Genomic DNA, 144,179 nt, shown 5'->3' with positions numbered 1-144,179 from the left:
AAACAGAAGGTACGCAGAGGAAACCTGTCTAAACTTTGTCTAAAGCGCTGCGGGAAGAACCACTTTGCGTTGCTTCTGAGTGCCGAATGCATTGGCAAGCAGTGAGCTTATGAAAGCACACGGACTCCATAGACTATAATGGGGTCCATGTGCTTTCCACGCGGTGTCCGCACAGAACATGTGGATAGAAAAGTACTTAATTATCCTCTCCATGTGACTCGTATGGACACCGCGTGGAAAGCACACGAACCCTATTATAGTCTATGGCGTCCATGTGCTTTCACTGCTCACCTCTAGCCAATGCGTTCCGTATTCCATTGGGGGGTCCCCATGCGGACTCTCTGAACGGATTACTGAACACAGATGTGAAACGGGCCTTAATGACAGCAAGCAGAGATCCAGAAAACAGATATTTGTACAGAAAGTATATTGGCAAATTGTCTAACTTTTCATTGTACAAACAATAACATTTTTCTTTCCATATTTGTCTGAAACTGGACAACCCCGTTAAGACACGAGGAGAACATGTACAGTGTAATGTCACATACAGCTGCTTCTGAGAACTAGTCCCAATATTATTCCCAGATGCTAGAGACACCTTAAAAAGGGTGCCCTGTATTAAACACTGAGAAATACAGAACAAGTAGACATGGCTAAAGACTGCATCATTAGCAAATATTAGTAGGTTGTTTTTTTTTAGTTCTTTTTACGATTTGATCCTACAGAACATAGCTACATTTTGTCAAAGTTTTCTATCCTGTTGTATTGAGTTGGGTAATTTCATACCTTGGTAATGGTTAAGGAAAAGATTTTTATTTGATTTTATTTTTGGGGAAGATCTGATGGTTTGATCCCTCTTTATTAATTTTTTTTTATTATAAAATTTTTATAATTTAATACTTTAGGCATTTTTGATCTAGGAAAAGGGGGCAGATTTGAATTTGTCCATATACACTGCTCAAAAAAATAAAGGGAACACTCAAATAACACCTCCTAGATCTGAATGAATGAATGAATGAAATATTCTCATTGAATACTTTGTTCCGTACAAAGTTGAATGTGCTGACAACAAAATCCGCCCGTTCCCCACATCTGAATCCGATTGAGCACATCTGGGACATCATCCACCAATTTAACATTGCACCACAGACTGTCCAGGAGTTGTTAGATGCTTTAGTCCAGGTCTGGGAGGAGATCCCTCAGGAGACCATCCGCAACCTCATCAGGAGCATGCCCAGGCGTTGTAGGGAGGTCATACAGTCACGTGGAGGCCACACACACTACTGAGCCTCATTTTGACATGTTTTAGGGACAGAAGAGAGAAATATGAGATTCCTATATATCTCCCATTACTTTTGTAGCCATTGTTGGCTTTGGCTCAAAAAAAAAAAAAAAAGCAACAGAATCTGCAACAAAAAAAGCTGCATTTCCACAATGTTGGACTTTAGTCTAAAGCTTTTTTCAGTTAATTTGCATAAGAATAAAACACAGTTTTTCATGAAAATGGAGCTGCAATGCAAAATCCGAAAGGCATCTTCGGAAAGTGTAGAATCAGACCTACCTTCACATATATGTGGTAGCATCAGCATTAGGGTTGAGCCGATCTTGAGATTTCAGGATCGATTTTAATATCTGATTTCCAATCATTTTCTATTCGATCCCAATTCCGGTCCTAATGTAAGTCAATGGGATTTTCTTAATGATCAAAGATCGGATTTTAAAAATGATCCTGTTCACTACAGTGTGGAGTCCAAAAATTGAAGCCTCCACGCTGTGTAGTGATTAAAAAATCCGCCGGCTACTTAGTCCCCCCCACACACACACACACACACTTACCTGCACAGAACTGCTGCTGCCTCCTCTACCAAGTGTGAGATGGAGCGCTATCGGAGGTCCTTCCTCCCAACCACGGAAAGGCTGTATAATTAACATCAGGCTAAGCGAACTAAATGATCCTGAGTCTTTCTTTTTCTTTTAGTTGCTATGACTCCTAGTATCTTTTTCTATATCTGCTATGACTCCTAGTATCTTTTTCTATATCTGCTATATCTAGTATCTGCTGTTCTGAGCTATGTGTTATTTTATTGTAATATATTACTGTATTATCCATGCTGCTGTAATACACTGAATTTCCCCATGGTGGGACTATTAAAGGATTATCTTATCTTATATACACTATTTCTGACTGACATTTTCTGTCCAAGGCTTGTTTAACACAACTGTGTGTGGGCTGCTTGCCATGATTTAACGGTACGGCTGGTGCATGGGCGGTACATGAAAGTTATCAAACAGGAATAGGACCTGTCCTGAGTTTTGCAACCTGGACTGCCCACATGCTGATCTGTGTAATCCATGGGCTGACAGAAATGAATGGGTTAGTGAGTTATCTGGGAAAAATCCCAAATAGCACATTGACCTAGCCCACAGTCGTGTGTAAGGGGTCTACGTCTGCAGTGTATGGAGAGCATTACGTAAGTTTTATGGGAGCATAAAACACCCACTGATAATATTATGCATTTGCCTTGCAGGTGCTGGAGAGTCTGGGAAAAGCACAATTGTAAAGCAGATGAAGTAAGTAGAGTTTCTTATATCTACTTTGATGTTGTTCCTACACAGCAGTCCGACCTAGGAGACATTGATGTGTTCTTATAGTTTTTATATATCATATGCAGTGGTTTCTGTCACCAGAAACAATACAGTTAGGATTTGATGAGTCTGTTGTGCGCAGTTGTTTATTTCAGTGTCCATCAGGGTGTCTTTTGTCAGGGGCTTCAAAGCAAATGCTTGGGGAACTCTGCTGTGAAGCTTTGGAACAAGACATACCACTTCAAGAGCCAATGTAACTTTACTAAATGAAACCATTCACAGTGCTGCACACTAGCAGTGAATACTTTACCGATGCAATAATGCATTTATATACACTGCAAACTAATTCATTAATCCCCTTCACAGATTCCATGGCAACAAGCTATAGTTTTTAGCAAGTTTTTTTTGCATTTTATATTTTATACATAAAATAAGCAATTTTTCCAATAAATGCTGACAAACCTATATAATTCATTCATATCAAATAAGACTCATTGGACTATAAGACGCACTAAGGTTTTAGAGGAGGAAAATAGGTAAAAAAAAATTTGAAGCAAAAAAATTTGTAAAATATTTAATAACATAATAATATAATATTTCACCAATGTAAATAAAACCGGGGGTTTACGGACACAGGGATACCAAATGTGTATGTGTTTCAACAGTAATGTTTTTGATTTATATGTATACTTAGGGATATGGGGATGATTTGGAAAAAAATAAATATATATATATATATATATATATATAAAATCTATAAATTTTGAAGTTACAATCATTTGATTGCAAGTCCCGTAGACTGCAATACAATTGTATTGCAGTCTATGGGAGATACTCAATATTGCTATTAGCGCTGGTCAGGGGAGGCTCCCGCGTGGCACAGTAACATTGCCATAGCTATCGGGTCTCCTGTACAGCGGAGACTAGATAGCTATGGCAACCGCTCTGCAGGAGCGGCCACCATCTTTAAGGACACCCCCCCCCCCCCCCCGGTCCGGTCCTCCATCCTCCACATGTCTTCAGAGCACCCTGCGCCCCCCCCCCCCCCCCCCGCGCCTCCCTAGACTAGTATTGCAGAGATGCAGGGAGTAGGCGGGGCCTGGTGCGATTGGAGAGTGTGGGCGGGGAGACGTGAGTGCATCACTCATGTCTCAGCTCCCAGTACGCGCCCACACTCTATGCCCCGCCTTCTCTATAATACGAGTCTAGGGAGGCGGGGCGGGACGCAGAACCGGATCAGCAGAGGGCAGCGGCAGCAGGTAAGTTGAGCAAAGTTCAAAAGTAGATAGACGATCGGTTGTGTACATAGAACCCGAACTTACATTTCACATTCTTGAAATGTAGTCTGGAATTAAAACTGTTTTACTAAATGTGGCTAGATGTATATTAAGTTGTAGGAGTATTGGATGCCTGGTGATTGCGATTGGTAGATCAGAGAATTAAATGTACAATACGTATTATACAGTTTTTATACAAGGTTTCATACATAAGATTTATTCAGCTGTCTTCAATAATAATATGCTTGTGTCTGAAATATCAATGTGGATTTTGATCCAGTAAACAGTATTGTAGCTGTTACGTTAGGGCCTTCTGCCGTCTTTACTGTCATATTCAGACAGCTTTGGTTTTTATGTTTTTGATATATGCTTTGTGGCGCAGGTCTGAGGAAATCTTGTTGGTATTGATGGCATCCAGTGATCCATGTCATTATTTCCTGTGCCTCCATTTATAGAACCATGTGCCTCTACAGCTACCCTATTAGGGTTTCCAACAACTCTGTAACCATGTGCTAATGGCCTTAAAGTCAATGGACTATATCCCTAGTATTGCTCAATACTTTGTTAGAGAAGGTACTCTAAGCACGCTCACTATTTATTATGGACATCTTCACATCATTTTTTTTATTTATTAGTTGAATTGGGAAATCATTTTATTTTAATTATAGAACCTCATCCTTTTTGTTTTCTACAGACTGTTTGTCTTCATATATAGCAGACCGCGTAGTCCATGCAGAGTAAAATCCACTAGATGTGATGTTGGATAACAATTTTATTTATATCACAAAATAAACTCAATTTGAAAAAAAAAAAAAAAAAAAAAAAGCAAGTGAAGGTGTCTAGCCCTAAAGGGGTTTTGCAGATGATCATCAGCTGCTATACGGAGAACAGATCCAGAAGCAGATAGCTGTTCTTTGTACGTTGGCTATGATGATTTACTGCACCTCAGCTCTGTTCACATTTATAGGATCTGATCTACAGTAACTCACAAGAAACACAACTATCTGCTTCTGGCACGGTTCACTCCTGTATATTGGACCCCTGTCAATTTGACATTGATGACCTATCATAAACATAGGTAGTCAACATCATTTGCCGGAAAACCCCTTAATTTGCAAATTTGTGTTTCTCCCATTACTTTCTACTATCAGATATAGTTGTGTTCACTCTAATGTGTTTGTTGTGGTTTCAGGATTATCCATGAAGATGGATATTCAGAAGAAGAATGCAGGCAGTACAAAGTGGTTGTCTACAGTAACACCATTCAGTCCATAATTGCAATAATACGTGCCATGGGAAGACTGAAGATTGATTTTGGAGATTTGGCCAGAGCTGTGAGTCTTTCTACTATATTACAAGTGCTGCTGCTGCTTCTTTGAGTCAAAACTATGAAAACCTTTTTGTTTGTATAACAGATTATACATCCATGTAATATTTATTCTGTTTTTCCTCTATTTAGGACGATGCCCGACAGCTGTTTGTCTTAGCTAGTACTGCAGAGGAAGGTATTCTCTCCCCAGAGCTTGCAGGTGTTATTAAGAGGCTTTGGAAAGACGCCGGGGTGCAGGCATGTTTCTGCCGCTCTCGTGAATACCAGCTCAATGACTCTGCCTCATAGTAAGTGTGAGAAATGGTTAAGGAAAAGCAATAGAAGCAGCTAAAGAACTTTTAGAGTTTTATGTGCAAGTACCTTTGATGCTCACTTCATAAAATATTTCTTTTTACAGCTACCTTAATGATCTGGATAGGATCTCACAGACCAATTACATTCCTACCCAACAAGATGTACTTCGGACGCGCGTCAAAACAACGGGTATTGTGGAAACACATTTCACATTTAAAGACCTTTATTTCAAGTAAGAAACAGCAGCTGTTTCAGTAACTATTTCATCTTACTAGGAGACTGTTCCATTCTACTTGGATTCTGGTATAAATAATGCCTTTCTTTAAAAACTTTTTTTTCCGTATCCATTAAGTGAATATTCTGTGTCAAAGACTATCTTTAACTTTTTAGTGTAAAAGTGCAATTTTGGTGACGTGAGTTAACTTTCAATCTGTATGCAAGTAGCAGCTCAGTGCACCTGGGGTATGGCTGTGCCTACCAGAGCACCATTTTTCATTTTGGAACAAATAAACAAGATAAGTGAGCACTGCCAAACAATATGAAATATATGTACAGGATTATACTACCGTGGCTGTAATACAAAGGCAGAGACATTATGCAACAGCCCATTGCTAACACCAAGATCTGGAAATCTTGAACATATGAATTTTGAATTGCATTACTGCTTGTATCTTTACTATATATATGCATTCAGAATGTCTTCCTACACTATGTCTTTAAGATGTGGCTGATTGCTAGCCGCAAGATATTGTCTCTATGTGGGGACAGGAAAGGGTTAATGTTAACGTCAGTACTGTGCATTCTGAATAGTGAGGACTTACTAGCTGATACCCCACTTTCTGTAATCTGTCTGTGTCTTTGTTACTGGAGACAGACTTAATATGACAATAGGCAGCGTTGATGAGGATCACATTGCTATCATATGAGTATAACTTAGTTGCAGTGACCATTTAAACTTCCAGGATTTTTGGTTCATTGAATGGCTGTTACATTTGCTTCTAGTCCATAGTTTGAGCTCATTTTGTGAAAGAATACAAAATAATCTAAGTTTTTGTGGTAAAAGGATAAGTGTAAGATAAGGAGAAACTGCAGCAGTGCCTGTGGTCAGGGGCTCAATGAGTGCGGTGATGGAGGAGAGATGTGTCCAAACCTGGGATTGATCATGCAGAGGAAATTTGTCGACAATAATAAGTAGTATATGGGAAGTCACCCCATAATCCCCAAACCCACATTGAAATTGGATGGACAGTTTGTGCTAATAAACTAAAGCTTCATATTGGATAATTTGGTTAACTTGAAGTTTCCATGTGCTCAATGTAGGGGTTACAGGATTATACCATCAAATTGCAACATACGTCTGTGCTGGGAATAATACTTCTAATAAAAAGATTCTCATATGGAATGTCCATATTTCATCTGAGAACCGACCCAAAAGACATGTTTGTGGGTGACTGGGGACCGGGTTAGAGAGAGGCTTGGGTGGGATATCTGTCACTTCTGTCCAGAATCGGGTAATAAGTGAAAAAGTCCATTACATGCCTGTAAAGTACAGCAAGCAGATGTATGTGCCTTGACAATTTTTTTTAAAGGTTAGTTGACCTTTAAGAATGGCTAGTGAATGATTTATAATTGTATTTAGGCGAAGTTCATATTTGCTCTGGTGTCTCCATTAGATTCTGTCGCAGAAACCGCCCAAAAATTGGTGGAGAGAAAAGTCCAGCACGGAGGACTTTTTTCTCCACCGATTTACTGTGGACACCATTCTAGTCAATGGGGTCTGCCTGTCTCTATATGTAACTGCTGTTTCAGTCGTTTGTGACCCAAATGAGTGAGACCATGGTGCTGTTGTGAACTTGGCCTTAATTGGTTATTCCCTGACAGTGAAACACTGAAAGTCTTTATTATTAGATTTACAGTATCGTGGGTCATTGTTGTCCTTACTTTGTGTGCCAATACTCATCGTTTAACTTTTTTTTTTGTGTAGAATGTTTGATGTGGGAGGACAGAGATCTGAAAGAAAGAAGTGGATTCACTGTTTTGAGGGTGTTACATCGATCATCTTTTGTGTGGCCCTCAGTGACTATGATTTGGTTTTGGCTGAAGATGAAGAAATGGTGAGTGAGCCTATGCTCAAGATTAACTGTTACTTTCTATTAACACATGGCAACACCAGAGAGAATGACGACTTTGCCTTAGAGCAAATAAGGTAACAACCACATTTCCTGTCCTATGAACCTGGAGCATGCGGCCTTTAGAGTTGTGTAGGATATATGTCTCTACTAGGAGCCATACAGCAATCTGGGTATCCCTCCTTTCTCCTTTCCTCTTTCTGACTCTGGCCTGTACATATGGTATTTTCAACAGTAAAACATATTAACCTATTCCTGCACCGTGACTTATATTTAGAGCTTGACTGAACAAAAGTTAATGTACTATACTGTATATTAATGGCATGGCAATGGTGCTGTTTGAGAAGCTGAGATGGTACTTTTAGCAACAGAGGTCATATAACTCCTATTGTGGCTATTTAAATCCTTAGATTGTGGTTCTCAACATTTGATATGCATACCCAGCATTCCTGGTGGAGAAGAACGCCAGTCTCTGACAACTAGTGCATGCACACACAGGGAGAACATATAAACTCCATGCAGTGTTATCTCTGATCAGATTTGTACCTAGGAACCCAGCAGTGCAAGGCAACAGTGCTCAATGCTTAGTAACTGTGCTGCCATGATTTTGAACCCAATGGATGATCTTTTCAAATGTGCTTTTCTTTTAGTAGATATTTTCTACTCTATTACAGAACATCTGTGATCGGTACTGCTCTTTCTCCTACTCTCTCCTTCCATTGTATTTGCCAGTTTTACATAGACACACCCTTAGTAGGTTAAAAAAAAAAGACGGGTCTATTAAGTTCTAGCATTTTATTATTTTATGTAGCTTATTTGTGGTCACTGTCCAATATAAGGCTCTCAAACTATATATCCCTATTAGTATGTCTTTGGAGTTTTGGAGGAAACCAGAGTACCTGGAGGAAACCCACACAAAGACGGGGGAAACAGACAAACTCCTTGCAGATGTTGTCCTTGGCAGTATTCGAACCCAGGACTTCAGCGCTGCAAGCCTAAAGTGCTAACCACTGAGGTTCTGTGGCTGAAGCAGCTGCAGAATCCGCAGTAGGACACATATTTTTTTTTTTTTATAAAATAAACAATGAAAACAATGGAAGGCATAAAAAGGAACCCAACAACAGTTTTTGAAATTGTCATCAACTATATAAATTATATAAATATGAAAATCTGTTTTGTTTTTTTCTTTCTACCTAAACAGAATCGAATGCATGAGAGCATGAAGCTGTTTGACAGCATTTGCAACAACAAATGGTTTATTGACACCAGCATAATTCTCTTCCTCAACAAAAAGGATTTGTTTGAAGAGAAGATCAGCCGAAGCCCACTTACAATCTGCTACCAAGAATACTCAGGTACATTCTTCATGTGGCACATGGGAAGGACACTTTATTTAAGATTTCATTGGCGATTATGAGAGCAGTCTGGAATTATTAAAAAAAAACAAAAAAAAAACTATCATTTATGTTCATTTTCTAGGCTCTAATACATATGAAGAGGCAGCTGCCTATATTCAGTGCCAGTTTGAAGACCTAAACAGAAAAAAAGATACAAAAGAGATTTATACACATTTCACATGTGCTACGGACACAAAGAATGTGCAGTTTGTGTTTGATGCAGTGACGGATGTGATCATAAAAAGCAACCTTGTTGAGTGTGGCCTTTACTAACTTGGAAGAACAAGTAAGTGATAACTTCAAAATGAAAAGAGTTTTGCCATCACAGACATTTCTCCCCTATTCATATATCACTGTCCCAGTGATCAGGATAATTTTAAAGTCCTTTTAAAGTCTATGTGTGCATGAAGTACCATTGCGCTTGCATGACTGTTGTTTTTTTTACCTCTATAGAGTTGCCAGGGCTGTAATCTTCAACAGCCCCACAGAAGTGAATAGAGCGGTAGGCAGTGATCTAATACTTATTTTCTGTCGTAAGGATAGGGTATCTGTAAGTTTCTGTAATAGCACAACCCCTTTAAGTTACCAGTGTTAACATATTTGAACAGCATTTTGCAACAAATCAGATATTTCCTACTACCATGTAGCCACATTGGCTGCATTTGTGGCAATCTAGTCTATACTTGTGTACTTGTGTATGTACATACATACATAAACACATACACACACATATATATATATATATATATATATATATATATATATATATATGTATATATTTAGGGCTTTTATTTGTGTTGGTTTTTTTTTATACATTCATTTTATATAGGAAAGGGACATTTTGGGGACTTTCTCATATTTTTAATGCTTTAGTATTTTTATTTGTTTTAAATTTTTTAGCTTTTTTTTTTTTTTTTTTTTTTTTTTTTTACAATGTTTTTTTATGTCCCACTAGGGGACCTGAATCGGAGATCTGATCACTGGTTCAGTAGTATACCCTGAAAAGCATGTCTTTTGCAATGTATAAGGGAAGTCAGCATGTGCAGACACTCAGGCTGGTTTCCTCATTTACAAGTAGGATCAACCAGGTTTGTGGCTGTGGCACACCCTGGCAAAATACATATCTGCACCCCAAAGCCACCCCTCCACCCCTTACCTAGGAACACATTGTTGGGGATTTGATGGGGGGGGGGGGCATTATAAGCGCCAAAACCTCTTAGATGCCGTGGTCATGTTTGACCCAGCATCTAAGGGGTTAATATCTGCAACTGGGTCGCTGGAGCAGAGTGTTGTTTATATGTAAGTCTGATCAGGCAGAAAGCTTCTGTCATAATAGTAATTTTCCTTACACCAAGACAACAGCGCTGAAGTATTGTGGCACGTGTCATTGTGGGGTTAAAATCTCTGCACTATCTGTGTTGAAATCAAATTATATGATCTATCTGTGACAGTTTCTCTTCTATGACTGTGTATACAGAGATAACTAAACACTGATCGGACCGCCTCCTTGACTTCTCAGGATAGAAGGAGTAGGGTTTTCAACAGATAAATTACAAGTTATACTGACTCTTTTCACACCTAAACAGTGTATAATCTGCTTAGCTGCTTCTGTTCTATAACATGCTGCCTACAGTATGGATAGCATTTTCCATGTGACAGGTTCTCTTAAAAAATGTATATAATTACAGGGCAGGACTTCTGAAGTTATTGTTCGTAGGCTGATAAATCCTAGTTGTGAATTTAGCTATTGCTTACAATTCTTTTAATATTAATGCAAAGGGCTGCAGTGAAAGGTCTTGCTTAAGCTTTCTATAAAACCTCAGTTTCCTGAATAGGAAATGTCTCTGCTAATAACTAACAGCACTTTATTTTTCTGGAGTGAAAGGATTAACAAGTGCTTTTATGCACCCTGCTTCAATCCGTCCAAACAGCAGTTTATACATACATATGACATTAAAGGGGTTGTCCAGCAAAAATCTTATATTTTAACCCCTTCCTGCTAGAGGAATTTTTGGATTTTCGTTTTTGACTAACCCCCATCCCCCTTCCAACCCCCTTAACTCTGTTATTTTTCCACTGTTAGAGCTATATGAGGTCTTAATGTTAAAGGGACAATTTTTTCTTCATGATGCTACCAGTTATTATTCAGTACAATGTACTGGGAAGCTGAGAAAAAATTCAGAATGGGGTGAATTTGAAGAAAAAGTGCATTTGTGCGACTTTCCTACAGGCTTCGTTTTTACGGTGTTCACTGTGCAGCCAAAATGACATATGATATGTATTTTATGCTTCAGTACGATTCTGAGGATACCAAATTTACATGGTTTTATTTTACCCCCTTAACAAAAATCTGCTGCTGCTGACCACCGTCCTCCTTTAAAGAGGACCTTTCATCAGTTGAGGCACATGTGGTTTTATATACTGCTAGAATTCAGCGCACTGTCAGCTTTCACAATCTGTGCCCCAGGTGAAGAGCTATCTGTACCGTAGCTCTTCACAGTCAGAAGGGCGTTCCTGACAGTCAGTCAGTCCCTTCCTCAGAGCAGCACCTATAGCGCTGTACTGTGAGAGTGGGGAGAAATGCCTCCTCCCTCTCCTCACAGTGCTCGTCCATAGACGAGCACTGGGGGAGGCGTTCCTCCCCGCTCTCACTGTACAGCACTATAGGCAGTGCTGTGAGGAAGGACGTTCCTGACTGACTGTCAGGAACGCCCTTCTGATGGTGAAGAGCTATCGGTACCGGTACCGTAGCTCTTCACTTTGGGCACAGATCGTGAAAGCCGACAGTGCATTCAGCACACTGTTGGATTTCCAGCGGTATATAAAACCACATGTGCCCCAACTGATGAAAGGTCCCCTTTAACACCTTGTATGGGTTAGGGCTAAGTGAACATATTGATTAAAAAAAAAAATGAAATGTATAACTCCCATGCTGTTTTAATTCCCAAGAAATATTTAAAGGGTTAGCAAACTTCCCAAATGCTGTTTTGAATTACTTGATTGGTGCAATTTTGAAAATGTGGTGCTATATGGGGGTTCCTAATATATAGACCTTTAAAACCCCCTTTATAATAGAAGTTGTCCCAACAAATGGGTTAAATTAAATGACAATTATCCCCTTAAGGACAAAGCCCCATATGTCAAAGTGGATGTTTCACTTTATATGGCTTTGAGACACTTTAATTTGTTTAAAGTTAAACATTTTTACAAATATAAGTAATTAAACATTCTGCAAGGTTTTAAAGATTTTCTCTAAATATCTTTTGGTCACAGTCTTATTGTCTTGACCGGTTGCCAGTGAATACAACCATGAATACATATTCCCACACATGTAGTGTCCCTGCCTGATAACCTGGCTACAATAAGAAAATCAGAGCTGGTTTCCTGACAAGTCCCAGACATAGAAAGTTTCTGCATTTGTGGTCGTATCCATTGACAACTTTTCAAGACAACAGACGTCACCACTAAGATGATTAGAAGAATTTTTTAAAACTCTGCAGAATTTTCAACTACTTATATTTGCAAAAATGTTTAACTTTTAAGTATCTACAAATATAGATATGATTATGTTCATGGGAATACGCCTTTAATACTCCGGAAGCTGTCCGCTCAGTGAGCGGGCAGAAGGCTTTTGCTATAATCACACGGTGGTTTGATCTGGTCGGGGTAAAACATCTCAAAGTTATTGCCATATAAAGTGATATGCTGTCAGTTTTGGGGATAAATGGGGATAAATGACAAATTATAGAGGTTATTTTTTTTACCCACAAATATATAAATATCAGTCTGCTCAATTACTTCTCTTCTATAACATGCTTCCTACAGATTAAACAACATTTTTTATGTGATGGTTGCCTTTAAAGCAGACAACATATAGTTTATCCCCGTTACTTTTTATGGTGATGGTGCCTCTGCAGTATCTGGGAAGACGAAGCAGACCCTGAAGTTATTTTTCTGTCTTGCTTACTCGAGCCTATTATACATGTAAAATAAATGTCAAGATAGAGATTCTATATTGCTGGCTCCTGTTCTCAATACATTTGCAAAATTAGCAAAGCCAGCCTGCAGGGCAGATTTTATTCAGTCCATGAAGAGCTTTAACACTGTAAGGACGCATTAGTAGTAGTTTGTACATTAACGCTTGGGAACTTTTTTCATATTATCCTGCCCCACCTTCCAAAATTCATTCTGCATTAAAAATCCCATGGTAAGTTTGACCGGCGGGTCATTGCGATTACAGCGATACTATATTTATATTTAGCTTTATTGTGTTTTACTGCTTATACGAATATAACATCACTTTGTGAAAATGAATGTCACTGTATTCTGAGGCCTAGAACTTTTACTGTTTAGTTGACCGAGATATGTCAGGGCTCTTTATTTGTGGGACAAGTTGTACTTTTTATTGGTACCAATGTTTGGTTTGTATGAGTTTATTTCCTTTTTATTGCTATTTTTAAGGGAACACGAAGTGACCAAAATATGTTAATTTGTGTATTGTGTCATTCAATCTATGGGATAAATAACCCTATTTTTGAATAGTGGGGGCTTATACGCTCATGTGGATATCTAACCTGTTTGGGTTTTTTTGTTTGCGTTATATGTTTTCTAAATGTAAAGGTGGTTTTTTTGAACTTGCTATTTGTTTATTTTCTTTATTTGAAACTTTTTTAATGTAAATTTTTTTTTACATATCCCACAAGGGTACTTGAAACTGCAAGATCAGACCCCCAGTGCAATGTACTGCAATACATAGTACTGGAGAACATCGCACATAAGTTTCTGTACCTGCAGCATTACAGCACCTTACTATTACAGCGCCGAGTGTTAAAGGGTTTGGCCACTTTCAGTCCAATATTGAGAGACAAATGTTATTGTTTGTACAATAAAAAGATATACAATTTTCCAATATACTTTCTGTATCAATTCCTCACAGTTTTCTAGATTTCGGCTTGCTGTCATTCATTCTGTTACTTCTAGTGGATAAAACTCTGACCATGGTCATGTGATTTACAGTCCATGGTCATGTGATGAGCACACAGGTACACATCTCGTTATAGTCACAGCACAATAATCAGACATCTGCCTGGATAATCAGCCCTTCACCTGTGTCCTCATCACATGACCATGGACCGTAAATCAGGATCTGAGATCCCAGCTTCAAGTCCCCATGTGGGACATCTAAAAAATGAAAAAACAGACAATCGCATAGTAAAAACACACAAAAAATAAACGAATAATAAAAAGTTTAAAAAACCATTATATTAAAAAAATGTAATGTATTCAAAAATAAACAGTCATGTTAGCTATCCCCACGCGTGTAAGTCCCCACAATTTGCAAATTAACATATTTTGGTCACTTTCGCTTTCCCCAAAAAATAACAATAAAAAGTCATCAAAAAGTCATGCACACGAAACATTGGTATCAATAAAAAGTATAACTTAACTGCAAATAAAGAGACCTGACATATCTCCGAAAACCTGTGTGTTTATTTCATACTGGACTAAAGGTGCCCACACAAACTAGCTAAGGGTTGGTTCACATCTGTGTTGGTATTCCATCCGGGGAGTCCACATGGGAACCTCTCGAATGGAATACCAAAAGCAATTGCAAGCATTGGGTGTTAAAAGCACACGGATCCCCATAAACTATAATGGGTCCGTGTGCTTGCTGCGCGCTGCCCGCACGAATCATGCGGACAGGAAAGTAGATTGTGAACTACTTTCCTCTCTGCATGTTCCCTATGGAGATCTGGCGGCAAGCACATGGACCCCATTATAGTCTATGGGGAACCGTGTATTCTCCGGATGGAATACCAACGCAGATGTAAGCCAACCCTTAGCTAGTTTGTATGGGCACCTTTATTCCAGTATGAAATAAACATACAGGTTTGTTCACTTTGATCTTGTATGTTATTGGGAAGTCAGAGCAACATCTTTTTTGTTTCTCCATTGCTGGTTATACATAAAGCAAACTCTTCCTGTTAGAAGAGAAAAAGAGCTGCTGTTTTATTTAATACTTTAAATGGGTTGTGCTATTGAAGACTCTTTGGCTTATACATAATTCTATGGGAGTGGTGGCAATTGTAGTCCTGACAGCCCCATAGTAGTGAATGGAGCATTAGTCACACAAGCATCCTGGCGCTTAATCCTCAGAGGGACCCTGTTCCCCATTCTCCTGATGGCTGGGTGTCCTATCGGTTGGACCTTTTGAACAGAGTACATAGAGCTCTTCATTCTTATCCAGCTTACCGTGTGCAGCAGCAGTGACCAAGCAGTATCAGCCGGGGGCAAGGAAGTGCTGACGGCACATGAGACAACAGCAGTCCAACACACTTTTGATCCAATAAAAATGGTTCTTTTATTTGAGGGAATTAAAACAAAATACACACAGGAACACTAACGCATTGCGGCAGCACTGTTTAAATAGTATCAAACTAAAAACTTGCACTAATGGAAAAAAACATCAATCAATAAATAACAGCTGGTGAATATCAAGAAATTTAGAATACTTGCTGACCAAGTATGCATCCAAAAATCATAATACATGTAATAAACAAATAAATATCAATAATGTATATACACTTCATTGATGTACACAGTGTCACAAAAAAAAGGGGGGGGGGAGCACTAAAATGAGAGCAAGTATGAACATATGATATTCTTACCAATAGCTAACCATAGAGTGATCCAAATGGGGGAAAAGGGTAAAATGGACCAAACGCAGAACCAAAATATGAATGTGGTCCAATACTGATATATAATATCCCAGTAAGTCTTATCTTCTACAGCTATCAGAGATTGAGAAAACTCTCAGAATAAAAAGCAGGGTAAAAAAAATGTCAAGATCAAAAACAGGGTCAAGTGTGAATCCTGTTTAAGGCTGGGGCCCCATGTTACGGAAACCCAGGGTTTTTTTGTGCTAGATTATGCTTTTTTAAAAAAATAAAAAATAATAATAATAATTTCGAGTCGATGCCGAGAAAGTACTTGTAGTTCTACCTTCTGCTCAACCCACTCCTGGCTGTGTCTCAAAAAACTGCAGCAAAATCTGCATTAAAAAAAAAAAGCTGTTTCCGCTACGTGGGACGTCAGCCTAAGGTGATTCAGAGATTTTCATCAGTGATTATGAGCCAAAACTAGGAATGGGTTAAAAAAAAAAAAAAAAAAAAAAAAAGCACAGGTCCAAATATTTGTATTGTACCTGATCTCGGTGTAGTCTCCACTCCTAATTTTGGCTCACAATCACTGAACAATATCAATGACCAAACACTGACTGTGTGAAAGCAGCCTAATGGTGATATATGATATCTTGGCATGCACTTAACTCCTTTGGTGGTCTAGTAGGTATGAAGATCCAAAAAGCTTCAGTACTCTATGTCTGTGGTCGCCACCACTGAGGGTTGCCTGTATCTGGCAAGTGTTTCCAAACTCTCTCTTCCAGAGAATAAGTATTACAATTCAGGCTAGATTCACATCTGCAGTCGACGACCGTTTGGGGATTCTGTTCCCATTCCATTTGAAAAATGCAGAAAGAAAACTCCTGCAAGCAGAAAACCTGGCGGACCCCATTATAGTCTGAGGTTTGCAGGTAACTGCTTTTTAACAGGTCCAAAGAACAGAAACTCCACCGCAGGTGTGAACCTAGCGTCAGCTAAGTTTTTATTTTGTACATGTCTTCCTGACTGTAGGACTATAAATTCTTAGTAATCTGTACATATTTGCATGTGATACACACATGTAATAACCTTTATACTTTAGCCATGTGGCATTGTCTACCATCTCTACAAATAAACTGGGGGAAAGCTATTCCTCAGAGTTGGGGCTGTCCTCACCAATATTCTAGCCAAAGTCTCATCTTTGAAAACATAGGGCAATATATTTATTCACTATGGAGGATTATCTTACTGAATTTCTGAATGTAAACTGGATAAAACTGCCTTTCTGACTTTGTGTTGTCTTGTCTCGCAACAATTTTTCTGTATGCACATTTCTACCTTATGTTTTGTGCATTATATTGATGCACGATACTGTGTTATTTTATTACTATATATTCTAAATCACCACTGACAAATCAAGGACGTGTTATTCTGAAGAAATGTCTTCACGTTGGATAATCCAGGGATAGAAATTTAGTGCTGCGAATAGCTATGCTTATGGAAAGCTTTATACGTGGGTGTGTATGTTCTCGCTGCTTTAACATTTAGAGGGTACTATATTAGCTCACTCAGTAGGTTGTAGGAGGCTGCAGGCACTAATATTAAAATGTAGTATTATGCATTTGCACAAGTAAAATCAACAGTACAAGGTAAATGGTAAATTTTACAAATGTGATTTCCACTGAAAAACAAGCCTACTGTGGTAATTCAGACTTGTAACATGCTCATTGTATTGCAGATGTTCACAGCAGATTTCACCACTTATAGGGTTGATGAGTTGAAATATATGGTGTAAGATGACTCCTCAAATGAAACTGATCCAATTACATTATATTTCTGATTAAAAAAAAAAAAAATCTGCTGGTCTAGCCTAGTGGCTGTAAATCACTTTTTCCTTGTTGAAAAGACCAACTCAGTGTCACGCAAACACTGCACAAATATCACCATGCTAAAAAGACCACACTGAAACACATCACACTGTTATGAGTACTTGTCACATCCTAGCACTGACCTACAGAAAACAGAATTTTTCAGAGACACAACTCTGCTCCCAGCAGTTAAAGGGGTAAGATTAGAAAACATGGCTGATTTCTGTTTCTTAGGAAGTGACATCTCATCCACTGGTCACGTGGCCATGCTGCAGTTCAGTCTTTAGCATAGCCATGTGACCAACGGACATTAGGTCACTTCCTGAAAAGCAAGCAGCCATGTTTTCTAATCCTGCACAACCCCATTAAGCACTGTCCATTGACTGCAGTCTGCCAAAGCCTGTTTTTTAAAAAAAAAAACAAAACAAACAATCCAGTCCATGGGATTTCCATGTTCCTCCTAGTCAAACTGCTGTACATTTAGGCAAAATCAGTCCATGCAGTCTATTCTGTGTGCAGCATGTTACAGAGTTACACTAAATTGTTTCTCTTTAAACTATATACCAGCCTTCTCAGCTTCTCCTGCTACAGTCTCAAATAATCCCTTTATTTTGAAAATCCCTACACAACAAAACCAATGTAATCTTTTGACTGGATTTCCACTTTAAAGGGGTTGTACAGGATTTAAAAAAAAAAAAAACACATACTGTTCCCTGTGCTCTCATACGTGGTCTGGTCCTGCTGCTTCAATGTTTTCTTCTGGTGGAAGTCTCCACCACACATCACCACTGAGGCCAATCAGCGGCCTCAGCAAAGGACACGGGCCATCACTACCCATGATGTCCTTTGGTACTTTCCATATGTTTCTGAGGCTGCTGACTGGTCTCAGCTATCATGTGACCGATGATGTCAGTCAGTGGCCTAAGAAAAGGGACACGGGACGTCACAGCCAGCGAGGACTTCCGCCGCAAAAAAATATTGAAGCAGCAGGACTGGACCATGCTGGGAGGCATTGGGATAGGTAAGTATGTGGTGTTGTTTTTTTTCCCACCTTTTACATATAAGATAGACCTCTTTAAGGCTAAGGCCCTATGCTGCTTGTTAGAGATTTTAATGTGGTTTACAAAGCCGGGAGTTGACTGAGCAGAAGGGAAATATAAGTGCATGTACTTCTGCCATTAATTCTGTAGCCGCTCCTGGGTTTGGCTTTAAAATAAAAAAAAAAAGCTTTTCCTTCACCGTGGGGCCTTAGGCTGGTCTTGCATGGCCATAATGTAAGTCCACAATTGCGGACTATTTGCGGACACATTATATTCAGTGTGGCCTCTTACACCACTGTATATTTTATCCGTGGTGTGCTAGGCCGCAACTGAGGTCTGCACTTTATAGAGCAGGTCCGCAAAGGCTGTGAATTCAGGGGCTGCACGGACTCTCCCATAGAAGTCTATGGGCGAGTGAGGCAGTTCACGGGTGTCTGCGGTGTCTATGTTGCTGATCAGCAACTTGCGGACCGTAAAATCATTACGGCTGTGTAAGACCAGCCTTAGTCTAGTCTACAGATGTGCCATATTACTCTTAGTGCTTATCTCAGCTGATAGTAGAGTGTAAAGGGAAACAGCAGGGCAGTATGACAGTAATAGATGTGCGTTCTGTGTGATAACTGAATAAATACTTTATTGCCTGGCATATTGTTATACTGTGTGTGAGAGAGTAGAGGAATCCCTAGCAGCATGAAAACAACCATTGTGTATAGAGCTGCAGGTAACTGTGTTTTCCTAATTAAATGAGATATAATTCCATCCTGTAAAAACTTACAAGATGACATTTAGGAGCCTGTGTGATACTGACTTTTTCTGCCTTCCATTTTCTTTTCAGATAATGCAATGGAAACCCCAATAGCTAATTCTGGGGCCGTGCTACATAAGGGTTGAGGTATTCCTCTATGCACAAGCCAACCCACTTCCTCCCCTTGCATATGCAGCCTCAATCCGGACATGACTGTCTTTGGCCAGAACTGTGAGCTGCTCTCTCTTGTTTGATGTTACCATTGTCTCAATGTTTCATGTATTCCATCCTTTTGAATGACTGAACTGTTACTGATCCACGCTGTCTGCACTAGGACTTTCCCCTGTGGCCGCTGATTCGTGAATCTGAAGAAGCAGCAGTGTTAAGGCACGGCCCTTCTTCAATGTGACTCTATATCTTAATGCATACTACAGTCATTATTTGACATTTCGACAGTTGCCAATCCCAGTGTTGCATTTGTCTGTCTCTTGAGATTTTTTTTTTTTTTTTTGCAGCAGGAGATTATTTCTTTGCTTTGGATAGACAATGATGATACTTATTTTCGGTCTCACCATGGTTGGTTACACCATTATGCCTAATGAATTTTATACTTAAGCCATTCCCAGCAAGTCATGTCTTTTACTTAGCATCTGCTATATATGAAACATATCCGTTCATTTCCATTATTTAAGCTACTTCATTGCCACTGAGCACTTTCTATCAAAATCTGATTTCCTCAAGTGTCCTTTTCCTGGCTTGTCATTTTTTACACATCTGTATTGGTGCCTTTGCTGTCACAATCTACAGCTACCTACCTGCTTCACAGCTTCTTGGCCCAGTGATTTCCAGCCCCTTTGCCCTGCTGAGATGCATGCCTTTATATGTCTGGTGCCAAACACCAAGGCTATAGATTTAAAGTTTTTGATGCCGCTAACAATTCCATGCTCGCTTGTATCTACACAACTCTTTTGTCAACTTTTTTTTTTTTTTAACTAAAGGTCTATTTTGCATTACACATGGACAGTTACTTCTCTGCACACTGACTTTTATTTGTATACAGTATTAAAATGGTGAGACATGCAATGTGTTGTGTTTTTATTGATTTGTTCTTCTACAGTACGTTCACCATGAAACCCGATGCGTTGATGGCTTTTCCTCTGAGATCTTTGTCTTGTCACATTACAAAGTGAAAAATAAAGTCATTATATATCTTATCACAGGAATGTGAATTCACCAGATCATTTTCTAGTCTAAAGAACTTTTTAGCCTGTGTAGTGCACAGGAAGTTTGATAAAAATAGAGAAGGAAAACGGACTGCATGTACTCCAAAGTTCAGTATAAGTTACTCTATAGGTTAAGTTGTGTTAGGAGGGGGGAGCTCCTAGAAGCAGATTGGCTTTCTTTTGGTTCTTCTCTTTTCTTATGACAGTTCGAATATCTGCAAACCCAATTCGGAGACAGTACTGTATGAGATGTTAGATGCCTCTTGCGGGCATGGTCATGTCTTCATAAATAGCTGCCTATGTCTGGCAATGCCAGTTATTGATCTGCTACCAGCTACTGTTTTTGTAGAGCTGGTAGACTTGCCACCACCTACATACCTGTTTCCTTACTATCGTATAAGTATGAAAGGGTTGTCGGTGCTTACACAAAATATAATTTTTCAAGGTCTTGTTACGGGATACAATCCTGTTTGAAAAAGAAGATTCTTAGCAAAATCTACTGTGAGATTCAAAACAGTCCACAATCCTTTAGTGTCTCCTTGATAATGATATCAGTCACCGCATCAAACACAAACTTAACGTTTTGCGTGTCCGTGGCACAGGTCATGTGACCATAGACTTCCTTGACATCTTTCCGCATGTTTAGGTCAAGAAACTGGTTCTTGATGTAATTACCAGCATCTTCATATGTGTTTGGACCTGTCATCATAAAAATATATATGTTGAAATACTGAAATTAATGGCATTAGACATTGACTTGGTACAAGATGTAAATATTTTTCATAGCTGGCACTCACCATCATAGTCTGGAAAGCAAATGCTTAGATGAACTTTCTTGATTTTCTGTTCAAAAAGATCCTTCTTGTTTAGGAACAGCACTATGGACGTGGCAGCAAAGAACTTATGGTTACAAATGCTGTTGAACAGATGAAGAGATTCATGCATCCTGTTCTGTAAAGAATAGAAATGTCACTTCTTTACTACACTTTTCCCACTAAGGAGGAGTTTACACTACCATTGGTAATGTACGGTATATAAAACTGTATGTGCCCCAGGTTGTGAAAGGTCCTCTTTAAATGAAACAATGGTCAAGCATTATGCACTAATGCTCCAGCCAAAGTTCTACAAAGTCATCTCTGTTCTCAACCATCTCCGTTATTCCTCTAGGTACTGCATGTAGTGTTCATGCTTGACCACCATTCTGTTTAAACTGGCTTTTCAAGGAACCTCATGATCAGTGAGGTCTAAATCAATCCCCTTTTCCATATAAAAGAGCCTTTTGTTTTTGCATCATATTACACGAGAAACTTAACTTACCACTTCCTCATCTTCTACCAGTACCATGTCATATGCACTTAATGCGCCACAGAATATAATGCAAGTGACCCCTTCAAAACAGTGTATCCATTTCTTGCGTTCTGACCTTTGTCCACCCACGTCAAACATTCTAAAAAAAAATTACTTTTATCAGAGCATTAAGATAAGTCATCACATTCTCTCAAATAGGTTGGCTTAACAAAGCCATTGGCAGTATATCATTCAAAATTATATCAGTAGTTAGAGCAACCATGATCCTGCCAGCCAGTCATTTGTGTCATATCCTAATGATATGCCACAAATTATTTTAAAGGCCCTTTTAAGGCCAGGCCCATGTTCAAATTTGATGGGATTCTGGCGAATGTTGCATATAATTATACCTACGAAACGCTGGCATTCTCATTATAGCTATAACAGAAGCAGAAAGCCTACAGATGAAAACTCTGCGGACTTTCTGTGAAAAGCTCAGTGGAAAAAAGAGCAATGTGTTTCCACTGCATTTTTTTTTTTACAGCAGTGCTTTTTTTTTTTTTTTTTGTGCTACAGCTCACTATGTGGCACCTTAGCCTAAACGGAGTTTGGAGGCTTTTTAACCCATTGATTTAATTGTGTTACGTGCGCTAAATGGAACCCATTGAAGTCAATGGGATTCTATTTTGCAGCGCTGATCCTTACACAAGTTATTGTGTAAGAATCAGTGCTGCGTTACATTGTGTGCATGCACCCTAAGGCTACATTCACATTAAGGTCAAACCCCATCAAAATATCTTACTGAAATTGGCGGATGAAGAAGTCTTGTACACCCTTTTTTCACCTGCCGCTTTCAGTTTAAAACAACAGACACCCAACGGACCCCAGCATAGTCCATGGGTTCATTTGAGCTCCGTATGTAACTGCTGTTTTAGTGGTCCATCTGTCTGTTGTGCTGTTCTTCTGAAGGACCAGAACAATGGACAGCTGATGCTAGTGGGAACCTACAGCCACTGTGTTGCTGGTTTAATATGCGTCACACTGGTGACAGATTTACTGTTTTCTCGGGGGCCACACGGTGGCTCAGTGGTTAGCACTGCAGCCTTGCAGCGCTGGAGTCCTGGTGTTCAAATCCCGCCATGGGCAAAAAACCATCTGTAAGGAGTTTGTATGTTCTCCCCGTGTTTGCGTGGATTTCCATCCCATATTCCAAAAAAAAAAAAAGACATACTGATAGGGAAAAATGTACATTGTGAGCTCTATGTGGGGCTCACAATCTACAAAAAAAAAAAAAAAAAGATTTACTGTTTTCTCAACCAAATATTCTCAGGTATTTTACTTTTTTTTTTGTGTGGCTAATGGACAATAGCGCTGATGCAAGATACCGAACTATCAGCTGTGAGCATGAGATCTCACTGCCTACCAAAGGAACTACCACATGTTATCGTGATAGCTGCATATGTCCCTCACCTCTGCAAAAAAACGTTTTTTTTTGCCTGTTATATCTACATGCTATGACCCCTGGGTGGGCTGGGATCAGCAATGCTTTTAGTGATAATGTACAATTCTTATATAAACAAGTATGGTTATTGATTTGTGTATTTTTTTAAGAATCCAAAATGCACAAACCTGAAGTGCAGATCTTTAAATGAGAACTGAGTCTCTATGATTCCTGTAGTTTTCACTCGGGAGCGGAGGACATCTTGCTCATTTGGCAGGTAGTTGGGTGCGGTAATCCTGTCCAGTTGGTTAAGGTAACTAGCGTGAAGAAAAAGAAAGCCAGTAGAATAGTTTGATAAATCTGCCCCATTGCTCCACTATGTGAAATACAAACTTTGTTGCCCATAGCAACCAAACAGCACTGCTTTCATTTCTTAAGATCATAATACAACTGTGCTTGGTTGTTAAGGACCAGTTCACACGGAGTTTACGGGCACGCATTCTGGCACGTATACACTTGTCAGAATGTGAGTGCTCAAAACAGATCCCAGTGAGCTGCTGAAATGCTGGAACAATCACGGGCACAGAGCGAGGAATGAGTTCAGCGGCAGGCCAGCTCGACAGCTGCAGAAACGCTGGAGCAGACGGATTATCAACACCAACAACATGCTCATTATATGACATTTCAGCGAGGTACTGAGATGCTGGAACAATCACAGGCACAGTGCATGAAACAAGTTCAGCAACAGACCAGCTTGAGAGCTGCCAAAACGCCGGAGCATGCGGATCATCAACGCCAACAACACGCTCATTATATGGCGTCCCAGCGAGCTGCTGAGATGCCGAAACAATCACAGGCACGGTGTGAGGAACAAGGTCAGCAGCAAGACAGCTTGTGAGCTGCCAAAATGCCGGAGCAGGCAAACCATCGACAGCAGCAATTTGCTGAATATAGGCGGATCATCAACGCCAACAACCCGCAGACTAAGTCGCGGGCAGAAGCTAGTAAATAAATAAAAACGGGTGAGAAATTGGAAAGTGGACAATTTGTAAGCATATGTTCACACGCCAAAATTTGTAGAGGATGGTCTATTGCTTCAAAGTGCCCTCCGAAAACCAGCGCTAATGTGCCGCCCATTGTTTTCCTCTTGCCACAGTTGCCATGGCACAATCGCCATGGAAACCACAGAGTGATGCTCATGCCTGATTAGCCCCTTTGTATATACGGCTAATCACTCCTGCAGAACCAAGAGCCCACTGCCATCCCTGGCTTTCTGCTGTGGGCTCTATACGGCTGTTTGCTTGGTAGAGAATTGTGAGGGGAAATACTGTGTGAACATACCCTAAATGGATATTTAAGTATATTTATCAAAGCAAAAGGTTTAAAAAGCACATGTTAATGGTGCAAAATATTCTTTGGAAACAATGATTAGACAGTAAATCAGGGACAATTGTTGTATTATATGTGTCATATTTAGTGAGATAGAATAAAGAATCTCCCTTTCCATGGTAAAGATGATCTATACACCTCTTGTATGATCTATGGTGACACTCACTATGGTGCAGAGTCATTGAGCTGGTATTCTGCTGCCCTTTCAAAGGAGGCTTGTACCCCGTCATCTTTCCAGAGCTTCTTGATCACATCTACAAGTTCTGGAGGCATTGTGCCTTCCTCAATAGAGTCTGCAAGGTGGCAAAGGAGGCGACCATCATCCTGTGAGAATATACACATCAAATACAAAAATGAGAGCAATTCACCCAATTCCTTGGCAACTCATCCTAGAAATAACTGCAATGACTACTTTCAGCCAGTAGAGAGTGTCACAGGCTTTAGGATGGTGATACGTTAGCATGAAATCTCTTACTCAATGGTCATTTACACTGGGTTTACACTTTTTATCCCATGGTCATTAACCCTTTAAGAACGTCGGGTAGTTTGCACAGTAATGCTCAGCAACTTCTTTTCATATTTTCCTACTTTATTTTTCTGTCAACATAGCTATGTGAGGGCTTATCCTTTGGGTGACGAATTGCAGTTGTCATTTTGCACCATTTTTGGGTACATATGTTATGATAAGCTTTAGTTAACTTTTCTGGGGATTCATGTGAAAAACTCATGATTTTGTCATAATTTTTTGCATTTTGTTTTTACGGTGTTTAATTCTACATTAAAAATTACATGGCAGCTTTGTCCGGTGGGTCATTACAATTACAGCGATACCATATTTATATTGGTTTTATTAGGTTTTACCACTTTTACAAATAAAACGTCACTTTTTGAAAATGAACAACTTTCCTGGGGTCACTAAATTCTGATGCCTACAACTTTTTTTTACTGATTTGTTGACAAGAGATATCATATAACCCGTGACTCACCCCCCTGACGTCCCAGAAGATGGCCGACAGCGACGGAGAATGCAGGGGGATCGGGAGATAGGTAAGTAAAAGAGATGAGTGAGTACTGTTCGGATCAGCCGATCCGAACAGCACGCTCGCATAGAAATGAATGGACGTAGCCGGCACGCGGGGGGTTAAGCGGCCGGCCGCCGTCAAAGCGGAAGTACCAGGTGCATCCATTCATTTCTATGGAGCGTGCTGTTCGGATCGGCTGATCCCAACAGTACTCGCTCATCTCTAGTAAGTAACAGTAGTTTGTTATGTTTGTATCCCTCTGGGTCTCCGATTATTATACTCTGGGACAGTGGCGTAACTAGGAATGCCAGGGCCCCGTGGCGAACTTTTGACATGGGGCCCCCTCCAAGAGGGGTACATGGGTGTGCAGGCTGTTTGTGAATAAGAGGGTGATGTGGGGTGCAGGGTGTGTATAACATACCTCCCAACCGTCCCGATTTCCGCGGGACAGTCACGATTTGGGTGACATGTCCCGCGATCCCGGTTGGAGGAAGGTATGTCCCGATTTCAACTCAGATCTGCGTCCAGAGGACGCAGATCTGAGTTGAACACATATGCGGCTGAAGCAAGGAGCTGACACAGGTCAGCTCCTCGCTTCGCCGCTGCCCGCCTCTCTCCCTGACACACACGGCTGAAGCTGCTCGCGTGCTCGCTTCGCCGCTGCGTCTCTCTCTCGCTGACACATGCGGCTGAAGCGAGGAGCTGACCTGTGTCAGATCCTCGCTTCGCTGCTGCCGCCGGCTCCTGGCTTGTAGACGCGATGTACAAGCCAGGAGCCGGCGGCAGCAGCGAAGCGAGGAGCTGACACAGGTCAGCTCCTCGCTTCAGCCGCATGTGTCAGCGAGAGAGAGACGCAGCGGCGAAGCGAGCACGCGAGCAGCTTCATGTGTCAGGGAGAGAGGCGGGCAGCGGCGAAGCGAGGAGCTGACCTGCGTCAGCTCCTTCCTTCAGCCGCATGTGTCAGCGAGAGAGGCGGGCAGAGAGCGGCGAGGGAGCGGAGGAGAAGGTAAGTTTAATGTGGAGGTGGAACGTGAATCTGGGGGCAGATGAAGGAGAGGATGGCATGACACTGGGGGCAGAGATGGAGAGGACGGCATGACACTGGGGGCAGAGATGGAGAGGACATGAATCTGGGGGCAGAGATGGGGGACATGAATCTGGGGGCAGAGATGTGGGGACATGAATCTGGGGGCAGATATGGAGGGACATGAATCTGGGGGCAGATATGGAGGGACATGAATCTGGGGGCAGAGATGGAGTGGACATGAAACTGGGGGCAGAGATGTGGGGACATGAATCTGGGGGCAGAGATGGAGTGGACATGAATCTGAGGGCAGAGATGGGGGACATGAATCTGGGGGGCAGAGATGGAGAGGACATGAATCTGGGGGCAGAGATGGAGGGACATGAATCTGGGGGCAGAGATGGAGGGACAGGAATCTGGGGGCAGAGATGGAGGGACAGGAATCTGGGGGCAGAGATGGAGGGACAGGAATCTGGGGGCAGAGATGTGGGACATGAATCTGGGGGCAGAGATGTGGGGACATGAATCTGGGGGCAGATATGGAGGGACATGAATCTGGGGGCAGAGATGGAAGAGGGACATGAATCTGGGGGCAGAGATGGAGTGGACATGAAACTGGGGGCAGAGATGGAGAGGACATGAATCTGAGGGCAGAGATGGGGGACATGAATCTGGGGGCAGAGATGGAGAGGACATGAATCTGGGGGCAGAGATGGAGGGACATGAATCTGGGGGCAGAGATGGAGAGGACATGAATCTGGGGGCAGAGATGGAGGGACATGAATCTGGGGGCAGAGATGGAGGGACATGAATCTGGGGGCAGAGATGTGGGGACATGAATCTGGGGGCAGAGATGGAGAGGACATGAATCTGGGGACAGAGATGGAAGAGGGACATGAAACTGGGGGCAGATGAAGGGTGTATATGAAACTGGGGGAGAGATAGAGGGGGACATATAATTTACGGGTGACTGTAGGAGGATTATACTGTGTGCGGGCACATGAAAAATTAACGAGTGGGCGGAGTCAACACAAAAGTGGGCGGGGCTAAATTTCCCGCGGCGCGCTACGCTATGGTATAAGCAAGAGGGGAAATGGGGGTGCAAGCTGTGTGCAAAGAAAGAGGATGATCTGGAGGGGGATACCCCCCATTCCACCACACTCTTGCTCACCCACAGCCTGCACCCCCATTCCCCCTTCTTTCTCACACACAGTCTGCGCCCCCATGTACCCCTCTTGCTCACAAACAGCCTACAACACCCATTCCCTCCTCTTGCTCAGATAGGGCAGAATGGGGGGTGCAGAATGTGAGTAGGAGGGGTACATGTGCAGGCTGTATGTGAGAAAGGAAGGAATGGGGGTGCAGACTTTCTCACACACAACCTGCACACTCATGTACCCCTCTTCCTCACAGCCTATATCCCATACCCCCATTGTACACTGACCTGTACAATCCAGGTAGCTCCGCCCACAAAAGAGACTGAGTCTATGTTAGTAGATTAAAGGACCTTTGATGATGTCACGATGATGTCATGTCTCAAGTCCTTCAATCTACTAGTATAGATGCCGGCACAGGGCCTGGGGAGAGCGGGCAGGAGATAGAAGTTTCTCCTGCCTGCTGTCGCTATGCAAGTGCTGGGAGGCAGCAGGGGCCCGGACAGCAGGAGACCCCTGCTTGGGTGCAGTAGTAAAGGCAGCAATTGCTGCCTTTACTACTGTTAAAAGATGGACTGTGGAGGAGACAGCTCCTCTCCATCTTCAGGCAGCCCCCGACACTGCAGTAAATAGGGCCCGTTAACTGCTGGAGTTACTCCAGCAGGTAATGGCCTATTTAAAAAAAAAAAACGGCAGTGGTAGCAGCTGTCACCGTGCCCCCTAGTATCCCAGGCCCTGTGGCAGCTGCCTCTGCTGCTACCACGGTAGTTACGCCCCTGCTCTAGCGTCCGAAAAGACCCCAGAGTATAATAATTGTTCATGTGTGTCCACAATGGGACATAATACTGTGTACTGGGGCAACAATGGGACATAATACTGTGTGCAGGGGCAACAATGGGACATAATACTGTGTACTGGGGCTAGTATGGGACATAATACTGTGTGCAGGGTTATTACATTTTAATACAGTGTGCGCAGAAATGCGCGGGAGGGGGGGTGGTAGGGGTCAGTCAGTCGAGGTCTTCAGCGTCAGTCGGGGGACCCCATGTCAAAAGTTCACCACGGGGCCCGCCATTCCTAGTTACGCCACTGCCGGCAGCTAGTCCTGGGCCTCGGCTGAGTGCCAGACATAATGCATTACATCACTATAATATTACGGCACTGAGTGTTAGGATTAGTTCACACGTGAATACCGTGTAGTGTAATTTGGTCCAGAAAAAAAACGCTTCCTAATTAGGAATCAGTTTTTGGATCTGGAGGTGTTTTTTGGAGCGCTTTTTGGTAAAAACCACTTCAGAAAACGCTAGGCGATTTTTCCCTCCAGGACAGTGAATGGGCCGTGAAATAAAAACGCATCGCAGTTTTTGGTCACAGTTTTTGCCAAAAAAAAAACGCAACGCGGTTTCTGCCTCCCATTCACTTCTATTGACTTCCTGAGGCGGAATCCGCCTCAAGAAAGGTCATGTTGCTTCTTTTTTTGCATGTTGCCGCTAACGGAAAAAGGAACGCTAGCGGTCTCCATATACCACCATTGTGAGGGGGTGGATTATGACGTGGATTCCGCACCACAATCCGCCCCCTCTGTGCCCGTGTGAATGGGCCCTTAACTTTACACTATAGCGCTATAGTTCGGCACGGAGCAGGAAGTGAAATTGAAAACCTCTGGTCTACTGGCATAGTAAAATTGTGCCTATTCATTACTGCAAATAAAAAACATGGTGTGAACTAGAGATGAGCGAACAGTGTTCTATCGAACTCATGTTCGATCGGATATTAGGCTGTTCGGCATGTTCGAATCGAATCGAACACCGCGTGGTAAAGTGCGCCATTACTCGATTCCCCTCCCACCTTCCCTGGCGCCTTTTTTGCTCCAATAACAGCGCAGGGTAGGTGGGACAGGAACTACGACACCGGTGACGTTGAGAAAAGTAGGCAAAACCCATTGGCTGCCGAAAACATGTGACCTCTAATTTAAAAGAACAGCGCCGCCCAGGTTCGCGTCATTCTGAGCTTGCAATTCACCGAGGACGGAGGTTTCCGTCCAGCTAGCTAGGGCTTAGATTCTGGGTAGGCAGGGACAGGCTAGGATAGGAAGGAGAAGACAACCACAACAGCTCTTGTAAGAGCTAAATTCCAGGGAGAAGCTTGTCAGTGTAACGTGGCACTGACGGGCTCAATCGCCGCAACCCAGCTTTCCCAGGATCCTGAATGGAATACACTGTCAGTGTATTCCCGTATACCCAATATATACCCCCGATACCCGTTCCAACGGTGTGCCCCCCCACCTTCACCCCAGAAATACCCTGCAAGTCCCCTAGCAATAGAATTGGGGCTATATACACCCACTATTTTTGCTACTGCCATATAGTGCCATTGTCTGACTGGGAATTCAAAGAATATATTGGGGTTACGTGCACCCACAATTTTTACTACTGGTATACAGTGCCAGTTTCTGACTGGGAATTCAAAGAATATATTGGGGTTATAAATACCCTCATTTCTTGCTACTGGTATATAGTGCCATTGTCTGACTGGTAATTCAAAGAATATATTGGGGTTACGTGCACCCACAATTTTTACTACTGGTATACAGTGCCAGTTTCTGACTGGGAATTCAAAGAATATATTGGGGTTACAAATACCCTCATTTCTTGCTACTGCCATATAGTGCCAGTTTCTGACTGGTAATTCAAAGAATATATTGGGGTTACGTGCACCCACAATTTTTACTACTGGTATACAGTGCCATTGTCTGACTGGGAATTCAAAGAATATATTGGGGTTATAAATACCCTCATTTCTTGCTACTGCCATATAGTGCCAGTTTCTGACTGGTAATTCAAAGAATATATTGGGGTTACGTGCACCCACAATTTTTACTACTGGTATACAGTGCCATTGTCTGACTGGGAATTCAAAGAATATATTGGGGTTATAAATACCCTCATTTCTTGCTACTGGTATATAGTGCCATTGTCTGACTGGGAATTCAAAGAATATATTGGGGTTACGTGCACCCACAATTTTTACTACTGGTATACAGTGCCAGTTTCTGACTGGGAATTCAAAGAATATATTGGGGTTACAAATACCCTCATTTCTTGCTACTGCCATATAGTGCCAGTTTCTGACTGGTAATTCAAAGAATATATTGGGGTTACGTGCACCCACAATTTTTACTACTGGTATACAGTGCCAGATTCTGACTGGGAATTCAAAGAATATATTGGGGTTACAAATACCCTCATTTCTTGCTACTGCCATATAGTGCCAGTTTCTGACTGGTAATTCAAAGAATATATTGGGGTTACGTGCACCCACAATTTTTACTACTGGTATACAGTGCCATTGTCTGACTGGGAATTCAAAGAATATATTGGGGTTATAAATACCCTCATTTCTTGCTACTGCCATATAGTGCCAGTTTCTGACTGGGAATTCAAAGAATATATTGGGGTTATAAATACCCTCATTTCTTGCTACTGGTATATAGTGCCATTGTCTGACTGGGAATTCAAAGAATATATTGGGGTTACGTGCACCCACAATTTTTACTACTGGTATACAGTGCCAGTTTCTGACTGGGAATTCAAAGAATATATTGGGGTTACAAATACCCTCATTTCTTGCTACTGCCATATAGTGCCAGTTTCTGACTGGTAATTCAAAGAATATATTGGGGATACGTGCACCCACAATTTTTACTACTAGTATACAGTGCCATTGTCTGACTGGGAATTCAAAGAATATATTGGGGTTATAAATACCCTCAGTTCTTGCTACTGGTATATAGTGCCAGTTTCTGACTGGGAATTCAAAGAATATATTGGGGTTATAAATACCCTCATTTCTTGCTACTGGTATATAGTGCCATTGTCTGACTGGGAATTCAAAGAATATATTGGGGTTATAAATACCCTCATTTCTTGCTACTGGTATATAGTGCCATTGTCTGACTGGGAATTCAAAGAATATATTGGGGTTACGTGCACCCACAATTTTTACTACTGGTATACAGTGCCAGTTTCTGACTGGGAATTCAAAGAATATATTGGGGTTACAAATACCCTCATTTCTTGCTACTGCCATATAGTGCCAGTTTCTGACTGGTAATTCAAAGAATATATTGGGGATACGTGCACCCACAATTTTTACTACTGGTATACAGTGCCATTGTCTGACTGGGAATTCAAAGAATATATTGGGGTTATAAATACCCTCATTTCTTGCTACTGGTATATAGTGCCATTGTCTGACTGGGAATTCAAAGAATATATTGGGGTTACGTGCACCCACAATTTTTGCTACTGGTATATAGTGCCAATTTCTAACTGGGAATTCAAAATGCGCAAGGCTCCCAGAAAGGGACGTGGACGAGGCCGTGGGCGAGGTCGGGGGAATGGTTCTGGGGAGCAAGGTAGCAGTGAAGCCACAGGGCGTCCCGTGCCTACTCCTGTGGGGCAGCAAGCATTGCGCCACTCCACAGTGCCAGGGTTGCTTGCCACATTAACTAAACTGCAGGGTACAAACCTTAGTAGGCCCGAGAACCAGGAACAGGTCTTGCAATGGCTGTCAGAGAACGCTTACAGCACATTGTCCAGCAGCCAGTCAGACTCTGCCTCCTCTCCTCCTATTACCCAACAGTCTTGTCCTCCTTCCTCCCAAAATTCCCAAGCTTCACAGAACAATAACCCCAACTGTCCCTGCTCCCCAGAGCTGTTCTCCGCTCCTTTCATTGTCCCTCAACCTGCCTCTCCACGTCACGATTCCACGAACCTAACAGAGGAGCATCTGTGTCCAGATGCTCAAACACTAGAGTCTCCTCCATCTCCGTTCGATTTGGTGGTGGATGACCAGCAACCCACCCTCATCGACGATGATGTGACGCAGTTGCCGTCAGGGCATCCAGTTGACCGGCGCATTGTGCGGGAGGAGGAGATGAGACAGGAGTTGGAAGAGGAAGTGGTGGATGATGAGGACACTGACCCGACCTGGACAGGGGGGATGTCAAGCGGGGAAAGTAGTGTGGATGTTGAGGCAAGTGCAGCACCAAAAAGGGTAGCTAGAGGCAGAGGCAGAGGTCAGCAGCTTAGGCGAAGCCAGGCCACACCCGGAATCTCCCAAGATGTTCCAGTTCGTACCCAGCCCCGAAAAACTCCCACCTCGAGGGCACGTTTCTCGAAGGTGTGGAGTTTTTTCAAGGAATGCGCCGAGGACAGATATAGTGTTGTCTGCACAATTTGCCTCTCGAAATTGATTAGGGGCTCTGAGAAGAGCAACCTGTCCACCACTTCAATGCGCCGTCATTTGGAATCCAAGCACTGGAATCAGTGGCAGGCAGCAACGGCAGGACAAAGGCCGCCTGCCGTTCACGCCACTGCCACTGCCTCTGCCACTGCCTCTGCCTCTGCCACTGCCACTGCTGACTGTGCTGGCGATGCACTCCAGAGGACGAGCCAGGACACCACTTCATCTGCCTCTGCCACTTTGTTGACTTCTCCCTCATCCTCCCCTGTTCCTGTCTTATCTCCTTCTCCTGCACCATCAAAGGCACCATCAGGCGCTTCTTTACAACAACCCACCATCTCTCAGACATTGGAGCGGCGGCAGAAATACACTGCTAACCACCCACACGCGCAAGCCTTGAACGCCAACATCGCTAAACTGCTGGCCCAGGAGATGTTGGCGTTCCGGCTTGTTGAAACTCCCGCCTTCCTGGACCTGATGGCAACTGCGGCACCTCGCTATGCCGTCCCTAGCCGTCACTACTTCTCCCGGTGTGCCGTCCCCGCCTTGCACCAGCACGTGTCACTCAACATCAGGCGGGCCCTTAGTTCCGCGCTTTGCACAAAGGTCCACTTGACCACCGACGCGTGGACAAGTGCATGCGGACAGGGACGCTACATTTCACTGACGGCACACTGGGTGAATGTAGTTGAGGCTGGGACTGCTTCCCAAACTGGCCCGGTGTACCTCGTCTCCCCGCCTAACATTCCTGGCAGGGACACGAGAAGAACACCCCCCTCCTCCTCCTCCTCTACCGCCTCCTCCTCCGCCACCGCCTCCTCCTCCGCCACCGCCTCCTCCTCCGCTGTTAGATTGACCCCAGCTACGAGTTGGAAACGTTGCAGCACTGGCGTTGGTAGACGTCAGCAGGCTGTGCTGAAGCTGATCAGCTTGGGGGACAGACAGCACAGATGCCCTCCTCGATGAGACGGCAATATGGTTTGAGCCGCTGCACCTGGGCCCAGGCATGGTCGTTTGTGATAACGGCCGGAACCTGGTAGCAGCTCTGGAGCTTGCCGGACTCCAACATGTTCCATGCCTGGCCCACGTCTTCAACCTAGTGGTGCAACGTTTCCTAAAGAGCTACCCCAATGTTCCAGAGCTACTGGTGAAAGTGCGGCGCATGTGCGCCCACTTTCGCAAGTCGACAGTAGCCGCTGCTAGCTTAAAATCTCTCCAGCAACGCCTGCATGTGCCACAACACCGGCTTTTGTGCGACGTCCCCACACGCTGGAACTCAACGTTTCAGATGTTGAATAGAGTGGTTGAGCAGCAGAGACCTTTGATGGAATACCAGCTACAAAACCCTAGGGTGCCACAAAGTCAGCTGCCTCAGTTTCACATCCATGAGTGGCCATGGATGAGAGACCTTTGTGACATCCTACGGGTCTTTGAGGAGTCCACAAGGAGGGTGAGCTCTGAGGATGCGATGGTGAGCCTTACAATCCCGCTCTTGTGTGTTCTGAGAGAATCCCTGATTGACATCAGGGATAACTCAGATCACACAGAGGAGTTAGGGATAGCATCCGATCCGTCACAGCTGGAGAGTAGATCCACACATCTGTCCGCTTCACTGCGTTTAATGGAGGAGGAGGAGGAGGAGGAAGAAGAGTTGTCCGATGATGTGATGGTGATACAGGAGGCTTCCGGGCAACTTCGAATCATCCCATTGTTGCAGCGCGGATGGGTAGACATGGAGGATGAGGAGGAAATGGAGATTGAACTTTCCGGTGGGGCCAGAGGAGTCATGCCAACTAACACTGTGGCAGACATGGCTGAGTTCATGTTGGGGTGCTTTACAACCGACAAGCGTATTGTCAAAATCATGGAGGACAACCAGTACTGGATCTTTGCTATCCTTGACCCCCGGTATAAAAACAACATCTCGTCTTTTATTCCGGTAGAGGGGAGGGCCAATCGCATCAATGCTTGCCACAGGCAATTGGTGCAGAATATGATGGAGATGTTTCCAGCATGTGACGTTGGCGGCAGGGAGGGCAGTTCCTCCAGTAGGCAACCAAGTTCTCACCGGTCCACACAAACGAGGGGCACACTGTCTAAGGTCTGGGACACCTTGATGGCACCCCCTCGCCAAAGTGCCGCCACGGAGGGTCCTAGTGTCACCAGGCGTGAGAAGTATAGGCGCATGTTGCGGGAATACCTTTCCGACCACAGCCCTGTCCTCTCTGACCCCTCTGCGCCCTACACGTATTGGGTGTCGAAGTTGGACCTGTGGCTTGAACTTGCCCTATATGCCTTGGAGGTGCTGTCCTGTCCTGCCGCCAGCGTCCTATCTGAGAGGGTGTTCAGTGCAGCCGGTGGCATCATCACTGACAAGCGCACCCGTCTGTCAGCTGAGAGTGCCGACCGGCTCACTTTGATAAAAATGAACCACCACTGGATAGAGCCTTCATTTTTGGGCCCACCTGTGTAAAGCACCCCAACATGAAACTCCATGTCTGTACTCAACCTCTCCAATTCCTCCGCATCCTCATACTCATCCACCATAAGCGTTGCACAATTCTGCTAATACTAGGCTCCCTCCACCCTGATTTCCCCCAACTCTGCTGGTTAGAGGCTCCCTCCACCCTGATTTCCACCAACTCTGCTGGTTAGAGGCTCCCTCCACCCTGCTTTCCCACAACTCTGCTGGTTAGAGGCTCCCTCCACCCTGCTTTCCCACAACTCTGCTGGTTAGAGGCTCCCTCCACCCTGCTTTCCCACAACTCTGCTGGTTAGAGGCTCCCTCCACCCTGCTTTCCCACAACTCTGCTGGTTAGAGGCTCCCTCCACCCTGATTTCCACCAACTCTGCTGGTTAGAGGCTCCCTCCACCCTGCTTTCCCACAACTCTGCTGGTTAGAGGCTCCCTCCACCCTGATTTCCACCAACTCTGCTGGTTAGAGGCTCCCTCCACCATGAATTGGTCCAAACTGGGCTGTTTAGCGGCTCCCTCCACCATGAATTGGTCCAAACTGGGGTTTTTAGAGGCTCCCTCCACCATGAATTGGTCCAAACTGGGCTGTTTAGAGGCTCCCTCCACCATGAATTGGTCCAAACTGGGGTTTTTAGAGGCTCCCTCCACCATGAATTGGTCCAAACTGGGGTTTTTAGAGGCTCCCTCCACCATGAATTGGTCCAAACTGGGCTGTTTAGAGGCTCCCTCCACCATGAATTGGTCCAAACTGGGGTTTTTAGAGGCTCCCTCCACCATGAATTGGTCCAAACTGGGCTGTTTAGAGGCTCCCTCCACCATGAATTGGTCCAAACTGGGGTTTTTAGAGGCTCCCTCCACCATGAATTGGTCCAAACTGGGGTTTTTAGAGGCTCCCTCCACCATGAATTGGTCCAAACTGGGGTTTTTAGAGGCTCCCTCCACCATGAATTGGTCCAAACTGGGCTGTTTAGAGGCTCCCTCCACCATGAATTGGTCCAAACTGGGGTTTTTAGAGGCTCCCTCCACCATGAATTGGTCCACACTGGGCTGTTTAGAGGCTCCCTCCACCATGAATTGGTCCAAACTGGGGTTTTTAGAGGCTCCCTCCACCATGAATTGGTCCAAACTGGCCTGTTTAGAGGCTCCCTCCACCATGAATTGGTCCAAACTGGGGTTTTTAGAGGCTCTCTCCACCATGAATTGGTCCAAACTGGGCTGTTTAGAGGCTCCCTCCATCATGAATTGGTCCAAACTGGGGTTTTTAGAGGCTCCCTCCACCATGAATTGGTCCAAACTGGGGTTTTTAGAGGCTCCCTCCACCATGAATTGGTCCAAACTGGGGTTTTTAGAGGCTCCCTCCACCATGAATTTGCCCAAACTGGGCTGTTTAGAGGCTCCCTCCACCATGAATTTGCCCAAACTGGGCTGTTTAGAGGCTCCCTCCACCATGAATTTGCCCAAACTGGCCTGTTTAGAGGCTCCCTCCACCATGAATTGGTCCAAACTGGGGTTTTTAGAGGCTCTCTCCACCATGAATTGGTCCAAACTGGGCTGTTTAGAGGCTCCCTCCATCATGAATTGGTCCAAACTGGGGTTTTTAGAGGCTCCCTCCACCATGAATTGGTCCAAACTGGGGTTTTTAGAGGCTCCCTCCACCATGAATTGGTCCAAACTGGGGTTTTTAGAGGCTCCCTCCACCATGAATTTGCCCAAACTGAGCTGTTTAGAGGCTCCCTCCACCATGAATTGGTCCAAACTGGGGTTTTTAGAGGCTCCCTCCACCATGAATTGGTCCAAACTGGGGGTTTTTAGAGGCTCCCTCCACCATGAATTTGCCCAAACTGGGCTGTTTAGAGGCTCCCTCCATCATGAATTGGTCCAAACTGGGGTTTTTAGAGGCTCCCTCCACCATGAATTGGTCCAAACTGGGGTTTTTAGAGGCTCCCTCCACCATGAATTGGTCCAAACTGGGCTGTTTAGAGGCTCCCTCCACCATGAATTGGTCCAAACTGGGGTTTTTAGAGGCTCCCTCCACCATGAATTGGTCCAAACTGGGCTGTTTAGAGGCTCCCTCCACCATGAATTGGTCCAAACTGGGGTTTTTAGAGGCTCCCTCCACCATGAATTGGTCCAAACTGGGGTTTTTAGAGGCTCCCTCCACCATGAATTGGTCCAAACTGGGGTTTTTAGAGGTTCCCTCCACCATGAATTTGCCCAAACTCTGCTGGTTAGAGGCTCAATCCACTCTGATTTTCAAAACAAATGTTGGTGCCAACCTCAACTTACTACAAGGGCCAAATTCACTGCTGGTGACAAGCTCTCCTCACTGCAAGTGCCAAATACACATGTTTCAAGGTGTTTTCCTACTGTCAGAGAGGTGGTATTGAGTGTGTAAAGTGTGTAGTTGTTAGGCTGTGATGTTGGGGTAATAGAGGGTCTTTGGTGTGTTAGATGCCCCCAGACATGCTTCCCCTGCTGTCCCAGTGTCATTCCAGAGGTGTTGGCATCATTTCCTGGGTTGTCATAGTGGACTTGGTGACCCTCCAGACACGGATTTGGGTTTCCCCCTTAACGAGTATCTGTTCCCCATAGACTATAATGGGGTTCGAAACCCGTTCGAACACACGAACATTGAGCGGCTGTTCGAATCGAATTTCGAACCTCGAACATTTTAGTGTTCGCTCATCTCTAGTGTGAACCCATTCTGAAAACCTGAAAGTCATCATAAATAAATCACTGCATGTTCTATCAGATTTCATATCTTAGACTGTATTTGAGATACTGAAGAGTTTTGCACACAGTGTGTGTCTAAGGACAGAGTCTTTAACAAGCTCTTTTATCCAAAATGGAAAATTTCCTCCCCCCCCCCCTTCTTTCCTCATTGAAATTAGAAAGCAATGTTTAGGCCTTTTTCATAAAATCGCCATTTTTGTAATGTCTCACACATGTTTGGAGAAAACATTGATTTCAATGTGTCTATTCACGTCAGTTATTTTGCTGATATGCCAAAAAAAAAAAAAACAGACATTTTCTATTGGTTTTTAATGGCTGTAAGACGGATTGAAAAGCGAATGTGGAATGGATTGAAATGGCCCTCAAAAGCAGACGTTCTTGGCTTTTAGGGCCGTGAAAAATGCCACTGTGATGTGACTAAGGCCTTAAACCAAAAAATTCCCAGGTACTTTATAGTTTTGGTGCAGTTCACAGTATAACTAAACTTTTATAATTTTATAATAACTTTTAAAATTTTATTTTACTTTTTTCATAACTCCATAGTTCAGGCTTTTTGATTTCTAGTAATGGGAGGGATTGCTATTCTAATGAGAGACAGGGAGGGTGGGAGTGGTTAGTAATGGTGGGATTGCTATTCTAATGAAAACAGGGAGGGGGAGTGTAGGAGTGAGGAGAGGAGGGGGGCTTGAGTGAAAGGGAGTTAGTGCAGCAGCTTATACGTGAAGTCTGCATAGCAGGAAGCTACAGCATGTAAAAAAACACAGAGGATGCCAGGAGCTGCAAGAGACACTCAGAAATCACTCTAATAACTGCTAAAGTTATATGGGTGTATTTCTTAACCCATTACTAGCACTCTCACACCTGTATGAAAAAAAAATAAAAATTCTACCCTGAAAACCCTTTTAACCTCTAACTGTCTTTTTAGGTGACTGTTAAAAATAAGTAGCATGATTTCTGGCTGTTATTTAACTTGTACTGTATTCTGTATTTCCTCTTTTCAGACCCTCAAGTATAATAATCGGAGCCCCAGGGGAGGTGAGCGAACATAATAAACAGTGTTACTCACCTCTATGGGATCCAATGTTAATCCTAGCAGGCTTCGGGCCTGTATGTTAATGTCTGAGACATCATGTGGTGTGGGATATTACCATATAGGCCTGAAGCCTGTGCTAGCAGTACCATACAGGCCTGAAGCCTGTGCTAGCAGTAACAGCCTGTTACTGCTAGCACAGGCTTCAGGCCTGTATGGTAATGTCCCAGATGTCTGGGACATTACCATGCAGGCTCAAAGCCTGCTAGGATTAACATCGGAGAGGTAAGTAACACTGTTTATTATGTTCCCTCACCTCCCCTGGGTCTCTGAATATTATACTTCGGGGTCTGAAATAAACCCGAAGTATAATAATAGTTGATGGGTGGGCCACTATGGGGCATAAGAGTTGGCTGGGCAACTGTGGGGCATAATAGAGGTTGCAGGATCCACTGTGGCCCCCGCAACCTCTATTATGCCCCACAGCGGCCCCTGAAATCTCTGTTATGCCCCACAGTGGGCAACAACCTCTATTATGCCCATAGGAACCTGATGAAGGCATTTTTTACTGCACTTTTGATTTATGTAAAATGTGTTGACAGTGCACTAACACTAACTTACCGCTTTGCTTGGGTCAGCATAATCGATACCAAGAGTGGACATAGCACGGATTATAGCAAGGATTGACTGTAGCACATTGCCATATATAATTGACTTGAACTCCATGCATTCTTCCTCTGTGTATCCATCTTGATGTATAATCCTCAAAAAAAGAATTAATATAATTATTATTGAATAGTTACTAATACTCATTTAAGAGCCAGAAGGTGTTAAATTAAGTAGTATGGTAATTTATAGGCAGTGTAAAGTATATAAAAACCTTTATGTATTAAATAGTTGTCTGTACTCACTTCATTTGCTTCACAATAGTGCTCTTTCCAGACTCTCCAGCACCTGCAGAGAAACCAGCATTATTGTTATGTTATATATGGTAAGATTAACTATTTTATGAGTATAGGGAGTGAAGCTCTGTGACTCAGTCCTCAAAGCAAATGAATTTCTTGCTTAGAAAGGGTGAGCATGACCCTGTTTAACACTCTGGAGAATGGAATGAATGTCTCACATGGGTTCATGTCATTCTATAGAAATCACTGAATTTAGACAGCCATAAAGATAAGAACCTATGTATGTGACTTTTGGCACACCCGGTTCTCCTTTCTATAAGTTACGCACTTGACAAAGGGCGTTGGCCCGAAACGCGGTGATTGTTTGCGTTGTGCAATCTTCTCCATTTTTTATCAATAAAACTCATTGGACCTGTGACTGCCATCCTTTGCCTTATTCTTCTACTATAAAGATAAGAACCTGGGAACTGTGAATTGTTTACATGTAAATACTAATAAGCCTCTTCCCCCCTCCCTCCTGAAATTCTATCCCTATGTGTCCTGTTATACATAAATATGCATCCTTCAGAAATTGTATTTAGTTATATCTGAAGAAGCCAAAGAGCTTCGAAACGTTATATTCTGTCATCATTATGAGTTAGCCATTAAAAAAGGTATCATCTACTGAAGTTTTTTGTTTTTTATATTGGATAAAAGATGAGATACAGTTGGGCACAGAGGGATACAGTTTATTTTGCATGGGATCCTGTTGAAAATTTGCCTGCAGATGTTGCAGCTAGGCCTACAAATTCTGCACACATATAGGTTGCAAAGCTTGTCACATAAGTGTTCGATTGGTGATAAATCTGGAAACCAGACAGGACAAGGAAGTATTGCAATCTGGCGGTGACATCCCGGGGAATTCTTGCTGGTTATGTACGAGTATTATCCTGAGGAAAAATGCCAGTTGAATGCTCTACCATGAGAGGTAACACAGAAAAGACAGGATTCAAGAGCTCACCACAAGATTCCAAATGTAAACCCAACCTGAAACGTCCGTGTCCGTTCAGACTTTTGTGCTATCCTCCGGCCATATGGTACAGCGCAGGAGGTGTGTCCAGCTATGATTTTATGCTTTTCGGTTTCTTATTGTACTCTGTCTGAACACAGCTCTATTCATCCTCCACGACACCCATCTCTTCCACTGTTTGTTTCCCTCTGCTCCTCAAACAGTTAACCTCAGTCTTGATTATGTGATTGACATCCTTCCTTTCCAATCAAGCCTGGGGCAGATTCTTGACATTCTATATAAAGTTTTCTAACCCACACCTTAGGGCTTGCTATTGGTCTCTCTAAAGCATGCTAGCAGCTTTCTCATGTATCTCTGTTCTTGTTTTTCCTCAGACTTGTATATTCGTTCAGTTCTTGTTTTGTTGCTGCTGCCTGACTGTTCAGACCATTGACTATATTCCTACCTGTTCTCCTTTGTTTGTCTTTTCTGCATTTGTATTTGCACTTGTGACATAGGAAGGGACTGACACCCAGTTGTCCTCTACTGCTTTGGGTAGTTGAGGCAAGCAGGTAGGGACTTTGAGATGGATCTAGTATTAGGGCTCATTGTCCTTGTCTTCCTTTGTTTTTCTGGGACGTTCATAGCAGACAAAACCTAACAGGTTTCATAACACAACCATTGTTGGATGGCATGTATTAAAGTCAATAATCTCTCAACAAAAATTGCCTTTGAGAGCCTTTATAGGGCAGGACAGAATAATTTGTATGGCAAGACCCAGTGTCTAATCGAACCACACTTATTATTTCCATATCTGCCAATGGAAAAAGTAGCAGTGGTATAGGGGTTTACAATGAAGGGTATGAGGAAATACCATTTCAATGGTTTGGTATATTATATCTGTTGTAAAGATAGACAAGAGGGAACAAACAATAGCATGAATATTTTAGAAGGAAAGTAAAAGGCAACTAAATTTAGACAAAAGGGTAGAGTTGTAAAGGTAGAACTTTAGCTGTGCAGAGAGATTTTTGTATCACAACCTAGACATGATGTCAATGACATTTACATTTCAGATGTACGGTACTTTATTTTAGTCCATCTTATCTAAATCTTACTAAGGTCAGGTATCTAAACTGTGATACACATTGGGTTAGAGGAGAGGATTAACAGGAATTTCCCCGTTAATCTTTTCTCTATTAAGCGCTTTATACTACACTGAATAATTTCATTTACATTTCGTACATACACAAACATATGTATATTTAATATTTATCTCCAAAAGGTCTTACACACTGATACTTTGTGAACAAAGGGTTGTTGCATTGTTCAGGCAAGTATTTTAATTGTCAGCATGAGTAATGCTTTAAAGGACTTTGCCAGTGCACTGGAATTATTCATAATGTAATCACATTACAAAATCTTCAATCTAATGACTGTCAGATGCTATTATACTTATTATAGTTACATAATATAATCATTGTGCAGTCCCCACTAGTGGTGTACTTGAGTAATCATGTCTGTATTAGAGTTAATCATGGTCGCTGTACAGTTTTTCTGTGCATGACAAAAGCTGTGCCCATTCATGGGTTGGACAGCAGAGAAGTCATGCTGGAAATTACTGGAAGACTAGCCACAATTATATGCAACTGAAATATAGGTTTCCAGTCCAAGCTGTGCTAGATATTTTATAATCATTACAACATTTCAAAATTTTTTCAAATAGTGTCATATTCACTAGAAATGAGAGTCACATGTCTCTCACTGTATGTCACTAAGGATCATCATTCTAACTTGTATCTAATTGTTTATCTTCTATCTAATTTAGGGTGGGTTCACATGGCGCTTTTTTTTTTAAATTAAGAACCGCATGTTTTTTTTTATTTGAAGTAATGAGTAGCACATTTTTACTATACCAGTAAACTAGAGATATTCAAGTTAATCACCATTAGCCTTCTGGTGAAATGTACAGAAACATTATTATCATTTAAAGAAGCATCGTGTGAACCCAGCCTAGTCTAAACTGATGAGCACCATCTTCACCAATTCTGTTGTACATCAATGACCTATCATCACCATTAAATGCAATGTTTCTCACCAAGCAGTAGTAGTTTTACTGTCTTTGCATCTTTTGCTGCATCTTCTTGTAGCTTTTTCTCTAGCTCTTTAGATCTCTTTGCCAGCTCTTTGTCTTCTGCACTTGCTCCACTTCCCATTTCTGTATCTCCACTCGTTGTCGTGTTATCCTCCAGTGCCTGTGAAATAGGTGTAAGCAAGCTTCCTTCTTGATCCTCCCTGGCCTCCACGATGTCCTGCTATTTTCCAGTCTTTGATGGCCTTGTGTCCCTTATTATCTTTATCGATTTTTCAGAGGAATATCACCTTTAAATTTTTTGTTCTTAAATCCAGCTTCTCAGTTATTGCACTTCACCTTGTTCTCTATGTTCAGTATACCTTACCTATCTCTTTCCATTCTTTTTTAGCTATTTGCTTTCATATTTTATACAGGATAGAATTTTCTAGGTGGCCTCATCATGTCTCTTAGTGTATGTCTTCTTCCTTCTTCCTTTCTCTTTCTGTGATTGCTGTTAGATGAGCTTCTTGGACTGAAAAATCTCTAGTCATCACCTGACTTAAGAAATCCCATTAGGGTCTCTGAGCTTAAGGATAAAGCAAGGGGATATTAAAGCTTTGGAGCTAAATATTGTATCGTAATATGAATATCTTTTAAGTTGACTAAAAATAGTTAGACTATATGAAATCTGTTGTCCATTAAATTGCTCTTCTTGAAAGTCGATACAATTGTTCTGTATTTTAGACACAACTATTGCTTTACATAAGTACCCTCGGGTCATGATGTGAAAGTCAAAGATTTAGCCTATTGCATCATCACATGCTATTTATAGACAATCCTGAAGTCATTCGTAATAGGTAGAGAGTAACTGCTTTTTCTACATGAAGATTCATTTGCTTATAGAAGATCAGTCCATGTTTGGATCTTCAGTCACCTAATCAGTTCTCCATTCTTTGATTATAGTAGTTTACTACATTGTTTTTTGACCCCCTTGGCACGGATAACACCCTGCCCCTCTGACAGTTGTTGTGCCATCCCCAGCAACATGCTGATTCAATGTGACAGGTACCAACTGCTCCTAATCCCACAGCTTTGCTGCCAGGATCTCCTGACACTGGAATCAGACGCCCGCAATAAGCTCTTTAAAGTGGAGGATTTCAAAGTTAATCCTGAATTGCTCTGTCCTTCTCTCACTCTGACTTCTGCACGATGATCTGCAAATACATGACTGCAATATCCAATTTTTATACACAGGATCAGACTGGCCATTAAGTTTACTGTGGGATTCCCAAAGCCTAAGTGTTCTTGATGATGTTCTTTTTTACGTTATTGTTTCATCACATTGCATTGCAATGTCTGTATGCTAGATAATAATGTGTGATCATACAGAGATTTGCCAGCTTCATTTTCCGTAGTGGGGCTGTCATGCTAATATGAGAATGAATTACAAGCCATGAACAACTGTGTGACAAGGACAATTATTACCTTACGAATGACCTCAACATAAGGTTTTTTTTTTCTTTTTTAATACTTTCAAAAATATAGCTGTGGCATTCTGGTTCTGAACAAAACTGAAGCCTTCCAAAATGTACAAAAGGTTAAAATTAATGTTATAGAAATACACTAATAAAATATTTCATTCATGGAGCCAAGATGTTATGTTTCAATATGAAGTACTTTCTTTTTTTTTTTTTCTTTTTTTTGTAGATTGTGAGCCCCATATAGAGCTCACAATGTACATTTTTTCCCTATCAGTGTGTCTTTGGAATGGAAATCCATGCAAACACGGGGAGAACATACAAACTCCTTGCAGGTGGTTTTCTGCCCTTGGCGGGATTTGAACACCAGGACTCCAGCGCTGCAAGGCTGCAGTGCTAACCACTGAGCCACCTTGTGGCCCCCAATATGAAGTACTTTCAACATTTAGTAGCCAAGGTTGATATGAGTTACCTGTGGTTAGGGCATGGTGGCTCCGTTGTTAGAAGCCTTTCAGCACTGGAGTCCTGAGTTTGAATGCAGGAAAAGACAACATCTGCAAGGAGTTTGTGTGGGTTTCCTACCAAACACCCAAAAGACATACTGATAAGAAATTTAGATTATGGGACAATGTCTGTAGAGCGTTGTGGAGTATGATGGCGCTATATAAGTAACTACCAGGAGGACCCGGCTTCGCACGGGTATATTTAATTTTTTGTTTGTGTAGTGGCCCCATAAGAATTGTCCAATTTTGTACTGGTGTATTTTGTATATCGTTTGTGTCTGTCCATTAGCGTCATGTGATCATGTGTATCTCATTTCGAATATCAGTGAAAAACCTGTGATCGGTTGTTATGGAGACCTGAAGTAAAGCTGTGTGTATGTGACCTTGTGTAACAGTGTCATTCACAGCGCCCTGCCCCTTTATGGCTGACATAAAGTACTGAAGAAAAATGGCTGGGTTGCTATGGAAACCTGGAGTAAAACTCTAATATGTGGTACTTTGTTAATAGCCATGTATCTAATCCTCCAGAGTGTGTTACCGTGTGCTGACGCACGTATCTATTCCACTGGCATGTGGTTCTGTGTGGAGTGGTGCGTATCTAATCCTCCAGCGTGTGGAACTGTGTGCAGATGTGCATATCTAATCCTCTGGCATGTGATACTGTGTGCTGACTTGTGTATCTAATCCTCCAGTGTGTGGTACTGTGTGCAGAAGCATGTATCTAATCCTCCTTCGTATGGTACTGTGTGCTGACATGCGTATCTAATCCTCTGGCGTGTCGTACTGGGTGCAGACGTGTGTATCTAACCCTCCTAGTGTGGTATTGTGTGCAGTAGTGTGTATCTAACCCTCCGGCGTGTGGAACTGTGTGCAGACGCGCGTATCTAATCCTGCAGCATGTGGAACTGTGTATAGACACATGTATCTAATCCTCCGGCATGTGGAACTATGTGAAGACGCACGTATCTAATCCTACGGCATGTGGTACTCTGTGAAGATGTGCGTATCTAATCCTCTGGTGTGTGGAACTGTGTTCAGATGGGCATACCTAATCCTCTGGCATGTGGTACTGTGTGCAGACGCATGTATCCAATCCCCCGCGTGTGGCTGTGTGCAGGCTCACGTATCTAATACTACAGCATGTGGAACTATGTGCAGATGGGCATAGCCAATCCTCTGGCGTGTGGTACTGTGTGCAGATACACGTATCTAATCCTCCCCTGTGTGGTACTGTGTGTATACTCGCGTATCTAATCCTCTGGCGATGGTACTATGTGAAGACATGCATATCTAATCCTCCAGCGTGTTGAACTGTGTGCAGATGTGCGTATCTAATCCTCCCCCGTGTGGTACTTTGTGCAGACACGTATCTAATCCTTCAGCGTGTGGAATTGTGTGCAGACACGCATATCTAACTCTCGGTCGTGTGGTAGTGTGCAGACGTACGTATCTAATCATCCCTTGTGTGGTATTGTGTGAAGAAGGGCGTATCTAATCCTATGGCGTGTGACACTGTGTGTAGATGCACGTATCTAATCCTACGGCATGTGGTACTTTGTGCAGACGCATGTATCTAATCCTATGGCATGTACAACTGTGTGCAGACGCGCATATCTAATCCTACGGCATGTGGTACTGTGTGCAGACGTGTGTATCTAATCCTATGGCATGTACAACTGTGTGCAGATGCACATATATAATACTACGGCATGTGGTACTGTGTGAAGAAATGCGTATCTAATCCTCTGGCATTTTGAACTGTGTGCAAACGCGCGTATCTAATTCTACGGCATGTGGTACTGTGTGCAGACGCGTGTATCTAATCCTATGGCATGTACAACTGTGTGCAGATGCGCGTATCTAATACTACAGCATGTGGTACTGTGTGAAGACATGCGTATCTAATCCTCCGTCGTTTTGAACTGTATGCAGATGCACGTATCTAATACTCCCCTTGTGCTATTGTGTGAAGAGGTGCTTATCTAATCCTATGGCATGTGGAACTGTGTGTAGACGCGCATATCTAATCCTATGGCATGTGGTACTGTGTGCAGACGCGTATATCTAATCCTCTGGCGTGTAGAACTTTGTGCAGACGCATGTATCTAATCCTCCCCTGTGTGATATTGTGTGAAGAGGCACGTATCTAATCCTACGGCATGTGGAACTGTGTGCAGACGCATGTATCTAATCCTATGGCGTTTACAACTGTGTGCAGACACGCGTATATAATCCTCTGGTGTGTGGAACTGTGTGCAGATGCACGTATCCAATCCTCTGGCATGTGGTACTGTGTGCAGACGCATGTATCCAATCTCCCGGCGTGTGGTACTGTGTGCAGACGCATGTATCTAATCCTTCGGCATGTGGAACTGTGTGCAGACGCACGTATCTAATCCTTCAGTTTGTGGAACTGTGTGCAGATGTGTGTTTCTAATCCTCTGGTGTGTGATACTGTGTGCTGATCCGTGTATCTAATCCTCTGATGCGTGTATCTCAGTTTGGATATCAGTGTTGGATTGTGCATGTGGAGTGACCGTGTGTATTGCTGTTGGAAATTGAGTGAAAGACTTACAGGTTTGTATTGGCTAAGGGGGGGCATTGTGTTGGGAATGCTGTATCTCAGAAACAGTACTTCCGAGCGAGTTGGAGTCTCATCTTAAACCTTCCCAGTTACCTGAAGTATCTCTGTACCATATTTGGTGAAGATCGGTCCAGTCGTTCAGACAGACAGACAAGAATTCATTTTTATAAGATGGAGAGAAGAGATAGAAAAATGTCTGTTTCATCTCTTATGCATGAACTAACTTTATTACAACCCCAGTTCCAAAAAGACTAGGATGCTGTGTGAATTGTAAAGAAGACAAGAAATGCAGTGATATGAATAAAATATGGTTATATTAGATTATTATAAAAGAACCGTGACAGCGAACCTATAGCACACGTGCTAGGGGGCACACACGCCGTCGCCTGGATCGCTCACTAACGGGGAATCCGGTACAGATTCCACGTTGGTGAGCGATCCCTTCTTTCAGCTGTATGTGCAAATGCACATACAACTGAAAGCTGTCAGCGTAGGCCGTGGTCCGCGTGACCACAGCCTACACTGATTGCAGAGTGTGACCTCTGCCCCGACGCAGACTGCGCCCGCAGTCAAAAGGAGGAGGACGTCCGGCGCCTCTTCATGGGACTTCGGGTAATTATAATTGTGTGTATATGTATGTAGCGGGCCTACTATGGAACATTTAATATTGTGTGGTAAGTGGGGCTACTGTAGAGCATTTAATATTGTGTGGGGAGGGGGCTACTGTGGAGCATTTAATTCTGTGTGAGGGGGGGCTACTGTGGAGTATTTAATACTGTGTGAGGGAGGCTGCTGTGGCGCAATTAATACTGCGTGGGTGCCACTACTGGGCAGATTGTACTGTGTGGGGTCCCTTCACAATTTATATCACACAGTATCTGTTTTATTGCAGACGTGATATTAGTTCAGGCAGTAATAACATTACACGGTCACTATAAAACAAATCCTGTACGATGTAAATAGTGAACATTAATTGTTCTAAAGTACCAAATGCAGAGACCTTTACCTTTCAGTATAAGCTCTGTAAAGCCCATTCACCCGACTGTAATTTGTGGGTTCATAACTGTCCACAATTGTGGATACGCAAAGTTTTAAGGCTAAATTGCTGTGTTGGCACTTTGCGATAATTTAGTGGGTTTTGGGTTGCAGTTTGGGTGCTACAAAAAAGGCTCGCCATCACTGTAATAGAACATAGAACAAAAAATGAACTCATTTAGCAATTAATTGCAGAAACACATCTCAAAAAATTGAAACAAAACATCTAAAAAAAGGATGTCTTTTTAGAATTGAATGCAAAAGAGATGGGCAGGATGGCACTGCTGGGTCTGTAAATATGATTCTTAGTAGGCTGGAGGTAAATTGGAAGAATTCAACCTTTTATGTACAGAGCTGTGGGGGTGCTCAACAACCAGAAAAACTTTTATGTACCACATATTCACACATATTCACACATAAAAGACACACATTTCAAATCAGAGAGCACAGAAGAAGGTGACAGCTTCAGTTCAAAGTTTTAGAACGGTGGGGGTCTGACCAATAGCATCTCCAAGGATCACAAGAACAGGGGTGCCTTCCACCCCATTTCAAGTGGGAGAGGTGGTTGGCTAGTGGTGTTAATCCATTCATTTCTATGGACTGCCAGAGATGGCTGAGCACTGTACTTCAGCTATCAGCTCCTTTACAGACTTCCCATATGCATTATGATTCCCTGAAACAGACGGCAAACAAACCCTAAATCTATAATGATTTTCTTTTCTATCTGTGCCCTGATTCTTATGAACATACATAAGGTAGAGGCAAGTTTTAGTTGACAGATAGATGGCAATATGACTATAGAATCTGAATACATAATTGTTCCTGGCTTTTCCTGGAATACCTCCTATTGGAAGATGATTAACAGAACAGTTTTGTTCTTTGACCAGGTGTGCCTTCACCTGCTGTGTTAATACGTATAGGAACAAGGGCCTTCTGAGAGTGTATATATTCTGTAGAGATCCTGGTTTTAGGATTTATTTTTGCTCGAGACAAGATGGATACACCCAGAAGAGGTAAGTAGCGACTCTTACATAATACTTCATTAATTCTCAACATGAATTTGGAACTGGTATGACTAAATATAAAAAAAATATACTCACCTACCCAGGGTCCTCAGTTTCAGCGCCACATCCCACATTTCCTCTTGTCCATGAAATGCAAGGGCTGTAGCAGGTCTGTCTGGTGCAATCACCTGTGGACCTCTAAGGAACTTTCCAGTTATTACACTCTCTGCCAGCAGATGTACCAGATGAGACTTTCCCCCTGCACTGCAGATAACCTGAGGGTATCCAGTGCATGACCTTGCCTGTACCCTCAACAGGAACCAGCTGATCATTCTTAACCTTTTAGCGTGCCCCTGGGATAACTCTGATGCCCTGATATTGATGATTGTTGGGCTTTGGACAAGTTCATAGTTGCTCCTTCCTTTTACTTCTTTCAATGCACTAACAACACCCTAATTGTTGCCCCCTGCGACTGTGAACATTAGTTAATGGGGCCATCTCTCCCCAGGTTCCCTACACATGGGTTTTCTTTTAATATTGAGATTATTTACCATTACCATTTTGGCAAGTATTAGACTTGCTTCTACCTATTTTCTTATCCAGTTGAAACTATTTCGCAGAGTGGGGGTTTACTATGACTTTTTCTCATATTAGTGTGTTTTATTTCAACACTGTTACAATGCTGGTGATCCAGATGTATCAGGATTAGGGTTGGGCCGATCTTTCAGGATTGTTTTTAAAATCCGATTTCCGATCATTTTCCATTCGAACCCGATCCCGATCTCAATTCCGATCCCAATGCAAGTCAATGGGATTTTTTTTTAATAAAAGAAGATCGGATTTTAAAATTGATCCTATTCACTAAACAGCATGGAGTCTAAAAATTGAACGCTTTAATTGTTAGACTCCATGCTGTGTAGTGATTAAAGAAAAATCCTCTGGCTACTTAATCCCCCCTGGTGTACACTTACCTGCACAGATCGCTGCCGCTGGTCTGGCCCCCGCTGCATCACTCACGTCTCCCCTCCCAGTACCCGCCCATACTCTCCTAAGCCACAAGCAATGAGGCGAGAAGAGGAGCGAGAACAGCGAGGAGCGGCAGCAATCTGTGCAGGTAAGTGTTAGCTACTAGAGATGTTAGCTAGTCTCCCATTAGAATGAATGGACACAGCCAGCGCGCAGGGCGTTAAGCGGCCGGACGCTGGCACAGGCTGTGTGCCGGTTGCATCCATTCATTCCTATGGGACCTAGCTAACATTGTTAGCTTTTCCCACAATGCTTGGCCGGTAGCAAAGCATTGTGGGAAATAACCTCTGACCTCGATCCCACCTAAAGAGATCGGGATTGGAATTCCGATCGCGATCGTGAGATTTACTCGATCGACAATCGGAATTCGATCTTTTCCAATCCCAATTGCTCAACCGTAATCAGGATCTCTTTATTTTCCCATGGTTTAGCGATTTCCCTACAATAGTGCTGGGTGGGATGCACATTTTACAGGTTTAATGCATTAAAGGTGTTGTTTGGGATAGCTATAAAACCCTACACTAATCTAAACACCCTCCCCCCACCTACTTTCTAAACTACATAATTAATCAAAATTGCATAGTTACCCATATCCCTGGGGCAGTCCTCCTCCTTCCTTAAGGTCGGCACGTGCATGTGCAACACAACCAGAGTCCTGGAGCCGAAACTACACCTCTATTGTGCAAGCTGCGAGCCTGAGCAATAGTGATGTATTGAAGGCTACGGCACAGTGTTGTGCTTTCCCCGCAGAAGGAAGACAGGAAGAAGACAAGTAAAGAATAATAGGGTGGGTGTGGCTTATTGAGTTGGGAGGGGCTAGCAGTGGGAGGAATAGCTAGGGAGACAGAGAAGGGGTGTTAGAGAGGAAGTGGGGGAGGAGTGAGAGGGAGACAGTGTAACAGCATACAGCTACCACAATGCATTGCAGCCAGAAGCTAATAAACTAAGCAAATGCAGAAGATGCTAGGTGCTCCGAAAGAAACCCAGAAATCACTCAAAACACTGATAAAGTTGTATGGGTGCACTTATTAACCCATTAATAGCACTAACAGACCTTTTTAAAAAGTATATATATATTTTTTGTCCAGAAAAACCCTTTAAGGACTACTCTACTGGCATTTTCTTTTCTGCAGCCTCTTATTTCCTGTGGGGTGTGTAATGCTTCCTTTCCCTCTGTTTTCTAACTAGTGTCTCTCTTCTCTATCTTTTTCTTCCTAGTCTCTTTCCCATCACTTTGTAGTAGGTTTAAGTGTGCCATGTCTCAACAATTATTTCTCTTAATTCATGGGACTGAACATCCCAGAGAAATGGTCCTCACGCCTGCACAGGTGGTCTTCCTCCAAGAGATGCCCCAATTTGTGCTGACATTCCTTTTCTCATTGTTACATGAGCATCGGTTGATTACACACTTGAAGATTCCTATTTCATGTTTTTTAGTACACCTACAGTTAAGACTGAACTATTTTTCTGGCTCATCTTCCTTTTCTTTTGCATGGTCTGGCTTGCTGGTGCTGAGGAAGGACTCTTTAGGGAACATGTGTGCTGTTTTTGTCCACTGGTCCATCTTGGCTAAATGCTGTCAACACCTTTTGGAATTTGTCAATGTTCATGTTGGTATGCTCATTATGTAAGCAGAGATTGTGTATGTTCATACTTCATGACCACTGTCTACATCTCACCCATCAAATCACTTCCACAATTACTGTAACCTGCCTCGCTAAAGAGGTTGTCCGGCCCCAAATCATATTTTCATACATATGACCTATCCCCTGGATTGATTTATAATTTTGTTAGTAAGGATTCATCATAACTCACTCATGGCATAGAAGTACAGTCAATGATTGATATCCTTCCCTATATAAGTGTGCCCACAGAGATACTTATCAGTCACTTAATATGACCACTCACTGGACTCCTAAACCCAGAACAAGTAGAAACTGAACTTAATAAAATGTTATACTGATTCTTTGCCAAAAAACAAAACAAAAACCTGTATAGCAATCTGTTGAGCTCCTCCTGCTTTACAATATGTTACCTGCAGACTGGACTGCATTTTCCTTGAGACAGTTTATGGCTAGATTAACATTGGTTTAATTTATTCCATTATTCTGATCTATAATAGGATGAGAAAAAAATGGATTAAAATCCAACAGACTGACATATACAAATTGACCGCATTCTGTCTGCATCCGTCATCATTCACTCAATTGTTGAAAACTAGACAGAAATTTTTTTCTGTTTTATTTTTTTATTTTGTAAATGGAAAATAAAGTGAATGAAGAAAGTTTCCCCTTTGTTAATTATAAAGTACAATATAATATGTGTAAGCAGGCGGATAAGGCAGCCACATGTATTTTAAGGGTGGCGGGCGTAAGCCCCTTGTCCAGGCCATCCTGCAAAAACTCCAGTATTAGAGACATAGGCGGATCTTTAAAGGCTCTCTGTTTGTCTGTACACCAGCCCTTGAAAATGTTGAAAAACCAAGGAATAAATACCCAAGCCTCTCTCGTCCACCAGAACTGATTCTAGGGTGGCCTTGCCTAGATACTCTAGGACCGATCTTTCCAAGCAAGCCTGCTTTGGAGCGGAAAAAAAGCAGGTTATGATAAATCTGTCGGGTGGAGGAGACTCAAAGTCTATCTGGTAACCATGTTAAACTAGCTGGAGGAGCTAGGGGTCCTGGATTGATTGAAGCCAGGCAGGAGAAAACAGACTTAGACGACCTCCGACTGCTGGAGAGCCCTCCAGAGGGGAAGTACAGACACCATCAGAAAGATGGCTTCTTGGGGTCCTCCTTGGAAAAAAGATGGCCCGATCCTCGGGCCTGAAATCCCGACCTCCGCTTGGGCTGGGGTCTGCGAGGAGCCTGGCATTGAAATCCTCTGCCTCGGGAAGGTCCAGGTCTTCCTCTGAACGACTGGGGGAGAGACTTCCCCTTCTTATCCGCCAGGCCTCCCATTATGTTGTCCAACTACTTCCCAAAGAGCCTCCCTGGCTCAAACGGGAGGCCACATAGATTATATTTAGACGCATTATCAACCCTCCATGGCTTCAGCCACAAGGGCCTCCTAGCGGCAGTAGATAAGGCCATTCCTTTGGCCGCCACCTTGACCTGGTATAGTGAGACTTCCGTGAGAAAATCCGCCGCTAAGGAGAGGGATGACAGGGAAGACAACAAGTCATCCCGAGGAACGCCTGAGTCAATGTCCCTCTGAAAGCCGGCTAAGCTTGACCGTAATGAGTTTACCACTTCACTGGAGGGTATGCCAATAGTGGCTTGGTAGGCCGCTGCTGAGTAGATCCATCTCAGGATACATTCTACACGTCTGTCCATGGCATCATGGAGGTTAGCCCCGTCCTCGGCAGGAACCACGGTACGCCGGGAAAGTTTCGCCACGGCTAAATCAACCTTAGGAGAAGGAACCCATCAGGTCTGTTGGCTGTCCTCGAGTGGAAACATGGTCTTAAATCTCTTAGATTGAAAAAAGGACCTATCAAGTCGCTTCCATTCAGCCTCCATGGCCTTGGCCAGGGCTGGATCCACTTGGAAGGCCCTGGACCTTCTATATGTGGAACTTGAGGCATCCCCATTATCAACATCACGCCCGCCTGGACGGATGGACTTAAGCAATTTAGACAATTTCTCCAACGGAAAGATTGGTTTGGGCACCAATGAATCCTCATCTGAGAGGGTATCAATCGCCATTTGAGACTCCTCTTTGGACGGATAGCTCTGAGACTGGGACTCCAGTCGGGGTTTCTTGGTCAGATGAGAGAGGGAGTTCTTCATCTCCCACATAGAGTCTTCTACAAATTCCTTTACCCAGGAGACAACGTCACGTAAGGACGGCTCTTCTTGTGGAGGACCACAGCACTGGCGACAACAGTTGTACTCATACCCATCCAGAAGAGGAATTTTGCATTCAGTAAAAGCGAAGTGTCTACGCTTTGAGGTACTTTTTCTCCTGGGGTGTTCGTCCTCTTTAGTAAAAGGAGAAGACATCTAGAAAAAAAGAGAAAGAGAAAAAATACTACCGTATATACTCTAGTATAAGCCAACCCGAATATAAGCCGAGGCTCCTAATTTTACCACAAAAAACTGGGAAAACTTATTGACTCAAGTATAAGCCTAGGGGAGAAATGCAGCAGCTACTGGAAAATTTCAAAAATTAAAATGGTCGGAGTTTTTGGGTGCAGTAGTTGCTGGGTGATGGGAATGGGGAGGGGGTGTTTTGGTTGTCTGTCTGCCCCTTCCCTGAGCTTGAGGACTGCTTTTTTACCCCCCCATTTGGAATTCAGCCTGGCTGAATATAGGGTATCTGCAGTGCTCCTATTAACCCCTTTCCGATGGAAGAGGAGCACTGCAGATAACCTATATTCAGTAGACTGGGCACTTTCAGACACATGGATACCTATTGTGTTTGTATTTCACAGTAACTTTCTACTTTTGTGTCTATGCTAGGGAAAGGAGTGATTTAGAACTTTTTTTTTTTTTTAAAAAAAGCTTCTCCCCCCCCCCCCCCCCCCCCCACTATTTTATGGGAGATTCTATACATTGATATTGCTGCTGGTCATAGACCTTGCCCCCTAAAAAAAAAATAATTTTTTTTTTTTTTTTTGCTGATTCGAGTATAAGCTGAGGGGGGCTTTTTCAGCACAAAAACTGTTGTGCTGCGGTTTGGACGTGGGTTAAATAAAGTTATAGGGTTTGGAAGGCAGTTTCTGTAGTGTATGGGTAGGATTTATTAAAATGCCATCCACTACATTTCTTCTGTATTTTACAGCAGGTTAGCCGCATGCGATTTTGAGGCAGGAGTATGCAAAGTGTGTCCCCAGCCTTAGTGCAGTACACTCAGTTATTTTTGTTAACATTCAGAAACCTTGCAGGTTAAATATACAGTACCTGTATCATTTCAGAGAACTGGATTACCATCTATGAGCAGCATACTTACAAAATAGTCTAACATTTGTCTAACATAAAATGGTATTTATAACCAACTCACATTTCCTTAGTGGAAAATAATAAAAGTTTAATGTCCTGTTACGAGATGGTGGCTGCAGGGCTCAGATGTATTCTTGTAATTGACACTACTAAATAAGACAAGGGTTTTTGTAACTCAGTGAGTTAAGATATATGACACCTGAGAAAGTTAGACAGGGACTTCACAAATAGGGAATCTCCACCTTATCAACATATAACTCATTCCCCTTTTTTAAGTCTGTATTTTATATATGTAAATATTCTAAGTTTCAAAGATAAAATTAAGGACAACCTCCCAGTGCATCTCAGCAAGTTTTTCACATTTGACTTTGCCCTGGCACTTCTGCATGTAAGGAGATTTTTTTTTATTTTTTATTCTTTATTTATAACTTCAATTTTTTACAATTTTACATTTGTACATGTACATTTGTACATTTGTACATGTAAAGAAAGGCTGAAAGTCAGATGAGTTATTAAATCCAACAGTTGAATATACAACACATTAATAAGCAGTTTCATTGCTAAGTACAACAAAGAGCGAAACAAACTATGCTTCTACGACCTAAATCAGAAAAGCAAAAAATATAATTCGTGAGAGTAAGATCCTGGAAGGGATGGGATCCACCGGGGGACCCAAAATGAGGGAAACAATAAGGATACGCATACATAACAAGAAAAAAAGGGGAGGGAGGTGGGCGGGGGGCTATAAGGCAGAGACCATTATCTTGAGAGCCCAAACTTCTTCTGGTATTGTTTGCCTTTGCTGAAAGAAATCCAGGGGAACCAAGTTTTGACATAAGTGTCATGACACCTATTAGTCCAGCTTATTATTTCCTCATATCTGCAGAGTTGATGGACTTTTTCTAACCATAGATTAATGGGGGGTATGTCTTGCTTAAGTCAAAAGAGGTATCAGGGTTTTTGCTGCTTTCAATAGGATCGTAGTAAGGTCACGTGCAGATGGGAAGAGTTGGTCTTGGGGTAAAGACAACAAGACCAGTTCTGGTGTCAGGTTTAGGGACAACCCAGTTTTGCGGTTATTCTGCTACTCAATCTGACTCCAGAAAGATTGTATCCCTTCTTCAGTTGTTCTAAAGTGTAAGTGCCATTTCACAGTTCTATTTACTTTTGTATTTCGTAAACATTTATGTATTTATACTTTGTTGAAGGGAGTCTGTCAGCACAAAATATGACATTAATCTAACCACAGTACCTTGTATGGCTTCTGGCACAGCTTGCAAGTTTGCCAGTGTTATTTCTGACTGCAGTTTTGTTACTGAGAAAATCAGTCTTTTATAAATATGTAAATTAAGTGAAGGGGGCTTTATTTACGTGTAATCTGGAGCTTGGGCTGCTGTCAGAATACCACTGAGGTCATCCCCCTACAGGATGAATGACCACCTTCTCTTCTCGTTCGAGTCTTTGTTCAGGTTCAGCAAAGCCTAGTAATGAAAGTACTCTGCATGCCTGTCTATGCCAGAGTCAACCTGGTAATGCCTCAACTGTTTTGAATTTGTCTCTTTTTGTACGCACTGATCCTTTTTGTATTACAGGGTCTGCTTTAATGTTAGTCCCTGTATGCTCTATGGATCCAATGCTTTTAAAAAGTGTGTTTTGCCATCTGATTGGTGGAGAGTAGTTAGTACTAAATGCAGTAGGTAGTGGCAGCATGTCCCTGGTATGCATAGGATGTGTCGGGGTGTGATTTATGCTCAATATGTAGCCTGAATGAAGGGTAAGTGCAAGATTGAGTGGAGTAAATCAACCCCTTACAATTGCACCCATGTCCTGTGCTAGGACAGTAGGCACATACAGTGGTGTAACTAGGAATGACGGGGTCCCGTGGTGAACTTTTGACATGGCACACAGTATTATGCCGCATAGTGGCCACTCCACACAGTATTATTCCCCATAGTCACTCATAAGTATAAGTGACACCGGTGACATGATGGCATCCCAATGGTAGAGAAGGGGGTACTTTACTTACTGAGAACTGAGTGCAGCGGATAAAGGGGGAGAGTGTAGAGAAAGAGAGAGAGGTAGTGAAGGAGTTAGTTGTTAGTAAGGGAGAGGTGAAGGGGAAGCAGAGAAAGAAAAAAGAGAGTCAGTCCTCTGCAGGACGGCTCATTACAAGGTATAGCCACCAAACAATGACATCACTGACTATCAGTAGCTGGAATATCCAAGGGCCAAACGACCCAGACTTCATAGACAGACTAAAAAATATCGACATCCAAATCCTCCTAGAGACATGGACTCGGGCAGAAGATAAATCCTTAACACCCATAGTCTCTACCCAGAAAAGCAAGACCACCAAACTGGGTCGCCATTCAGGAGGAATACTGATATGGTTCAAAGAGGAGCTTAAATAGCAAGTGAAAGCCATCAAACGCGGAGACAACCACATGTGGATAAAAATAAGCAGCTCCATTGTCAGCGGCCAGCCTGACATCTACATCTATGCAGCATACATCCCCCCCATCAGAGTCCCCCTACCACAACCCTGACATCTATGAGGTCCTAAAAGGGAAGCTGCTTAGTTCCAGTCCCGAGGCAGAGTGCTGATCTGCAGCGACTTAAACGCCAGGACGGGCACAGAGAAGGATTATCTGTCCTGTGATGGAAACTCGCACATCCTTGGAGGCGAGATCCACCACCTGGAATCTGCACAGACAAGAAGAAATAGCTGTGACAGAGCCGTCAACAAGAGCGGGAAACAGCTGCTGAACCTGTGCCGTAGTCTGGGACTGTATATAATGAACAGGCGTATCAGAGGGGACTCTCTAGGATGCTTCATACTAAACTCCCATATGGGAAACAGTGTGCCGGACTAGGACATCACAGATGCAGACCCAGCAGAAATAGATGCCTTCATAGTCACTCCTGAGACGCACCTGTCGGACCACAACCAGATCCTACTGTACATGAGATCCACTGACAAGCCACCCACACAGCAGCCCCACCAGACTGGTCTCTACAACCTACCACTATCCTTTAAATGAGTCAGACGCTGTGCCACCAAATACACCAATGCGGCCAACCGATCTGAAATCAAGGAACTGCTCACAAACTTCTATATGAGCTCCTACTAGTTAGACCAACAAGGGGTCACCCGGGCAGTGAAGGACTTCAACAACATCCTGTACACCATGGCAGAACTAGCAGGCCTGAAACAGACCAGACCCATGAGACCTATTAACAAACAGTCTCACAAATGGTTTGACAGCGACTGCAAATGCAGCCTCCAACCAAAAACGGAGACCCCAACAACAGGGAGACGAGGGATGCCGATGACAATCTATGCAGGTGATACAAAGGCACCCTCAGAGAGAAGAAACAGAGGCATCTCTCCCACATAATCCAGCAACTTGAGGACTCCCTCCAGGACATTTCATTCTGGGAGACCTGGCACCATATGGGCACAAAGCCCAAAAATACTCCCTCCACATCCAAAACGGCAGCATCTGGTTCAACTACTTCATAGACCTCTACAAAAACATGCCTGAAGAAGACCAAACCCTGGAACAGCAACAGATAACCACAAAACTGAGGGACATGGAGGAGGCCATCAAGGACTTCCAGAACCCTCTGGACTCACCAATCACAACAAAAGATATACAGGAAAAAAATCACCCTGCTAAAAGGCAAAAAGGACAGTGGTCCTGATGACATCCTGCCAGAAATGATTAAATACAGCTACCCAGGCTTACATGCTGCACTGGCAAAACTAGTCACCCTTGTCCTCAGCACCGGACACTTCCCTCAACATTGGAACAAAGGCCTTATAACCCCCATCTACAAGAACAGGGACCAATATGATCCTGATAATTACAGAGGGATCTGCATTGGCAGCAAGATGGTTAAACTGTTCAACAGCATCATCAATAACAGAATACTCACCTTTCTTCACACAGCACGAGGTCCTCAGCAAGAGCCAAGCCGGGTTCATGTGAAACCACCGTACCATGGACCGTATCTACACCCTGCACAGCCATATCAAGACCCACGTCCAAAACACCAGTAGTGGCCAAATATTCACCTGTTTCGTGGACTTTAAGAAGGCATTTAACTCTGTGTGGCACCCGGGCCTGCTCCTGAAACTAGTGGAGTGTGGAATAGGAGGGAGAAATGCAGCATGAAGGTGAAGGTTGTTCTTCAACATCTACATCAATGAACTGGCTGCAACCCTGGAGGCCTCCCCAACACCAGGCCGTACCCTGCATAATTGCAACGTGAAGTTCCTGCTATACGCTGACGACCTCCTGCTTCTGTCACCCATTCTCCATCTCCCACTTCACATTAAATGACTCCACACTGGAGAAAACCAACATTTACACCTACTTGGGAGGTGTTCAACCAATCAGGCAGCTTCAAAGCAGCAATAGAAACCCTGAAAGGAAAAGCTGGCAGGACCTTCTACGCCATCGGAAGGCAGCTGTACCACCTCAAACTACCAGTGAGGGTCTGGCTGAAGATATTTGATGCAGTCATCGCCCCGATTCTTCTCTATGATAGTGAGGTTTAGGGCCTGGCCACCTACTTAGACCAGTTAAAGTGTGATTCCAGCCCAACAGAGACATTCCATCTGGAGGTCTGCAAGTACCTCCTCCATGTCAAACGCAGCACCTCCAACATGGTATGCCGGGCAGACCTGGGAAGGCTTCCTCTATGACTCACCACGCAGAAGAGCTATCATTCTGGGCACACATACAGGGCAGCAGCCCTGGTTCTTACCACCACCAAGCCTGGTTAAGCCACAGAGCAAACCTGGTGCCCTGCAACCAAGTGTCAACCACCTGCCCAGCCAAAATCCCCAACATGCACTGAACAAGGCTCAAATAAAGGGGGTCATAGAGAGCGGCAAAGAGCGGTACATTGAGGAATAGAAAAGCGCAATAAATAACTCCAAGAAATTCACCGTGGCCATATACCTGAAGAAGATACCCCACCCTAAACAGACCCTGAACCTGTACAGACTGAGCACCCACAGCCTGGAGATGTGGCGGTACAGGCAGACGTAAAAGCCACAGGAGAGAAGACTGTGCCAGTACTGTGCCCAGGGGGCCCTGGAAGATGAGGCCCACTTCCTGCTACAATGCACCAAATACTCTCTGCCCACATCCCTGATTTCACCTCTGCAGATGAGAAGAGGAAATTCTACATCCTACTGGGGGAAGAGGAGTCACCCTGTTGAGATCGCTGCCCAATATGTGTCCACATGCCACCAACTGAGGAGAAGATGAGACCCCATGGACTGTTATACGCAAATACTGCCCCTTCTAATCACCCATCCACCTTTGTACATCCCAACCCACCCCCCACCATACCCACCACTCTCTTTGCTTTGGCAATTCCAAATGTCTATTCGGACGAGCCAATAAAGCTTTTTTGATTTGAGTCTAGGGAGGCAAGGGAGGAGGGGTGGGTTTCAGGAATTCTTCCAAGGAGACCAAATCTTGAGGAAGTAATCATGCGATCTGTTTTTCCAACTCAAAAGCTCTTCAAACCATGATATTTTGTTGACTTTGCCAATCCAGCAAGACTTTGTCAGGAGTTCGGCTTGTAGCCATTTAGTTGGAATGAGACAGTTCGCAGCAGAAAGCAAGATTGAGGAGAGTCAAGATGGACGATATTGGGTCAAGGAGAGATACAGCAGCACCATCAAGGGTGGGATTTCAAAATGAGGCTGGGAGAGTTGTCTAATCGTAGCTTGTACCTCTTGTCAAAATGGTCTAACGTTGGGGTAATACCACCAGATATGTAAGGACGTGCCACAGCGACTCCGACATCTCCAGCAGAGAGCAGAAGACGATAAGTTAATTCTGTAGAGGCAGTCAGGGGTGTGATACCACCTAGTAAGCAGTTTGTAATGAGTCTCTGGGAGTCAAACACACTTAGAGAAGCCATTTGAATCTCTCAAAAGCTGTTTAACTTGTTCTTCGGAATGCTTAAAGAGGTTGTCCCATCTCAAGGATCCTATCTACACTCACCGGCCACTTTATTAGGTACACCTGTCCAACTGCTCGTTAACACTTAATTTCTAATCAGCCAATCACATGGCGGCAACTCAGTGCATTTAGGCCTGTAGACATGGTCAAGACAATCTCCTGCAGTTCAAACCGAGCATCAGTATGGGGAAGAAAGGTGATTTGAGTGCCTCTGAACGTGGCATGGTTGTTGGTGCCAGAAGGGCTGGTCTGAGTATTTCAGAAACTGCTGATCTACTGGGATTTTCACGCACAACCATCTCTAGGTTTTACAGAGAATGGTCCGAAAAAGAAAAAACATCCAGTGAGCGGCAGTTCTGTGGGCGGAAATGCGTTGTTGATGCCAGAGGTTAGAGGAGAATGGCCAGACTGGTTCGAGCTGATAGAAAGGCAACAGTGACTCAAATAGCCACCCGTTACAACCAAGGTAGCCAGAAGAGCATCTCTGAACGCACAGTACGTCGAACTTTGAGGCAGATGGGCTACAGCAGCAGAAGACCACACCGGGTGCCACTCCTTTCAGCTAAGAACAGGAAACTGAGGCTACAATTTGCACAAGCTCATCGAAATTGGACAATTGAAGATTGGAAAAACGTTGCCTGGTCTGATGAGTCTCGATTTCTGCTGCGACATTCGGATGGTAGGGTCAGAATTTGGCGTCAACAACATGAAAGCATGGATCCATCCTGCCTTGTATCAACGGTTCAGGCTGGTGGTGGTGGTGTCATGGTGTGGGGAATATTTTCTTGGCACTCTTTGGGCCCCTTGGTACCAATTGAGCATCGTTGCAACGCCAAAGCCTACCTGAGTATTGTTGCTGACCATGTCCATCCCTTTATGACCACAATGTACCCAACATCTGATGGCTACTTTCAGCAGGATAATGCGCCATGTCATAAAGCTGGAATCATCTCAGACTGGTTTCTTGAACATGACAATGAGTTCACTGTACTCCAATGACCTCCACAGTCACCAGATCTCAATCCAATAGAGCATCTTTGGGATGTGGTGGAACGGGAGATTCGCATCATGGATGTGCAGCCGACAAATCTGCGGCAACTGTGTGATGCCATCATGTCAATATGGACCAAAATCTCTGAGGAATGCTTCCAGCACCTTGTTGAATCTATGCCACGAAGAATTGAGGCAGTTCTGAAGGCAAAAGGGGGTCCAACCCGTTACTAGCATGGTGTACCTAATAAAGTGGCCGGTGAGTGTATACTGCTAGTTTATGTGGATTTTTTCCTAAATACACTGCTTCAGCAAAACTGCTTTGTTTGGCCGCTATCTGAGATTATTCACTTCATTGTTTACACTGTGTTTCCATAACCATGGACCTGGGGATTGTCTTATCTCTCCGCCCAGGACAAGTGACGTAGCTCCCTGCTCTCAGGAGGGAGAAGCTGAGTTCTCAGCGCTTGTATTTCTGAGCTCTTTATCTCTCTACCCAGGACAAGTGTCGTAACTCCCTGCTCTCAGGGAGGGGAGGTGGAACTGAGTGCTTAGAACAGCTTGTATTTCTGAGCTGTTATCTCCGGCTCTTCCAGTTATCAGTTGGCTAATTGAATTTTGCTGTTAAGGGCTGAGACAGGGAGTCCATTAAACATAGACCTAAAAGTGAGTATATTGCAAACTGACTCTTCGTCCTGTAGCATGTAAATTTGGGATTATAATCACCTAACAAATCCAGCTCTGCTACATCAGCTTCATATTGTGCATCTTCCAGTGATACTGTGCTAATTTATTTACAACCATCCCTCATTACTGACTGCAAACATGTACTGCTATGAAGAGAGATAGCAGAGCTGTCTTTGTCCGCCCACCAATTTACCGAGAAAACTAGGAAGTGAACAGAGCACAAAGCCTGCAAGGTGGTGAACAAGCGAGTTGGGAATACCCATTTAATATTCAGTTCGAGCTCCCCGGAGGTTGAACTACTGCTGTGACTGTATTTGCACCACACCTGTCTTCTGCCCTTGTTTGTCTCTGCTCCTCTAATGGTTAATCTGGCCTTGCCCTGTGATTGACAGCTGCCTTCCTGTCAACTCCATGGGCGGGTTCTTCCTCCCTATTTAGCCTTGGTTCCCATTCACACCAATGCTTGCTATTGCTTTGCATACTTGCTCTTTACTGTCTCTATTTTTGCTTGCATTCTAATTCTTGACCTTTGGCTTTCCCTACTGACTATTCTTTTGGACTTTGATTTGGCACTGCATTGCTCGACTGTTACCGAACCCTGGCTAGCTGACCTCCCATTGTTGTTGTTTGTCTTGTCTACGTTTTGTGTCTCACCTATACAGATAGGGACTATCTTCGTGGTTGCCGCCTATTACGTAGGATAGGGCCTGGAAATAGGAAGGGAAAGTTGGGGGCTTCAGCTTAGGGCTCACTGTCTGTTGTGTCCCGTCCCAGGATTCAAACAGTTACTGGGGAATTGCTGTCCAAGCAATTCCCTTACAATACCAATCCATTATAATCCTGGTCATATTTGTTTTATGGAAGATGGAAGAGGAAGATGAGAGTCGTATTGGGTAACAGGTTCTCAAGCTTGGGGAAATCCATGCCGCTGTTTTTTGGTGATATCAAACAGATGATGGGGCAGAAGACGCTGCCAAAGGCCAGGGTAAGCCTTATTAGGTTTCCCCAGTAGGTCTGGTAGGAGTCCAATAGGCATCATTGGAACATGAAGTCATATTGTCAGTGTTCAGGAAGTGCTGCTACTGCTTTAAACAGCTAATTGGTGGGCTTTTTTTTTTTTTTTTTACACTGTTTTCTGTATAGTGACTGCTCAGAAGTGTTAAGTCCTGGTTGACAAACCCCTCGTAGCAACAAAATCAAATGCCAGAAACGCATCACGGTATTTTACGCAGCGTTTTTCAAAGAACGTCCGCAGAGTTTTACTCTAAAGTCTTTGTGTCTCTATTAGACCTATACGGAAACCACCAGTGTTCCGTAGGTATAATTGACATACTGCGATTTACATAAACACAACGGTTTTTAAATCGCAGCATTTCTGCAATATCCCACATAAAATGACACCATTCCCAGCTCCACACTTGTAAATATGAAAACATTACAGGTGTCAGTACATGGTGATACAATTTTTTTTTTTGTATTCAGCAAAGATTTCAGGTATCAAAACATTACAAACACTATATAATTTTTTTTTTTTTATCAACGTGATAGTACTGACCCACAAAATACAGATAACATGTCATTTTTACCACACCATGAATGCTGAAAAAATTTAACCCAAGTGAAATTGGCGCAAATGTAGTTTTCTTTTTCCAATTCCACCTCATTTTGAATTTTTTTCACTATTTACTTTCGCTACATGGGGCCCTGACCTTACATACACCAATTATCCTGTTGTCCAGCTTCAATTGCATGACTAAAAAAGGGTGCCTGTACCTCAAGTCTACTTACATAAAAAAAAGGTTTTCATCCAGTCTGACCAATAAGTGTATATTCACACACAGCAGATTTCTTGCAGAAATATGATTGAATATCAGCTCTATTCAAATGAATGGGGAAGTCACAGACATTTCTCCCACATGCGAATTCAATAGGTTATAAAGTTGTGTTGACATTGTATTATTAGGCTAAGGTCCCACATTGCAGAAACACAGCATTGTTTGTTTCAGAGTTTGTTTTTTGAGATAGAGCCAGGAGTGGATTGAGCAAAATGTAGAAGTATAAGAGCTTCTTATAGATTTCTCATTCCTTTTGTAGTCATTCTTGGTTTTGGCTCAAAAAAACATAGCAAAATCTGCAACATCTGTATTTCAGTACCGTGGGGCCTCAGCCTTAAAGGGGTTGTCCCATCACAAGGATCCTATCTGTTTGTTAATGTGGATTTAAGACTTTTCCTAAATACATTGCTTCACCAAAACTGCTTTGTTTGTCCACTATCTTACTTTATTCAATTCTTTGTGGCCACAGCCCTGACTTAGCTGCTCATGACTCAAGTGATGTATCTGCTGCTCTCAGGAGGAGGGGCTAAGTCCAGGGAGCGAGCCTGTGTATCTAGCTATTCCTGTGTCTACATCACGTGACCTAGCTCTCTGCTATCAGTGTTGGGGTAAGAGTATGTTGCAGGGTTCCAAATTAAATAATTAATTAACAGGCCTAGATGGACTGCAGCCATCTTCTTTAAGCCTGGAGAACTGATTAAGACACAAGATGGTAGTGTATCAAAAGAGTTCTGATTTATTGTTATAGCAAGGTAGTTTAAATACAATACAGACAAAAGCAGATTGGACTATTCTAATGACATAAGCTGTGGCACATGACTATTGGATAAGGTCTGCATCTCATTATTACACTCCAACCTGGGATGACCTTTCTCATGACATAAAGAAGAATTAAAAATATTTATGTGTAAACCAACATCTTACACTAATTCTAGATGTATATCACAGCAAGAGAGATAATGATCACATGCTGGTCCGACGGTCAACAGGTTATTCTACACACACCCTCAAAGATGAGACCCTTACTTGAGAGATAAGGAGTTATAACCCAACCATCAACATTCCACACGCCTTATCCCCTAAAGGGGTCTCTTAGACTCTAAACAGACATCCTTATGAAGCTTATATAAGAAAAAGGTTACAAGATGGCTGACAGAATACAAGATGGAAGATGTGATCCTAACATCAGATAGGGGAGAGGAGCTGCTTTAATTTCTTCTGTTCTCCCAGTTATCAGGCTAGCTAATTCAATTATGTTCATTATGGCAGAGACAGGCAGTCTCTGTATGTAACACAGAATGGAGTTGCTGCTGCCTGTACTTCATAGTCCAATATGGGTGGGCGGAGTTACATGGGAATTTGAGGGCGGAGATAAATAGCAGGTTGCATGTGAAACCCCGCCCACCAAATGATGCAAGAAACCAGGAAGAAAGAAGATTTTACAGCAGTAAAGACTGATGAGTATGTGAGGTGGGAATACCCCTTTAATGTTCACAGTATGCACCAGGAAACCTCCCTAGTGTATATGATAAGTGTATTAATACCCATACAAAGTTTCCTCTTTGCCTTTGTTGGGTTTGTATGCAGTGGAAAACTTATTTATTTTATTTTTTTGTATACAAAAGCACAGCAGACTGTTTCTTTCAATATAGAGGATCACTGCAAAAAATGTATACTGCATGGTCACATTGGAGTCTTGGCTGTTCAGTAAAGTAGTGGAACTAGCTAAATCTAGTAGCCAGTCTATCCAACTGTAGCTTAGAAAGGGGAATAAGAGGGAGATAACAAAACGAGAGAAGATGGCACGAGTAGTGCTGGGAATCTGATGGATTAGTTCTTTCACTTAGGTCATAACATTGAGATTTAAAATATTGCCACATGAATGTCATAAACACCCATGTAATGGCCGTTTTTTTTTAACAGCCGTCACTCGGCTCCATCAATATGCATTATGTGATTGGGGGCTCTTCACATGAACGATATTTTGACTGTTGTAATAGACCATCAAAATATAACTCTCAAGATCTACTTATGTCACTTTTCACAGATCCCATCATACAATGCAATCTATGAGGGATCTGTGAAAACGGGCACCCCTAGGTTGCAAAATGGCTGTGAAATATTGATGTTTTTTATGGCCTTTTCATGGTCATGGGAATGTAGACTAAGGCTGAGTTCACACCAGCGCTTAAACTCCATTTTGGGGTTCCATCCCCAAACCTGTTTAAAAAATGCAGAGAGAAATGCAGCGCTTTATTCTCCGCATTTTTCACCCTCTTCAAGCGGAAACCAAGTGGACCCATTGTAGTCTATAGTTTCCACAGGTAACAGCTTTTTTTAAAGTAGATTTGGTTTCCTAGGGTTTGGGGATCCCCAAACAGAAATCTGAATACAGGTGTGAATTTAGTGCAAGACTGGTTGCAGACGACCGTGTGCATTTTGCGGTCCGCAAACTAGCAATAAATGTTCCTTTTTTGCGGACTGTGCCATCAGTGTGCCTTCAGTGTTTCTTCAGCATCAGTGCCATATGTCCACAAAAACGGACAGTGTGTCATCACTGTGTGATCTTAGTTTGCTGATCCACAAAAAAAACATGCGGAAAAAACGCAACATGTTTCTGCCGCAGATTTTTCCACATTGCTTTTTGACTGTGGCTCGCTACACGGGGCCTTAGCTGTATATTCCTTCAAGTTACATCTGTGCTTATACTCCTTTTTTTCTGTTACGTTGGGTTCACACCAGCTTTTGTACTGCTTTCGGGAATTCCTTTCACTTTTGGGCGAAAACCGAGCGGAAACCTCACGGACCCCATTATGGCCTATGAGGTCCGCGAGTTTCCTAAGGGAGCCACTTTTTTATGTGAATTAGGTTATCGTTTGGGGATCCCGAAGCGGATGTCAAACTAGCTTTATTCTGGTTTTTTTTTTTTTTTTTTGGGGGGGGGTTGTCTTAAATGAATGGGCCAAATCAGCAGGGAACCTGGAGTTGCAGAATCTGCGGCTGAGAATCCGTGGCAAGATCAAGCAGGATGCTGAAAATAATGGGAGGCAGGTTAGGGGGTGCATTCTGCCCCCAAACCCACAGCAAATCTACCCTTAGTGAAGCTAAAGGACACCACCTTCCCCCTTTGTTTATGATGTGCAGGACAATGAAAGCAGGAATACTGTTTTTGTACAATGATGTATTTAAAGAATTCAAATGAAATATTTACATCTATGATATATATATATATATATCACTTTATTAGGTACACCATGCTAGTAACGGGTTGGACCCCCTTTTGCCTTCAGAACTGCCTCAATTCTTCATGGCATAGATTCAACAAGGTGCTGGAAGCATTCCTCAGAGATTTTGGTCCATATTGACATGATGGCATCACACAGTTGCCGCAGATTTGTCGGCTGCACATCCATGATGCGAATCTCCCGTTCCACCACATCCCAAAGATGCTCTATTGGATTGAGATCTGGTGACTGTGGAGGCCATTGGAGTACAGTGAACTCATTGTCATGTTCAAGAAACCAGTCTGAGATGATTCCAGCTTTATGACATGGCGCATTATCCTGCTGAAAGTAGCCATCAGATGTTGGGTATATTGTGGTCATAAAGGGATGGACATGGTCAGCAACAATACTCAGGTAGGCTTTGGCGTTGCAACGATGCTCAATTGGTACCAAGGGGCCCAAAGAGTGCCAAGAAAATATTCCCCACACCATGACACCACCACTACCAGCCTGAACTGTTGATACAAGGCAGGATGATCCATGCTTTCATGTTGTTGACGCCAAATTCTGACCCTACCATCCGAATGTCGCAGCAGAAATCGAGACTCATCAGACCAGGCAACGTTTTCCCAATCTTCAATTGTCCAATTTCGATGAGCTTGTGCAAATTGTAGCCTCAGTTTCCTGTTCTTAGCTGAAAGGAGTGGCACCCGGTGTGGTCTTCTGCTGCTGTAGCCCATCTGCCTCAAAGTTCGACGTACTGTGCGTTCAGAGATGCTCTTCTGGCTACCTTGGTTGTAACGGGTGGCTATTTGAGTCACTGTTGCCTTTCTATCAGCTCGAACCAGTCTGGCCATTCTCCTCTGACCTCTGGCATCAACAACGCATTTCCGCCCACAGAACTGCCGCTCACTGGATGTTTTTTCTTTTTCGGACCATTCTCTGTAAACCCTAGAGATGGTTGTGCGTGAAAATCCCAGTAGATCAGCAGTTTCTGAAATACTCAGACCAGCCCTTCTGGCACCAACAACCATGCCACGTTCAAAGGCACTCAAATCACCTTTCTTCCCCATACTGATGCTCGGTTTGAACTGCAGGAGATTGTCTTGACCATGTCTACATGCCTAAATGCACTGAGTTGCCGCCATGTGATTGGCTGATTAGAAATTAAGTGTTAACGAGCAGGTGGCCGGTGAGTGTATATATATATATATATATATATATACACATACACACATTATATAACTTATATGGCCTGCAAGACTAATGAGAGCTAATAACACACAATCTGTGAGCGCTGAAGTGTTATGAGGCAGTAGTGGCTATTTCTTTGCCATACATGATACATACGAGCACAGGGAGGTCAGCACTTGATCAGCCTGTTGTGGATTGTGTTATGTAATCTTATCTAGGGTGGAATATATAGCCATTTTGATGTTATAATATAAAGTATATGAGCAGTAAAAGAACAGGTCTCTCACAAGAAAGCAGCCATTTTACAAGACTGCACTGGGAAACATGACTTGATATGTCTCTGCTGCAGAGCCGGTGACGTTGTGACACTGCTCGGAGCCTTCCTGCTGGCTACACACATTATGCACGACATGCTGAGCATTATGTATCTTTCCCTGTCTGGATCCCCTCACACTGTTGCTTGCACAGAAGGAGGAGTCTGCAGTACCAATAGTTCCCAATCATACATCCATTACTATCTATGCACAGCATGCACTGCTTGGGTACACTGACAAGATTTGCCACACGGTCACGATCACACTCATAGATTCACAGACAAACCAACAACCAGTCCATTCACAGCTGGATCCTGGGCACGAATTGCCAGTCACCATGTCGGCAAACAAATCTCCTTTCAAAAAGAGAGCCAGTTTACAAGCTCCAAGCCCAGCAGGTGAGTGAGGACAGGAGGGGTCGTGCCCTTGGCTAGGGGCCACCATTGGCACGTAGCAATGCTCAGTATTGTACTCACTACGTATGCTTTCCTGGCACAAACATGACCCGTGTTTCGTGCGTGTCACATATCACCTGGGTGAGAAAAAGATGTTGCGGCCATCAAATTATTCTGTAGTAAAAAGGAAAGCCCGGAGCCCAGAGCTGTGCTACAGGGGGTAGAGCATGGGGGACATCTCCTCACTGTGAGGGTAAAGCGCGGGCATCTCCTCACTGTGGGGGTAAAGCGTGGGCATCTCCTCACTATGGCATTTCAGTGTGGGGGTAGAGCATGGGGGGCATCTCTTCACTGTGAGGGTAGAACATGAGGCGGCATCTCCTCCCTTGGGGAGGGGGGGGGGGGTAAAGCGTGGGCATCTCCTCACTATGGCATCTCAGTGTGGGGGTAGAGCATGGGGGGCATCTCCTCACTATGGCATCTCTTCACTGTGAGGGTAGAGCATGAGGCGGGCATCTCCTCACTGTGGGAGTAGGGCATGGGGGACATCTCCTCACCAATGCTTCAGCTGTAGCTGCTGCTTCCACTCACTCTATAGCTGTATATACTGTAGTTGTATATGAGTACATTGGGAAGTAAAATGCTGCTGTCAGTGATCACACTCACGGACCTCACCTGCTTAACCATCCCATTACAAAACAATGGCTGTAAAGCTGCTTTCACATTGCGCAGTTTTTGTATTGTTTTGATCTACCATAAAACAATGATGTGAAAAACTAATAGTATGTGGGACGCAGATAGGACAAGACAGAAATTCCATCTTTTTTTATGTAGATTGTGAGCCCCATGTAGGCATCACAATGTACATTTTTCCCATCAGTATGTCTTTGGAGTATGGGATGGAAATCCACGCAAACATGGGAAAAACATATAAACACCTTGCAGTGCTAATCTGAGCCACCGTGTGGCCCCAGAAATTCCATCTTGATTTTACAGATTGGTGGGCCGGGTAAAAGGTTTTATAGCTGAGTCCCACCATCACCACCACTTAGACTCACCTGACCTGCACAAATTCTAATGCTCCCTCATTGGCCCCAACATATTATAATGCCTCTTAGTGGCTCTCATACAGTATAATGCCCCTGCAGTGGCATCACACATTAACCTGCTCCTCCATTGGCTCCTCAGACATTATTATAGTATATATATATATAGTCTCCCCTTGCAGTTGCGCTCACAGTATAATGTCTGCCCTCCAGTTGCCCCCACAGTTTCATGTCTCGCTCTTGGTTTCCCACATTACTTTATCTCCCCTTCAGTTGTCCCTACAGTATATATCAAACAAAGACCTAATCATGCTGCTAGAGCCCCACATATGCCTGAATAGCCTTTAAAAAGGCTATTCAGGCACCATAAATGTTATATTAAACTACCCCCCAGTTTTAAAATAATAACCTAAAAAAGAATGTGCTCTACTTACCGAACGTGCACGCTGGGCGGGCATTCAGGGTGTGTCTTCATCTTCATCCACGCCTCTTCTTCCTCCGATGTCCTCGGGTCCTGTCCTCCTCCGGCGATCGCGAACGGACGTTGATAAAAAAAAAAAAAAGCCTGGGTGCATGCGCAGTAGCCGTAGTAGAAGCCGCATGCTACTGCGCATGCTCCCAGGCTATTTTTTTATATCAGTGTCTGTTTGCGAGCGCCGGAGGAGGACGGGACCGGAGGACATCGGAGGAAGAAGAGGCGTGGACGAAGATGAAGACACACCCTGAATGCCCACCCAGCGTGCACGATGCGTAAGTAGATCAGATTCTTTTTTAGGTTATTACTTTAAAACTGGGGGGTAGTTTAATATAACATTTACGGTGCCTGAATAGCCTTTTTAAAGGCTATGCACGCATATGTGGGGCTCTATCAGCATGATTTTGCTGATAGAGCCCCTTTAAAGTGTGAAGTGCACCATGCAAATTCTTTTGGGGAGGGATGAGGCGTAGCATGCAAGGTCTGAAAATTTTCAGGCCACACCTCCTTGGCCTAAAGTCAAGCCGCCCTTTCTACTATTGATACCTATCCGTAGAATAGGTCATCAACATTAGATTTGTGGGGATCCCTCATCCAGTAGCTCCCATATAATATAATGACTCCTATACTGTTGCTCATACTGTATAATGTCGCCCATACAGTGAACCCCATGCAATGTCTCCCATATAATGTCCACTATACAATATAATGTTCGCCATATTGTGCCCCCATACAAAATAATGTATTCATATAGTAGCAGTGGCCATATACACACAGTGTTTTTTTTATTATAGCACTTCTCTGCTTGGTTCCCGGCTGTGCGCTTCCTCTGCCAGGGCCACTGCTGTGACTTTTTTGTGTAGTCGGAGCAAAATTGGCTGGGAGGGGCGGGGAAGCAGAAAGGGAAATATTATACTAATACCTAACCACTGTTACCTGCAGCTTGTAAGCTACAGGCTAATGTGACTTGTGGCCTATGGCCTCCTGTTCCACCAGCAACAGAACTGGGTTCAGGGATCTTTTGATCAGTTTTGCGATATTGTAATTTCAACTGCTCCCCACCCCTGTCCATATGAGGTTTCATATTGACAACTTATCCACTGGATAGCTTATCAGTATCTGCACAGTGGTGGTTCAACAACTAGATTTCACGTATGACAGTAAACCACCATTTCTTCAATCTAATGTCCATTATCTTACAGGTAAAATGCACAATAACCAGTTGCAGACAACATAGGTAGACCATGTGGCTGCTATGGGGCCCATGTCGGGAACGGTCCCAGTGCTGATCTGCTGCTTTCTGACACTAATTTACTGCATTTTCCTGCAAAACTGCCACTATGAGATGGACAGTGTAGAGAGATTTAACAGCTTGCTTTGACTGAGTTAGCAGTAATTCTTCTATGTATTGAGTTTCTCTAGTAGTGACTGCAGGCAGCATATTTTGTACAGAGGATATTTATGAACATATTTATGCCAGTTCCCTTCGTTAAATACAGTGCAAAAAAAATTGGGGCTGATTTTCACAAGCTATTTGCTCCGCATTTCGCACCTTTTTTAAATAGACAAGGAGCAATCCATGACTATTTCTTTTCCCCCTTGGACCCATGCACTCCAGGTTTGTTCTTTTATTTAGGGGGAACATACTTTGTCTTAAAGGGGTTATCCATCTTCCAAAAGTTTTCTGCAAATATCCACATCAGTGCTAAATACTAATTGTTCCCTTGTACACCCTTTGCTTAGCTTTATTTTACTTGCTGCTCTTTCTGTCACTGTTTTTTTACATGCAGTGAATATGTGGACAAACTACATTTCCCATGATTCATCTGCCTCTTCTCACTCTCTCATTGTACCCCACCCTTCTCCACTCTCTAGTTTTTAGCTACTGCAGATTTCAGTTTTGTTAATAGTTTTGGTGTACTTAATTCTGACATTGACAAATTGGCGCCATGGTGTTCGGAATAGGCACCATGCATCCACTATAGAATACACCAAAAAAGAACATACTTTTGCATGATAAATCCTTTTCCTCTTTCAAGGTATTCTGCTCTACAACCTGTGGGATCAGTTCTATTTGTTTAGGACAGGAAGTCTCTCAGCAGTAAATTTATAACAAGCTTAATCATGATTTTTTTCACTTGCAAATGAGAAGAAAATGCTTTGCCTGAGAATCAAAAGCTAAGGCTGAGTTCACACAGAGTTTTTTGGTCAGGAATCGGCCTCAAAATCAGCCTCCAAAAAAGGCCTCTCAATAGAGTTCTAGTTCTTGTGCTAGCAGATAAAGGAACCCATTTATGTCAATGGGAGGCTTTTTTTCAGCGTTAAAAGTTCCACACCAAATTCCTCACCATTTTCCTCCATGTGAATGGACCCTAAGGCATGTCCACCAGCACTTTTTTCTCATTTGCATATAGAACTGCAATTTACATAAAATTGGGGCTCCAGAGCTGAATAACACTAGGGATCCGAAGAACGGAGGGGTAGACCGTAAAACAGCATATTTAGAAACTGTAGAAACTGCTATATAGCTTTTCCGATAGCAGAATTTTCCGCTATCGGAAAAAATAGCTAGCAGAATCAATTGAAATCAATGGGAGGCTTTTTTTTCAGCGTGGAAAATTCCACACCAAATTCCTCACCATTTTCCTCCGTGTGAATGGAACCTAAGGACCATGAATTAGTGGAATAGCCTACCCCAGGAGCTGATCACAGCAGCAACAGCTGGCCGATTCAAAAACAGCTTAGATTGCTTTTTAGAGCAAAATACCATTGATGCTTATGGAATTGTTTAGAATACTCATTCCTTCACCCGCTGTTTCCCAAATGATGGAAATCATTTGGGAAAGACTGTAATACAAACAAGGGCAAAATAGCCATGACCTCCACCCTCCAGCCCCAACACCTATTTTGCCCGATGTTGACTAGCAGAGTGAGGGGTGTGCCTTACTGGCATTCTTCCTTTCCAGCTTGGAGACCTCTGTAATGCTATTCCACCCTAGGTTTCTGGCATCCTGTTGGAAGCATAGGCTCCTGCAATGTGTGTAGCTTGGTCTGCTGTTGTAGGCCACCGGTCGCACACAAACTGCTGTACATCCACAGGACAAGCATGAAAGAGCACACTTGCTTTATCAGCAAACTGCAAATAGCAGAACAGCAGAGCTGTAGATAACAGTGAGAGCAATGAGTGAGGTCACTTGTCCTATCACACAGGTCCAGCACTATGGAAACGCTGTGTAAACAATAGGATGAATAAGTTCACTTAGCAGGCAAACAAAGCAGCATTTCTAAAGCAATATATTTAGGAAAAGTTTCAATTTGCATAAACTACCAGTATAGATAGGATCCTTGAGATGTGAATACCCAGGCCATCTCTAGCAGGAACTCTCTTTCAGCCTAGTGTTCTACAACCTCTCTTACAGAGATGGATCAGAGCCTTCTTGCTCTGCCTTCTGTATATGCTTGTCATATCTGACAGCAGCAGGCTTTGCTCAATAAAAGATAAGAAAGATAAGCAGGGAAGGGAAACTGTTTGCAAGTATGTCTTAAAATAAGCACTGAGGCTGAAGCCCCACGTTGCGGAAACACAGCTCTTTTTGTTGTCGATTTTGCTGCGTTTTCTTGAGCCAAAGCCAAGAATGTCTACAAAAGGAACGGGGAATATATAGGAAGTTCTTATACTTCTCTATTCTGCTCAATCCACTTTTAGCCTTAGGCTAAAGCCTCAAGTTGCAGAAACACAGCTTTTTTTGTTGCAGATTTTGTTGCAGTTTTTTAGCCAGGAGTGGAATGAGCAGAAGGGAGAAGTATAAGAACTTCCTATATATTTCTCATTCCTTTTGTAGCTATTAGCTCAAAAAAAGCACAGCAAAATCTACAACAGAAAATGCTGTGTATCCGCAACATGGGGATTCAGCCTAAAGCTCCACGTTGTGGAAATGAAGCTTTTTTGTTGCAGTTTTTTGAGTAAAGCCAGGAGTGGATTGAGTAGAAGCAAGAATTTTTCACATTCCTTTTGTAGCCATACTTGGCTTTGGCTCAAAAAACGCAGCAAAATCTGCAACAAAAAAAAAAACTAGATTTCAACAACGTGGGGCCCCAGTTCAAAGTAGCTTGTGTAGAGCTGGGATAAACCAGTCCTTAAGTGCAAGGGATAATCTTGGAAATTAATGCTCTATTAATAAAAAAATGACTGGTGTGACAATTGGAGGTAGTTCAGCATCAAAGGTAGTAGTTTCCTGGACTTGGAGAGGTGTTCGTGGTGTTGGGTGCCAAATAAACAGTATAGCAGGTAATGGCAATCCAAAAGAAATGGCTTTATTCAGCTTGTAGTAGTAACAGGAATAAAAATAACAAAGCAACCTAGCCCACACACAAGGCAATACCGCACTTCTTGAACCCTAACTAACTTCTGAAGGCAAGATACTTTACTGAGGTTTCTCCTCAGCAGTCTGGCTCACATTGAGCTCAACCAAGTCCTGTGTGTAATCCAGTCCTCTTGGGACAGACCTCCTGTCCATCTCCAACTGTTCCCCGGTCCACTTGCAGGTCACCAGCAGCACTCTCCTGCTGTGTACAGTCTCTGGAGTTGGGCCCAGTTGGGCTTTTGGGTCGCTCTCCAGCGCCCTCTAGGTTCACACCCTCACACCAGGTTTATAAAAGGCAATGAGTCTGGTCTTGTACTCGCAGGAAGAAAATATCCCACTTGTTGACCAGTTTCAGGAATTAATTATCACACATGTAACAATGTAATATATTGATGACACATGCATAAACAACAATACATTCAGTAAGGAATGATACATAAACAATATAATTCAGCAATGATACATAGACAAGTGCGCTTTTGTACACTGAATCTATCTTTATTGAACATTGACCACTGTGATATTTCTGGAGCAGTTTCAGATTCTGTAGTTTGACCTTGCACTGTTTATCTGTTAGATAGTAGTAATAATTCTGCCATGTTTTATAAATCTGACCATACATATTTCTGATACAGGGCTCCAAACTCACTTTTACACTTGAGCTAAATAATAAAATGTCTGCTTGCAGAAACACTAGCTGTAATGTTTTCTTGCGCCCCTAATATTCTCTTTCCACTTGAAGTGCCCCTTTTCTCTGCTGATACTGTATTCATTTCTTTTAGTCCTTTCCTTCCGTCATACATTTCATATTACAGCAGGGCACCCACTCTTCATCTGCTAACAGTGTGCTTCAAGAATAAGATTTCTCTTTGTCCCCATTCCCAGTATTCCAAGTCTTTATTTAAAGGTCTCTGATTCAGGGTTTTATACAGCAAAAATTCTGGAGTCCAGATGGCTTGTTAAAGTAAATGGGATCTATCAGTATCAATTTATATTGTTCTGGAACATATCTATCAGAGCTTCATGACTTCCATTAGAAATGGAAACCATAAAGCTAGTATGAACAGTGGTAGTTTCTCCGATGCACACTGGGTGGCTTGTAACAGCATCAAGTGTTACTGTAGTCTGTTAATATTAGTGTTTGTATTGTTGCTTAGAGTCTTGTAGAATGCATCAACTGCAAACTGTGTAAGCATATGTAGCAAATTCTGAAGTACCTGGTTGTTTTTCTTTGTAGATGCAAGGCAATATATTAAATTTTGCAATATCTGTGCAACATTTCAGGCTTAGTGAACTAGTTTCAATGTCCCCTGATCACGTCGGTTTCTTGTTGGTTGTAGGGTATTTTCACACAGAGTTTTTTGCAGGTGGATTTTGAAGCGGAATCCGACTCAAAATTGACCTGCAAAAATGGCTCCCATTGATTTCAATGGGAGCTGCTCGCTTTTTTTCCTGCTAGCTAGTAGTGGGAAAAAAGAAGCAAGATGCAGAAAGGAGGAGCCAACCATCTGGACATCCCAGAGAGAAGGCAGGGATGTTTTTTACGGATTGCTGAGATCGATGAGCGCTGTTTATACATACCGTATTTTTCGGACTATAAGACGCACTTTTTTCCCCCAAAATTTCGGAGGAAAATGAGGGTGCGTCTTATAGTCCGAATGTGGGGGGGGGGGGGAGCGGATTTGCAGCATGGCCGCGCTACTGCCACCGCTGGTTTTCTGCAGCGGCAGGAGCGTGACAATACTGCAGGCCCCGGCAGCTAAGACACTCCCCGGCATCCGCCGGTCTATTACAGCAGATGCAGGGGACTGTCTTAGCTGCCGGGGCCTGCAGATTGCCACGCTCCTGCCGCTGAAGAAAACCAGCGGTGGCATGCTGTAAATCCGCTCTTCCTCCGCAGGTCCCGGCAGTTAGTTAGCCCCGGGCCGGTCCCCACTGGCCCCATACCTTTAGTGATGCAGGCCGGCTAATGAAGGCTCCCAGGCCTGTCATAGATATATATTACTATCGCGGCTGGTCTCTGACACTCCACGATAGTAATGTATAGAATCTCCCATAGACGGCAATACACTTGTATTGCCGTCTATGGGACTTGCAATCAAACGATTGCAGGTTCAAGCCCCCTAGGCGGGGGATAATAAAATAGTGTAAAAAAAAAAAAAAAACACTTAAAAAAAAATATAATAAAAAATAAAATAAATAAAAGTTCACCTTCTTTGCCTAGAATACATATAAAAGTATAACATTACTGTGAAACATACACATTAGGTATCCCTGTGTCTGAAAATGCCCGGTCTACTAATAGTTTTATGTACAGTGAACGTCAAAATCAAAAGTGCTACACCGCCGGGTTTTTCTCTCTGTTTTGCCGCTGAATTAAATAATAGGTGAGCTAAGCAATAAACATTTCCCAAAATGGTATAACTAAAAAGTACACCTGGCCCCACAAAAAAAACGCCCTATACATCCCCGTACAGCTGCAGGGTCACCTGTCAATGTGGCCTTGCAGCTGTTCCAAAACTACAACTCCCATACATTAAATATTTTACAATTTTTTGCCTGAAATTTTTTTTTTCCTATTTTTCTCCTCTAAAACCTGGGTGTCTTATAGTCCAGTGCGTCTTATAGTCCAAAAAACAGGGTATATACAGCCAGTGTCGGACTAGGATGTCTAGCGCCAACCACTGTAATTGTTTCTAGGGGCCCACCGCCAGGAACCCTGCAGATCAGCGATACTGAGACAGGGCGGTTAAAGGTAATAACATGTTGAGAGCCACGATGCTCACTGCACAACCTAAACCCACTGGTACAATCTGTATGGGAAGTGAACAGCATGGCTCCTAGAATTGTTTCCATTACCTGTAGCCGCACTGTCCTGGAAAAGCTGATCTGCAGAGGTCCTGGCATTGGACCCCTGCAGATGTAATATTGATGGCCTTCAATATTAGAAAGATGGATAAATCCTTTAAAGAGGTTGTCCAGGAATAGGAGCAACCCATGTGGCGAGCAGGAGGAGTAAAATAAAAAAAGCGCACTCATCTGTCCCCAGCGCTCCGTTGTCCGCTGCCAGTGTCCATTCAGTCTTATGCTAGCGCCTTCTTGCTGGGAGTCCCGCACCTCATGTGACCGCTAAGACCAATTAGGTACAGGATTTCCAGAAATGAGGCGCTGTCATGAGACCAAACAGATACAGGTAAGGGACAACGGAGCGTTTGGAACAGGGTATTATGCTTTTGTTTAATTTTTATATGTCTCTTGCCACCACAGTGGTCGCTCCAATTTAAGGAAGACCACTTTGGGCCAAATTTTTTTATGTCTACTTTACTGGTCCCCCCATACAATGGATTCTTCATTGGTCCCTGTCAGGGTCTGGGGTTGCTAGGTGGGGTGGCATAGACACACAAGTCCAGTTTCTTTAGTCCAAAACAAAGGTAGAGTTTTATTTTCACTCAAAAATATAGTGCAGCAACAAAAGGAAACAATACAAAAATAAATGCCTGCCCGGCTAGACTTTAACTAATCATAGAATAGGTTACCTCACCTATAATAGCAGAAATCCAAAAGCCAGTAGAATCATTCAGGACACAGCTTCAAAAAAAAAAAAAAAAAAAAAAAAAAAAAAAAAAAAAAAAAAAAGACCTTGTTGGCTCTCCATCCAAGCTCTGCCCAAAGTCTGCAGCTGGAGCTGGCTTCTTAAGCTCCCTTGATGAGTAGACTCTCTGCAGCTGAGTCGCTACCGAAACATCCCCAAAGTGTGGACTGGAGGAGGTGTAGAATGACAGGTCCCACTACCAACCTACCTGTCATTCCTAAAAATCCAGCCCAGTAACCGGTACTTTGAAATAGCCCTCAGCAGACAATAGTTCTCTGCTGAGAAACATTCTGGAGTTTTCTCATCTCACCCACCTTAGGGGGAGTTCACACGGAGTAATGTGCCGTGTGATGTGGCGCGTATACGGCGTGTGAGACTTTGAGCGCCGTATACGCTCCCATTGATTTCAATGGGAGCCTGGATCGTATACGCCGCGTTATTATTATACGATCCAGGCTCCCATTGAAATCAATGGGAGCGTATACGGCGCTCAAAGTCTCACACGCCGTATACGTGCCACATCACGCGGCACGTTACTCTGTGTGAACTCCCCCTTAGTAGTCTGGGTAAGATGTACACTCCCTCCAATATTTTGCCGGTCATTGACTTACATTCCCCCATACTGCAGGTAAATTTGGAAATTCAGGCCCACCCTGAGCTACAGCTCAGAATCGGGGAGCTGGCTGTATGTATAGCTGCAGCTTATGTAAGAAATGGCTCCCACACTGCTGTGTAGTGCTGTGTATACAGCTATGCATGCTGCCATAGTGAGGCCTCCCCTCTTACTCGGCAGTCAGGTGATCCACCAGGGGCTGAGAACTGTAAGAGTTGTTGGGTTCTAAAGGACCCAGATCAGCTCTGTAGTTGTGGTTAGGATGCTGCATTCCTCCTGTATCTGTAATAATAGCTTCTCCCCTATATATCCCACCGCAGACGCATGCTCTGTGTTACCATGCATATCCAGAATATGGACTAATGAGCAGCTGAACAGGCATTTATCCCCACTAGAATATGATACTAACCCCTTGAAAATTACCCCTCTGTTTTGTTGGGACATGAAATATGTTGGGAGAAGGAGTAACTGTAAAAGGGATATATAAGGGAGAAGGAGTAACTATAACAGGGATATATAGGGAGAGCTTTGGGGACTGTCCTTTTCAGGACAGGAGTTAATGTGGGACATAGGTGATAGTTAGGGTATAAGATAACAGCCCCCATCTTCATGTCCGGTTGAGTCCCCACTGCTTCTCAACAGGTCCAGATAAGATCTCTCCTTCCTTTTCAGAGTACGGTTAGACATGTGCACTTTTTTCGGATATTTATGTGACTTATGTGTCTTATTACAATTGTAATACAATTACAAAAAAATATTTTTTTCCTTATTACAATTGGTTCTATAGGTCCTAGAGGTCTTAGAGAGACTGGTCCTGACACATCTCTGATCTTTAGTGAGTTCTGCTATGGACCTCCTCCACTTTGCATATCGGCCGGGCATTGTGGTGGGTGATGCCATCATCCACCTTCTTCCAAGAGCTCTTTCTCACCTAGAGAAACCAGGTAACACTGTGAGAATAATGTTCTTTGATTTCTCCAGTGCTTTCAACTCCATTCAGCCAGGGCTACTGAGGGAGAAGCTGAACGTTGTTGGAGTGGACCAGCACCTGTCCAACTAGATCAGGGGTAGGGAACATACGGCTCTCCAGCTGTTGCAAAACTACAACTCCCAGCATGTATACTGGCTCTGCTGTTCTTGGAACTCCCATGGAAGTGAATGGAGCATGCTGGGAGTTGTAGTTTCACAGCAGCTGGAGAGCCGAAGGTTCCCTACCCCTGAACTAGATCCTAGACTACCTGACAGACCGCCCTCAGTATGTGAGAGCCTGGGGCTGTGTGTCTGACACTGTGATGTGTAGTATGGGGTCACTACAAGATACAGTTCTTGCACCTTTCCTCTTCACACTGTAAACTGCTGATATTAGGTGTAACTCATCTAGCTGTTACATGCAAAAGTACTCCTATAACTCTGGTTCATTACATAGTAGGCTTCATTACAGACGGAGACGACAGGGAATACAGAGACTTAAACCGGGATTTTGCGGAATGGTGTCAGCGGAACCACTTCAGGATTAATGCTGGGAAGACCATGGAAATGGTGATGGACTTTGGTAAGCGCAGAAGTGCTCTGAATCTAGTGGACATCCAAGGGACATGCAAGGAGATAGTCAAGACCTATAAGTACCTGGGTGCGCTCCTCAATAATAAGCTGGACTGGGCTGGTCGCCTGGATACACTGCACAGAAAGGGTCACAGCAGACTCTACCTGCTCAGGAGGCTGAAGGCCTATGGAGTTCAGGGGGCACTTCTTAGGGCCTTTTTCAACTCTGGTAGCATCAGCCATCTTCTTTGGAGTGGCCTGTTGGGGGAGTAGCATACCAGCCAGGGACAGAAATAGACTTGACAGGTTGGTTAGAAGGGCCAGCTCTGTCCTACAGAGCCCCCTGGACTCAGTACAGGTGACAGAAAGATACTGTCTGTGGTGAGCTCTCTGCTGGTGAACAACTCCCATCCCATGTATGACACCGTGACAGCACTTGGCAGTACTGTCAGTGACCGACTGCTTCACTCCAAGTGTGAGAAGGAGCGGTAACAGAGGTCCTTCCTTCCAACCGCGCTCAGGCTGTATAATCAACATCAGACTAAGCGAAGATCACTTCGCACAGAGAACTGAATGATCCTGAAGTCTTTCTTTTTCTTTTAGTTGCTATGACTCCTAGTATCTTTTTCTATCTGCTATTCTGAGCTTGTATGTGTTATTTTCTTGTAATATATTACTGTATTACCCATGTTGCTGTAACACACTGGATTTCCCCATGGTGGGACTATTAAAGGATTATCTTATCTTAATTTAATATATATTAAAAACTATATCTAACTATATATGTATATGTCATGTGGGGAAGTTAGCGCGGTAGAAGCAGTGGTGCAGACCCAAACAGTCAAGACAGAGACACGAAATATGCAACAAACTGGTTTATTAAAAAAAACAAGGCAGGAAAATAAATGAACCTTGTCTTCAGGCACAAAATGAGCAAAACAAAATACAGCCTTAACTTCAGTCAAAAACAAAATAAAAACCTGCTCGTCTGAGCAACTAACCAAACAGAACTGATAACCTAACTATACGTGTGGCTTACTTCCAGCCACACAAACAAAACAACAAAACAAATGTAGTATTGTCTCACCAGAGTCAGGGATAGTCCTGGATACAAAAGTTCATGCTCTGAGATCTATTCTCCAAGTCCTCTAATTTCACATTGCTGTGTTTCTCCGAAAATAAGACCTACCCGAAAATAAGCCGTAGCATGATTTTTCAGGATTTTTGGAGTATTCTTAAAATATAAGCCCTACTCTGAAAATAAGCCCTAGCTACATTTCATTTATAAAAAAGAGTGTCCAGACAGCTATATATATAAAAAAGTAAATAGAATACAGCAGAACAGATACAGTAGACCATTCATCAAGGAAAGCAGACACCCCCAAAAGAAATGCACCCCTAAAAGAATCACATACTTTAAGGGAGTTATCTGCACAAGATGCCACTAGTGAGATAATTCTCCACAACAATAAGGGTTGACTACTGGTAGTGCTGGTTTCTCACACACAGATCGGATAAATCCTGCTGGCAGAACTGCATTATGGCTGCCTACAGTCACCAGGGGAGCCAACTGCTACACTTGGCTGCAGTGGAACACTGCTACATTGGCAAGGGGTCTGAGACAGTAGTGGCACAGATCTCTGTGTGAGAGCCCATCCACCATTAGCACTTGTCAACTCTAAATGGTTTTGAGTGTAAGGGGGTTTGGTGAGTGGATTGTTGTTAATTGAAAAAATAAGACATCCCCTGAAAATAAGCCCTAACCCATCTTTCAGAGCAAAAAAATAATATAAGACCCTGTCTTCTTTTCGGAGAAACATGGTAGTAGCCTTCAGTTGAGTGTGTAGGCCGGTTATACTATCTGTGTTCTAATTGACTTGGGCCACTGTGCTGTCTGTTTTAGATTTCATAGGTTCAATGTGATGAACCAGATCTTTAAACTCTGTCTTCATTTCTGCAGATAGGTTACAGTAGGTCTTTTCTAATTCCTGTTGGAGGAGATGAGAGAGCGTAAGGGGCTCTATCAGCAAAATTATGCAAATAGAGCCCCACATATGCGTGAATAGCCTTTAAAAAGGCTATTCAGGCACCGGTAAATGTTATATTAAACCCACGTCCCGTTTTTAAATAAATGCATTAAAACATATATGCAAATCTTACCGAACGTGCACCATGGGTGGGGATGCAGGATCCGACGTCAATTTCGGGCACGCCTGCCTCTTCTGCCTTCTTGTAGTGACGCCCTCTGGTTCCGTGTCTTCTTCTGGCTTCTTCTCTTCAAATCCCGCGCCTCCGGAGTGCTACTGCGCAGGCTCACTCGCAAACTCCCATTAAGTAAAATGGCGAGTGAGCCTGCGCAGTAGCGCTTCGGAGGGAAGCGCTACTACGCAGGCGCAGGATTTGAAGAGAAGAAGCCGGAAGAAGCATGTTCGGTAAGATTTGCATATATGTTTTAATGCTTTTATTTAAAAACGGGACGGGGGTTTAATATAACATTTATGGTGCCTGAATAGCCTTTTTAAAGGTTATTCATGCATTTGTGGGGCTCTATTAGCATCATTTTGCTGATAGAGCCCCTTTAACTACGAGTACCTTGTCTGCAGTATAGGATGTCAGGGGTGCGGGTTATACTAAGCCCAGGTTAGAGGCCTGAGAAACCATCTCAACCATTGCTAAATCCATAGATGTCATGGGGTGGAATTGAAGCTATCCATAGATCCTATAGGCACTTCCAACCAGGCCTCCTCAGAACCTGATTTTTTTCCTCCCTGGTTCTTCGCTATTGTAAATACAGAGGTAGGTGTTTATATAGCAGAAAACAAGACTCAAAATTATGGAATGTGTTACTCGCATAAGACGGCAGAGTCAGCACCAGGTCAGTACAGGGAACCTTCCCACATTAGGGTGTCACTTCACAGTGCCCATGGCTCCAGCACAAAGATGTGGGAGAAAAGCAAGATTGCAACAGTTCTAATGGTACAAGAATGGCAGGTGAAGGCCTAATGCAGCCTGGTTGTGGTGCAGTGCACAAGATGGCTTCCAGGGATTAGTCCTTGGCGGCAGTGCTGCTTATTCCTTTATCCATTTCCATACTCCCTGATTTGAGGGGGTCTTGGATATCCACTCCCCATCGCTACCAGCACGGGAGCAAAATAACAGCTGTGCAGCAGAAGAGGTGCTTCTAGGGCTATGCATCAGATGCACCTACTGTTCTGCCCCAGGGATCCCACAGCTCCACAGAGTTTCATAGAGGACGGAGGACAAGATGGCAGTGGCGGACCCAAGTGGCAGATATGTTGAGCCCCAGTAGAAAGTAAATAGGCAGGTCGCTGCCAGACCTGTGGTGATGATTGGCTGCTAGGAACCCTGCATGGCCACACCTCTAGTATAAATAATTAGTTAATTACCACTGTATTGCAGTCTATGGGATAATCACTGTATAACTATTGAACTGGACACAGGCAAGCCTCAATACTATCTTGCTAGGACAGTTGTGGAAGCCTTCATAAGGTCCCCGCTGCCAAAGACACTGGACACCGTTGCACTGGAGCTGTACTAGCATCTAAGTGTAAGAGGAAGGGTGAGGGCTGGGGTCGGGGACCTCAGATGCACTAAATGCATGAGCACCATGTCTCTGCTGTGTAAACAGGGAGGGAGCTCCCTTTGATCGCATTTTACCAGTGACTGCATCTTCTTACTACTGTTGTTTTTGGCACTGGATGGGAAAGGGAGGGGGGCGTTGAATTGGGTCTGTGCGACCCTTGTAACGTCCCTATTATACAGTGCTGTAAAAACATGGCACTGTTGAATAAGGGCCCTGAGCGTTAATGTATAGGAAAGTACAGCAAACAGGAAAAGGTATACTGTGCTGTATATTTATTTTTCACATTGTGGCCTATGAGCAACTCATGTAACTGTATACACAGATGGCCACATTGAAGCCTTGCATTGTAGGTATATAGTAGGTCTGGCAGAAGCTTTGTCTCAACATAGTAGATTGATTACATAAGACTTGGTTTTCTATAGGTCAGGATCAGGGTAGAACTAGAGAAGAGCAGAGCTGGTGCCTCAGCCATGTTATAATCAGCCCTAAAATCAAGGTGCCAGCTGCTCTCCTCAGCCATAGCTGACATGTCCTCATCCTCCCACTATTATTCCTCCCCGCTTTCCTCCTTATCTTAATCTCTCTTCTCCGCTGACCTTGTATCTTGTTTTATATAAGCAGCCAGTTTCTCCTATCCCCCGCCTCCTTGACAAGCGCAATGCTAGCGCTCCTAGCACAGACACTTGGTATATTGTAGCCTTCTCGCCGTGCAGGCACAGTTTATAGCCGTGTCTCCCCTAGCTGGCGTGTCATCTTTACACACAAGTCCTCTGACTGACACGTCTCCTAAAGCACATCCCCGGTAAGCTTTACCTCACACTTTACTTTCCTTCCGTGCTGGCACCGCTCAGATGCCCGTCCTGAACTCACTATCTCTCAGCCGTCCACTGTCCCTTTCTTTGGACTGGCTCTCCATGAGACGGCCCCCTCACTCCCTCACACAGCAGCCCTGCAGCTGATCTTCGGGTATGTAGGTTCTCCCCCTGTGAGTCACCACTTGGTACAGTCGTAGCCGCTCAATGCTCTTGCTCCTTCGGGACTGCGGCTAGGACAGTTCCACAGACTTATAGATCAGAGGGGGAGACAGCCGGTCTATGCAGCAGTTCTGGAACAGCTGTACGGTCAGTTCTAAGCACTGGGGGAAGATGGGGCTAGGGGGTGAAGGGAGGATGACACGACGAGAGGAAGGGGAGGGAGGCGGAGGAAGCCGACTAGAAGAAGGAGAAGTAGTTGGTAGGGGGTAAAGATAGTTGAGTGTACTACGCAGATGGGGACAGAAAGTGACAGGGCTGAAGAGGGGCACTATGTACAGGTGTGGCTGGGCTTGCTGCAGATTTCGTTCCGCACTGCTGCATGTCTCTGAGCCCCAGTGTCGCAGGTCATTCCCCTATAGAGGTAGAACACGGGCCCGTGCCATCTGCAGTCTGGGGTGTTGTGCAGATCACTGACAGGAAACTGCGGAGCAGTCATGTTATATACAGATAACCAGAGATCAGGGAGGGCAGGTAACGGCGTAGATGAGGCTGCCAGAGGTGTGGAGGAAGAGCTGGGCACAGGCCCGGGATGTACATGACAACTATCATCCTGCACACATAGCTGCCATAGCACACTAGTGTACTGGACCACATCAGCTAACCCTGAGCGATGAGTCCATTCACTACTACAATGTCCTGCTGGTCACTGATCTAAATGCATGTGCAGCTTTCACAGTGGTTTTATACTTAGGTTCACATCTTGAGCTTGTACTTCGTAACATGTCTTATTCACATGGCCCTATCCACATCTGCGTTCGGGAACTCCGCTGAATGGAAACCTGTACACATAAAAAAAAGTGGTTACCTAACATGAAACATGCAGACAGAAAAGTTCTGCTTGCGGACTCCCGGATCAGAAGCTGGAATGGAGATGTGAATAAGGTCTTAGGGGGCGTTCACACTACCGTTGTTGTCCGTTATGAAGGTGTCCGTTTAAAAGAAAAAAAACGGACACCTATCATAACGGACATTAACGGACACTAACTGATGCTAACTGATGTTAATGTGTCCATTTTTTTAACTGATCCATTTAATGGATCAGTTAAAAAAAACGGACACATTAGTATCAGTTAGGGCTCGTTCACATCTGCATCGTCGGTCCTTATTGTAGGTTTCCGTTTCCTGCATAAAACAGATGCAGGAGACGGAAGCCTGCAGGAGACTTTCTCACCCATTCATTTGAATGGGTGAGAAAGCTGTCCGGCCGTGCGCGGCAGTGAGCGTTTTGCGCTCTCCGCCGCGAAACCGGGTTTTATAATCCGGACACAGAGTCGGACATGCAGTACTCTGTGTCCGGATAAAAAAATCCGGTTTCACGGCGGAGAGCCTAAAACGCTCACCGCCGCGCACGGCCGGACCCGATCTATGGTTTCCGTCTTCTGCCATGCAGAAGACGGAAACCATAGTACGGAGACCCCAGACGCAGGTGTGAACCCAGCGTTAGCATCAGTTGGTGTCCGTTTTTTATACTGTCCGTTTTTTCTTTTTTGCTGTTTATGCTTTCTGAGCATGTGCAGAAAATAAACGGACAGAAAAAAACGGACTGTAACTGATGGCCATCAGTTACTGTCCGTTATATGTCCGTTGCCCATAGACCTCAATGTTAAATAAAAAACGGACACTTTCTGTCCGTTTTTTCAAACGGACAAAAAAATCCTGCATGTGTGATTTCTCTGTCCGCTTGAAAAAACGGACATGGTTGTTAACGGACCCTTAAGGACACAAACGGACACAAACTGACAACAGTTGAAATCCCATTGAAATGAATGGAAATTGTAACGGACACAGCTAGTGTCCGTTGCTAAAATCTTGAACGGACAGTAGCAACGGACACTGCAATCGGACACCAACGGTAGTGTGAACGCCCCCTAAGTTGTATGTGATTTATGGCTGGTACTGTAGTAAACTACCATATGAAGTACATGGTTTGAAAACTCCAGTAATCAGATGCTTTATCCCAAACCGGTCCTGTTCCCCTTTACAGTTCACAATTAGGCCTTATTCACATGTGCGTTCGGTATTTTGTTCAGGGAGTCCAATTGGGGACCTCCCCTCCCGAACGGAATACCGAACGCATTAAAAAGCGGTGAGCAATGAAAGCTCACTGACCCCTAGACTATAATGGGGTCCGTGTGTTTTCCGCGTGGTGTCCACATGAATCATGTGGCAAGAACAGTAGTTCTTGATGTATTTTTCTCTCCGCATGACTCATGCAGACACCGCAGAGAAAACACACAGACCCTATTATAGTCTATGAGGTCAGTGTGCTTTCATTGCTTATCGCTTTTTAATGCATTTGGTATTCCATTCGGGGGGTCCCCAAGCGGACTCCCAGAACTGAATGCCGAACACAGATGTGAACCAGGCCTTACAGATGATGGCTTATCCACGTCATGCCTTTACATGCTTTAATAATGGATACAGTTCAGCAATAAAGCTGTCTGACTATTGAAAAAGAGGCAGACTACACATTTACAAATGGCGATTATTCATTAGGTGTGGAGGAAAGCCAAATAATTTCTTAACAACTTCTTAATTTGAATCCGTTTAAAATTTGTATGTTCTTGTTATGGTGCCCCCTGGTGTTCTTCAGATTCACAAGTCCAGCCAAATGTACCCAGTGCAGGTTAGAAGAACCCATTGTGCACTAATTGTTACTGGCTGGCAGGAATCACTCTGATGCCCGTGTATCTAGCGATGGGATTCAGCTACTTAGCATGTATGTCCACCTCTACTGGACACATTTGGTGAATCGAAATTGAAAAAAACACAAGGGAGGTACCATAACCATTCGCTAGACACACAAAACCATGAAAAATAGTTATGTTGTTGGTGATTTTATCTTGGCACATCCCCTATAACTTTGGATGTTTGTAAATGGAAAAGGATTTGATTTTTCGACACTGACTGGATATTATTGGGTGTCTGGTGTCTTGATACAGCCCAGCAGTATACAAATGCATCTCAATAAATTAGAATATCATCAAAGAGTTATTTATTTTAAGTAATACAATTGAAAAAGTGAAACACATATTATATTGAGTCATTACAGAGTGAGCTTTTTCAAGTGTTTATTTCTGTTAATATTGATGGTTATGGCTTATATCTAAGGAAAACCCAAAAGTCATTATTTCAGAAAATAACAATATTATATAGGACTAACTTTAAAGAGATTCTATCACTCAGACACAATTTTTTCTAGGTACCACGTCGGAATAGCTTTAAGAAAGGCTATTCGTCTCCTACCTTTCGTCGTCTTCTCCACGCCGCCGTTCGCCTACAATCTCGTTTTTTCTCAGTATGCAAATTAGCTTTCTCGCAGCACTGGGGGCGGGCCCCAGCGCTCAGACAGCACCGGGGGCGTCCCCAATGCTGCGAGAGAACTCGCTCCAGCGCCACCTCCATCTTCTTCAGCAGCATCCTCTTCAGCATCTTCTTCTGGTGGTGGCTTGTAACTTCTAGGCCTCGGGCCTTGGGCAGAGCAGACTGCGCATGCCCACAGGTCACTAGAAAATGGCCGCTTGCACAGTATTGTAAGTGGCCATTTTCTCATGGCCTGTGGGCATGCGCAATCTGCTCTGCCCGAGGCCTAGAAGTTACAAGCCATCGCTGGAAGAAGAGGCTGAAGAGGATGCTGCAGACGAAGATGGAGGTAGCGCTGGAGAGACTTCTCTCGCAGCATTGGGGATGCCCCCAGTGCTGTTTGAGCGCTGGGGCCCGTCCCCAGTGCTGCAAGAGAGCTAATTTGCATACAGAGAAAAACCAGGATTGTAGGCGAACAGCGGCGCGGAGAAGACGACGAAAGGTAGGAGACGAATAGCCTTTCTTAAGGCTATTCCAACGTGGTACCTAGAAAAAATTGTGTTTGAGTGATAGAATCCCTTTAAAAAAATTATTTAACACAGAAATGTTGGCCAAATGAAAAAAGTCTGTCCAGTAAATGCCCTCAATACTTGGTCTGGGCTCCTTTAGCCATCAGCCTGTGGCACTGCAGAGGTGTTATGGAAACCCAGGTTGATTTGATAGCAGCCTTCATCTCCTCTGCATTGTTGGGACGTCCCATCTGACAGTACAGAGCTATGGACGAGTACTGTCAGGAGGGACGCTCCTCACAGCCCAGGTAGATTGTTAGAAACGCCTTTCTGACAGTGGGTAGAGATCTGTAACGGCACCAATATCTCTTGCACTGGGGCACATAACGGGATAGCTGACAATGCGCTTAATTCAGCACGCTGTTGGCTTTCTAACGGTATATACAACCGCATGTGCCCGAGGACATGAAAGGTCCTCTTTAAAATCCTCATTGCCAAAATATTTATGAGATTTGTTAATCTATTCTAGGTTCCCTGCTGCTTAGACTTAAAGGTTAACAATATTGATGACCTGTCACTAATATTAGTTCTGTTGGAGTCTGACACCTCCACTAATTAGCTGTTCTCAGCAGCTGATACACAGAGAATGGAGCAGGAAGCAGATAGCTTTGTTCTCTGTGTAATGGCGGAAGTAAGTAGTTTAATATCCATTCTGATGAAGGGGAGCTGGTCAGCAGGAATGTGTCCGTTACAGAGAGAATGGAGCTTTTTGCTTCTTTCCCCATTACTGATTGGTGGAGGTGTTAGGTTCCCACTGATCTGGTATTAAAATAGGTCATCAGTTTTTTAACCCATTAAACTCTTAATCTTGCAGCTTTTAAGTTATATTAAAGAGTTATCCTAATTTCTGCAAATTTCCTGAGATAGGAATAATTGCCCTTGGATCGTGTGGGAATAGACATGCAGTGCTGTTTCCATAAATAATATAGAGTAGAATGCGAGTTACAGAAACATTGTAGCACAGATGAACTATACTGCTTCCATAGCTTTACATTAAAGAAACTGCATAGCTAAATGGGATATGCTATTGCCATAGCTCCCTTTCTCTATGGGATTTAGAGGAACAGTGTACAGCAGCACTATCCAGTTGTTCCTGTATATCTCACCCTAGAGTTCATGACTTCAGAGCAGTTATTCCCATCTTGTCAACGGTTTGCAGCAATGGGAAATAACCTTTTAAGGGTTAGTTCACACGCAGAAAACTTTTCCACAGTATGACTTTTCTGCGTGGCTAGCCGCAACGGAATGCCAATGCATTGCATCGACATCCCGCTCCTGATTAGGCCCGAATGAATGGGCCTAAGCAGGATAGTGTCTCGAGCTTTGGACGCCGGGCTGACTCAACCGCGGAAACCGCATGAAGATAGGACATGCTGCTTTTTTTTCCAGCTAGCTGAAAAAAATTGCTTGCGAAAAAAAATGCGTGCGACTCCCATTGAAATGAATGGAAAACGTTTTTGCAGCCTGATTTTGAGGTGGATTCCGCATCAAAATCCTCCTGCAAAAAACACTGTGTGAACATAACCTTACATATTCACACTGTATACATGATTTCAGTGACATAAAGATATTATTTGAAGTTTTACATTTAAATAATACTTCTCTTTCAGATTTTCGGGGGTCTCCGCTTCATCTACTGCAGTCGGCGAAATCTTTCTCAGGTACTCCTCATAGTCTAAAGCAATTGAGTCGAGAATTAAGAACATCCATGGAGGGAAAATACAAAGAAATAGCAGAGGTAATAAAAATGCGTTAAAGGAGTAAACACCAGCATGCCTTATTCACCATAGTTCCCCAAACCTGCCTATATCAAGTCTATCTACCCTAGGGTTCTTTAATACTTACCATGAGATGTGTCATTCACTTTAATAGGACTTGTACTCCTGGCATATGTAATTTCTGCCAATGAAGCCGAGGTCATTACATCTCACTTCACTGTGCATGAGTATATGAGCAGTGAAGACAACATGTACTGACCCTTACTTCATCAACAAAATTTAAGTACCGTATACACTCAAGTATAAGTCGACCCGAATATAAACCGAGCCCCCTAATTTTACCACAAAAAAACTGGGAAAAACTTATTGACTCGAGTATAAGCCGAGGGGGGGAAATGCATGACATTTTGTTTGTGCTCATGTTAATCCTAGCAGGCTTTGGGCCTGTATGATAATGTCCCAGACGTCACGTGTTCTGGGATATTACCATATAGGTCCAAAGCCTGTGGTAGTAGTAACAGGTTATTACTACTAGCACAGGCTTCGGGCCTATATGGGACTGCTAGCACAGGATTTGGGCCTATATAGTAATATCCCTGGAGAGGTGAGTAAAACTGTTTATTATGTTCTTTCACCTCACCTGGGGCTCCAATTATTATATTCGGGGGTCTGAAAAGACCCCCGAGTAAAATAATAGCAGTAGTGGGATCACAGCCTGGGCTCGGACCTGCTCACTGCCGCCCTCCGCAGCCTATAGTTGAATAGGAAGCGGGGGTGGCAGTGAGCGGGCCCGGGGAAGTAGGTAAATAGGCCCCTACCTGCTGGGGATACTCCATAAAACAAAACAAAAAGTTATTTTACTTACCAACGGTGCCGCTGCTCCTGCTGCTGCCTCCTCTTCACCCAGCAGTAAGACGTCTGCATCTCAGCGTAGGAGGCGTGATGACACCACCTGCGCTGAGAGGCAGACGTCTAAACCAGCGCAAGAGAGGGCAGCTGGGGTTTTTTTAAGAGCGGCCTTCTCCTGCGCTAGTGTAGGGATAAAAAGACACACACCGGAGCAGTGATGGAGCAGTGGGGGAGGGGCGGGGTCTAGAGAGCAAGCAAGCAGAGGCCCGCTGCTGACTGTGGGCGGCCGCTGGAGCAGCGTTGCTTCCGATATGTGAGTGGTGAAGCAGCACTGTCTCCAGGGCCGCCCCAAGATGTTTTGGGGTGGTCCTGGAGACAGTGCTGCTATACCACTCACCTATCAGCAGCAGCGCTGCTCCAGCAGCCGCCCACAGGTGTCTTGCTGCTTGACTCGAGTATAAGCCGAGGGGGGCTTTTTCAGCACAAAAACTGCTGAAAAACTCGGCTTATACTCGATTATATACGATAAATAACATATGTACAACAACTGCAAGGCCACATTGACAGGTGTCCCTGCAGCAGTACGGGAATGTGTAAGGCAACTTTTTTATGGGGCCAGGTGTACTTTTTAGTTATACCATTTTGGGGAATGTCTATTGCTTTATTCAAATTAGAGGCAAAACAGTGGGAAAAAAAACGAGGCAGTTTGGCACTTTTGATTTTTTTTTTCCCACTACGACGTTCACCCTACAAGAAAAATATCTGTATAAGTCTGTAAACCGGGCATTTTCAGATACAATATTGCTCCCAGCCTCCCTGGATGCCATGATCGTTATTGATCATAGCATCCAGGGGGTTAATCTGCCAGACTTGGAGTATCTTCCAACCTTCGTGATTGGTCCCTGCCCTCGGCTGTTTAACACAGGAACAGCTTCTGTTCCTGTGGCATTACAGCACTGTACTATTACGGCGCTGAACGTTACCTATATGTTCAGCGCGACGTAACAGTACGACATACGTAGGAATTAAAGGAGTTGGTAAATCATAAACTTTTGAAATGCTTTTCCTGAGTCAATCCGCTGATCACCCTGGGCTCTGCATCCAGGGACTCGTGACTAGACAATTGCTTTAATATCCTCTTTCATTTCTTTTTTTTAAAATAAATATTTAATTTAAAAACTACTGTTTCTTCTGCACTTTAGGAACTTTTTAGTCGTTCTCTTGCTGATAGTGAAATGCGTTCTGCTCCATATGAATTTCCAGAGGAAAGTCCTATTGAGAAGCTTGAGGAAAGGAGACAGCGTCTAGAGCGTCAAATAAGTCAAGACATCAAGTAAGGAAAGAAAAGATTTAAAAAAAAAAAAAAGGAAAAAAACTATAAGAAACCTGTGAAGCACAGACTGCAAGAATACTTAATGCCCTGACAGTCTCATGGATAATTTATATAAATTAATTTATAGAAAAATTGGGCCTTATGTGTATTTTAACCCTTTATTGTACTCATTTAAGCCTTAAGAACCTTTCATCAGATTGGGTACAGGCAGTTCTATATACTGCTGGAAAGCTGACAGTGTGCTGAATTCAGCGCACTATCGGCTTTCCCAATCTGTGCCCCGGGTAAAGCGCTATTGGTCCCGATACCGTAGCACTTTACAGTCAGAAGGGCGTTTCTGACACTTAGCCAGGGACGCCCTTCTCCACAGCAGCGCCTATCACACTGTACAGTGTGAGCGGGGAGGAACGCCTCCTCCCTCTGCTCACAGTGCTCGTTCATAGACGAGTATTATCAGGAGGGGAGGGGTCGTTCCTCCCCGCTCCACAGTACAGCGCGATAGGCGCTGCTGGGCAGAAGGGCGTCCCTGGCTAACTGTCAGAAACGCCCTTCTGACTGTAAAGCGCTACGGTACCGGGACCGATAGGGCTTCACCCGGGGCACAGATTGGGAAAGCCGACAGTGCGCTGAATTCAGCGCACTGTCAGCTTTCCAGCAGTATATAGAACTGCCTGTGCCCCAGAGCATGAAAGGTCCTCTTTAAACCAGTAAGGGCGGGTTCACATCTGCAGCCCCGGTCTCCACTTTCAGGTTTCTGTCGTCTGCCGACATGAGACATACCCGGCATGCAGTGTCTGCCCGTTAGCAGCAGTGTGCGTCTTTTGGTCTCCATGGCGAAACTGTTTTGTTTTTTTTTTATAACCGGACACAAAGTCCTGCATGTCCGACTTTGTGTCCGGTTAAAAAAAAAACAAAAAACATTTCACCGCGGAGACCACAAAACGTTCACAGGCAGACACTTTACAAATCCCTTCAAATGAATGGGTTTGAAAAGTGACTGTCGGTTTCCATCTCCTGTCTAGTTTCTTGGACAGAAGACGGAAACCTGAAAGCGTAGATCAGAGCGCAGATGTGAACCCGCCCTAAGATTATATCTCTTCTTATTATTATTAGTTTTTTTTTTTCAATGTAAGTTTACAAGACCTTGTGTTTTGTAGGTACATATAATGTATTGAATTGATTTATTTTTGTGTGAGCGGGGGGATTAAGGAAAAGTGAAATTCTACAGGTTTTTTTTGGCATGCACAGTGCTGTATAAATAGTTTGTTAACATTATTTTATGGTCTCTACAATTATGACAATGCTAAATACTACTTTTATACAATAGAAACCTTTTTTTTTTTTTGCCAGAAAATAATTTTGTTTGTTTGTGTCACCATATTACAAGACCCTTGATATTTTTCTTTTTCCATTGACATAGTTGCATGAGAGCTTGTTTTTGCAAGATCTCTTTTAGGCTGAGGCGTTGCGAAAATGCAGCTCATTTTGTTTACAGATTTTGCTGCATTTTTTGAGCCAAAGCCAGGAGTGAATTGAGAAGAAGGTAGAAGTACAAGTAATTCCTATATTTTCCATTCCTTCTGTATCCATTCTTTGGCTTTGACTCAAACAAATGCATTAAATTCTGCAACAAAAAAGCTGTGTTTCTTCAATGTGGGGCCTCTGCCTTAGTTGTTATTAGTAAAGTGTACGGACACAAATGTTTTTTCATTAGTTTTTATTTTTTTGCTTCTGAATTTTAAGGCCTCTATCATGTAGAATTAAACAATTTACTAATTGTTACAGATGTGGCAACACTAATTGTGTGTTTTTAACCCCTTCCCGCCGATGGCATTTTTTGATTTTCGTTTTTCGTTTTTGACTCCCCTCCTTCTAAACCCCATAACTTTTTTATTTCTCCGCTCCCAGAGTCATATGAGGTCTTAATTTTTGCGGGACAATTTTTTCTTCATGATGCCACCATTAATTATTCTATATAATGTACTGGGAAGCAGGAAAAAAATTCAGAATGGGGTGGATTTGAAGAAAAAATGCATTTCTGCGACTTTCTTACGGGCTTTGGTTTTACGGCGTTCACTGTGCAGCCAAAATGACATGTCCCCTATATTCTGTGTTTCGGTACGGTTCCAGGGATACCAAATTTATATGGTTTTATTTACATTTTGACCCCTAAAAAAAATTCCAAAACGGTGTTAAAAATTTTTTTTTCTAAAAGTCGCCATATTCCGACGGCCGTAACTTTTTTATACATAGGTGTATGGGGATGCATAGGGCGTCTTTTTTTGCGGGGCTGGGTGTACTTTTTAGTTCTACCATTTTCGGGAAATGTTATTGCTTTGATCACTTTTTATTCAAATTTTTATCAGAATTAAAACAGTGAAAAAACGGCGGTTTGGCACTTTTGACTATTTTTCCTGCTACGGCGTTTACCGAACAGGAAAAATATTTGTATAGATTTGTAGAGCGGGCGATTTCGGACGCGGGGATACCTAACATGTATATGTTTCACAGTTTTTAACTACTTTTATATCTGTTCTAGGGAAAGGGGGGTGATTTGAACTTTTAATACTTTTTATATTTTTTTATATTTTTTTTTACTTTTTTTTTATTTTATTTTTTGCATTTATTAGACCCCCTAGGGGTGTTGAACCCCAGGGGGTCTGATCACTAATGCAATGCATTACAATGCTAATGCATTGCAATGCATTGCAAAAAAGCATCATCTCTTTTGCAGGCTGCATAGACCTGCAAAAGAGAGAATTTGCAGACCGGCTGGGAGCCTTTAACAAGGCTCCCGGCTGTCATGGCAACGAGTGGTCGGCCCTGGATCATGCTCCAGGAGCCGGCGATCCCTGCCAAAATGGCGGCGCCCATGCGCCGCCGGGAAAATGGCGCCTCCGGCGCCTTTGACAGCAGCGCCGGAGGGGTTAATGCCTCCGATCGGTCCGGGGACCGATCGGAGGCATTAGAGCCGGTTGTCTACTGCTTGAAGCAGTAGACACCCGGCGGCTATGACGGCCGCCCGGCTCCCGGGCGGTCGCCATAGTTACAGACCCGACACGCGCCGTACTATTACGGCGCATGTCGGGAAGGAGTTAATTGTCTATTTTTACTTTTTCTGTAAATCACTTAGGTGCTGCGGTCAGCATTGAAGGCAGAACCTGAGATGTTAGGCTTAGTTCACACGGAGTTTTGTGGATCGAAACCTGAGGCGGAGGCTGCCTCAAGTTCCGATCCATAAAACGTGTTGCAGAACTAAAAAACGCGCACCCTCCTCCGGATCAGGCTCAATGAATGGGCCTAGTCTGGAAGAAGGTGTGTCTTCAGGCCGAATCGCGAGGTGACTCGGCCTGAAGAATGAACACCTCGCTTCTTTTTTCCGGGAGCCAGAAAAAGCTCATGCGCGGCTCCCATTGATTTCAGTGGTAGCCGTCTTTTTGGTCTGGGTTTTGAGGCGTTTACGGCCTCAAAACCCTGACCAAAAAACTCTGTGTGAACTAAGCCTTAAATGTCAAATGTACTAACTGACTTATAACAATGGGTTTATATTATGGACAAAAGTTCATGATAACACTTTCCCCGGAGTAATCTGAAGTCACGGGGATAAGAGAATGGCAAATCACACTGAGAGCTGCAAATGTTCCCCTGGCTGAGATGAGATCTGTGAGTATATGCAGTCCCATCAAGAACAAAATTGCAGCTCTAACCCCTGTGATTCCAGAGCTAGAGCTATTTTAGTAAATGCTTGATTGGGGTTCAAATCTTGGCACCCCTTCTATTTAGCTATTTGAAGAGACTGTGGCATATGTGGGAGCATAGTGGGGGGTCCAAAGGATGGAGATTTGTCCCGGAAATCACTGGAATAACATGATCGCTGAAATATATGAAGTTATAGATTATTGGATAGAAAAAATAAAACCTAAACACGAAGAGAGTCTGCCAATATTAAAAAAACAAACAAAAAACAACAACATTTTTTTAAAGGACTTAAACGGTGGTCTGTCCCTGATCCTTCCTCACAGCGACACACAATGATTAGATGGCCATGCACACATGGATCTTTCCGTTCATACCTATGAAAGTTCTGAAAATAACCAATGTTGGCTCCTTGGCTATTTTTCAAACACTTTTGAAGAGATTGTGTATTCTGAACATCTGTAAGACCAGGGAGAGGGTACCCCCATTATTACACATTTATAATATATCCTGTAGATATGCTATAAATGTGTCAAATAGAAATATTCCTTAGTCTTAATTAGTAGGAGAAAAGAAATTGCAGGGTATATACAGTCCTATGAAAAAGTTTGGGCACCCCTATTAATCTTAATCATTTTTAGTTCTAAATATTTTGGTATTTGCAACAGCCATTTCAGTTTGATATATCTAATAACTGATGGACACAGTAATATTTCAGGATTGAAATGAGGTTTATTGTACTAACAGAAAATGTGCAATATGCATTAAACCAAAATTTGACCGGTGCAAAAGTATGGGCACCTCAACAGAAAAGTGACATTAATATTTAGTAGATCCTCCTTTTGCAAAGATAACAGCCTCTAGTCGCTTCCTGTAGCTTTTAATCAGTTCCTGGATCCTGGATAAAGGTATTTTGGACAAACAATTCAAGTTCAGTTAAGTTAGATGGTCGCCGAGCATGGACAGCCCGCTTCAAATCATCCCACAGATGTTCAATGATATTCAGGTCTGGGGACTGGGATGGCCATTCCAGAACATTGTAATTGTTCCTCTGCATGAATGCCTGAGGATTTGGAGCGGTGTTTTGGATCATTGTCTTGCTGAAATATCCATCCCCGGCGTAACTTCAACTTCGTCACTGATTCTTGAACATTATTCTCAAGAATCTGCTGATACTGAGTGGAATCCATGCGACCCTCAACTTTAACAAGCTTCCCAATGCCGGCATTGGCCACACAGCCCCAAAGCATGATGGAACCCCCACCAAATTTTACAGTGGGTAGCATGTGTTTTTCTTGGAATGCTGTTTCTTTTTGGACGCCATGCATAACGCCTTTTTTTTATAACCAAACAACTCAATTTTTGTTTCCAAAATGAAGCTGCCTTGTCCAAATGTGCTTTTTCATACCTCAGGCAACTCTATTTGTGGCGTACGTGCAGAAACGGCTTCTTTCTCATCACTCTCCCATACAGCTTCTATTTGTGCAAAGTGCGCTGTATAGTTGACCGATGCACAGTGACACCATCTGCAGCAAGATGATGCTGCAGCTCTTTGGAGGTGGTCTGTGGATTGTCCTTGACTGTTCTCACCATTCTTCTTCTCTGCCTTTCTGATATTTTTCTTGGCCTGCCACTTCTGGGCTTAACAAGAACTGTCCCTGTGGTCTTCCATTTCCTTACTATGTTCCTCACAGTGGAAACTGACAGGTTAAATCTCTGAGACAACTTTTTGTATCCTTCCCCTGAACAACTATGTTGAACAATCTTTGTTTTCAGATCATTTGAGAGCGGGCTGTCCATGCTCGGCGACCATCAAACTTAACTGAACTTGAATTGTTTTGTAGAAAGAAATGGTCCAAAATACCTTCATCCAGGATCCAGGAACTGATTAAAAGCTACAGGAAGCGACTAGAGGCTGTTATCTTTGCAAAAGGAGGATGTACTAAATATTAATGTCACTTTTCTGTTGAGGTGCCCATATTTTTGCACCGGTCAAATTTTGGTTTAATGCATATTGCGCATTTTCTGTTAGTACAATAAACCTCATTTCAATCCTGAAATATTACTGTGTCCATCAGTTATTAGATATATCAAACTGAAATGGCTGTTGCAAACACCAAAATATTTAGAACTAAAAATGATTAAGATTAATTGGGGTGCCCAAACTTTTTCATAGGACTGTATAAGACAATATGTAGAACCTGTGAGGTACATTAACGGATGATTATTAAAAATTAGAGTTGTTGTTTATAGTTTACTTAATGTTATCTCTGTTGTATTTCTTTCATCTTATTTTCCTATAATCTCTGCTTGTTTTATGTTATTCCTTACTTTACCGTTCCTAACTGTACATCCAATGCACTGTTAATTTTTCCCTAGACTCGAGCCTGACATTTTACTTCGAGCAAAACAGGACTTTCTTAAAATCGACAGCAGCTCAGATTTACAGTGAGTCACTCCTTTTATCTTTCCAGATTGTATCCTCTGCTTTATATGTGTGTACCATTTAGGCCCCTTGGAAAAGACCGTGTGCGATTTCAGTGTTCTATCCAGGTTTTTCGCAGATAGCACCTACCCATTCATTCGTATTGGCTGATGCACATGACTGTGTATTTCATGGATCAGTGTCTGAGCTTCAAAATTCAGGACAGGTCTTGTTTCTGTCTGGTTTTGCGGCTGTGCTTTCGCAGCTCCTATTCATTGAATGAATGGGGCCACGAAAGCATGGCCGATGCACGGGTGGCACGCGGATGACATCTGTGCGCTGGCCATGCCGTTAAATCTCAACCTTACTAAAAGGTGACTTACTGTCTCCTTTATTCACCTTGATATCAACTTTTTCTTTTCTCACTCTCCTTGTTTCGTTACACTTCCTTGTGCTCTGATTTTTGTCCTTTTTTATATTTCTCAGGTTGTACAAAGAAGAACATGAAGATTTAGTAGATCATTTCTCAAAAGAGGCTTTTCTTGAAAGAGAATTTCTACGAGTCTCTATCGCAGGAGATGAAAAGTGTGGGGTAAGTCAGATATAGATATTAGAGAAAAAGCCCAATATCTGAGCTATTTTTGTGCCAAAAAAAAATGCATGTGTATAAAATCGCTTGCCTTGTAGGCCAGAAAACTGGTGTACAAGGCATGACAAATTGGTTTCAGTGTTTCTTATTTTTTAAATTCTTAAAAATGCTTTAGGTTCTACATCCATTGCCCACTGGTCAGCTTATTAGTGCTTAGTGTACAGAGCCAGAAGCAGACCACACAGTACACTGTGCAGTAGCCAAGCCACGCTGTTATAATTTAGCTCTGATTCGTTATAATGTAAGATGAGTTTCAATAGGGCAGCTAGGACACTATAAGGGTGCATTCACACTACGGAACGCCAGCGTGTATCAGAGCCGTACACGCCGGCGTTACAGCAGGGCTGCCGGACATTTCCCATTCATTTCTATGGGAGCCGGCATGTGAGCGCTCCCCATAGAAATGAATGGAAAAAAGCAGTCCATTCATTTCTATGGGGAGCGCTCGCATGCCGGCTCCCATAGAAATGAATGGGAAGTGTCCGGCAGCCCTGCTGTAACGCCGGCGTGTACGGCTGTGATACACGCTGGCGTTCCGTAGTGTGAATGCACCCTAAGGTGTACAGAGCTTCCTACCTCCGAGTCCGTACACAGAATGAAGAGTGGGGACCATGTGCTGTAACTCCTAAAAATAGTTCATTAATATATATAGTCTTGTATAACTCTTTTAACTTGTTTTAATGAAGAGTTTATCTTTTATAACATTTGTTTTCATTATGCATTTTACATTTCTCTATATGTTTTGTCACTATTTCACTATTTTATTTTAAGTGTGTTGAAAATAGTGCATTTTATGGAAATATGACAGATCAAACCATTCTCTGAAAAGTGTGATCACCTTTATATATGCGGTATTTCATTCATTCAGTGCCCTTGTGATCTGTTATCCTCCGGCCCTTCATCATCGCTCATTATTTACATACTTACCTTTGTCTGTGTGCTTCTTTATCCTGTCTTCAGCTGTTTCGTTTACATTTGTGGCTCCACCTACACATCTGCTCTCTCAACATTCATTGGAAGGTAGTACACTGGCGTATATTTGCTGCTTCTAGGTGGGTGTCGGCGGTGGATGGTACTACTGCCCGCGGACCGCTCTATATAAGAGCGGTGATCGCCAGCAGTCAACGTCGGCTATGTTACAAGTACCAGAGCCTACCATCAAGGCTCCAGGAAAAGTGTTTTTTACGGCATCCTCCCTTAGGGTTGGTTCACATCTGTGTTTGTATTCCATCCAAGGGAGTCCGCATGAGGACCCCCCCGAACTGAATACCGAACGCAACTGCAATCTACTTTCCTGTCCGCATGATTTGTGTGGGCAGCGTGCGGCCAGCAAACAGACCCCATTATAGTTGTAAGGGGTTCAGCTCACACAGCTGGGAACGGCAATGACACCATGCAGACAGGTAGTAGAATAAACAAGTCCAGTGTTTTATTTGAGCATTCGGCATAAAACAGGGTGCCAGCAAAGAAACAAAACAACAAACAAAACCTAAGCCTTGTCCGGCTCTATCTATACAGCAGGTTACCTCTCTGACCTACAGCAGGTTGAGTCACCATATGAGCCAGTCAAAGTCCACAAGGTACCTGTTTTCCTCGCACACTCCTTGTGTGTACCAGGCTCCTAACTGAGCTTCCTTCCCCAGTAAAATAGCCCTAAGGAAGCTCACCTGTGGATGCCCCAGACTCAGGGCAAAACCCGTGGTGGAGTAAGGGTGTGGACTGGAAGGCTCCCACTACCAACCTGCCCTCCAGTCCAGAAAAGCCAGCCCATAATAAGGAACAAGAGTTCCAGCAGACTATGCTCTGCTAGAACATACTTACCCTGGCTTTCCTTTGTCTCACCTGGCTGAGGAAACCAGGCGAGATATACACGCCATCCACCACCTTACCGTACACTTTACCACATAGTCTATAGGGTTCGTGTGCTTTTACTGCACACCGCTTGCAGTTGCGTTTGATATTCTGTTCGGGGGTCCCCATGCGGACCCAAACCAAATACCGAATGCAGATGTGAACGAGGGGAGATTCATTCTACCATATATTTTCTCCTGATGATCTTGCCACACACTTAGAGTAAGAGAAATGCGTTGAGAGCTTAGAGAGTCTAGCTATCTTCTGTCTAGCGGACCCTAGGGGACTTCATCTTATGGCTGGGCATGGCTCTGTTTGTAATCACTAAGACACAGGGATCATTCGATATTAGGATTTAGGTATCCTGTATGTTAGTGGGGCAACTGATACCTCCTAACCACAGTTGAATTCATATAGCCTACTATTTAGTGTGCCTGTTATATGCAACTAGCACTGTGTTTTTCCATCTTCATTACTTTGCATTTTGTTGATAGATTATCGGCCAGTTTTTCCCAATTGAAGGATCGGCGCTTTACTATAGTCTACAATGTGTGGAGGACAATTATTTATCCCTCAATTACTGTGAATGATTAGAACATACTCAATTTTTTTTTCCAATTTCCCAGTACATTGTACAGAGTAAATAGTACTATTATGAAGAACAATTTGTCCCACAAACATTAAGCCCTCATTTGCCTTTGTGAACGAAAAAAATAAAAAAGAGAGGGATTTAAAAGCTAAAATTGAAAGGATTAAGTATATTATAATAACAGAAACAAAATTTACTTGAGTGCTTCTTTAAACCTGAGACAGAGACCTTATTTATATCTGGCCTGCCATACCACCACTTAGTAGTTAGCTTCGTATTTAAAACATCACTGGGCAGAAACTTACTTGTTATATACAGTCTGTGTATAATGTATAAGTTTTAATGACATCCTGTAAAATCAGTAAAAACCGATCACATACACTCTGTGGAGGACAAATATCAATGCATGCCCCACCAGTCCCAACCATGGTAACCCCTTCAGGAGCTTCCAGATAAATGTGTTTTGCCAAAATGTCTGTTAGGACTTGTTCAATATGGGGCAAGAGGGGGCGTATTTTGGCGCTGAATCCACGTCAGAATCCGCCCCCTCACAATAGAGGTCTATGCAGACCGCTAGCTTCCTCTTTTCCGTGGGCAATATGTTCCCACTCACAGAAAAAAGAAGCGAGCTGCCGTTTCTTCAGGCGGATTCCGCGGCTGAATCAGCCCCAGCGTCCGCCTCACAGCAGCACGCTCCGGACTAGGCCCATTCATTTGGGCATATTCCAGAGCGGGAAGCCAGGACTGTCGGAAGCCGTGACAGTCGCGCCAGGCGCATTTTGGTCCTATTCTGACGCAGCTTCCTGCATCACAATCAGGACCAAAATCCGCCGTGAACTAGCCCTTAAGTTCTTCATAGGACATTGAGTAATGTAAAAAAGGAAGTAGTATATATGTAATATTCATTTGACAACTGTGACACTACTGTAGGTGCCAGATACAAAATGTGGTCTGCTGCTCCTGATAACTAGCCACTCTGCACCAAACATCACCACACCCAAGCTAAATTACCCAGCAAATGTTGGTGATAAGAATCCAGTTCTGCTATATAGTATGGGCTACAAATGTGTAGTGGAAGTACAGCATCAGAAATAGTGTAGGATCTGCTCCAATACTGCATACAGTGGATTTTCAAAGTGACAGGTTCTTTTTAAAGTCAGTCTGTCAGCACAAAATTGAGATATTAACTAATAACATTATCTTGTAGGGCTGTCAGCATAGTTTACAATTATGTATTTCTTATTCAGGACCGCTGCTCCTTTCTTGTAAAAATCATCCTTTTATCCATAGGAAAATAAGCAGAAGAGGGCTTGAGGGGCATTGCTTTCCATTAATAAGCTTCACTATCTGCTTCTAATTGCTACTCGACACGCACTAGTGTAAGATTCTCCTCCCAGAGTCCGAGATCCTGGCCCTCCGATCCAGTGTGTCCCGCCTTCAGGGGAGCTCTCCATGCTCTCTTCAGTTGTGCATGTAGGTTCTGGGCACAATGGTCTTGACCTTCAAGGCTGTCCCCTTTGCTCAGTTCCACGCATGTCCTCTGCAATTAGCGATTCTGGCCTTCTGGGACAAGTCTCTGTCTAGCCTCAACCACCTGATTATTTAGTCTCGCTGAGTTCGTCGAGAGCTTCTGTGGTAGCTCTCCTAAGCAGAAATCTCACTGGGGAATTCCTTTCTTCCCCTCCTTTAGCAGGTGATCCCCACTGACTCCAGTCTTTCCAGCTGGGTAGCAGTGCCTTGACCGCTCAGGGCCTGTGGTCCAAATTCAGACCTCCCTCCAGATCATACTACTGTAACTGAGGGTCATCTTCCTAGCCCTGTCTCATTGGACCTCTCTTCTCCAAGGGTGACTAGTCAGAGTCCAGACAGCTCCACTACAATTGCCTACTTGAACCATCAGGGAGGTGCCGTGCATCCATGCAAAAAGCCTCCCGCTCTCTTCTTTGGCTTCTTGGGAAAGCCTATCTTTCTTCTGTGGCTTCTCACAGTAATGTCAGCAGATTGCAGAGGCATTCAGCAGCTGGATTCATGACAATCCAAAGGATTGAAATAAGCATTGGTTATTCATATAGATATGTATTCTAGGTTTATATGGTGCTTTTTTTCTAAAGAACTGCATGCAATTTGTAATTGTTTTTTTAAAACATTTTAAACAATACATATTTAGTATCACAGCATCCATATACCTATATATTACTAAATCATTATTTAACCTGCATAGTGAAAAAAAAGAAAAAAAAAAAACCTTCCAGAAAAAATGATTTTTTGCCATGTCACCTGGTGAAAATGGAATAAAAAGTGATCACAAAGCTGTTATACCCTAGAAAACCCACGTAATGTTTTTTTGGAGTGTGTGTATCTGCTTACTTAAGCAGGGCACAATATATTGGGCAGTGACCTGGCATGTAAATGGCATGACTAAATTAATGCAACGCTTTCTACACCACTTGATAAAATCCTTGAGATGTGTAGTTTACAAAATGGGTTCATTTCTTGGGGAATTGCCTGCATCTTCAGGGCTTCAAAGGCCAAAAAGCGCAGTATTCCCTCCCTTCTCAGTTCTACTGTGTACCCACATAAACAACGTATTTGTACCCTGGGTAATACGCTTAAAGGTTTTAGCTGTGTGCGTCTGTTAACATAAAGTGGACACAGCATAGTAGGCAGTGAAATAGCATATTTTGGTAAAAGTTTTCACTTTACGCATTATTTTTTGGAAATCACTCTTGGGCTTAAAATGATCACTATAGGTCTTCAAAAATTCCTTGAAGGGTCCGTTCACACGGAGTAACGTGCCGCGTCACCTAGTACGTATACGACGTGTGAGATTTTGAACGCTGTAAAAGCGCCCATTGTTTTCAATGGGAGCCTGGATTGTATACGCGGCGTTATTTTGCGGCCACAAAACAACGCGGCATATACAATCCAGGCTCCCATTGAAATCAATGGGCGCTTTTACGGCGTTCAAAATCTCACACGTTGTATACGTACTAGGTGACGCGGCACGTTACTCCGTGTGAACGGACCCGAAGGGTGTATTTTTTTTTTTCTTTTTTTAAATGGGGTCATATTTTGGGTGTTTCTTTTTAAATTTTACTTCTACAATTTGCCACCAATGCAAGGGTAAATATCCAAACTAGGCCTTATTTGTCTATGGTGCTTTTTTACTCCTATGCCCTGTCGTGTTTCCAGACAAAAGATTAAGGCCACACGTATGGTGTTTTTAAATGAGGAAACAGTGCATATTAACTAGAGAGCTGACTTTTCACAGTACCACAAGCTGTGCATAACATATTGGAAATTGAAATTGCATATATTTTGGAAAATTTACCTTTGTATTTTGTACCATCTGCTGTGCATTTATTATTTTTTTAAAGCATCTTTGAGTCAAAATGATCACTATACCCTTTCATAAATTTTTTGAGGGATACAGTTTCCAAAATGTGGTCACTTTTTTGTATTTTCCACTACACAGGCAAATGCACAGTGGAACTGATTTTGCTCTCCAATAGCCTAAAAGCTCTCCTATTTGCCCTGCCTTGTGTCCAAACAGCAATTTACATCTATATGTGGAGTATTTCCTTACTATGGAAAAATTACTTAACAGATTGTGTGACACATTTTTTTTTCCTTTAACCCCTTGTGAAATGGAAAATTTTTGGTGCTAAAGTGGAATTTTATTGCAAAAATTAGAAATTTCATTTTCATGTCCCAAAGTTAATACATTTTATGAAACACCTGCGGGGTCAAAATGCTTACTATACCAACTGATACATTCCCTAGAGCAGTGGTACTCAAGATGTGTTACGCGTACCACTGAGGGTACATCCAACTGTGCCCGGGCGTACGTGCTGAGGTGAGTCCCCCATAATGGTAGTTCATGGGGGTTCGTTACCCACAAGCTACTATTGGAGTAAAATTAGTGGAGGCAGTGGAGAGGCCAACAGAGATGACATCAGGCAGTCACATGGATCATGTATAGTAATGACACACACCCTACTTGACCACCTGGCGTCATCTCTGTTGGCCGATACAGCATTGGAAGAAGCGTCAGAGCCTCCGCTAATTATACTCTGTGAGTGTGAAGAGACCCTCACAATATAATTGTAGTTTGTGTGCGACAAACCCCCCGTATAGTATCAGGTTCAGCTGAACGCCACTAAAATGTGGGTTCAACCAAACCCAATATTGTAAGAAAATCCCTATGTATGTGGGATTTTATTAATGTAGGGGCCACTCAGGGACTTTATACTGCATAGAGGGACCACTCAGGGACATTATACTGCATTAAGGGGCCACTCACTGACAAACTGCATGGAGGGGCCACTCAGGGACAATATACTGCATAGAGGGACCACTCAAGGACATTATATTGTGTCACTATGGGACATTATACTGTATCGACATGCCATTATGGGACATTATATTGTATGGAGAGACCACTATGGAACATTCAACTGCATGGAGGGACCACTATGAGACAGTATACTACATGAAGTTATCACTATGGGACATTATACTGCATGGAGGGGCCAATATGGGAAATGATACTGTATGCATGGGCCACTATGGGACATTATCCTGTATGGAGGGGCCACTATGCGTCAATATACTATATGGGGTTCTATCGTACTATGGTGGTTCTTATTTTACATGTGGATGCCATTATATTAAATGTGGGGGACACTGTGGGGATAATTATATTGCATGAACTGAACTGTGAGGGCCATTGTACTACATGTGAGGGCACTGGTGGTGTCATTATACTGAGTGCACTGAGGGAGCTTTTACATAATTGTTATCAAAGACTCTAAAAAAAGGCCTTATTTTATTAACATATATAGATCACTTATATACTTAAGCGATCGCTTTTTCAGGGGTACTCAGTTGGGACATTTTCTTATCAGGCTGTACTTCGCCTTAGAGGTCCATTCACCACCTCCACCTATTCAAGTTCTTAGCCTCTGTTTACAGTGGCCGCTCCACTGATTCCAGCACACTTGGAATTTTCTCTGTATCCTCCGGCGTTCCCGAGCAACAAACAGTTAGTTTTGGTGTGTGATGTGCCATTTAAGCTCTGTAATGTTAGAAGAGCAGTGTTAGGCAGGGGGGCGCAAGTTCCAATCAGAGGTAGCCAGTGTCAGAGCTCAGAATCACACCCATTACTTGCTGCTGCCTGACACTGCTCTTCTGGTAGTATAGAGAATAAATAGTATGCAAAGGCACCAATCTAAGGCTACGTTCACACAGAGTAACGCGCCGCTCATTCTGACACGTAAACACGTGTCAGAGTGAGCGCTGTAAAACAGAATCCCATTGACTTCAATAGGTGCCGTCTTATGCGCGCTACACATTGAAATCAATGGGTTAAAAAGCCTCCCATTGATTTCAATGTGTAGTGCGCGTAAGACGGCAGCCATTGAAGTCAATAGGATTCTGTTTTACAGCGCTCACTCTGACACGTGTTTACGTATCAGAATGAGAGGCGCGTTACTCCGTGTGAACACAGCCTTACTGCAGTGATTGCTCGGGAACGTTGAGGTTACAGAAAAGATTCTAACCATGCCGGAATCAGTGGAACAGCACATATTAATTGATGTAAAGAGCTAAACATCCTGAGGGTGGTAAAAGGTTCTCTTTAATGGCTGTAGTTTCCAAAATTGGGTCATTTTTGACCGATACTATTGCATTAGTACTTTAGGGGCCCTACAAATGACACATATACCCATACAGCAGTTTACAATCACATATGTGATTTTGAAGTATTCAGGACAAATTGTGTAACAAACTGTGGGGTGCTTTTCTCCTTTAACGTACCTCAGGACGTACTAGTGCACGTGACTAAACATGGTGTCTGTTCTGAAGCAGAGGGGTCGCACTACAGTAGCTGCTGGGTCTGTGCTGTTTCACACAGCAGGGACCCAACAGTATTTCTGCAATCAGAGATTTCACCAGGACATTGGAGTAGTTATTTTCACTTTCCTTATGAGAATCCATAACGGGGTAGCTTCCCCACAGTGCGATCACAAGAGCTGTCCTGTTGACACAGCAGCCGGGAGCCTTCTGAAAGCTCCCAGCCCTGCAATAGTTACATAGTGAATCTGTCATAGACTGCAATACAGTAGTATAAATAAGTAGTGTAAATACATTAGTATAAATATAAAAACATTTGTCCCATACAGTAAATGCTGTGGCAGGAGAAAAAATTGAAATGGGTGAATTGGCGTTTGTTTGCCTATTTGCCTGCTTAAAAAAATGTAATAAAAACTGATCAAGAGATCATACATTCCAACATGATATCAATAAAAACTACTTATTATCCCATAAAGAATCTTACACAGCTCCGTACACGGAAATATGAAAAAAAATACATGGTGACTAAAAAGAAAAAAAATAAAATTCTAAACGTATAATTTTTGTAAAGTTATTAAAACAAGAAAAAATATATAAATTTTGTATCACCGACATCATACCAACCCCCGAGAGCATAAAGCTAATTAGCATTTATACCGCTCAAAACAAAACCTATGAGAAAATGGCCGTACTGCTTTTTTTTTTTCAATTCAAAGTCATTATGAATTTTTTTCTCACTGCCCAGTACATTGTACAGAATAATAAATGGTACCATTTTGAAGTACTACTTGTTACTGAAATATCAAGCCCTCCTATGACTACATAAACGGAAAAATATGAAAGTTATGGCTTTTGGAATGTAGGTAGTAAAAAATGAAAAAGAATGTCTGTGACACATAAGGGTTAGAAGGAGACTGTCAAAAATGCTCAAACTAATGATATTATTTTATAGGGCTGCGTCTACACTTTCCAGAGATGTCTTTCTTAGGCTAAGGCCCCACGTAGCAGGCCGCAGCAAAAAGGCGCTGCGGGAAAAAACTACGGCAGCAATGCACTGTGGTTTTCCCTGCAGCGCATTTTCCAGAATGTCCATAGAGGTTTCCTCTGCGGACTTTCTGGTTCCATTATGCCTATAGGGGAACCGCTGGCATTTTCGTAGGTATAATTAACATGCTGCAATTTCCTAATCCGCAATGTGTAGATGGGATTCACTGCACTTACTCCATCTGGGGTAGCCTTTTATTGTTATTAGTTTTATATAGATTTTCTTGCTGACAGACTACCTTTAACCCCTTGTGAAAATTAAAAATTTAGAATCAGTTTATCTTTCATGTCCCAATATTAATAAATTCTGTAAAACAGCTGTAGGGTCAAGAAGTCTATGGCCCCACATAGCAGAACACAACAAAAGAAATGATGTGGAAGAAATTGTAGCAGAAATGCATCATGTCTTTTTTCACTGAGTTTTCCTTCGCAAACTTTCTGCCCTTATCATACTTATATGGAAAGCGCCAACATTTCCACATATGTAATTGACATACAATGATTTTTTGAAAATGCAGGTTTTGTGCTGCCAATTTTGTTCTGCAGTGTGTGTATGGGATTAGGTACAATACCATTGACTTTGTAGGTACTGCAATGTGGGGATTAAACCTAACCGAGGTTTCTGTTCTGGGCTCTGCAAATGCATTACGACATGAAAAAAAATTGAAGAGAAATATTCGCCCTTCGAAAACCCTAGTGGTGCTTTTTTCCTGCGGTGCCCTGCTGTATTCCAATACAGTGGTTTACATCCACATGTGACCCATTCTCTCAAGAAACTGCATCTTCTTTAACCAGTTGTGAATCTGTAAATTTTAGGGCTAAATGAACGTATCATTGAAAAGAAAAAATGGGTTTAATAAATTTTGATGTAAATTTGTGTGTAAGCCTTCTAATATCCAAAATAAATTGAAAGGTGAATAAAAAATGATACCAACATACAACAGAGATATACGGTAGTATAGTATAGTATCATATATATATATATATATATATATATATATATATATATATGTCACTAATAGCTGCAATTAAAGCTGTATGCAGTACTTCAGTAAAAAAGCACCGTGTAAACACAAAACACGTGAAAATGCATACAGCATATGATAATGTTTTCTGTAGCATATTTCACTGAAATTTGTTCAGTTGTCAACTAAAATGTGTTTTGAAGAAAGAAATTGTTGCAATTAAATGAGTTCCTTTTTTTTTGCTGATATTGATGTGGTAATTGTCTCGAACTGCTTACTCAGGTTTCTTGTGTCTAAAATTACAATTTGTGCAAAGGTCAGAAACCATTGTGAAAGAAATGCAGTAGTAAGGAACATCCATAAGGGTGCACTGTCTTTTGCAATATTATTCATTTATTGTATCCAGTGTATATCTAAAGTAGCACTGTAATGTGCCAGGCCCTGACAGACATACCTAAATGACTTGTACCACAGAAGGATTTTGCCACCTCAGTAATAATCTCAAATTAGCAGAAGGAGTTCTTCAATCACAAGTCCCTTTTACCTGTCAATGCGACAAATGATATTATTACATTTTGGTGTTTAATTAATTAGCACTCCACAGGAGAATGGGAAGAATGAGGCTCCCTTAGGCTCCACAGTATGAGCATGTTCTGTATTTCACTATAGATCTGAACAAGAGTTGGATATTTTTTCTGTAGCCCCATGTATTGAGTCTTCTTTGAAGAAATCATTGTTATACATCCCTTTCTTGTGCCAAAAATGTGCCACATTGTTTTTTCTTTGCCCTTCTTGCCACTTTTTATGCAACAAACAAGGCAAAATGGGGACACCTCGAGCTAACAGATTTACCAATACAAATTTCTCATTAATATGACTTGTACTAGAAATCCAGAGTTCATCTGAATTATTAAAGGAAAGCTGTCATGTCGTTCATCAGCAGCTATTGAATCATATTCTGAACAACCATGTCCCTAAGTCAGCTGAATGCAAAACCCAAAGTTAAAACCTGTTTTCCCGTGTCCCCCTAACTACTCCTGAAATCTGACTTAGGCATAGTTAGGGTTCACATAGAGGAATTTGCCGTGGATTTGGGGGTGCATTCTGCCCAGAATCTGCCTCTGGATGTTTTCAGTGAGAGGCAAAAATAGCAGCAGGATGCTGAAGAAATATATGTCCTGCTTGATCTTTCCGCAGATTTCTTGACTTGAGACTCCTTGCTGATTAGGCCTAATTCATTGGGGCCTAAACAGGAGGGGAAAGCTGTGATGGAAAGCCAATGCCCTGCAATACGTCATGGCTAGACCAAGGACGAATACAGTGGTGGAAAATGAATAGGAATTCATCTTCATTTTTCGCAATGTGAACGTACCCTAAAATCTTTCTCTGCCAAAACTCCTGCCAGCTGCTTAAGTGTCTCTACACACGCACCCTCTCTTGCACTCACAAATCAGAGCACTCACTGTTCAGTGCATTGCAGTAAGACGTTAGAGTCCCTCTGCAACAAACTGTGAATTGGATACAGGGAATATCGAACCTTAAGATCAAACTGTAACCAGGGAGTCTTTTCATTTATACCAGACAGATTTCAGTTTTATGGCTTTTCCAATTGATGGGACATAAAAGTAAAACTAAGGGTGTTGTGGGACAATTCCTTGATCATCAAGTAATCTGATTCATTTTTATTTATTTCTACAGATTTCCTTACATTCCAGCATCTTTCATCATATACTTCCAATTTAAACGCATTTTCTGTATTAGATTAAAAATTCCCTTTGGGCTGAGGGTAGGGGTGAAAGAAAGAAATGATACCTACCCCCGTTCTCAATTCTGGTGACATATCCACTCTGGTCAATGGTAACATGTCACCAGTACCCAATAATGTGACTACTGAGGCCAGTCATTGGCTGGAGCAGTCACTTGGCTCTCTGCGCTTGTAGCCCCAGCAGTCGAAAAACTGGAGGGAATGTGGGACATTCTGTCCAACGATGGACTGGGAGTAGGTGATTATCATTCTCTTTCTTACCCCACCTCTGTCCGCCAGGGAGTTTTTTCATTTATCCCAGACAACCCCTTTAGCATTTTGCTATTTTGGCAATGTATTGTGCTTGATTGTTAGTCTTGTCTTCTCTTTTAGGTACCTTTCACAGACCTTCTGGATGCAGCCAAGAGTGTGGTACGGGCTTTATTCATTCGGCAAAAGTATATGAGTATATCCATGCAAACCTTTTGTCGAACTACTGCTTCACACCTGAAGAAACTCAGTGATGAGACTTTAGACAGTCCACTTCAGGAGGAAAGTGCTGACACCCCTGTTGCTGCAGGTAATATTCATAGATGACCTTATGCAGTAGTGAAGTGAGCTTTCAGTAAATTATGCACTATCCCAGGACTAGAGCATTGGATAGGTCCTCAGTCTTTCATCTAGAAACTATTTTTATTGAAGCAGAGAGTTTAGGAATGGGAGATTGGAACCTATTTTTTTTTCTTAATGAATCATCCAAACAAAACCACTAGGCTCATTGGGAGCCTCATAAATTCATCTACATCCAGATTTTGCATTCAGATTTTTTTAGGTGTATGAAAGTAAGGGAAACGGAACTTAAAGGGGCTCTATCATTGGGAAAAGTCATTTTTAACTAAGCACATCCTTGCATAGCCTTTAGAAATGCTATTCCACACCAACCTTTTGTATGTAAATTGTCTCAGTGGTTTCTGAATGAGCCCGTTTTTATTCATATGCTAATTAGCTTCCAGCCAGCACAGGAAGTTCCCAGCAGCACTCCCTCTCTGCTAGTTTCTCCTATCTGTGTGTGCTAGCAGGAAGCAGGAAATTATTATCATCAGCAGCAGCCTGTGCTGTACACATACATAGGAAAGAATAGGCAGAGGGTGCACGATCAGACTTCCGGGGTGCACCCACAGGCTAATTACCTTATGAATAAAAACAGGCTCATTCAAAAACCACTGAGGCGATTTATATACAAAAGGTAGGTGTAAAATTGCCTTTCTAAAGGCTATGCAAGGATGAGCTTAGTTAAAAATGACTTTTCCCAATGATAGAACCCCTTTAAATAACCCATCTATAAAGGCTTATGATGCAGTGTCACAAAAAATCCTGCAAAGTGTCAGTAATTACAATAAATGTCTAGTTTCACTATTCCTAATCTTCCCAAAGGTGCCATGGCTAGGCCACAGTAACATATTTGATCTCTTGTGACTGCATTGTCCAGTGGCTATAGTTCAACTTTAGACCTATTTATAAAAGCATTGCGGATATATTTTAAAGAGGCATTGTCATTTCAACATACTTTGTATAAATGAATAGTATAGGCAATTGTAAGAAAATTTGCAAAATATCTTATCGGAGAAATGCTTGGTTCTGCTATTATCAGACTGTTTTCCTGCTCTCCCTCCTTCTGCCAAAATAACTTTCAGGCTAAGACCCACATTGCGGAAACATAGCTTTTGTTGCAGATTTGTTACCTTTTTCTAGCGGAAGCCATGAATGGCTACAAATGAATGAGGGGTATGTAGGAAGTACTTACAATTGTACCTTTTGCTCAATCCACTCCTGGCTTTGGCTCAAAAAATTCCAACAAAACGCTTCATTTCCACAATGTGGGGCCTTAAATTAAATGGGTCAGTTAAAAAAAAAAAGGTGTACATGAACATCAATTACTGTCTGTTAATGTCTGTTTTTTTCACATCTATGCCAAAAATAATTGTTAACATATTCTGAGAGTCATAATTAACATTTGTACTTTATTCTATATTTGGAACAGCAGGTGACATGATTGCTACTATAGAACTTCCGCAGTGCAGTATACTATATTTTACCAAAGTGAAACTGAAAGTAAATTCATAAGAGCCTTATATCATGATTGGGAGACTTCATTGCCCCCTCGCCTCTCCATTACTATGGTAAAGCATCAGCAATTGTATCGCAGGAGTGCTGATGAAAGGGAAGCAAACACAGCTAGATGCTTTAGATACCACCATCATTAACCAGCCATGAATGGTGATTTCACCATGGCCACCTATTACAGCAGAATGTCAAATGTATGCTATAACGGACATCCCTGCCTGAGCCGGTACCATCTTCAGTACACACTATTATGTCCATTCACAACAACAGGCACTTGCCCCTGGTGTGAGAGTATGTCATATGGCGAGAAGTAGCTAAAGAGAACCTTTCATCACCTCAACCAATTTCAGTTCTTTTCATCTTTTAATATGTGCTACTTCAGTGATTGCAATGCAGTTGGAATTTTTGTTTATGCCCCTCTACTCTTGAGCAATAAGTGTTGTTAGCTTTGGTGCCTGATATGCTACTGAAACTCTGTACCGTCATGTGGGTGGTGTCAGACAGGAGCAGTCATGGGGGCATGACACTGTCTAGTCAGAGGCAGGCATTATCAGAAAGCTTAGAAGCATGCCACTTGCCTATTCCTGTCTGAGCCCACCCACCTGACAGAAGAGAGTCTAACTGGCAAACTAACTGCACTGACTGCTAGAGTAATATTCTAACTGCACCTATTAAAGGATGCAAAGAACTGAAGTTGGTGGAGGTGGTGAAATGTCTTCAAGTATAAAAAGTAATACAATTCCAGAATCACTTTTTTTTAAGTGCAGGTTAGACACTCTTTAGAGTTAAACTCTCTGTCACGAGCAACCTCTAATTAGCCTTCACTTACTGGTTTTGTAAAATTAAATTAAAATGTTGTGAAATTAAGATTTCATTTTTTTTTTTTTACAGATGCTCCTGTGCATCCTCCCTTCTCTGACCAGCATCCATATGAAGTTTGTGATCCCAGTTCCATGCCTCCTGACTTGGGCTTTGAGCTAAAAATGGTAGATGGTGTGGTACATGTCAGTGAGATGTAAGCATTCTTTTTTAAATATGTTAGTGGGGACTTGTTAGATTTTAAACCTTCAAACTACGTGGTGGGGGGCTACATAGCAGCATGGTTTGGTTTCATACTGCACAGTCCATATCCTCTTGCGGTTTTCTTTGTCACTCTGTTTTAACTCCGCATTCAGTTACATCTTTATTAAATTAGTTCTGTCATCAATTTAAAAAGTAATCTATATTGGTCTGGCATAAGTGTTCCCCAAATGGTAATGTTCATGCTCACATATATTCTACATATGTAACTTCACCTCTTGATTGGCTGAGAGAAACTGCATAGTTGGAGTTACGGCACTTGTGTGCCAGAAGGAGTCATGGATGCAGCTACCTTGTGCTAGACCAATAAGGCTGATGGAAGCTGGAATTAGAATACAGTGCACAGTTTTGAACAGCGTACAGTTTAACATGTGTAGTAGCTTCTGTTTCATATTCGAAAATAGAATTTTACTTGCCTGTCTTATGGGCAATATGTATATCAAATTTTTTTGCCATGTTTTTCTTTAGGAATACAGAGCTGGATCTTCCCTATTTAGATCTTTCAGAATTTGTGGCTGATATGAATGTTCTAATGGCTCTTATCATCAACGGCCCCATGTAAGTAGTATTGAAAAGATAGTTGGGTCTTCCTTTGTATGGAGACAAGGTCATGTACAAAACTGTTAAAGGGATATTCCGGCTAGAAGCATATATCACCTATCCACTGGATTTCTGCTAAGTTCTAGATCAGTAGGCGTCAGACTACAGAAACCCTCTTCATGCCAGGTCCCCATTCAACAAAGCTGCATGAGCATGGCTAGGACAAGTTGGAATGGAGCCGCAGTTGAGCATGTATACTGCCGGTCCATTTCAGTTGCATCACACTGACAAGAACAGCTGGGTTTCAATACTCTGCCCTTTCTATTAAAGCCATGTTGAGAGCCGTACCTGCACTCACTGGTCACTGACGTCAGTGGTCACTGATGTCATTTGTGGAACCAGGAGGAGCACAGGAAGCAACGCCAGAGCCCAGAGGAGGCTAATAACACTGTTTGTTATATTTATTCACCTCTCTTGGGCCTCTGCTAATTATACTCCGAGGGTATACTCTGAAGAGACCCCAGAGTGTAATAATAGTGAGAACCCACACATTTTCATTTGTATTAATTTCTTCACAGTAAGTCATTCTGCTACCGACGCCTGCAGTACCTCAGTTCCCGTTTCCAGATGCATGTTTTGTTGAATGAGATGAAAGAGTTAGCAGCTCAGAAAAAGGTGCCTCACAGAGACTTTTACAACATACGGAAGGTGAGTTCATTTCCGGTCTCTGACATTAAACCGTAGGATTTGACTATATGAAAAAAACTTATTTTGTGCTATTTCTCTAAAGGTGGACACACATATTCATGCTGCATCCTGCATGAATCAGAAGCATTTACTCCGATTTATCAAACGAGCAATGAAAAAGAATTGGAAAGATATAGTCCATGAAGAAGGAGGAAAAGAACAGACACTATGTCAGGTCTTCCAGAACATGAACCTAACAGCATATGATCTCAGTGTGGACACTCTGGATGTGCATGCGGTGAGAACTATACAATATATTAAATATACAATATATAATTTTATTGCTGCTGGTGAGGGTCTCTTAAAGATGGCCATTCCCCCGGTTTCGGTTTCCAACAGCAACAACTCTATTCGTCTATCTCTATCTGACGTCACCATCTGTACTAGGGTTGGGAAGAAGTGACTGCTGAGGCTTGTGATTGGCTACAGCGGTTCCCAGCACAAATAGCCTGGAAACTGTACCCAGATGAATGGAGCTGCAAATGCTGGAAACGCATGTGGTCTGTTATGTTTAAGGGCCCCTTAGCAACAAGATTAAATTATAAAGGTATTGAGTCAGACAACTCCTTTAATAAGAAATATTCATAGACCTGATTCCATAGAAACAAAAATAGAAAGGAGTCGAAGTGCAGTTATCCCCATTAAAGGTAATAGGCAAAAAAAAAAACAGCAATGTGCATCTGAAACATGTTGGAGGTTGCCACCCCCCTTGAATTCTCTGTTAGACAAGTTCCCACGTAGTGGGCCGCAGCAAAAATAAGGCTGCGGAAAGGACCACAGCGGCAACACATTGTGGTTTTTCTGGCAGCGCTTTTCAGAGGAAGTCTGCATATGTTTCCTGTGCAGGCTTTCTGCTTCCTTTATACCTATAGGGAAACCACGGACCTTTCCATAGGTATAATTGACATGCTGCAATTTCCAAAACCGCAATGGTTTTGTAAATCACAGCATGTCCGCTGCGCATATTTTTCCTCAAGGTGTGGATGGGATTCGCTAAACGTTTACACGTTTACTACCTCAGTAAAGTGGAATATGCTTTGTTTACAAGTGGGGCACATTGGTTCTTTTTGTTTCCGTACTTACACTGTCCCAGTGTTTATGGATGTTCCTGATCAGACATCCACATTCAGGTCAGTGAACTGGATCTTGGTTGCTATTACAATTTATTCAGTATGGACATCTTGTACTCTGATTATGAAAAATTTTGCTGCTGAGAAAAATATTATATTAAAATGACCTGTTTCATAAGAGGGATACTTGTCTTTTGGATGCCAAAATTTACTGTGATTACTGAGTGATCTGTGTTAGATCATCACTTAGTGGAGTGAAACTATAAAAAAGAGTTTTTCACAAGAATATCAAAAAGGAGACAGAAAAATGGATAACAATAGTTCAGTTAACAATTATCCTACACCTACAGCATATGATGTTGGCTTAGTGTGAGAAGAGAAAGATGACCAGCAGATTATATTCTCATCATGGTTGTTGACTGCATTTGCATAATTTGAAACATCAAGAATTTTTTACTTTATAAAATATACACAATTTTATGGACGTTTTTAAGCCCAAAGTATTAGTTGGAAGAAAATTTGTACATCACCATTTGTGATCAGTAGGTGGCAGTGGAAACCCCTCATGCTCATAGCAATATGCAAACAGTGACATGTATGTAGAATGTAACACGTCATGAATGTGATTTACTTACTGTTTGTTATGTTTTATTCCCACAGGACAGGAATACTTTCCATCGCTTTGATAAATTCAATGCCAAATATAATCCAATTGGTGAATCTGTTCTAAGAGAGATCTTTATTAAAACAGACAACAAGGTGTCAGGAAAATACTTTGCTCACATAATCAAGGTATTATTCTGGGCTGTGGCCTCATAACAGTGTATTTGATAAAGTATTAGCAATTGTATGTATGCATACAAACATTTGTGGATTGTCTGGGAAAGTTAGTGATAGATTCTTCTTTATTCATACCTTTGACATTTCGCCTCCTTACTCTTAACATGGGAAATAGTATTTTTTAGTGTAGATTAATGAACTTATCCAGTCAGCCTAGTAAGGCTTATAGAGAAAACATCTGTTTGGCATTGTATAGAGTTGCTTCTATTGTTGCACTGTTTATGGGCACCATCACAAGCTGTAATGTCTATGGGGTACGCTCTGCATTGCACTGTATATGGCATCATGCTTTGACGCAGAACATGTACTAAAAGTATATACATTTATTGCAGGTTAGCAGTAGATACTGGTAAAAAGGGAAATGATTACATTATGGAAGCTTGCTTTTTGTTTGGCTGCTCAAAACTAATTTAACCCCTTAAGGACCCAGCCATTTTTCGGTTTCGCATTTTCATTTTTCCCTCCTCACATTTCAAGAGCCATAACTTTTTCATTTCACAGACACATGATGGCTTATTGTTTGCGGGACAAGTACTTTGTAATGGCACCATTTAATATGCTGTGCAATGTACTGGGAAGCTGGAAAAAAATTCAGAATTAATTGCGATTGGAGAAAAAATGTATTTGCGCCATGTTCATATGGGTTTAATTTTTACAGCGTTCACTGTTTGGTAAAAATGACATGTTACCTGTATTCGGCGTGTCAGTACGAAGACGGCGATACCAAATTTATATATTACTAGAGGGAGGACCCGGCTTCGCACGGGTATATTACATTTTATGTTTGTGTAGTGGCCCCATAAGAATTGTCCAATTTTGCACTGGTGTATTTTGTATGTGGTTTGTGTGTATGTCAATAAGCGTCATGTGATTATGTGTATCTCATTTTGGATATCAGTGAAAAATCTGTGATCAGTTGTTATGGATACCTGGAGTAAAGCTGTATCTAATCCTTCCCCATGTAGTACTGTGTTTAGACGCAAGTATGTAATCCTTGTTGGTGTGGTCCTGTGTGCAGATGCACATATCCAATCCTCCGGTGTGTGGTACTGTGTGCAGATGCGTGTATCTAATCCTCCCCCGTGTGGTATTGTGTGAAGAGGCGCGTATCTAATCCTCCGGCAAGAGAAACTGTGTGCAAACGTGCATATCTAATCTAACGGCATGTGGTGCTGTGTGCAGATGTGCGTATCTAATCCTCTGGCTTGTGGTACTGTGTGCAGATGCGCGTATCTAATCCTACGGCATGTGGAACTGTGTGTAGACGCGCATATCTAATCCTACAGCATGTGGTACTGTATGTACACGTGTGTATCTAATCCTATGGCGTGTACAACTGTGTGAAGACGCGCATATCTAATCCTCTGGCGTGTGGAACTGTAAGCAGACGCGTGTATCTAATCCTACGGCATGTGGTACTGTGTGCAGACGTGCTTATCTAATCCTCTGGTGTGTGGAACTGTGTGCAGATGCGCGTATCCAATCCTCTGGCATGTGGTATTGCGTGCAGACGCATGTATCCAATCCCCCTGCATATGGTACTGTGTGCAGACGTTCGTTTCTAATCCTCTGGCGTATGGAGCTGTGTACAGATGTGCATATCTAATCCTTCCCCGTGTGGTACTTGCATGTATCTAATCCTGTGGCAGTGGTACTATGTGAAGACATGCGTATCTAATCCTCCAGCGTGTTGAACTGTGCAGATGTGTGTATCTAATCCTCCCCTGTGTGGTATTGTGTGAAGAGGTGCATATCTAATCCACTGGCAGTGGTACCATGTGAAGACATGCATATCTAATCCTCCAGCGTGTTGAACTGTGTGCAGACGCGCATATCTAACCCTCGGTCGTGTGGTACTGTGTGCAGATGCACGTATCTAATCCTCCCCTGTGTGGTATTGTGTGAAGAGGCGTGTATCTAATCCTCCCCGTGTGGTACTTTGTGCAGACACACGTATCTAAACCTTCAGCATGTGTAACTGTGTGCAGACACGCATATCTAACCCTCGGTCGTGTGGTACTGTGTGCAGATGCACGTATTCAATCCTCCCCTGTGTGGTATTGTGTGAAGAGGTGCGTATCTAATCTTACAGCGTGTGGAACTGTGTGTACACGCACGTATCTAATCCTCTGGCATGTGGTACTGTGTGCAGACGCACGTATCTAATCCTCTGGTGTGTGGTACTGTGTGCAGGTGCACGTATCTAATCCTCCCCCATGTGGTACTGTGTGCTGAGACGCATATCTAATTCTCTGGCTTGTGGTACTGTGTGCAGAGGCATGTATCTAATCCTCCAAAGTGTGGTACTGTGTGCAGACACACGTATCTAATCCTCTCCTGTGTGGTATTGTGTGAAGAGGCGCGTATCTAATCCTCTGGCGTGTGGAACTGTGTGTAGACCTGCTTATCTAATCCTACAGCATGTGGTACTGTGTGCAGACGCGCGTATCTAATCCTCTGGCGTGTGGTACTGTGTGCAGACGCGCGTATCTAATCCTTCCCCGTGTGGTACTGTGTGCTGAGACGCATATCTAATTCTCTGGCTTGTGGTACTGTGTGCAGAGGCATGTATCTAATCCTACGGCGTGTGGAACTGCGTGTAGACGCTCGTATCTAATCCTACGGCATGTGGTACTGTGCGCAGACATGCGTATCTAATCCTATGGCATATGTTACTGTGTGCAGACGTGCATATCTTATGCTCTGGTGTGTGGAACTGTGTGCAGATGCATGTATCCAATCCCTTGGCATGTGGTACTGTGTGCAGGCGCGTGTATCTAATCCTACGGCATGTGGTACTGTGTGCAGACGAATGTATCTAATCCTCTGGCGTGTGGTACTGTGTGCAGACGTGCGTATCTAATCCTCCCCCGTGTGGTACTTTGTGCAAACACACGTATCTAATCCTTCAGCATGTGTAACTGTGTGCAGACACACATATCTAACCCTCGGTCGTGTGGTACTGTGTGAAGATGCACGTATTTAATCCTCCCCTGTGTGGTATTGTGTGAAGAGGTGCGTATCTAATCTTACAGCGTGTGGAACTGTGTGTAGATGCACGTATCTAATCCTCTGGCATGTGGTACTGTGTGCAGACGCGCGTATCTAATCCTCCCCCGTGTGGTACTGTGTGCTGAGACGCATATCTAATTCTCTGGCTTGTGGTACTATGTGCAGACACACGTATCTAATCCTCCCCTGTGTGGTATTGTGTGAAGAGGCGCGTATCTAATCCTCTGGCGTGTGGAACTGTGTGTAGACGTGCTTATCTAATCCTACGGCATGTGGTACTGTGTGCAGACGCGCGTATCTAATCCTCCCCCGTGTGGTACTGTGTGCTGAGACGCATATCTAATTCTCTGGCTTGTGGTACTGTGTGCAGAGGCATGTATCTAATCCTATGGCATGTGGTACTGTGCGCAGACGTGCGTATCTAATCCTATGGCATATGTTACTGTGTGCAGACGTGCATATCTTATGCTCTGGTGTGTGGAACTGTGTGCAGATGCATGTATCCAATCCCTTGGCATGTGGTACTGTGTGCAGACGCATGTATCCAATTCCCTGGCATGTGGTACTGTGTGCTAACGCGTGTTTCTCATCCTTCGGCGTGTGATACTGCGTGCTGATTTGTGTATCTAATCCTCTGATGCGTGTATCTCAGTTTGGATACCAGTGTTGTATTGTGCATGTGGAGTGACCGTGTGTATTGCAGTTGGAATAAGAGTGAAAGACTTGCAGGTTTGTATTGGCTAAGGGGGGGGGGTGGCATTGTGTTTGGAATGCTGTATCTCAGCAACGATACGTCCGAGCGAGTTGGAGTCTCATCTTAAACCTTCCCGGATACCTGAAGTATCTCTTTACCAAATTTGGTGAAGATCAGTCCAGTCGTTTGGTTTGCATTAGAGAACAGACCGACAGACAAGAATTCATTTTTATAATATAGAGAGATTTGTAATGTTTTGATACCTTTTAAAAAAAAAAAGAAAAACTTTGCAAAATTGAAAAAAAAAATTGTGTCGCCATGTTGTGAAACCTGTAGCTTTTTCATATTTAAATGTATGGAGCTGGGTGCGGTGTGTTTTTATGAGGAACAAGATGACATTTTAATTGATATCATTTGGGGAAAGATCTGATGGTTTGATCACTCTTTATCCAATTGTTTTATAGGAGGCAAAGTGTTGTAAAAAAAATGCTATTTGGCTATTTTGATTTTTTTTGCCGCTACGCCGTTCACAGTAAGGGATAAATATTTTAATAGTTCGAGCATTTTGGAGCGTGGGGATACCTAATATGTTTATGTTTGCTGTTCTTTATTTAATTTTATATCTGATCTAGAGAAAGGGGGGTGATTTGAACTTTTTTTTTACTGTTTCTTAATACTTTTAAAAACTTTTTTTTTCTTCTTTTACATTTATGATCAGATCCCCTAGGTTCCTTGAAACATGCTATTTACTACAGTATTGCACTGAATAGCAAAATGCCATCAGTTCTGTTAGACGCTGCCTCTGGCAGCGTTCAATAGAACCAGAGCTATGACAAGCCTGTCAAGCCTCAATAGGATTCCAGTTGTCATAGCAACCCTCGCTGCCCTTTGGTGACATTCATGAGGGTGGCGATCGGTGAAAAATGTTGGCACCCTTGCCGCCTGGCAATTAGACTCTGTGGTCCCGTTTGACCGCAGCATCTAAAGGATTAACAGCCGTGATTGGTGCGGGCACTGACCGCTACTGTTAGCGGCGGGTGCTGGCTGTATTATACAGCCGTCATCCATCCTGTATGGAGAGAGCTCAGCTCCTGAGCTCTTTCCATACATCCCCATGCGACTCAGGACGTAGTATTACGTCCTGGGTTGTTAAGGGCTTAAAGGTGTTATCCAGCTTACAAAATGATCTGCAAATACATCCACCTCAGTGCTAAATACTCACTGTTCCCTTGTGCAGCCTTTTCTTGGCTTTATCTTACTTGAGATTCCTTATATCACTGTTATTTTCATGCAGTGAATCTGTGAACAAACTACATTTTCCATGATTCATCACTCTCTGTGTGCCCCTCCCTTCTCTACTCTCCACTGCAATGAAATTACAAGTAATAAATCACTCACACATCTGTGGTTACATGCTGCTGTGATGTTTTTTTTCAAGCTCACTCGCCTCTGTGAGCAGCAAACACAGTGAATGAGAACAGGCAGATCCATCATGGGAACTGTACTTTTTTTTTTACAGATTCACGGCATGTGAACAATACACAGATTCTTTAGTAAAATAAAGTCAAGAAAAGGGTGAGGATTTAGCACAGCTGTGGATGAGTATGTGCAGATAATTTTTGAAAGCTAGACAACCCCTTTAATAAAAATTAATGGCTAATAGTTGTAGAAACTGCAGCTTATCCAGCAAAACTCAGGACCCCCATATTACTCTGTTGATAAAAAATAAAGTTATTATTTCCAGAATGGTGAGTTGAAAATATGTTTGTATGGTCGAAAAGACCATGGATGGCGTGGTTCAAAAGAGGCTAATAAGAGTTTAAAAAAAAATAAGATATTGTGATAGCCAGTTCAAACAAATAAAGAAGCCATGGCAGCAAAACTTATATAAAGTTTTACTTCCTCCATTTTATTGAAAGTGAACAAATAGCAACGGCTATGAAGAGCATTGGTTTATCAGCATTGCACAATCCCTAAGTGTTGTGTAACCTTAGTAGTCTGGCACTTCTGCATATTAGTTAATAATACACTAACATACAAGACTGCATTGTCTGGTTTTGGAAAAAAAAAACATCAGCAGTTTGAAGTTATTCAGCATGGTCTTTGTCCTCAGAACACTGGGACCCATGCCATGAGCTGGAGGAATTTGAGAATATAATTATATAAAGTCTGCAATCATTGTCAGAAATTGATTTAGCTCTGTAATACGTGTTTCAAGGTCTTTCAGTGGTACATAATTATGCATGTTTACTTAAATTTTTTTGGTGTAAATAATCTGTAGTATTGCTGGTTCATATAGATGTGAGTAATTTTTTTTCATATCGTTTTATGTTGTGTTAAATGCATTTATCGATCTCTTCCACGTTTAGCTTTAATCGCCTAGCATGTCATGTCGTTTTCTTAAAACGCAGCTAACTTCCAAAAGGTGGCGCTGGAATGAATTTTGCTTTTTCCATCAAGAACAGCTTGAACTTTCATTATAAAAGCCTGGTGAAGAAACTGAGATTACTCTGCTTGTCTCAATTCTCAACTTAATACTTAAAAAGGGGCAAAAGGTGCCCTGATGTGGGGCGTCAGATTAAAATACTACATTCAGTAATTCATAGCTGTCTCTAAGATTGTAACAATCTTTCAGACAGCTCATATAATTATATATTTATTTTTTATACTTCTTTGCAGGAAGTGATGTCAGATTTGGAAGAGAGTAAATATCAGAATGCAGAGCTTCGTCTATCAATATATGGACGTTCCCGTAAGGAATGGGACAGTTTGGCACATTGGGCTGTCAGCCATAAAGTGCATTCCAACAATGTCAGATGGCTTATTCAGATACCTCGGCTCTAGTAAAAATCTACATTTTTTTTTAAATTTAAAGTATAACTGCCATTTTATTATTCTATGTGATGGGTAAATTATTTTAAGTGTTTTTGTAATATTGTAAATATTATTTGTAAATTGTACATTATACACATACACCACTCTACTACACAGCACCCAAAGCCCTCCTATACACACTGCCCTGTTTCTGTACTTATATTCAATGGGAATCTCTCTTCCTTTACTCCTCTCCACTACGCCAGTCATAGTACCTTGGAAGAAGAAAAAAATGTGAAGCATCTACTAACAGAGTGTTGCTAAGAAAAAGATGCCAGCCTGTACTGTACACATTGATTATGGATACTATGTAACATGGATAAGCCTGGGTTCACACCAGCGTTTGAACTCCGTTTGGGGTTTCTGTGCCCGAACCTGCTTAAAAAATTCGGAGAGAAAAGCGCAAACCCGGCAGACTCCATTATAGTCTGCGGGGTCCGCGGTTTTCTCAGGTAACCGCTTTTTTTAAGTGGATTAGGTTTCTGAAACCCAAATACAGGTGTGAACCTAGCGTAACATGAAAGGGCAGGCTTCTTATTCTACCTCTACTATCCCTGGCTGGTGTCTCCCATGCGTATAACTATATGCATGGCTTTTTACAGTAAAACTGTTTACTCTGACAGCTTCCCTGAGTATTAAAACTTGCTGCTAGAACTGTTCACTGACAGCCCAGCTCTCCTCTACTTCATCATATCTCGCCAAGTAAGTATCCACTGAGATGTGCTGGGACCTGGGTAGGAATGGCAGCAGGAGAGGATCAATAAGTCTTATCCTCATTGCAAAAAAAATGATCTCCCAGAAAACTCAGACTATAGACCAGGGGTAGGGAACGTACGGCTCTCCAGCTGTTGCAAAACTACAACTCCCAGCATGCATACTGGCTCTGCTGTTCTGGGAACTCCCATGGAAGTGAATGGAGCATGCTGGGAGTTGTAGTTTCACAGCAGCTGGAGAGCCAAAGGTTCCCTACCCCTGCTATAGACTAACACTATATTCAGTTAATGTAGTTATGTAGATGTTAAAAGTCCTGTCCTGTTTTTTGTTTTTTTTTTCTCTGCTTTAGCTATGTTCAGATTGGTCAGTTAATGCTTTTTTTTTTTTTTTTTTTTCTTCAGTGATGTGTTTCGCAGTAAGAAGCAGGTAAATAGTTTTCAAGAGATACTTGAAAACATTTTCTTGCCACTGTTTGAAGTCACTGTGAATCCAGCAAGTCACCCAGAACTGCACCTATTCCTGGAGCATGTAAGTAGCCTTACAGTTCTATTGCTGTGGCTTATCGTAGGTTTCAAAAAAACTCCTACTCTAAAAGGCAATCTGTTGTTATAAATTATGATTTTTAAAATTTCATGGTTTTTTTTTTCTTCCTATTATCTTTATTAAAAACAAAACATTCTGAAATATTGCAATGTTCACACTGGCCATCAATCCTCAGGTTACCCTGACAACTTCTGTTATGTAGAGATCATTTCTCAGTAGTTATCTCATTATCGTAACAGGCAAGGTCACATTCGATAGGTTGTTTTCTTATGTCTGCGTGTTTGTAGAGCAAACCTTTGAATTCACACAGTATGGATAGTGCTGTACAGACTGAGTGCTTATCATGAGGAGACTAGTTTAATCCTTGGAGCAGTTTTCCATGCCATTCACTGCTCACAATGGAACACTAATAAACATATAAAATGGTACCAATAAAAAATAAAGCCCCACAGAGCTCTGTTATCCGTTTTCTATCACGGCACTGCTCATTCACATCTTAATTGAATGTACCAGTTTCTGTTAGGATGTAAAGGAATGCTTGTTGGGATCACAAGTGGCTCTATCCATCTCTCAAATAGATGCTAGAGTCATCACTCAAGAGCAGAGGGAATGGATTGGGAGCATTCACTCTAGAATCCCCCAATTTACTGCACTTTAAGAGAACATTGTCTGACATCTGTGATTAAAACACCATAGGAATTAAAACTTGGATTCCATAGTGACCATTAACATGAGTATACTTAAAGGGTGCCTGTTGCTATAATAGTCCCTAAGAGTAGTCAGATAACAGGATTCCAGTGAATAAAGCGCTTTTTTTGATTCTTAATCAGAGAGATATTCAGTTTTTGTTCCTGATATGCTAATGAGCTGTTTGGTGGAATGAGAACATTGCAATTGCTTTAATTGCACCAAAGAGCTACCCCCTGATGTGATTGAGACCTATGGAAAAAGCATAGTTAGTTCACCTTATTATCATGGCCAACTGGAAACCTAATGCCATTACCATTGTAGAAACGAGTACATTTATTCTATTTTAATAACTGTGTTTTCTTTTTTTTTCATTTCCTAAAGGTGGATGGATTTGACAGTGTGGATGATGAATCTAAGCCAGAACATCATATTTTTAATATGGAGAGCCCACTGCCAGAGAACTGGAGGGAAGATGAAAACCCTCCATATTCCTATTATTTATACTATATGTTTGCCAATATGACAGTCCTCAATCACCTACGCAGGTACACTAAAGTGTTATTGTCACTAGTACAATTATTATATCACTTTTAGGGAAAATGTTACCCCATTGTCTGAGGCTGCTTTCACACTGTGTTGTTTTAGTTTGATCGATCTTATGAGGGATCAAAACAACAAAGACTGAAAAACTAGTACAGTGAAGGACGTAGTCAGAGCACCCTCCATTTGCATCCAACACCATTCGGCTTTCTTCCATCTTGTTTATGCACGTAGGACTTTATCTTTTGCTGAAGGTGTACAAAACAAAGTTTCTGTGCCGATTTGTTTTTTGTTTTTTTTAACTCAACAAGTTAGTTAGGGAGATACAGAAACAGACACTGCAGCATTACAGCGCAGAGCAGAACAGTATTTCAGATCTGCATATATAGCCATTAAGATGGAACAAGCAATTTGTATGTGTACATCATGTAGATTCAGAAAGAGTCCATGATACAAAGTCAATATAAAGGATAAAAGGAAAGAAATTTTAAAAGAGGAAGTATAGAGCCGTATTGTGCCATATGGTCCCAAAGATTCACAGCAGAGCAGTTGGAGAAACACTATTAGTAGATTACACTGTCAGGCTCAAAACAGAGTAGAGATAGTTGAATGTAATTAAACTTCCGGACAACTTGATTTTCTGACATTATTTGTATCATAAATACAGTTTGTAATATACTTTATTAACAGATTTTGGATCCTTTTTCTGAAATTCAGCATTTTTTCAGTCTTCAGTATAGCGCACGAATGATTCGTGCGAGCAGTGCATGGCAAGCACACAGACCCCATTATAGTCTATGGTGTCCATGTGCTTTTACAGCACAGCACTTGCAATTGCGTTTGTATTCCATTCAGGGGGTCTCCATGCGGACTCTAACCTTTCACCGATTTGGGCACAGGCAGTTCCATATACTGCTGGAAAGCCGACAGTGCATTGAATTCAGCACACTATCGGCTTTCCCGATCTGTGCCCCGGGTAAAGAGCCATCAGTCCCAGTACCGTAGCGCTTTACAGTCAGAAGGATGTCTCTGACAGTCTGTCAGGAACGTCCTTCTCCACAGCAGTGCCTATAGCGCTGTACAGTGTGAGCGGGGAGGAATGCCCCCTCCCCTCCTGATAATACTCGTCTATGGACGAGCACTGTGAGCAGAGGGAGGGGGCGTTCCTCCCCCTCACACTCTACAGCGCGATAGACGCTGCTGTGAAGAAGGAGGTACCTGACTGACTGTCAGAAACGCCCTTCTGACTGTAAAGAGCTACAGTACCGGGACCGATAGCTCTTTACCCGGGGCACAGATCGGGAAAGCCGACAGTGCGCTGAATTCAGTGCACTGTCGGCTTTCCAGCAGTATATCAAACTGCCTGTGCCCAAATCGGTGAAAGGTCCTCTTTAATAAAAGGTATATAATGTGTATATTATACCATCTGTTTCTCCTCCTGGTAACAGGCAACGTGGATTTCATACTTTTGTTTTGCGACCACACTGTGGAGAAGCTGGACCGATTCACCATCTTGTTTCTGGATTCATGCTGTCACAAAACATCTCACATGGGCTGTTGCTACGCAAGGTGATACTAACATAGTATTGAATGTTTATATGAGTTTTGTATGAATATAAACCACTTGTCTTTCCTTTTACCAGTAATGTTTAGCATTTTTGGTATAGAGCATTTGTTTACTTGGGCATCATATAGTAAATATTTTCTCAGTTATGAATAAACTTATTATTGTACTCCAGGATTTTCTGCTATTGCAGTTTTTCATAGCACACATTTTAGTGTATCACTATGCAGTATATAACAGGTTATTAGTAATTGTGGAACAAATGTCTGCTGCTCCATTTTTTTCTTAAAGATGACCTTTTACCACCTTCACCCTTTCAAGTTTTTAGAATATGTGAATAGTCGTCGCTCCACAAATTGTAGCACAGTTGGAATTATTGCTGTTACCCCCACCATTCCCCAGCAACAATCGCAGTTAGCTTTGATGCTGGATGTGCTACTTAGGCTCTGTAAGGTCAGAAGGGCAATGTAGGCGGGGGGGGGGGGGGGATTCCGAGAGCCAATCAGAGAAATCCAGTGTCAGAGCTCAGAATCACACCCGTTGCCTGCTCCTACCTCTTACCTATCTTCTGACAGTACAGAGACTATGCAGTGTATCGGGCACCAAAACTAACAGCATTGATTGTTTGGGAACAGTGTGGACTAGAGAAATAATTCCCACTGTGCCAGAATCAGTGGACACAGCAGCTATTAAATGATGTAAAGAGCTGGACTTGTTGGAGGTGGTGAAAGGTCCTCTTTAAGCATAAAGATTTTCATACATTAAATAGCTGTACAATGTCTTGAACTTTTTCATATTTTGTCAACTTAAAACTACAAACTTAAAGGGATCCTATCATTAAAACTCATTTTTTTCTGGGTACCACGTAGGAATAGCCTTAAGAAAGGCTATTCGTCTCCTACCTTTAGATGTCTTCTCCGCGCCGTTTTTTGTCGGTATGCAAATGAGTTCTCTCACAGCACTGGGGGTAGTCCCTAGCGTTCAAACAGCACTGGGAGCGCCCCAATGCTGCGAGAGAACTCTCCAGTGCCACCTCCATCTTCTTCAGGAACGGGTCTTCTTCGTGTCTCCTTCCAGCGGTGGCTTTAAACTTCTAGGCCTTGGGCAACTGAGGGCTAATACACTTCTGTGAGAATACACAGGAACCAATTCTCACCACCAGGGGTAGTTACAAATGCAATTTTTCAGATATGTCTGTAAGATACAGCCAGCTACAGGTACCCAACCTAGAAAAAAGACTAGGAAGCCCCACCAGAAACTAGTAAGGCAGTAATTCCAGCCCAAACTGCCCTTTAAATAAGTCTGCCCCTGGACATAAATAACTCCTTTAATATATCCCACTAATGCCCCACACTTTAAAAAGGTTGTTCATTATTTATTTATTTTTAATAATTAATCTAGAGAAGGACAGAGAAACCCCCCCCCTCCACATTGGTTATGATGTCTCAAGTCCCTTCCTTTAGGCAGCAGATTGGCCTTAGGGGTTACGTTCCGTTGTAACCTCTGCTGGAAGAAAACAACAGGGGTGTAGAAACAAACTGCAATTGGAGACACCCAAGTTCTGGGTTTTTGGGGGGCTTTTTTTGCACCTACCCGGCCTCCTTTAAAAAGACTCCTTTAATATCCCCAAGGATATTGGCCCCCATCACTGACCCCCTCCCACAATATAATGGCCCCATCAAAGGTCCCCATACAATATAGTGGACCAGTGAAGGGGCCAATGCATGGGGGGAATAGTGAGGGGGCCACTGTATGAGGGGTGTGGGGCAAGTGAGTTGGCCACTGTATGAGGGGGGAATAGTGAAGGGGACACTATATGGGGAGTGAGGGGCAGGTGAGTTGGTCACTGTATGGAAGAGAATATTGAAGGGGGCACTGTACAGGTTTTTTTCTAGAAAGCAAGGTCCAAAACACCACTAGTCCTCAAAGTGTTATGGTTCACAGGTCTAATTTTAATAACCACAGATATCAGGAGATAGTCAGACATCTAATATTCCACACCATTTTGCAGAAAGGAAATTGACCCTAATAAAATCATATTTGGATTGCAAATTAACAAATAGAAGGTATGGACTTATTCACTTAACTTATGTATGAGTGTAGACTTATATTTATTCAGTATTTATTGTGTTTTCTCAGTTATTCATACTCCTTTTGATATTTTTGCAGGCTCCAGTGTTGCAATATCTATACTACCTGGCACAAATTGGCATTGCCATGTCTCCGTTGAGTAATAACAGTCTTTTCCTAAGTTATCACCGGAATCCACTGCCTGATTTTCTGTCACGTGGCCTTATGGTATCACTGTCCACAGATGATCCTCTGCAATTTCATTTTACAAAGGTAACCCTGGATCTAAAGCTATTTTTAATATACCGTATATACTCGAGTATAAGCCGACCCGAATATAAGCCGACCCCCCTAATTTTACCACAAAAAACTGGGAAAACTTAGTGACTCGAGTATAAGCCTAGGGGGGAAATGCAGCAGCTGCTGGAAAATTTAAAAAATTAAAATGGCCGAGTTCTTGGGTGCAGTAGATACTGGGGAAGGGGAGGGGGTGTTTTGGTTGTCTGTCTGCCCCTTCCCTGAGCTTGAGGACTGGGTTTTTTACCCCCAGTTGGAATTCAGCCTGGCTGAATATAGGGTATCTGCAGTGCTCCTATTAACCCCTTCCTGACGGAATAGGAGCACTGCAGATCCCTATATTTAGTAGACCGGGCACTGTCAGACACAGGGATATCTAATGTGTATGTGTTTCACAGTCATTTTCTACTTTGAGGGCAGGTTCACACTAGCGTGCAATCTCCGTTATGCATAACGGTTTCGCCATGGCAGCAGAAGACTCTCCCCAACAGACACTGAATGTCGGTTTCTGTCCTCTCCCGACAGAAAACGGAAACCTGCATAACTGAGATCAGGCGCTGGTGTGAACCCGCCTTTATATGAATTATAGGGAAAGGAGTGATTTAGAACTTTTATTTATTTAATTTTTTATTATATATTTTTTTTTAACTTTTTTTTTTTTTTTTTACTGTTTTTTTTTTAGCCCCCCCCTGGGGGACTTGAACCTGCAGTCATTTGATTGCAAGTCCCATAGACGGCAATACAAGTGTATTGCCGTCTATGGGAGATTCTCTACATTACTATTACAGCTGGTCATAGACTAGCCGTAATAGTAATACAGCGATGACAGGCCTGGGAGCCTTCATTAGGCTCCCGGCTGTCGTCGGAACAGGTCGGCTCCTGCGAGCTCGCTGCGCAGGAGCCGGCCTGCATCTTTAAAGGTATGGGGCAGGCCTAAGGGGGGAGGACATCTCTGGAGGGGGGAGGGCACCTCCGCTGTAACGCTTACAACAGAGATGCCACAGCTTATGCCTACAATCAGAGATCGCAGGCATCTCTGTTGTAAGCATTACAGCGGAGGTGCTGGTTTCTATGGTGACCGCTCTGCAGAGCGGCGCCATTACACTTACATACCTGGCATCCGGACCCGGCATCCAGACGGGGCGGGTGCCGGGGCCCAAAGCATCGCCGCGCTCCTGCTAGGAGCGCGGCGATGCTGTACATTAAGAGCTGCAGAAGTACTTACGGTACTTCTGATAGCAGGCCAGGACAGACACACGCCGGGTGCGGGCCTGAGCTTACGTGGCTACGTCACCCGGCGTGTGATGGAGCGGTGGGGGGGGCGGAGTCTGCTATCCTGGCCTGCTAGCAGAAAATTACCGTAATGACCCGAATATAAGCCGAGGAGCACTTTTTCAGCACAAAAACTGTGCTGAAAAACTCGGCTTATACTCGAGTATATACGGTATTCTTTTTTTGTTGTTCTTTAGATCTTATAATCTATACTTTGTTTTCAGGAGCCTCTAATGGAAGAATACAGCATTGCAACTCAGGTGTGGAAACTCAGCTCCTGTGACATGTGTGAGCTTGCCAGAAATAGTGTCTTGATGAGTGGCTTTCCCCACAAGGTAAAAACCAAAAAGCTACAATTGCAATATCAGCTTCTACAAGAGTCTGTATGTCCTCATTTTCATAGGTACACTAAGGTTTGGTGTCTAAAAACATTCTGACACTGTCCACCATAGGCCAGATGCAGACGACCGTGCTATGGGTCACTGTGCTATCCATGTATTTCACAGAGAGCACACTGACCCATTTTTTTCTATGGGCTCATACACACGACTGTGATTTTCACAGTCCCCTGTGCGGGCTAACAGTCCCATGCTTCCATGGCTCTTATTCATTTAATGAAAGGAGACACAAAAGTACAGCCCATGCCCGTGCTTTTAAATCATGGCAGGATGGTTGCAGCATGGATGTCTACCTTAAATGAAAGAGCAAATAATGACATAGATCTATTCTTCTACTTTATCTCTTGTCACAACTGTCAGATAATTGTCTAATGTGATAAGGCTGAAGCCCCACTTTACAAAAACACAGTGTTCTGCCACAGCATTTTACACTTCCTGCAAAGTGGATAGGATTCTGGCTAATCCCATCCATACAATGCAGAAAGAAAATCTGTAGCGGAAATGCTGCAGTTTCAAATACCATTGCATTTTTGTGAATTGTAGCATGTCAGTTATACCTGTGGAAACGCTGGCAGTTTCCATATAGGTATAATAGGAACAGAAAGTCCACAGAGGAAAACTATAAACTTTCTGTGAAAATCACTGTGGACAAAACGCAATGTGTTTCCGCCCACAGACTTTTCATCAGCACTTTTTGTCTGCGGCTTGCTACTTGGGCCTCCGCCTCAAGTGTCATTCCAAGAAAAAATATAGAAAGAAATATTAATTTTCAAAATATTTGATAAATGATTGCTAGGGTCCCACAGTTGTGAACCCCACTAATTGTTTGAACACAACCCCTTGTGTGACCTCATATACTTCCAGCCAGAGAACAAACAGGTAAATGCAGACACTTACCTTTTATGGCACGCAGCTTGTAGGTCTCAAGTCTGGAGCATACAAGTTGTAGACAGGCTTTACCGGTTTCAATAACAACCAGAATGGCACAACTGGGGAAAACTGGTCGCATTCTTGCAAACCCCATTAAAATGAATAGGAGGCAGAAAAACGTGCTAGCATTTTTTTTTTCTGCCTCTCATTCTTTTCAAATGGGTTTTCTTGGGAGAATCCAGAATCCAAATCCACCTCAAAAATCTGCTTGCAAAAAACTCAGTGGAGATAAATAGGGCTTTATTTTTTTGTCATTTTTATTTTTGTGGGGTTTTTTGTGGTACCATTTAATATTCTGTACGATCTAATGGAATACTGGCAAAAAAAATTCAGAATGGGGTGGAATTAGAAAAATACTGCACTTGCATCATTTTCATATAGGTTTTGCCAAATTTCTATCATTTTAACATGCTACAGAAATCAAAACCTTTGAAAAATGTAAAAAGTTGCTTTACTCTGACACCCATAACTTTTTTTTTTTAAAGAGAACCTTTCATGTCCTCGGGCACACACGGTTTTACATACCGCTAGAAAGCCGACAATGCGCTGAATTCTGGCTTTCCCGTTATGTCCCTCAGGGCAAGAGCTCCATTCATGGAAACTTAAGGAGAACCTTTCATGTCTTCAGGCACATGCGGTTTTATATACCGCTAGAAAGCAGACAGTGCACTGAATTCAGCGCACTGTCAGCTTTCCCGTTATACTTTAGCTGGGCTGTGAGGAACACCCCTCCTGACAGTACTCCTCTATAGCTCTGGACTGTCAGATCGGGCGTTCCTTACTACCCAGCCATGATGCTGAGCGGTGAGGAACTCCCCCCAGTACTAGTCTATTGACAAGTACTGTCAGGGGAGGGCGTTCCTCACCGCTCAGCATTATGGCTGGGTAGTAAGGAACGCTCGCTCTGACAGTACAGAGCCATACACGAGTACTGTCAGGAGGGGCGTTCCTCACAGCCCGACTAGACGGTCAGAAACACCCTTCTGACAGTGAAGAGATATTGGTAACTGCACCGATATCTCTTGCCCCGGGGCACATAACAGGAAAGCCGATATTGCACTGAATTCAGTGCATTGTCGACTTTCGCGTGTGCCTGAAGATATGAAAGGTCCTTTTAAAGTTTCTGGTATAAAGTTATGGCGAGCTGCAGCCAAAAAATGCTGTGAAAAAGAACACAGCGTAAATTCTTTGTAACACAAAAAGTCAGCAGAGGAAAACTTTCTGTCCCAATTATAACTATACAGAAAACGTCGGTATCATTGAGAAGTTGCAATTTCCAAAAACTCTTTTTTGAAATAGCAGCAACCGTTGAAAAACGGTTTTTGAAATAGCAGCATTTCCACTACAGATATTTTTCTTCAATGTGTGGATGAGGTTAGCCAGGTACTGCAAAGCCATACCATCAAAGATAATAAAGGGTAGGAGCTGGAGTCAGGTGGAAGTGAAGTTACTAACAGGCCACAATTAAAAGGTTAATGCCCATGATCAGAGATGTAAAACAGTGGAGACCCAGCAGTATGCTGAGTAGGGGTCTTATTTAACCCTTGAGTACTATCATGGTGTCTGTCATAATGATTTGTGTATGATAGACACCATGGTAGTACTTAAAGAGGACCTTTCACCATATCTGGGCACATGCAGTGTTATATACTGCCGGAAAGCTGACAGTGCGCTGAATTCAGCGCACTGTCGGCTTTCTCGATCTGTGCCCGGTGTGAAGAGCTTACGGTCCGGTACCGTAGCTCTTCTATGGTCAGAAGGGTGTTTCTGACCATTAGCCAGAGACGTCCTTCTGCCTCGTGGCGCCTATCACGCTGTACTGTGGAGCGGGGAGGAACTCCCCCCTCCCGCTCCTGATAATACTCGTCTATGGACAAGCTGTGTGAGCAGAGGGGGCGTTCCTCCCCGCTCCACAGTACAGCGCGATAGGCGCCGCGAGGCAGAAGGACGTCTCTGGCTAATGGCCAGAAACGCCCTTCTGACCATAGAAGAGCTACGGTACCGGACCATAAGCTCTTCACACCGGGCACAGATCGGGAAAGCCGACAGTGTGCTGAACTCAGCGTACTGTCAGCTTTCCAGCAGTATATAACACTGCCTGTGCCCAGATATGGTGAAAGGTCCTCTTTAAGGGTTATAGACCTGACATCCCCTGTACTATTATTGCTGACTGCCAGATGTATACAGTCAAAGAGTGGTCAGCAAATGGCTAAATTTACACCAAAATCCATATGAAGGCTGGTTGAAGAACTTATTATTTAAACCATGTGTCAACTTTTTCTTTTTTTTTTTTTTTTTTCTAATGTAGATTGTGAGCCCCACATAGAGCTCACAATGTACATTTTTCCCTATCAGTATGTCTTTTTTGGAGTATGGGATGGAAATCCATGCAAACACGGGGAGAACATACAAACTCCTTGCAGATGGTTTTTTGCCCTTCTGCAAGGAGTTTGTATGTTCTCCCCGTGTTTGCATGGATTTCCATCCCATAACTTTTTCTTTTTTTACTCATAGGTGATGGAAGTGATTTGCGTAAATTTTTTTCAGTTTTAAGGCTTTTCTGTGTTAATATTGAGAAACACTTTGTTCATTGGGTAATAATTGTTACAATCTTGCTCATAACCATACAAAGTTATTTGTTGTCATGTTATGTTGTGCTCATGTTCCAACAGGTAAAAAGTTATTGGTTGGGACCTAATTATCTGCGAGAAGGTCCAGAAGGAAATGATATTCGCAGAACCAATGTGCCTGATATTCGGGTTGGGTATCGACATGAGACACTGTGTGAAGAGTTGATGTTGATCACACAAGCTCTGCAAAGTGAAGAGCTGGAGACCATTCCTGAAGAAATGCTTTTTATGGGAGGAGGACTGGACGGGAATCCCAAAGGAGCAGAAATTGGAATCATTGGAGAGGAAAAAAAGAGACCCTAAAATAAGGTCATGGAGACTGGAGGTGGGGGAGGACATTAGAAATTTAGATGTCAGTGCATGGGGTTCACCATATGAAGGAACAGTAAAGAATTGTCAAGTTTGGGTGCAGACTTCAGGATTGTGAAAAAAAGGCTATAGCACAGAAATCTTGGTTGGTGATGTAAATGAAATGCACATTATTTACATGACATTAACTTCTACAGGAAAAAAGCCTTAGAAAATCACCAAAAAAGAAAATACATGAAGTGTTACGATATGTCATGCTATGACTGAGGCCATTAATGTAAAGATGAAAAATAAGATTTCTCTTATGACAAAACAATGAAATCCATGATTGTAATGAAATAGGTTTCTATACTGAAAAGTGCACAAGGTAAATGCTGTACTCTGAAGTGTGGAATAGGGAAAAAAGATCTTGTATACAACTGCTGTGAAAAGGATAAAGAAGAAGCCAAGGCATTTGAGCATGTATGCTACTAGGTCACAATGAATTGCCATAGACATTTTATAGACTGTGTGTCCACAATTTTCAATGGCAGTATGGCCACTTTATACTAAAGGTATATTTTTCTTACAGTTAAGAGTGCATGCTGAGAGTTGTATTGATAGTGAACTAAGAGAATTGCGTTATTTGAGCGGGCATTGAAATGTTCTTTGTGCTAGAATCCATTGTTGTTCTAATTATTTCCCTATATTTTGTTTGTTCAAGACTAGATTTGGAATAGAAACCCATACAGGTCCATGGATATGATTGATAGACTGTCTCATCTTAATCTGTGTCATACATCAGACTCTAATTAGATTCCATTAAATCTGGAAAACACACCAGCATTTTTATTTGTATCAAGCTACATGTAGGCTAGCCTGCAAACATATCTATTCCTATGATGAGCAGTTTCTGTATTTTACTATTGCAATTCACATTTTTAAGACCAATATCAAAACATTTGCTTATTAGAGAAATTATTGACAAAATCTGACCCAGCTGATCATAATTTGTGACCTTGTGTAATGCATTTGTGCTTGCATCACTGTGTTACATTTCTTGCTGCATGCTTAGGGGACTTGTTTGCCATCACCTATTACACTTAAATGTTTCTCTTCCAAATGTTGACACTTTACTATGTTAAATAAAGGAATATGCATGAAAATAAATACCATTTCAACCAGTCAATGAATCTGGTGTATTCATTTAAATACTCTGTACAGAATAATAGATGTGATCGTTATTTTTTATTTATCGCGCATAAGGATGGGTTCCAGTTGCTGTTGTTTCTTATATTCTTGAAAATACTGACAATACCATATTCACACAAGTTTTTGCTGCAGAAGCCAAAGGCAATCACCAATGACATGAAAATTTTGATTTTGAGAGGGAATTTTAAATCTAGGAAACAGAGACGGATTTATGAGTACAGGTGCATGACCCTATTTAACACTCTGGATAATGGAATGAATGCATCACATGGGTTCATGTCATTCTATACAAATCACTGAACTAAGACAGCCATAAAGATAAAGAACCTGGGAACTGTGAATTGTTTATATGTATATAGTAATAAGCCTCTTCCCCCTCCCTCCTGAAATCCTATCCCTATGTGTCCAGTTGTACATAAATATGCAGCCTTTAGAAAGTGTTTTTAGATATATCTGAAGAAGAAGCCGACAGCTTCGAAATGTCATATTCTGTCATCATTATGAGTTAGCCATTAACAAAGGTATCACCTACTGAAGACTTGCAAGTTTTTTGTTTTTTTATATTTCGAAGCCAGAATCTACACTCTTGTCAATTAGATTTCATGAAATTATGGGACAATGCTTTACAATCGGTTCACACTAGCATTTGGGTTTGTGTTCTTTGGGTCTGCTTGGAGACACCCAAAAAATCGAAACCCTATTTGTTTCAAAAAGTGGTTACCTGCACACCCATAGACTGCCCCCATAGTCTGCCGGATTTCTATATTAAATCGGTGGAGAGGTGGAATGGGGACGGAGTCCCCAAACGCTAGTGTGAACCAAGCTTAAAATGGTTCACTCTATTTTAGGTGAGTAGTCTGGCCCTTGGGAATCAGAACACCACCCCATATGTTCAAACACTTATAATCCCAGAAATGGAGAGGAGTCCTCCACCAGCATAGCTATAGGGATTGCACATGGCTGTACTGGCCAAGGGGGTCACAAGTTACCTCCAACACCCTATGTCTAGATAAAATTATTTGATCTCCTTTCTGATTTCCTTTGATGACTGTCCATTGTAAATTTGTGACCCTTGCCCTCTGGTACACTGGATTGAGATTTATGATACACAGCCCTATGGTGTCATAAAGGAAAAAACACTATGGTGAAAAATAGCAGTTGATCAGTAGCATATAGTCAAGGAGGAGTTGTGTAGGGGAGGCTGTGACACAAAAGGGGCATCATTAACATGTGGGTGGCAACAACAGGAGATCGCAGTAATGAGAAGCTTGTGTGCACACATATGTTGTGAGCAGGTGTTCTGTCCCAGATAGAGAGAAAAAAGAAAGTGTAAATGCTGCAATAAGGTGTGGAAAGGACACGGCCGATTACTGTGAAGAGAAGTTGTGCAGGGAAGCCCAAACTGAGATTTTGTACCAGAACCCATGAAACTTATGTCCCTGGAGTCCTCATAATAGGGCAGTCACTTAACAGTATGAAACATATCATATGGTAATACTTAGTTACAAACTTGCATGTGTTTTCTGAACCAAATTACTTGTTTTTATACCTAGGAATTTAAAGATATAAAAAAATACCTAACAAATCTAATAATTTTTGGGAATGTTTGAAAGCTTTCATATTTTCATACACACATATGTAGAGGAAGGACTGCAAGTGTTCTAAGCTGAAAAGTTTACATTTGTAATTAAAATGTATATGTATGTATAACATAAATAGTTCACAGAGCTCAACAAACTTACACTAGAAAGTACATTTGCGCAGACCTAAGATGACTACCAAAGAGAGTTTAACCCTTACATGCTGTAGCTATGTTTTTTACTACTGGTCAAAAGCTGGGGTTAGGGTTGAGGACTGGGCCAAAGCTAGGGTTAGGATTAAAGACTGGGCCAATGCTAAGGTAAACTTTGGGGGCTAGAATAACAAATTGTTTTTTCTTGAGTGCTGCCAATAAACTAAAGGTAGTGTGGGAAGCTTGGAAAAAGTTTCGGTTAGGATTGGGGTTGGAACAAAGCTAGGGTTAGGTTTGAGGACTGGGAAAAGCTCGGGTTCAGTTTGGGGGCTAGAATAACACTAGGGTAAGGGTTGAGTGCTAGGATTAAATTAAAGTTAGTGTGGGGAGATGGTATAAAGCTAGGGTTAGGGTTGGGGACTGGGACAATGCTAGGGTTAGGGTTAAAGACTAGGCCAATGCTAAGGTAAACTTTGGGGGCTAGAATAACACATTATTTATAGTTGAATGCTGCCAATAAACTAAAGGTAGTGTGGGACCTTGGAAATAGTTTTGGTTAGGGTTGTGACTGGAACAAAGCTAGGGATACGTTTGGGGGCTAGAATAACACTAGGGTAAGGATTGAGTGCTGGGATTAAACTAAAGTTAGTGTGGGGAGCTGGGATAAAGCTAAGGTTAGGGTTAAGGACTAGGCCAAAGCTAAGGTAAACTTTGGGGGCTAGAATAACACATTATTTATAGTTGAGTGCTGCCAAAAAACTAAAGGAAGTGTGCAGAGCTTGAAAAAAGTTTCAGTTAGGGTTGGGGCTGGGACAAGGCAAGGGTTAGGATTGAGGACTAGGCCAAATCTAGGGTTAAATTATAGGGCTAGATAAACACTAGGGTAAGGGTTGAGTGCTGGGATTAAACTAAATGTAGTGTGGGGAGCTGAGATAAAGCTAAGGTTAAGGCAGGTCCAAAGCTAGGGTTAGGATTAAAGACTAGGCCAATGCTAAGGTAAAATTTTGGGGCTTGAATAACACATTATTTATAGTTGAGTGCTGGCAATAAACAAAAGGGAGTGTGGGGAGCTTGGAAAAAGTTTCAGTTAGTGTTCAGGACTGGGCCAATGCTAAGGTGACTTTTGGAGGCTAGAATAACACATTATTTATAGTTGAGTGCTGCCAATAAACTAAAGGTAGTGCAGAGAGCTTTGAAAACGTTTCGGTTACGGTTGAGGACTGGACCAAAGCTAAGATAAACTTTGGGGGCTAGAAAAACACATTGTTTATAGTTGAGTGCTGCTAATAAACTAAAGATAGTGTGGGGAGCTTGGAGAAAGCTTCAGTTAGGGATGGGGCTGGGACAAAGCTAGAGTTCAGTTTGGAGGCTAGAATAACACTAGGGCAAGGGTTGAGTACTGGGAATAAACAAAAGTTAGTGTGGGGAGCTGGGAAAAAGTTTCAGTTAGGGTTCAGGCTGGAACAAACCTAGGGTTAGGGTTGAGAACAGAGCCAAAGTTACGATTCAGTTTGGGGGCTAAAATAACACTAGGGTAAGGGTTGAGTGCTTGGAATAAACTTAAGTTAGTGTGGGGAGCTGGGATAAAGCTAAAGTTAGGTTTAAGGACTGCGATAAATCTAAGGTTAGGGATAAAGACTGGGCCAATGCTAAGGTAAACTTTGGGGGCTAGAATAACACATTATTTAAAGGTGAATGCTGCCAATAAACTAAAGGTAGTGTGAGGAGCTTGGAAAAAGTTTTGGTTAGGGTTGTGGCTGGAACAAAGCTAGAGTTAGGTTTATGGACTGGGCCAAAGATAAGGTAAACTTTGGGGGCTAGAAAAACACATTATTCATAATTGAGTGCTGCCAATAAACTAAAGGTAGTTTGGGGAGCTTGGAAAAAGTTTCAGTTAGGGTTGGGGCTGGGACAAAGCTAGAGTTCAGTTTGGAGGCTAGAATAACACTAGGGCAAGGGTTGAGTGCTGGAAATAAACAAAAGTTAGTGTGGGGAGCTGGGATAAAGCTAAGTTTAGGGATAGGGCTGGTCAAAAACTAGGGTTAGGGTTAAAGACTGGGTCAATGCTAATGTAAACTTTGGGGGCTAGAATAACACATTATTTATAGGTGAATGATGCCAATAAACTAAAGGTAGTGTGGGGAGCTTGGAAAAAGTTTTGGTTAGGGTTGTGGCTGGAACAAAGCTAGGGTTAGGGTTAAGGACTGGGCCAAAGCTAAGGTAAACTTTGGGGGCTAGAATAACACATTATGGAAAAAGTTTCAGTTAGCGTTGGGGCTGGGACAAAGCTAGAATTCAGTTTGGAGACTAGAATAACACTAGGGCAAGGGTTGAGTGCTGGGAATAGACAAAAGTTAGTGTGGGGAGCTGGGATAAAGCTAACTTTAGGGTTAGGGCTGGTCTAAAGCTAGGGTTAGGGTTAAAGACTGGCTCAATGCTAAGGTAAACTTTGGGGGCTAGAATAACACATTATTCATAGTTGAGTGCTGCCAATAAACAAAAGGTAGTTTGGGGAGCTTGGAAAAAGTTTCAGTAAGGGTTGGGGCTGGGACAAAGCTAGAGTTCAGTTTGGAGGCTAGAATAACACTAGGGCAAGGGTTGAGTGCTGAGAATAAACAAAAGTTAGTGTGGGGAGCTGGGAAAAAGTTTCAGTTAGGGTTCAGGCTGGAACAAACCTAGGGTTAGGGTTGAGAACTGGGCCAAAGTTACGGTTCAGTTTTGGGGCTAAAATAACACTAGCGTAAGGGTTGGGTGCTGGGATTAAACTAAAGCTAGTGTGGGGAGCTGGGATAAAGCTAAGTTTAGGGTTAGGGCTGGTCTAAAGCTAGGAATAGGGTTAAAGACTGAGTCAATGCTAAGGTAAACTTTGGGGACTAGAATAACACATTATTCATAGTAGAGTGCTGCCAATAAACTAAAGGTAGTTTGGGCAGCTTGGAAAAAGATTC

General features: G+C 42.8%; 3 protein-coding genes across 6 annotated transcripts in view; 2 read left to right on the top strand and 1 right to left on the bottom strand.

Moving 5' to 3' along the window:
- Positions 1-20,540, top strand: part of GNAI3 (G protein subunit alpha i3) — a 39,627-nt gene extending 19,087 nt beyond the window's left edge. The window contains exons 2-9 of the mRNA XM_075264344.1: positions 2,529-2,571; positions 5,056-5,197; positions 5,323-5,480; positions 5,591-5,719; positions 7,472-7,601; positions 8,818-8,971; positions 9,096-9,299; positions 19,416-20,540. Of these exons, the coding sequence (XP_075120445.1) occupies positions 2,529-2,571; positions 5,056-5,197; positions 5,323-5,480; positions 5,591-5,719; positions 7,472-7,601; positions 8,818-8,971; positions 9,096-9,286 (947 nt within the window). The 3' untranslated portion in view covers positions 9,287-9,299; positions 19,416-20,540. The remainder of the gene's footprint in view (positions 1-2,528; positions 2,572-5,055; positions 5,198-5,322; positions 5,481-5,590; positions 5,720-7,471; positions 7,602-8,817; positions 8,972-9,095; positions 9,300-19,415) is intronic.
- Positions 20,531-43,855, bottom strand: GNAT2 (G protein subunit alpha transducin 2). Its single transcript, XM_075264343.1, has 8 exons — positions 43,339-43,855; positions 40,262-40,304; positions 39,972-40,113; positions 24,832-24,989; positions 23,465-23,593; positions 21,866-21,995; positions 21,346-21,499; positions 20,531-21,247 (listed from the first exon to the last, which is right to left on the bottom strand). Exons 1-8 carry the CDS (start codon positions 43,454-43,456, stop codon positions 21,057-21,059), a joined length of 1,065 nt encoding a protein of 354 aa, XP_075120444.1. The 5' UTR covers positions 43,457-43,855; the 3' UTR covers positions 20,531-21,056.
- Positions 43,856-49,854: 5,999 nt separating this feature from the next.
- AMPD2 (adenosine monophosphate deaminase 2) lies at positions 49,855-139,030 on the top strand. Of its 4 annotated transcripts, none has more exons than XM_075264271.1 (18): positions 49,855-49,927; positions 92,265-92,392; positions 94,424-94,554; positions 100,630-100,698; positions 101,162-101,267; positions 113,764-113,950; positions 116,386-116,509; positions 117,043-117,132; positions 117,693-117,822; positions 117,905-118,099; positions 119,592-119,723; positions 126,157-126,320; positions 127,467-127,593; positions 128,680-128,843; positions 130,287-130,407; positions 132,572-132,745; positions 134,266-134,376; positions 138,042-139,030. In XM_075264271.1, exons 1-18 carry the CDS (start codon positions 49,909-49,911, stop codon positions 138,300-138,302), a joined length of 2,433 nt encoding a protein of 810 aa, XP_075120372.1. In that variant the 5' UTR covers positions 49,855-49,908; the 3' UTR covers positions 138,303-139,030. The 4 variants fall into 4 exon arrangements, with proteins under 4 accessions (XP_075120372.1, XP_075120371.1, XP_075120370.1 ...); XM_075264270.1 differs by lacking the exon at positions 49,855-49,927 and adding an exon at positions 70,250-70,515; XM_075264269.1 differs by lacking the exon at positions 49,855-49,927 and adding an exon at positions 82,135-82,154.
- Positions 139,031-144,179: the final 5,149 nt, after the last annotated feature.

This window comes from Leptodactylus fuscus, chromosome 2 (assembly GCF_031893055.1).
Source record: "Leptodactylus fuscus isolate aLepFus1 chromosome 2, aLepFus1.hap2, whole genome shotgun sequence".
NCBI lineage: Eukaryota > Metazoa > Chordata > Amphibia > Anura > Leptodactylidae > Leptodactylus > Leptodactylus fuscus.
Note: the sequence above shows the minus strand (reverse complement) of the source record. Positions and strands in the feature narration are given on the sequence as shown.

Excerpts from the sequence above, each read along its gene's own strand:
- GNAT2 (XM_075264343.1), bottom strand. The coding sequence starts at position 43,456 with ATGGGAAGTGGAGCAAGTGCAGAAGACAAAGAGCTGGCAAAGAGATCT. Across the intron at positions 23,594-24,831 it reads CTCAATGACTCTGCACCATA|TTACCTTAACCAACTGGACA; the intron begins GTGAGTGTCACC and ends TCTTCACGCTAG. Across the intron at positions 21,248-21,345 it reads TTGCTTTCCAGACTATGATG|GTCCAAACACATATGAAGAT; the intron begins GTGAGTGCCAGC and ends TTATGATGACAG.
- AMPD2 (XM_075264270.1), top strand. The coding sequence starts at position 70,455 with ATGTCGGCAAACAAATCTCCTTTCAAAAAGAGAGCCAGTTTACAAGCT. Across the intron at positions 118,100-119,591 it reads ACACTCTGGATGTGCATGCG|GACAGGAATACTTTCCATCG; the intron begins GTGAGAACTATA and ends TTATTCCCACAG. Across the intron at positions 127,594-128,679 it reads TGCACCTATTCCTGGAGCAT|GTGGATGGATTTGACAGTGT; the intron begins GTAAGTAGCCTT and ends CATTTCCTAAAG.